The 144,179-nt window shown below is 45.3% G+C and overlaps 2 protein-coding genes and 3 pseudogenes across 13 annotated transcripts; 2 read left to right on the top strand and 3 right to left on the bottom strand.

The window, feature by feature from the left end:
* Positions 1–53,795: 53,795 nt before the first annotated feature.
* Positions 53,796–54,940, bottom strand: LOC121816766 (alpha/beta hydrolase domain-containing protein 17C-like; annotated as a pseudogene).
* Positions 54,941–65,643: 10,703 nt separating this feature from the next.
* On the bottom strand, positions 65,644–66,114 carry ANXA2R (annexin A2 receptor). Its single transcript, XM_027979955.2, has one exon. It carries the CDS (start codon positions 66,112–66,114, stop codon positions 65,644–65,646), a length of 471 nt encoding a protein of 156 aa, XP_027835756.2.
* A 14,137-nt stretch (positions 66,115–80,251) lies between these two features.
* On the bottom strand, positions 80,252–85,202 carry LOC101115828 (arrestin domain-containing protein 4-like; annotated as a pseudogene).
* A 206-nt stretch (positions 85,203–85,408) lies between these two features.
* On the top strand, positions 85,409–97,278 carry LOC105602559 (adrenocortical dysplasia protein homolog; annotated as a pseudogene).
* Positions 97,279–115,678: 18,400 nt separating this feature from the next.
* On the top strand, positions 115,679–143,285 carry ZNF131 (zinc finger protein 131). Of its 12 annotated transcripts, none has more exons than XM_042233816.2 (8): positions 115,679–115,901; positions 116,817–116,955; positions 117,926–118,027; positions 124,996–125,140; positions 135,615–135,975; positions 136,078–136,300; positions 140,616–140,746; positions 141,424–143,285. In XM_042233816.2, exons 2-8 carry the CDS (start codon positions 116,832–116,834, stop codon positions 142,108–142,110), a joined length of 1,773 nt encoding a protein of 590 aa, XP_042089750.1. In that variant the 5' UTR covers positions 115,679–115,901; positions 116,817–116,831; the 3' UTR covers positions 142,111–143,285. The 12 variants fall into 12 exon arrangements, with proteins under 12 accessions (XP_042089750.1, XP_060256436.1, XP_060256435.1 ...); XM_060400453.1 differs by having other exon boundaries at positions 115,679–116,054; XM_060400452.1 differs by having other exon boundaries at positions 115,679–116,295.
* Positions 143,286–144,179: the final 894 nt, after the last annotated feature.

The following is a 144,179-nucleotide window of genomic DNA, read 5'->3' as shown; positions in this document are numbered from 1 at the left end:
AGAACTGAGACCCAGGTCAGGGCTCCAAGATTAAGGAAACACAAAATGAACCCATGATGTATAACCTTGAGTACCCTGGTGGCCTATATTAATCTCTTTCCTTTGTTCAAATATTGGGAAAGTAGCACTCCCCAACATAGCTTTTGGGGAAATTTTGAAAGGATCTTTGGAAAGCCAATATGGTAATACACATTAAGCATTTCAACAGGAATACTCTGGAGCCAGAGTACTAATTCCATAAGCAGAAACTGTAGTTACAGACAGACATGTATGCCAATACAAGATAAAAAAAATGTAAATGATAGTCATATCTGCACAATTCCAAACGATACTGCTCTTAGAGATAAAATGGAAGGCATGCTTTTAAACCATATTACTTCTTGACTGTTATTGCTTCGTTGCTATGCTGGCTTTTCTCTCCTTGTGGTGAGCGGCGGCTACTCTTCAGGGGCAGGTGCGGGCTTCTCATTGCCATGGCTCCTCTTGTTGCAGAGCATGAGCTCTAGGGCTTCTGAGCTTCAGTAGTTGCAGCATGTGGGCTCCAGAGCACAGACTCAATGGTTGTGGCACCAGGGCTTAGCTGTTCCCACAGCATGCAGGATCTTCCCAGATTAGAGTTTGAATCCATGTCTCCTGCCTTGGCAGGCAGATTCTTACTGCTGAACCACTAGGGAAGACCCTGCAAGACATGATTTTTAAAAGACACCCAGAGGCTGAATCTTAGACAGGTAGTGGCTATAGCAACTAAGCTTGAAGGGCGTGCTTCTAAGCAAGTTGGAAGGGAAAGCACTGAGGCACAGCTACCCATAAGGCTGAGGGAGGGCAGACTTTCCAGAGCCTTTCCTATGAAACATTCTGCTGCAGTTCCTTCCTCAAGTGCCTACCTCGGTCTTTCATGGCTCTTCTGGGTCTCACGCAGCCACCTGATCTACAGTATTCAGCTTCCTGGGGCTGAAGTTAGAGATGATGGGGAACCATCACTCACCACACAATTCTCATCCCAGTTCAAGTGGAGCATTCCCCAGGCTCTCAGCTCTGGGGGTGGTTCAGACCCAAGTTCCTGTCCCCGGTGGGTCAGGGAGGAACCCAGGCTACCCCTCTGGCTTCCAGACAACAAAACGCTTGAGAGTAGACACATGACGTTCCAAACCTTTGACCTCCTAGATGCTGAGTCAATATATCTGGGCCAAGAGGTCGGACCCAGAAAGAGTTTTGTGGAGAATGGGCAATGCCCACGTGACAGTAACATGCAGAGCTGTGTAGTTTTCCAGTGGAAATTACAGATCCCATCATGTGCTAATCAGCACTTCATGCCCAATGTGACTTCAATTCTGTAACCCTACATTTTCTTACTGATAAAATGTAATTTATAATAGCACTTAAATAAATGGGATAAGAAAATGACACAGCACAGTGCTTATCATAAGTTCTTCGTGGCTGTTACCTGTAGTAGCTTGAAAGGTAACGTGAATAGGCATTAGAATCCTCCTATTTCTTGTTGAACTATCTCTAAACATTTTTAATATCAAACATTTCATGTAAATATTTTAAAGTGAAATAGGACAGTACCTTATACATTGAAAACATAGCTTACACCCTATCCCTTCCCAACTGATGAGTCACTCTATTGATAGATTTTGAAGTCTGTTTTTATGTGTTACAAATGTAAACATACTCATGCAAATTAGTGAAACAAATATTATTTCCCTCCAAAGAACCGCATTATATGCATGGATTAACAACTTGACTTGTCGGTCATTACTACTTTAGACACCTTTCTTTCTTTATTCAAAGGTGCCTGTGTGCATGCTGAATTTCCTCAGTCGTGTCTGACTCTTTGTGACCCAATGGACTATAGACTGCCAGGCTCCTGGGTCCACGGACTTTTCCAGACAAGAATACTGGATTGGGTTCCCATTTCCTCCTCCAGGGTTGCTTCCTACACCAGAGATCTAATTGGAGTCTCTGTGGCTCCTGCATTGGTGGGTGGACTCTCGACCACTGGGCCACCTGGGAAGCCCCATCACACAGGCTACTTGCTGCTAACCTCTGTGGGGGAAGTAGCTGTCATTTGTATTCAAACAACTCTCTGGGAAGTTTCCACACCACCAGAGCCTAATAGCATCATGCTGAGCCTTCAAAGGGGACAGTGTTGTTGTCCTTCCCTTAAGCCTGGACCAGCAGAGCTCTCAGCCTTGAATATGCTTATTAGATGTCCCCAAGTCAGTTGCTTCCCAGGCGACTCAGTGGTAAAGAATCTATCTGGGACACAGGGAGACTAGGGTTCAATCTCTGGGTTGAGAAGATCTCATTAAGAAGGAAGTGGCAACTCACTGCAGTATCCTTGCCTGGGAAAAAACCAGGGACAGAGAAACCTGGTGGGCTACGTATAGTGCATGGGGTTTCAAAAAGTCAGACTAGACGCAGTAACGACAAGAACGAAGTCAGTTGCTCTAATGAACCCCTATAACTTAGCACTCTTGGCTGCCTTGACCAGAGCTTCCAACTCCCTGCCTCTTGTGTTGTCCATTATTTTCCATGCTCCTTATTTCCTTATTTCTCATTTTTGGTTCTGATTCTCTTCCCTTTTCTTCTCTACCTCCTTTCTCACTTTTATTTCTACTCTTTCCCCCCCCCTCAGCTCCTGCACGACACGAGCTTTAGTGGGGATCATCTTAGAATTTACTTTCCTGGCAGAGAATCAACTATCAAAGAGAAGAAGATTCAGCTGTGTCCTCACGGTCTCTTGTCTATGCTCTTCCCTTAAAATTCAGCTCTGCCAAAGCAGGAGCAGGTTCTCCAAGTCGGCGTGCAGTACCCATCACAGCACCTTGCTCACGGCAGGTTGTGGAAACACACTTGTTTAAAACGCTTTGAATTAAACTGACTTTGGTAAGTTGAAGATAAATGACTGATCAAGGACATCTCGGCTTGGATGCACTGACATGCTTGCCAAGACAATGTCTGAAACATCTGAGAAAGGATATAAGGAGATGCAATTTCACTATAAATCTGACACTAGAAAGGAAAAGCAAACCACTACGATGATTAAACACAGGAAAAGACAACGTTTTGAGTTCGCTATTGATTGATGTTTTAATAGCCATGATTATAGCACTACGAATGACAACGAAAATAACAATGACTGTAATGGAGCACCTTGTTATTTTGCCTGAGACTATCTAATTAGGTGACTTTTGTTAATGATTTTACTCCAAAAGTTGCCTTTAAAATGGTAAACTTCAGCTACCATCCAGGTAAGAATATGAAGACACGAGAGGTTAGACAACTAGCTGAGTATCTTCTACCAAACAGTCTGCATCTAAATCTGTAGATCTTGACCCTGACGCTTCTACTCGTTGGCTGAAAGTCTCGAGCAATTTTATCTTAGAATTGAAGACCAAAAGGAAAGTCTGACCAGCAGTGTGGTTTCATGCAAAGATGGCCACATTTTGATCATCTCTGTAAAATCTAATGATACTCTGTGTCTAGACAAAAAGCCCTGAGAATCAATGGACATAGGAACCTAAAAATAACAGGGACTTAGGATACTTTTCATAAGAGTAGCCTCCCAAATAGCTTTTCTTGACAGAGCCCCTGTACCTCTATTTCCTTTAAACAAACAACCAAAGTTTTGATCCTCTCAAATCAACGAAATCAACTCAAAGTCTAAGAACTCCACCCAAGGAGTTTGAATTCACCCTTCGTCTTCTCAGATCCCACCTGCTGAAGCAATTTGCAACCACCCACCCTAATAGCCTCTGGTTGGACGCCTAAGAACCCAGAACACTATACATTCGCAAGCAAGGGGTCCCAGAAGACTTCTCTTCTCCCCGCTGAAGCGATGGAGCACTTTCCCCGCTGTGTGCGCCAGGCCTGGGATTCCGCGGAGGAGCCCCAGGAACCAGAGGTGCGGCAGCTCCTGCGCTCAGTGAACCCTAAGGAATGGCAGCTCCCTTGCTATCCTAGGCTGGGCGAACTCTCTCCGGACGAGGAGGACTTCAGTCGGGGAAGAACCTTCGGCCCCCTGCCGCCTTCTGCGCCTATATTGCCCCAAACACCGACCCCGAGAACAGAGCCCCTGCATGCGATACGGCCAGTCTCGGGCTCCAGACCCCACACCCGCTCCCGGCCAGGAGTCCCGGCGCCCTCAGGACAGGAGGACGCCGCGCGCCCAGAAAGTTTCCCTGATCCGATTTTGCCACAGGAGGAACCCAGCGTCTGAAACCCGAGACCTCGGACGCCGGACACGCTTCCGGAGCATCGCCCTCTTGCTGATCTGGAGAGACACCAACAGACGCCCCACGCGCTGGACTGAAAGACCCTAGGTTGTCTCTCAGGCCGCCTTTGTCCCTAGGACCCCTCCTCTCCGCTGAGACCCTTCGTTGGAGGATTCCCTGCGACGACAGATGCTGTTACAAGAAAACCTCTCCGTTGAGCAATCGTGGAAGGATTCTTCATAGGCTTTTGGGGATCTCTCTGTTATTTCATAAATTGCATCTTTATTACTTACTTGATGGTTAAGTAAATCTCTTAACCAAATTCCAACGTCTTTCTCTCTGCTGCTTTGGCTTTAGGGGGAGGACCAGGCGCGCGGGCGGGGTGGCCGGTTCAGTTCTCCCGCGGGACCCTCGGTCCCCTGATTTGCTGAACTGGGGCGGGGGTCGTGGGTTATCTTGGGCACACCAGGCGGCCAGGGGGCCGACACAGCTGTTGTCAAACTGGGTCAAACTTGCCAGGATCCAGGAGATCACACACAGCGCAGCCGGCAGCCCTGAGAGCTCCGCTTCGCCCTGGAAACGCTCCTGCTCGCTCGACCCGCTCTTTCCCTTCCTGTCCATCTGCGGGGCGTCCGGTCATCTGCACGCGGCTCCCCGGCGCCCAGCGCAGGTCGCCGCTCCAAATGCGTCCAGAAGCCTGGACCGCAGCAGCACAGAGCTCCTGTCTCCCTCGGACACTTTCCTGGGTGCGTCCCTTCTTCCTCTGAGCCGCTCCAACCCAATTTCCAGCTCGCACGTCCGAGCTGACGTGGAGCCAGGGTGCTGGGGCCGCGGACAAGCGAAAACTCAAAACTCGAGACTGGCTTCGTGAGGAGGGATTTCTGCGGCCAGATTCTGGAGCGGTTGGCTCCCTTTACATCCTAACTTCAACCCGGCGACTTGCCAAGGCTCCTGACTTCTCATTACCAATCGCAGCAGAACTCCTGTTTCCACCAAACCCGGGGGTGAAATGGGGAGCTGAGAGAACAATGCAGGCCACCTTTAAGACCTTGTTTGGTTGCTAAATCACGTCCGACTGTGCTACTGTGGCCGCCAGGCTCCCCTGTCCATGGAATTTCTCCAGCCAAGAATATTGCAGTGGCTTGCCATTCTCTTCTCCAGGGAATCTTTCTCACCCAGAAATCAAACGCGCACCTCCCTCATTGGCAGGCAGGTTCTTTACTAGTCAACTAACATGGACGCTCATGTAAGAGTGTAAGAAACACTCACACCGTCATTCTGAGATTTTCTCAACTGCTGTGATTCTTCTGAGGGCAAATCTGTCACTGGGATTAAACTAGTAGGAGTCTGAAAGTGGGGGCTCCCTCCCCAGGGAGCTATTTCCTAGGATTCTTTCAACTCACCTTTCTAGTTTCTGGTATCACACTCTAGGCCACCCTTTTCCTCTTTCCTTGCCAGGATTCCGTGCATCTCCTGCGCCCAGGGCACGCGGTGGCTCAACCAGTGTGTAACCCCGACCTGTACCAAGGAATTACAGAAGTATTCTTTTCACCCCTATTGGAACACAGGATGATCTTTTATTTTTCAGATTCAATTACAAAATTTCCAGCGAGGCAGGAGCCTGTAACATACAGCACATAACCAGAGGACGTGAGGACAGGGCTGTGTGTGGTATTTACTGCTGTGCCTCTATTAACGTACTTTTCATGTTCTACTTTGTCCTTTATTTCTTCAAAAGTGTATGCGAGAAATGAAATCAATAAGAACCGGAAATAAAGAAATTACTTTTCCATGTCATCTTCATTTTCAGTAGTAATTTCAAATTCTTAGATAAATAAATGAAATAGCCCTTGAATTCATGGAAACACAGGGTTCTTTAGAAGCCCACTTATGGAGAAGCACTGGCAGGCTTTGGAATATACGGTTCTAGAGTTCTTCCGGAAATCTGAAAATCCAAAATGTTATGCACCCTAACCTTTAATCCAATCACCAAAACCACTCAGAACTTCCGTGCCCTTCCCAGAAAGAGGCAGTCATCTCCTCAGTCCCTAGGGGCCCCCAGGCGATTTGCAAGGCAATTGAGTGTGGATCCCACCTATCAACACCCGGGTTTCCCAAAACCAGGACAGGCCGGCCCTATAAAGGCACACTCCTCACCCAGCCCAGTCATTCGCGCCTGTGCTTAGACCCACTGAGCTCTGGGCCTGGTGAGGAGGCTGAAGCCATGGAAGCGCAGTGCTGGAGGAGGGCACGTCCCGAGCCCGCCTTGCCTCCGGGCCTGAACCGAGAGCAGGCCTGGGCCTGGGCTCTGGATAACTTCCCGCGCTGAGCCGCCCCTCCTGCCTCAGCCCCGAGTTCTTCGGGGACGCGCACTACTGCGCCTGTGGGCTGCCGCGCCACGCTTGCCCCGGACCCGCGGACGGTCTCCGCGTCGAGATGGGCCAGAAACGCTGGCGAGAGCCGCAAGGCCACCAGCCGGCTGCTAGTCCGGGATGGAGCGACAGTCCCGTCAAGAAGAGGCCCAAGCCGCCCAGCGGCGGGCCCAGCAGGGTCTGAACAGCCAGCCGATGCCAGCAGCTGCGGAGGCTGCCAGACCCGCGGCCAGATCGCCGCCAGGAGGCCAGGAGGCCCTCCACCCCACCCCACCGCACACACCTTGAGGTTGCGGAAAAGTGAGACTTGAAACCCGGTGGAACCCGGCAAGGAAAGGAATAGCAGCCTCCTGTCTGGCGCACAGCACCCTTTCAGTCACCACCCTGGACTGGAGCCTGGGTCACCCCAGCGGAGGCCCAATCTGCCCAGGCGGGGCGGGGGGGGGGGGCGAGGGGGGGGGGGCTTCTCCCCTCGGCTCCGCCTCTCTCGGGGAAGAGCCTGGAGATATCTGTGGGGCAGAACATTCCTTTTTTTTTCTTCCGTTCTTGGATAATTGACGGGCTTTTCAATGAGAAATCTCTAAAGCCATAAAAAGGAACGCATTTGAGTCTAGTCTAATGAGGTGGATGAACCTAGAGCTTATTATTCAGAGTGAAGTCAGTCTGAATGAGAAAGAGAAATCTCCTGTACTAACGCGCATATATATGGAATCTAGAAAGATGGTGCTGACGAATTTATTTGCAGGGCAGCAATGGAGAAACAGACATAGAGAACAGATTTATTGACAGGGCAGGGGGAGAGAGGAGAGAGTGAGCTGTATGGGAAAAGTAAGAGGGAAACTGACAGTAGCATATGTAAAGTGGACAGCCAATGGGAATTTGCTGTATAACTCCCTGAACTCAAACTGGGGCTCTGTAAGAATCTAGAGGGGTGGGATGGTGAGAGAGATGGGAGGGAGGTTCAGACCAAGGCGGGACATATGTATACCGATGGCTGATTCGTGTTGATAGTTGACAGAAAACAACAAAATTCTGTAAAACATGACCCTTCAATTAAAACATAAATTAGGAAAAGGAAATCTCTCTTCAGGAATCTATGCTATCAAGGAACTTTCCTGTTGATGTACTCAGAATTGTCATACTTCTTATATTAATTCCAATTTGCAAATGATTAAAACATGCTTCCCTATTCTCTGCTTGTGAATTGATTTGGGTGGGTGGAGTCAGGACTGGAAGTGGTACTGGGACGGGGAGTCTTTGGCTGAAAGAACTGAGACCCAGGTCAGGGCTCCAAGATTAAGGAAACACAAAATGAACCCATGATGTATAACCTTGAGTACCCTGGTGGCCTATATTAATCTCTTTCCTTTGTTCAAATATTGGGAAAGTAGCACTCCCCAACATAGCTTTTGGGGAAATTTTGAAAGGATCTTTGGAAAGCCAATATGGTAATACACATTAAGCATTTCAACAGGAATACTCTGGAGCCAGAGTACTAATTCCATAAGCAGAAACTGTAGTTACAGACAGACATGTATGCCAATACAAGATAAAAAAAATGTAAATGATAGTCATATCTGCACAATTCCAAACGATACTGCTCTTAGAGATAAAATGGAAGGCATGCTTTTAAACCATATTACTTCTTGACTGTTATTGCTTCGTTGCTATGCTGGCTTTTCTCTCCTTGTGGTGAGCGGCGGCTACTCTTCAGGGGGCAGGTGCGGGCTTCTCATTGCCATGGCTCCTCTTGTTGCAGAGCATGAGCTCTAGGGCTTCTGAGCTTCAGTAGTTGCAGCATGTGGGCTCCAGAGCACAGACTCAATGGTTGTGGCACCAGGGCTTAGCTGTTCCCACAGCATGCAGGATCTTCCCAGATTAGAGTTTGAATCCATGTCTCCTGCCTTGGCAGGCAGATTCTTACTGCTGAACCACTAGGGAAGACCCTGCAAGACATGATTTTTAAAAGACACCCAGAGGCTGAATCTTAGACAGGTAGTGGCTATAGCAACTAAGCTTGAAGGGCGTGCTTCTAAGCAAGTTGGAAGGGAAAGCACTGAGGCACAGCTACCCATAAGGCTGAGGGAGGGCAGACTTTCCAGAGCCTTTCCTATGAAACATTCTGCTGCAGTTCCTTCCTCAAGTGCCTACCTCGGTCTTTCATGGCTCTTCTGGGTCTCACGCAGCCACCTGATCTACAGTATTCAGCTTCCTGGGGGCTGAAGTTAGAGATGATGGGGAACCATCACTCACCACACAATTCTCATCCCAGTTCAAGTGGAGCATTCCCCAGGCTCTCAGCTCTGGGGGTGGTTCAGACCCAAGTTCCTGTCCCCGGTGGGTCAGGGAGGAACCCAGGCTACCCCTCTGGCTTCCAGACAACAAAACGCTTGAGAGTAGACACATGACGTTCCAAACCTTTGACCTCCTAGATGCTGAGTCAATATATCTGGGCCAAGAGGTCGGACCCAGAAAGAGTTTTGTGGAGAATGGGCAATGCCCACGTGACAGTAACATGCAGAGCTGTGTAGTTTTCCAGTGGAAATTACAGATCCCATCATGTGCTAATCAGCACTTCATGCCCAATGTGACTTCAATTCTGTAACCCTACATTTTCTTACTGATAAAATGTAATTTATAATAGCACTTAAATAAATGGGATAAGAAAAATGACACAGCACAGTGCTTATCATAAGTTCTTCGTGGCTGTTACCTGTAGTAGCTTGAAAGGTAACGTGAATAGGCATTAGAATCCTCCTATTTCTTGTTGAACTATCTCTAAACATTTTAATATCAAACATTTCATGTAAATATTTTAAAGTGAAATAGGACAGTACCTTATACATTGAAAACATAGCTTACACCCTATCCCTTCCCAACTGATGAGTCACTCTATTGATAGATTTTGAAGTCTGTTTTTATGTGTTACAAATGTAAACATACTCATGCAAATTAGTGAAACAAATATTATTTCCCTCCAAAGAACCGCATTATATGCATGGATTAACAACTTGACTTGTCGGTCATTACTACTTTAGACACCTTTCTTTCTTTATTCAAAGGTGCCTGTGTGCATGCTGAATTTCCTCAGTCGTGTCTGACTCTTTGTGACCCAATGGACTATAGACTGCCAGGCTCCTGGGTCCACGGACTTTTCCAGACAAGAATACTGGATTGGGTTCCCATTTCCTCCTCCAGGGTTGCTTCCTACACCAGAGATCTAATTGGAGTCTCTGTGGCTCCTGCATTGGTGGGTGGACTCTCGACCACTGGGCCACCTGGGAAGCCCCATCACACAGGCTACTTGCTGCTAACCTCTGTGGGGGAAGTAGCTGTCATTTGTATTCAAACAACTCTCTGGGAAGTTTCCACACCACCAGAGCCTAATAGCATCATGCTGAGCCTTCAAAGGGGACAGTGTTGTTGTCCTTCCCTTAAGCCTGGACCAGCAGAGCTCTCAGCCTTGAATATGCTTATTAGATGTCCCCAAGTCAGTTGCTTCCCAGGCGACTCAGTGGTAAAGAATCTATCTGGGACACAGGGAGACTAGGGTTCAATCTCTGGGTTGAGAAGATCTCATTAAGAAGGAAGTGGCAACTCACTGCAGTATCCTTGCCTGGGAAAAAAACCAGGGACAGAGAAACCTGGTGGGCTACGTATAGTGCATGGGGTTTCAAAAAGTCAGACTAGACGCAGTAACGACAAGAACGAAGTCAGTTGCTCTAATGAACCCCTATAACTTAGCACTCTTGGCTGCCTTGACCAGAGCTTCCAACTCCCTGCCTCTTGTGTTGTCCATTATTTTCCATGCTCCTTATTTCCTTATTTCTCATTTTTGGTTCTGATTCTCTTCCCTTTTCTTCTCTACCTCCTTTCTCACTTTTATTTCTACTCTTTCCCCCCCCTCAGCTCCTGCACGACACGAGCTTTAGTGGGGATCATCTTAGAATTTACTTTCCTGGCAGAGAATCAACTATCAAAGAGAAGAAGATTCAGCTGTGTCCTCACGGTCTCTTGTCTATGCTCTTCCCTTAAAATTCAGCTCTGCCAAAGCAGGAGCAGGTTCTCCAAGTCGGCGTGCAGTACCCATCACAGCACCTTGCTCACGGCAGGTTGTGGAAACACACTTGTTTAAAACGCTTTGAATTAAACTGACTTTGGTAAGTTGAAGATAAATGACTGATCAAGGACATCTCGGCTTGGATGCACTGACATGCTTGCCAAGACAATGTCTGAAACATCTGAGAAAGGATATAAGGAGATGCAATTTCACTATAAATCTGACACTAGAAAGGAAAAGCAAACCACTACGATGATTAAACACAGGAAAAGACAACGTTTTGAGTTCGCTATTGATTGATGTTTTAATAGCCATGATTATAGCACTACGAATGACAACGAAAATAACAATGACTGTAATGGAGCACCTTGTTATTTTGCCTGAGACTATCTAATTAGGTGACTTTTGTTAATGATTTTACTCCAAAAAGTTGCCTTTAAAATGGTAAACTTCAGCTACCATCCAGGTAAGAATATGAAGACACGAGAGGTTAGACAACTAGCTGAGTATCTTCTACCAAACAGTCTGCATCTAAATCTGTAGATCTTGACCCTGACGCTTCTACTCGTTGGCTGAAAGTCTCGAGCAATTTTATCTTAGAATTGAAGACCAAAAGGAAAGTCTGACCAGCAGTGTGGTTTCATGCAAAGATGGCCACATTTTGATCATCTCTGTAAAATCTAATGATACTCTGTGTCTAGACAAAAGCCCTGAGAATCAATGGACATAGGAACCTAAAAATAACAGGGACTTAGGATACTTTTCATAAGAGTAGCCTCCCAAATAGCTTTTCTTGACAGAGCCCCTGTACCTCTATTTCCTTTAAACAAACAACCAAAGTTTTGATCCTCTCAAATCAACGAAATCAACTCAAAGTCTAAGAACTCCACCCAAGGAGTTTGAATTCACCCTTCGTCTTCTCAGATCCCACCTGCTGAAGCAATTTGCAACCACCCACCCTAATAGCCTCTGGTTGGACGCCTAAGAACCCAGAACACTATACATTCGCAAGCAAGGGGTCCCAGAAGACTTCTCTTCTCCCCGCTGAAGCGATGGAGCACTTTCCCCGCTGTGTGCGCCAGGCCTGGGATTCCGCGGAGGAGCCCCAGGAACCAGAGGTGCGGCAGCTCCTGCGCTCAGTGAACCCTAAGGAATGGCAGCTCCCTTGCTATCCTAGGCTGGGCGAACTCTCTCCGGACGAGGAGGACTTCAGTCGGGGAAGAACCTTCGGCCCCCTGCCGCCTTCTGCGCCTATATTGCCCCAAACACCGACCCCGAGAACAGAGCCCCTGCATGCGATACGGCCAGTCTCGGGCTCCAGACCCCACACCCGCTCCCGGCCAGGAGTCCCGGCGCCCTCAGGACAGGAGGACGCCGCGCGCCCAGAAAGTTTCCCTGATCCGATTTTGCCACAGGAGGAACCCCAGTGTCTGAAACCCGAGACCTCGGACGCCGGACACGCTTCCGGAGCATCGCCCTCTTGCTGATCTGGAGAGACACCAACAGACGCCCCACGCGCTGGACTGAAAGACCCTAGGTTGTCTCTCAGGCCGCCTTTGTCCCTAGGACCCCTCCTCTCCGCTGAGACCCTTCGTTGGAGGATTCCCTGCGACGACAGATGCTGTTACAAGAAAACCTCTCCGTTGAGCAATCGTGGAAGGATTCTTCATAGGCTTTGGGGATCTCTCTGTTATTTCATAAATTGCATCTTTATTACTTACTTGATGGTTAAGTAAATCTCTTAACCAAATTCCAACGTCTTTCTCTCTGCTGCTTTGGCTTTAGGGGGAGGACCAGGCGCGCGGGCGGGGTGGCCGGTTCAGTTCTCCCGCGGGACCCTCGGTCCCCTGATTTGCTGAACTGGGGCGGGGGTCGTGGGTTATCTTGGGCACACCAGGCGGCCAGGGGCCGACACAGCTGTTGTCAAACTGGGTCAAACTTGCCAGGATCCAGGAGATCACACACAGCGCAGCCGGCAGCCCTGAGAGCTCCGCTTCGCCCTGGAAACGCTCCTGCTCGCTCGACCCGCTCTTTCCCTTCCTGTCCATCTGCGGGGCGTCCGGTCATCTGCACGCGGCTCCCCGGCGCCCAGCGCAGGTCGCCGCTCCAAATGCGTCCAGAAGCCTGGACCGCAGCAGCACAGAGCTCCTGTCTCCCTCGGACACTTTCCTGGGTGCGTCCCTTCTTCCTCTGAGCCGCTCCAACCCAATTTCCAGCTCGCACGTCCGAGCTGACGTGGAGCCAGGGTGCTGGGGCCGCGGACAAGCGAAAACTCAAAACTCGAGACTGGCTTCGTGAGGAGGGATTTCTGCGGCCAGATTCTGGAGCGGTTGGCTCCCTTTACATCCTAACTTCAACCCGGCGACTTGCCAAGGCTCCTGACTTCTCATTACCAATCGCAGCAGAACTCCTGTTTCCACCAAACCCGGGGGTGAAATGGGGGAGCTGAGAGAACAATGCAGGCCACCTTTAAGACCTTGTTTGGTTGCTAAATCACGTCTGACTGTGCTACTGTGGCCGCCAGGCTCCCCTGTCCATGGAATTTCTCCAGCCAAGAATATTGCAGTGGCTTGCCATTCTCTTCTCCAGGGAATCTTTCTCACCCAGAAATCAAACGCGCACCTCCCTCATTGGCAGGCAGGTTCTTTACTAGTCAACTAACATGGACGCTCATGTAAGAGTGTAAGAAACACTCACACCGTCATTCTGAGATTTTCTCAACTGCTGTGATTCTTCTGAGGGCAAATCTGTCACTGGGATTAAACTAGTAGGAGTCTGAAAGTGGGGGCTCCCTCCCCAGGGAGCTATTTCCTAGGATTCTTTCAACTCACCTTTCTAGTTTCTGGTATCACACTCTAGGCCACCCTTTTCCTCTTTCCTTGCCAGGATTCCGTGCATCTCCTGCGCCCAGGGCACGCGGTGGCTCAACCAGTGTGTAACCCCGACCTGTACCAAGGAATTACAGAAGTATTCTTTTCACCCCTATTGGAACACAGGATGATCTTTTATTTTTTCAGATTCAATTACAAAATTTCCAGCGAGGCAGGAGCCTGTAACATACAGCACATAACCAGAGGACGTGAGGACAGGGCTGTGTGTGGTATTTACTGCTGTGCCTCTATTAACGTACTTTTCATGTTCTACTTTGTCCTTTATTTCTTCAAAAGTGTATGCGAGAAATGAAATCAATAAGAACCGGAAATAAAGAAATTACTTTCCATGTCATCTTCATTTTTCAGTAGTAATTTCAAATTCTTAGATAAATAAATGAAATAGCCCTTGAATTCATGGAAACACAGGGTTCTTTAGAAGCCCACTTATGGAGAAGCACTGGCAGGCTTTGGAATATACGGTTCTAGAGTTCTTCCGGAAATCTGAAAATCCAAAATGTTATGCACCCTAACCTTTAATCCAATCACCAAAACCACTCAGAACTTCCGTGCCCTTCCCAGAAAGAGGCAGTCATCTCCTCAGTCCCTAGGGGCCCCCCAGGCGATTTGCAAGGCAATTGAGTGTGGATCCCACCTATCAACACCCGGGTTTCCCAAAACCAGGACAGGCCGGCCCTATAAAAGGCACACTCCTCACCCAGCCCAGTCATTCGCGCCTGTGCTTAGACCCACTGAGCTCTGGGCCTGGTGAGGAGGCTGAAGCCATGGAAGCGCAGTGCTGGAGGAGGGCACGTCCCGAGCCCGCCTTGCCTCCGGGCCTGAACCGAGAGCAGGCCTGGGCCTGGGCTCTGGATAACTTCCCCGCGCTGAGCCGCCCCTCCTGCCTCAGCCCCGAGTTCTGCGGGGACGCGCACTACTGCGCCTGTGGGCTGCCGCGCCACGCTTGCCCCGGACCCGCGGACGGTCTCCGCGTCGAGATGGGCCAGAAACGCTGGCGAGAGCCGCAAGGCCACCAGCCGGCTGCTAGTCCGGGATGGAGCGACAGTCCCGTCAAGAAGAGGCCCAAGCCGCCCAGCGGCGGGCCCAGCAGGGTCTGAACAGCCAGCCGATGCCAGCAGCTGCGGAGGCTGCCAGACCCGCGGCCAGATCGCCGCCAGGAGGCCAGGAGGCCCTCCACCCCACCCCACCGCACACACCTTGAGGTTGCGGAAAAGTGAGACTTGAAACCCGGTGGAACCCGGCAAGGAAAGGAATAGCAGCCTCCTGTCTGGCGCACAGCACCCTTTCAGTCACCACCCTGGACTGGAGCCTGGGTCACCCCAGCGGAGGCCCAATCTGCCCAGGCGGGGCGGGGGGGGGGGGGGGGGGGGGGGACTTCTCCCCTCGGCTCCGCCTCTCTCGGGGAAGAGCCTGGAGATATCTGTGGGGCAGAACATTCCTTTTTTTTTCTTCCGTTCTTGGATAATTGACGGGCTTTTCAATGAGAAATCTCTAAAGCCATAAAAAGGAACGCATTTGAGTCTAGTCTAATGAGGTGGATGAACCTAGAGCTTATTATTCAGAGTGAAGTCAGTCTGAATGAGAAAGAGAAATCTCCTGTACTAACGCGCATATATATGGAATCTAGAAAGATGGTGCTGACGAATTTATTTGCAGGGCAGCAATGGAGAAACAGACATAGAGAACAGATTTATTGACAGGGCAGGGGGAGAGAGGAGAGAGTGAGCTGTATGGGAAAAGTAAGAGGGAAACTGACAGTAGCATATGTAAAGTGGACAGCCAATGGGAATTTGCTGTATAACTCCCTGAACTCAAACTGGGGCTCTGTAAGAATCTAGAGGGGTGGGATGGTGAGAGAGATGGGAGGGAGGTTCAGACCAAGGCGGGACATATGTATACCGATGGCTGATTCGTGTTGATAGTTGACAGAAAACAACAAAATTCTGTAAAACATGACCCTTCAATTAAAACATAAATTAGGAAAAGGAAATCTCTCTTCAGGAATCTATGCTATCAAGGAACTTTCCTGTTGATGTACTCAGAATTGTCATACTTCTTATATTAATTCCAATTTGCAAATGATTAAAACATGCTTCCCTATTCTCTGCTTGTGAATTGATTTGGGTGGGTGGAGTCAGGACTGGAAGTGGTACTGGGACGGGGAGTCTTTGGCTGAAAGAACTGAGACCCAGGTCAGGGCTCCAAGATTAAGGAAACACAAAATGAACCCATGATGTATAACCTTGAGTACCCTGGTGGCCTATATTAATCTCTTTCCTTTGTTCAAATATTGGGAAAGTAGCACTCCCCAACATAGCTTTTGGGGAAATTTTGAAAGGATCTTTGGAAAGCCAATATGGTAATACACATTAAGCATTTCAACAGGAATACTCTGGAGCCAGAGTACTAATTCCATAAGCAGAAACTGTAGTTACAGACAGACATGTATGCCAATACAAGATAAAAAAAATGTAAATGATAGTCATATCTGCACAATTCCAAACGATACTGCTCTTAGAGATAAAATGGAAGGCATGCTTTTTAAACCATATTACTTCTTGACTGTTATTGCTTCGTTGCTATGCTGGCTTTTCTCTCCTTGTGGTGAGCGGCGGCTACTCTTCAGGGGCAGGTGCGGGCTTCTCATTGCCATGGCTCCTCTTGTTGCAGAGCATGAGCTCTAGGGCTTCTGAGCTTCAGTAGTTGCAGCATGTGGGCTCCAGAGCACAGACTCAATGGTTGTGGCACCAGGGCTTAGCTGTTCCCACAGCATGCAGGATCTTCCCAGATTAGAGTTTGAATCCATGTCTCCTGCCTTGGCAGGCAGATTCTTACTGCTGAACCACTAGGGAAGACCCTGCAAGACATGATTTTTAAAAGACACCCAGAGGCTGAATCTTAGACAGGTAGTGGCTATAGCAACTAAGCTTGAAGGGCGTGCTTCTAAGCAAGTTGGAAGGGAAAGCACTGAGGCACAGCTACCCATAAGGCTGAGGGAGGGCAGACTTTCCAGAGCCTTTCCTATGAAACATTCTGCTGCAGTTCCTTCCTCAAGTGCCTACCTCGGTCTTTCATGGCTCTTCTGGGTCTCACGCAGCCACCTGATCTACAGTATTCAGCTTCCTGGGGGCTGAAGTTAGAGATGATGGGAACCATCACTCACCACACAATTCTCATCCCAGTTCAAGTGGAGCATTCCCCAGGCTCTCAGCTCTGGGGGTGGTTCAGACCCAAGTTCCTGTCCCCGGTGGGTCAGGGAGGAACCCAGGCTACCCCTCTGGCTTCCAGACAACAAAACGCTTGAGAGTAGACACATGACGTTCCAAACCTTTGACCTCCTAGATGCTGAGTCAATATATCTGGGCCAAGAGGTCGGACCCAGAAAGAGTTTTTGTGGAGAATGGGCAATGCCCACGTGACAGTAACATGCAGAGCTGTGTAGTTTTCCAGTGGAAATTACAGATCCCATCATGTGCTAATCAGCACTTCATGCCCAATGTGACTTCAATTCTGTAACCCTACATTTTCTTACTGATAAAATGTAATTTATAATAGCACTTAAATAAATGGGATAAGAAAAATGACACAGCACAGTGCTTATCATAAGTTCTTCGTGGCTGTTACCTGTAGTAGCTTGAAAGGTAACGTGAATAGGCATTAGAATCCTCCTATTTCTTGTTGAACTATCTCTAAACATTTTAATATCAAACATTTCATGTAAATATTTTAAAGTGAAATAGGACAGTACCTTATACATTGAAAACATAGCTTACACCCTATCCCTTCCCAACTGATGAGTCACTCTATTGATAGATTTTGAAGTCTGTTTTTATGTGTTACAAATGTAAACATACTCATGCAAATTAGTGAAACAAATATTATTTCCTCCAAAGAACCGCATTATATGCATGGATTAACAACTTGACTTGTCGGTCATTACTACTTTAGACACCTTTCTTTCTTTATTCAAAGGTGCCTGTGTGCATGCTGAATTTCCTCAGTCGTGTCTGACTCTTTGTGACCCAATGGACTATAGACTGCCAGGCTCCTGGGTCCACGGACTTTTCCAGACAAGAATACTGGATTGGGTTCCCATTTCCTCCTCCAGGGTTGCTTCCTACACCAGAGATCTAATTGGAGTCTCTGTGGCTCCTGCATTGGTGGGTGGACTCTCGACCACTGGGCCACCTGGGAAGCCCCATCACACAGGCTACTTGCTGCTAACCTCTGTGGGGGAAGTAGCTGTCGTTTGTATTCAAACAACTCTCTGGGAAGTTTCCACACCACCAGAGCCTAATAGCATCATGCTGAGCCTTCAAAGGGGACAGTGTTGTTGTCCTTCCCTTAAGCCTGGACCAGCAGAGCTCTCAGCCTTGAATATGCTTATTAGATGTCCCCAAGTCAGTTGCTTCCCAGGCGACTCAGTGGTAAAGAATCTATCTGGGACACAGGGAGACTAGGGTTCAATCTCTGGGTTGAGAAGATCTCATTAAGAAGGAAGTGGCAACTCACTGCAGTATCCTTGCCTGGGAAAAAACCAGGGACAGAGAAACCTGGTGGGCTACGTATAGTGCATGGGGTTTCAAAAAGTCAGACTAGACGCAGTAACGACAAGAACGAAGTCAGTTGCTCTAATGAACCCCTATAACTTAGCACTCTTGGCTGCCTTGACCAGAGCTTCCAACTCCCTGCCTCTTGTGTTGTCCATTATTTTCCATGCTCCTTATTTCCTTATTTCTCATTTTTGGTTCTGATTCTCTTCCCTTTTCTTCTCTACCTCCTTTCTCACTTTTATTTCTACTCTTTCCCCCCCCCCTCAGCTCCTGCACGACACGAGCTTTAGTGGGGATCATCTTAGAATTTACTTTCCTGGCAGAGAATCAACTATCAAAGAGAAGAAGATTCAGCTGTGTCCTCACGGTCTCTTGTCTATGCTCTTCCCTTAAAATTCAGCTCTGCCAAAGCAGGAGCAGGTTCTCCAAGTCGGCGTGCAGTACCCATCACAGCACCTTGCTCACGGCAGGTTGTGGAAACACACTTGTTTAAAACGCTTTGAATTAAACTGACTTTGGTAAGTTGAAGATAAATGACTGATCAAGGACATCTCGGCTTGGATGCACTGACATGCTTGCCAAGACAATGTCTGAAACATCTGAGAAAGGATATAAGGAGATGCAATTTCACTATAAATCTGACACTAGAAAGGAAAAGCAAACCACTACGATGATTAAACACAGGAAAAGACAACGTTTTGAGTTCGCTATTGATTGATGTTTTAGTAGCCATGATTATAGCACTACGAATGACAACGAAAATAACAATGACTGTAATGGAGCACCTTGTTATTTTGCCTGAGACTATCTAATTAGGTGACTTTTGTTAATGATTTTACTCCAAAAAGTTGCCTTTAAAATGGTAAACTTCAGCTACCATCCAGGTAAGAATATGAAGACACGAGAGGTTAGACAACTAGCTGAGTATCTTCTACCAAACAGTCTGCATCTAAATCTGTAGATCTTGACCCTGACGCTTCTACTCGTTGGCTGAAAGTCTCGAGCAATTTTATCTTAGAATTGAAGACCAAAAGGAAAGTCTGACCAGCAGTGTGGTTTCATGCAAAGATGGCCACATTTTGATCATCTCTGTAAAATCTAATGATACTCTGTGTCTAGACAAAAAGCCCTGAGAATCAATGGACATAGGAACCTAAAAATAACAGGGACTTAGGATACTTTTCATAAGAGTAGCCTCCCAAATAGCTTTTCTTGACAGAGCCCCTGTACCTCTATTTCCTTTAAACAAACAACCAAAGTTTTGATCCTCTCAAATCAACGAAATCAACTCAAAGTCTAAGAACTCCACCCAAGGAGTTTGAATTCACCCTTCGTCTTCTCAGATCCCACCTGCTGAAGCAATTTGCAACCACCCACCCTAATAGCCTCTGGTTGGACGCCTAAGAACCCAGAACACTATACATTCGCAAGCAAGGGGTCCCAGAAGACTTCTCTTCTCCCCGCTGAAGCGATGGAGCACTTTCCCCGCTGTGTGCGCCAGGCCTGGGATTCCGCGGAGGAGCCCCAGGAACCAGAGGTGCGGCAGCTCCTGCGCTCAGTGAACCCTAAGGAATGGCAGCTCCCTTGCTATCCTAGGCTGGGCGAACTCTCTCCGGACGAGGAGGACTTCAGTCGGGGAAGAACCTTCGGCCCCCTGCCGCCTTCTGCGCCTATATTGCCCCAAACACCGACCCCGAGAACAGAGCCCCTGCATGCGATACGGCCAGTCTCGGGCTCCAGACCCCACACCCGCTCCCGGCCAGGAGTCCCGGCGCCCTCAGGACAGGAGGACGCCGCGCGCCCAGAAAGTTTCCCTGATCCGATTTTGCCACAGGAGGAACCCAGTGTCTGAAACCCGAGACCTCGGACGCCGGACACGCTTCCGGAGCATCGCCCTCTTGCTGATCTGGAGAGACACCAACAGACGCCCCACGCGCTGGACTGAAAGACCCTAGGTTGTCTCTCAGGCCGCCTTTGTCCCTAGGACCCCTCCTCTCCGCTGAGACCCTTCGTTGGAGGATTCCCTGCGACGACAGATGCTGTTACAAGAAAACCTCTCCGTTGAGCAATCGTGGAAGGATTCTTCATAGGCTTTTGGGGATCTCTCTGTTATTTCATAAATTGCATCTTTATTACTTACTTGATGGTTAAGTAAATCTCTTAACCAAATTCCAACGTCTTTCTCTCTGCTGCTTTGGCTTTAGGGGGAGGACCAGGCGCGCGGGCGGGGTGGCCGGTTCAGTTCTCCCGCGGGACCCTCGGTCCCCTGATTTGCTGAACTGGGGCGGGGGGTCGTGGGTTATCTTGGGCACACCAGGCGGCCAGGGGGCCGACACAGCTGTTGTCAAACTGGGTCAAACTTGCCAGGATCCAGGAGATCACACACAGCGCAGCCGGCAGCCCTGAGAGCTCCGCTTCGCCCTGGAAACGCTCCTGCTCGCTCGACCCGCTCTTTCCCTTCCTGTCCATCTGCGGGGCGTCCGGTCATCTGCACGCGGCTCCCCGGCGCCCAGCGCAGGTCGCCGCTCCAAATGCGTCCAGAAGCCTGGACCGCAGCAGCACAGAGCTCCTGTCTCCCTCGGACACTTTCCTGGGTGCGTCCCTTCTTCCTCTGAGCCGCTCCAACCCAATTTCCAGCTCGCACGTCCGAGCTGACGTGGAGCCAGGGTGCTGGGGCCGCGGACAAGCGAAAACTCAAAACTCGAGACTGGCTTCGTGAGGAGGGATTTCTGCGGCCAGATTCTGGAGCGGTTGGCTCCCTTTACATCCTAACTTCAACCCGGCGACTTGCCAAGGCTCCTGACTTCTCATTACCAATCGCAGCAGAACTCCTGTTTCCACCAAACCCGGGGGTGAAATGGGGGAGCTGAGAGAACAATGCAGGCCACCTTTAAGACCTTGTTTGGTTGCTAAATCACGTCCGACTGTGCTACTGTGGCCGCCAGGCTCCCCTGTCCATGGAATTTCTCCAGCCAAGAATATTGCAGTGGCTTGCCATTCTCTTCTCCAGGGAATCTTTCTCACCCAGAAATCAAACGCGCACCTCCCTCATTGGCAGGCAGGTTCTTTACTAGTCAACTAACATGGACGCTCATGTAAGAGTGTAAGAAACACTCACACCGTCATTCTGAGATTTTCTCAACTGCTGTGATTCTTCTGAGGGCAAATCTGTCACTGGGATTAAACTAGTAGGAGTCTGAAAGTGGGGCTCCTCCCCAGGGAGCTATTTCCTAGGATTCTTTCAACTCACCTTTCTAGTTTCTGGTATCACACTCTAGGCCACCCTTTTCCTCTTTCCTTGCCAGGATTCCGTGCATCTCCTGCGCCCAGGGCACGCGGTGGCTCAACCAGTGTGTAACCCCGACCTGTACCAAGGAATTACAGAAGTATTCTTTTCACCCCTATTGGAACACAGGATGATCTTTTATTTTTCAGATTCAATTACAAAATTTCCAGCGAGGCAGGAGCCTGTAACATACAGCACATAACCAGAGGACGTGAGGACAGGGCTGTGTGTGGTATTTACTGCTGTGCCTCTATTAACGTACTTTTCATGTTCTACTTTGTCCTTTATTTCTTCAAAAGTGTATGCGAGAAATGAAATCAATAAGAACCGGAAATAAAGAAATTACTTTTCCATGTCATCTTCATTTTTCAGTAGTAATTTCAAATTCTTAGATAAATAAATGAAATAGCCCTTGAATTCATGGAAACACAGGGTTCTTTAGAAGCCCACTTATGGAGAAGCACTGGCAGGCTTTGGAATATACGGTTCTAGAGTTCTTCCGGAAATCTGAAAATCCAAAATGTTATGCACCCTAACCTTTAATCCAATCACCAAAACCACTCAGAACTTCCGTGCCCTTCCCAGAAAGAGGCAGTCATCTCCTCAGTCCCTAGGGGCCCCCAGGCGATTTGCAAGGCAATTGAGTGTGGATCCCACCTATCAACACCCGGGTTTCCCAAAACCAGGACAGGCCGGCCCTATAAAAGGCACACTCCTCACCCAGCCCAGTCATTCGCGCCTGTGCTTAGACCCACTGAGCTCTGGGCCTGGTGAGGAGGCTGAAGCCATGGAAGCGCAGTGCTGGAGGAGGGCACGTCCCGAGCCCGCCTTGCCTCCGGGCCTGAACCGAGAGCAGGCCTGGGCCTGGGCTCTGGATAACTTCCCCGCGCTGAGCCGCCCCTCCTGCCTCAGCCCCGAGTTCTGCGGGGACGCGCACTACTGCGCCTGTGGGCTGCCGCGCCACGCTTGCCCCGGACCCGCGGACGGTCTCCGCGTCGAGATGGGCCAGAAACGCTGGCGAGAGCCGCAAGGCCACCAGCCGGCTGCTAGTCCGGGATGGAGCGACAGTCCCGTCAAGAAGAGGCCCAAGCCGCCCAGCGGCGGGCCCAGCAGGGTCTGAACAGCCAGCCGATGCCAGCAGCTGCGGAGGCTGCCAGACCCGCGGCCAGATCGCCGCCAGGAGGCCAGGAGGCCCTCCACCCCACCCCACCGCACACACCTTGAGGTTGCGGAAAAGTGAGACTTGAAACCCGGTGGAACCCGGCAAGGAAAGGAATAGCAGCCTCCTGTCTGGCGCACAGCCCCCTTCCAGCCCCCCCCCGGGACGGGGGCCGGGGCCCCCCCGGGGGGGGCCCAATCGGCCCGGGGGGGGGGGGGGGGGGGGGCGAGGGGGGGGGGACTTCTCCCCTCGGCTCCGCCTCTCTCGGGGAAGAGCCTGGAGATATCTGTGGGGCAGAACATTCCTTTTTTTTTCTTCCGTTCTTGGATAATTGACGGGCTTTTCAATGAGAAATCTCTAAAGCCATAAAAGGAACGCATTTGAGTCTAGTCTAATGAGGTGGATGAACCTAGAGCTTATTATTCAGAGTGAAGTCAGTCTGAATGAGAAAGAGAAATCTCCTGTACTAACGCGCATATATATGGAATCTAGAAAGATGGTGCTGACGAATTTATTTGCAGGGCAGCAATGGAGAAACAGACATAGAGAACAGATTTATTGACAGGGCAGGGGAGAGAGGAGAGAGTGAGCTGTATGGGAAAAGTAAGAGGGAAACTGACAGTAGCATATGTAAAGTGGACAGCCAATGGGAATTTGCTGTATAACTCCCTGAACTCAAACTGGGGCTCTGTAAGAATCTAGAGGGGTGGGATGGTGAGAGAGATGGGAGGGAGGTTCAGACCAAGGCGGGACATATGTATACCGATGGCTGATTCGTGTTGATAGTTGACAGAAAACAACAAAATTCTGTAAAACATGACCCTTCAATTAAAACATAAATTAGGAAAAGGAAATCTCTCTTCAGGAATCTATGCTATCAAGGAACTTTCCTGTTGATGTACTCAGAATTGTCATACTTCTTATATTAATTCCAATTTGCAAATGATTAAAACATGCTTCCCTATTCTCTGCTTGTGAATTGATTTGGGTGGGTGGAGTCAGGACTGGAAGTGGTACTGGGACGGGAGTCTTTGGCTGAAAGAACTGAGACCCAGGTCAGGGCTCCAAGATTAAGGAAACACAAAATGAACCCATGATGTATAACCTTGAGTACCCTGGTGGCCTATATTAATCTCTTTCCTTTGTTCAAATATTGGGAAAGTAGCACTCCCCAACATAGCTTTTGGGGAAATTTTGAAAGGATCTTTGGAAAGCCAATATGGTAATACACATTAAGCATTTCAACAGGAATACTCTGGAGCCAGAGTACTAATTCCATAAGCAGAAACTGTAGTTACAGACAGACATGTATGCCAATACAAGATAAAAAAAATGTAAATGATAGTCATATCTGCACAATTCCAAACGATACTGCTCTTAGAGATAAAATGGAAGGCATGCTTTTAAACCATATTACTTCTTGACTGTTATTGCTTCGTTGCTATGCTGGCTTTTCTCTCCTTGTGGTGAGCGGCGGCTACTCTTCAGGGGCAGGTGCGGGCTTCTCATTGCCATGGCTCCTCTTGTTGCAGAGCATGAGCTCTAGGGCTTCTGAGCTTCAGTAGTTGCAGCATGTGGGCTCCAGAGCACAGACTCAATGGTTGTGGCACCAGGGCTTAGCTGTTCCCACAGCATGCAGGATCTTCCCAGATTAGAGTTTGAATCCATGTCTCCTGCCTTGGCAGGCAGATTCTTACTGCTGAACCACTAGGGAAGACCCTGCAAGACATGATTTTTAAAAGACACCCAGAGGCTGAATCTTAGACAGGTAGTGGCTATAGCAACTAAGCTTGAAGGGCGTGCTTCTAAGCAAGTTGGAAGGGAAAGCACTGAGGCACAGCTACCCATAAGGCTGAGGGAGGGCAGACTTTCCAGAGCCTTTCCTATGAAACATTCTGCTGCAGTTCCTTCCTCAAGTGCCTACCTCGGTCTTTCATGGCTCTTCTGGGTCTCACGCAGCCACCTGATCTACAGTATTCAGCTTCCTGGGGGCTGAAGTTAGAGATGATGGGGAACCATCACTCACCACACAATTCTCATCCCAGTTCAAGTGGAGCATTCCCCAGGCTCTCAGCTCTGGGGGTGGTTCAGACCAAGTTCCTGTCCCCGGTGGGTCAGGGGAGGAACCCAGGCTACCCCTCTGGCTTCCAGACAACAAAACGCTTGAGAGTAGACACATGACGTTCCAAACCTTTGACCTCCTAGATGCTGAGTCAATATATCTGGGCCAAGAGGTCGGACCCAGAAAGAGTTTTGTGGAGAATGGGCAATGCCCACGTGACAGTAACATGCAGAGCTGTGTAGTTTTCCAGTGGAAATTACAGATCCCATCATGTGCTAATCAGCACTTCATGCCCAATGTGACTTCAATTCTGTAACCCTACATTTTCTTACTGATAAAATGTAATTTATAATAGCACTTAAATAAATGGGATAAGAAAATGACACAGCACAGTGCTTATCATAAGTTCTTCGTGGCTGTTACCTGTAGTAGCTTGAAAGGTAACGTGAATAGGCATTAGAATCCTCCTATTTCTTGTTGAACTATCTCTAAACATTTTAATATCAAACATTTCATGTAAATATTTTAAAGTGAAATAGGACAGTACCTTATACATTGAAAACATAGCTTACACCCTATCCCTTCCCAACTGATGAGTCACTCTATTGATAGATTTTGAAGTCTGTTTTTATGTGTTACAAATGTAAACATACTCATGCAAATTAGTGAAACAAATATTATTTCCTCCAAAGAACCGCATTATATGCATGGATTAACAACTTGACTTGTCGGTCATTACTACTTTAGACACCTTTCTTTCTTTATTCAAAGGTGCCTGTGTGCATGCTGAATTTCCTCAGTCGTGTCTGACTCTTTGTGACCCAATGGACTATAGACTGCCAGGCTCCTGGGTCCACGGACTTTTCCAGACAAGAATACTGGATTGGGTTCCCATTTCCTCCTCCAGGGTTGCTTCCTACACCAGAGATCTAATTGGAGTCTCTGTGGCTCCTGCATTGGTGGGTGGACTCTCGACCACTGGGCCACCTGGGAAGCCCCATCACACAGGCTACTTGCTGCTAACCTCTGTGGGGGAAGTAGCTGTCATTTGTATTCAAACAACTCTCTGGGAAGTTTCCACACCACCAGAGCCTAATAGCATCATGCTGAGCCTTCAAAGGGGACAGTGTTGTTGTCCTTCCCTTAAGCCTGGACCAGCAGAGCTCTCAGCCTTGAATATGCTTATTAGATGTCCCCAAGTCAGTTGCTTCCCAGGCGACTCAGTGGTAAAGAATCTATCTGGGACACAGGGAGACTAGGGTTCAATCTCTGGGTTGAGAAGATCTCATTAAGAAGGAAGTGGCAACTCACTGCAGTATCCTTGCCTGGGAAAAAACCAGGGACAGAGAAACCTGGTGGGCTACGTATAGTGCATGGGGTTTCAAAAAGTCAGACTAGACGCAGTAACGACAAGAACGAAGTCAGTTGCTCTAATGAACCCCTATAACTTAGCACTCTTGGCTGCCTTGACCAGAGCTTCCAACTCCCTGCCTCTTGTGTTGTCCATTATTTTCCATGCTCCTTATTTCCTTATTTCTCATTTTTGGTTCTGATTCTCTTCCCTTTTCTTCTCTACCTCCTTTCTCACTTTTATTTCTACTCTTTTCTCCCCCCCCCCCTCAGCTCCTGCACGACACGAGCTTTAGTGGGGATCATCTTAGAATTTACTTTCCTGGCAGAGAATCAACTATCAAAGAGAAGAAGATTCAGCTGTGTCCTCACGGTCTCTTGTCTATGCTCTTCCCTTAAAATTCAGCTCTGCCAAAGCAGGAGCAGGTTCTCCAAGTCGGCGTGCAGTACCCATCACAGCACCTTGCTCACGGCAGGTTGTGGAAACACACTTGTTTAAAACGCTTTGAATTAAACTGACTTTGGTAAGTTGAAGATAAATGACTGATCAAGGACATCTCGGCTTGGATGCACTGACATGCTTGCCAAGACAATGTCTGAAACATCTGAGAAAGGATATAAGGAGATGCAATTTCACTATAAATCTGACACTAGAAAGGAAAAGCAAACCACTACGATGATTAAACACAGGAAAAGACAACGTTTTGAGTTCGCTATTGATTGATGTTTTAGTAGCCATGATTATAGCACTACGAATGACAACGAAAATAACAATGACTGTAATGGAGCACCTTGTTATTTTGCCTGAGACTATCTAATTAGGTGACTTTTGTTAATGATTTTACTCCAAAAAGTTGCCTTTAAAATGGTAAACTTCAGCTACCATCCAGGTAAGAATATGAAGACACGAGAGGTTAGACAACTAGCTGAGTATCTTCTACCAAACAGTCTGCATCTAAATCTGTAGATCTTGACCCTGACGCTTCTACTCGTTGGCTGAAAGTCTCGAGCAATTTTATCTTAGAATTGAAGACCAAAAGGAAAGTCTGACCAGCAGTGTGGTTTCATGCAAAGATGGCCACATTTTGATCATCTCTGTAAAATCTAATGATACTCTGTGTCTAGACAAAAGCCCTGAGAATCAATGGACATAGGAACCTAAAAATAACAGGGACTTAGGATACTTTTCATAAGAGTAGCCTCCCAAATAGCTTTTCTTGACAGAGCCCCTGTACCTCTATTTCCTTTAAACAAACAACCAAAGTTTTGATCCTCTCAAATCAACGAAATCAACTCAAAGTCTAAGAACTCCACCCAAGGAGTTTGAATTCACCCTTCGTCTTCTCAGATCCCACCTGCTGAAGCAATTTGCAACCACCCACCCTAATAGCCTCTGGTTGGACGCCTAAGAACCCAGAACACTATACATTCGCAAGCAAGGGGTCCCAGAAGACTTCTCTTCTCCCCGCTGAAGCGATGGAGCACTTTCCCCGCTGTGTGCGCCAGGCCTGGGATTCCGCGGAGGAGCCCCAGGAACCAGAGGTGCGGCAGCTCCTGCGCTCAGTGAACCCTAAGGAATGGCAGCTCCTTGCTATCCTAGGCTGGGCGAACTCTCTCCGGACGAGGAGGACTTCAGTCGGGGAAGAACCTTCGGCCCCTGCCGCCTTCTGCGCCTATATTGCCCCAAACACCGACCCCGAGAACAGAGCCCCTGCATGCGATACGGCCAGTCTCGGGCTCCAGACCCCACACCCGCTCCCGGCCAGGAGTCCCGGCGCCCTCAGGACAGGAGGACGCCGCGCGCCCAGAAAGTTTCCTGATCCGATTTTTGCCACAGGAGGAACCCAGTGTCTGAAACCCGAGACCTCGGACGCCGGACACGCTTCCGGAGCATCGCCCTCTTGCTGATCTGGAGAGACACCAACAGACGCCCCACGCGCTGGACTGAAAGACCCTAGGTTGTCTCTCAGGCCGCCTTTGTCCCTAGGACCCTCCTCTCCGCTGAGACCCTTCGTTGGAGGATTCCCTGCGACGACAGATGCTGTTACAAGAAAACCTCTCCGTTGAGCAATCGTGGAAGGATTCTTCATAGGCTTTTGGGGATCTCTCTGTTATTTCATAAATTGCATCTTTATTACTTACTTGATGGTTAAGTAAATCTCTTAACCAAATTCCAACGTCTTTCTCTCTGCTGCTTTGGCTTTAGGGGGAGGACCAGGCGCGCGGGCGGGGTGGCCGGTTCAGTTCTCCCGCGGGACCCTCGGTCCCCTGATTTGCTGAACTGGGGCGGGGGTCGTGGGTTATCTTGGGCACACCAGGCGGCCAGGGGCCGACACAGCTGTTGTCAAACTGGGTCAAACTTGCCAGGATCCAGGAGATCACACACAGCGCAGCCGGCAGCCCTGAGAGCTCCGCTTCGCCCTGGAAACGCTCCTGCTCGCTCGACCCGCTCTTTCCCTTCCTGTCCATCTGCGGGGCGTCCGGTCATCTGCACGCGGCTCCCCGGCGCCCAGCGCAGGTCGCCGCTCCAAATGCGTCCAGAAGCCTGGACCGCAGCAGCACAGAGCTCCTGTCTCCTCGGACACTTTCCTGGGTGCGTCCCTTCTTCCTCTGAGCCGCTCCAACCCAATTTCCAGCTCGCACGTCCGAGCTGACGTGGAGCCAGGGTGCTGGGGCCGCGGACAAGCGAAAACTCAAAACTCGAGACTGGCTTCGTGAGGAGGGATTTCTGCGGCCAGATTCTGGAGCGGTTGGCTCCCTTTACATCCTAACTTCAACCCGGCGACTTGCCAAGGCTCCTGACTTCTCATTACCAATCGCAGCAGAACTCCTGTTTCCACCAAACCCGGGGGGTGAAATGGGGAGCTGAGAGAACAATGCAGGCCACCTTTAAGACCTTGTTTGGTTGCTAAATCACGTCCGACTGTGCTACTGTGGCCGCCAGGCTCCCCTGTCCATGGAATTTCTCCAGCCAAGAATATTGCAGTGGCTTGCCATTCTCTTCTCCAGGGAATCTTTCTCACCCAGAAATCAAACGCGCACCTCCCTCATTGGCAGGCAGGTTCTTTACTAGTCAACTAACATGGACGCTCATGTAAGAGTGTAAGAAACACTCACACCGTCATTCTGAGATTTTCTCAACTGCTGTGATTCTTCTGAGGGCAAATCTGTCACTGGGATTAAACTAGTAGGAGTCTGAAAGTGGGGCTCCCTCCCCAGGGAGCTATTTCCTAGGATTCTTTCAACTCACCTTTCTAGTTTCTGGTATCACACTCTAGGCCACCCTTTTCCTCTTTCCTTGCCAGGATTCCGTGCATCTCCTGCGCCCAGGGCACGCGGTGGCTCAACCAGTGTGTAACCCCGACCTGTACCAAGGAATTACAGAAGTATTCTTTTCACCCCTATTGGAACACAGGATGATCTTTTATTTTTTCAGATTCAATTACAAAATTTCCAGCGAGGCAGGAGCCTGTAACATACAGCACATAACCAGAGGACGTGAGGACAGGGCTGTGTGTGGTATTTACTGCTGTGCCTCTATTAACGTACTTTTCATGTTCTACTTTGTCCTTTATTTCTTCAAAAGTGTATGCGAGAAATGAAATCAATAAGAACCGGAAATAAAGAAATTACTTTTCCATGTCATCTTCATTTTTCAGTAGTAATTTCAAATTCTTAGATAAATAAATGAAATAGCCCTTGAATTCATGGAAACACAGGGTTCTTTAGAAGCCCACTTATGGAGAAGCACTGGCAGGCTTTGGAATATACGGTTCTAGAGTTCTTCCGGAAATCTGAAAATCCAAAATGTTATGCACCCTAACCTTTAATCCAATCACCAAAACCACTCAGAACTTCCGTGCCCTTCCCAGAAAGAGGCAGTCATCTCCTCAGTCCCTAGGGGCCCCCAGGCGATTTGCAAGGCAATTGAGTGTGGATCCCACCTATCAACACCCGGGTTTCCCAAAACCAGGACAGGCCGGCCCTATAAAGGCACACTCCTCACCCAGCCCAGTCATTCGCGCCTGTGCTTAGACCCACTGAGCTCTGGGCCTGGTGAGGAGGCTGAAGCCATGGAAGCGCAGTGCTGGAGGAGGGCACGTCCCGAGCCCGCCTTGCCTCCGGGCCTGAACCGAGAGCAGGCCTGGGCCTGGGCTCTGGATAACTTCCCGCGCTGAGCCGCCCCTCCTGCCTCAGCCCCGAGTTCTGCGGGGACGCGCACTACTGCGCCTGTGGGCTGCCGCGCCACGCTTGCCCCGGACCCGCGGACGGTCTCCGCGTCGAGATGGGCCAGAAACGCTGGCGAGAGCCGCAAGGCCACCAGCCGGCTGCTAGTCCGGGATGGAGCGACAGTCCCGTCAAGAAGAGGCCCAAGCCGCCCAGCGGCGGGCCCAGCAGGGTCTGAACAGCCAGCCGATGCCAGCAGCTGCGGAGGCTGCCAGACCCGCGGCCAGATCGCCGCCAGGAGGCCAGGAGGCCCTCCACCCCACCCCACCGCACACACCTTGAGGTTGCGGAAAAGTGAGACTTGAAACCCGGTGGAACCCGGCAAGGAAAGGAATAGCAGCCTCCTGTCTGGCGCACAGCACCCTTTCAGTCACCACCCTGGACTGGAGCCTGGGTCACCCCAGCGGAGGCCCAATCTGCCCAGGCGGGGCGGGGGGGGGGGGCGAGGGGGGGACTTCTCCCTCGGCTCCGCCTCTCTCGGGGAAGAGCCTGGAGATATCTGTGGGGCAGAACATTCCTTTTTTTTCTTCCGTTCTTGGATAATTGACGGGCTTTTCAATGAGAAATCTCTAAAGCCATAAAAAGGAACGCATTTGAGTCTAGTCTAATGAGGTGGATGAACCTAGAGCTTATTATTCAGAGTGAAGTCAGTCTGAATGAGAAAGAGAAATCTCCTGTACTAACGCGCATATATATGGAATCTAGAAAGATGGTGCTGACGAATTTATTTGCAGGGCAGCAATGGAGAAACAGACATAGAGAACAGATTTATTGACAGGGCAGGGGGAGAGAGGAGAGAGTGAGCTGTATGGGAAAAGTAAGAGGGAAACTGACAGTAGCATATGTAAAGTGGACAGCCAATGGGAATTTGCTGTATAACTCCCTGAACTCAAACTGGGGCTCTGTAAGAATCTAGAGGGGTGGGATGGTGAGAGAGATGGGAGGGAGGTTCAGACCAAGGCGGGACATATGTATACCGATGGCTGATTCGTGTTGATAGTTGACAGAAAACAACAAAATTCTGTAAAACATGACCCTTCAATTAAAACATAAATTAGGAAAAAGGAAATCTCTCTTCAGGAATCTATGCTATCAAGGAACTTTCCTGTTGATGTACTCAGAATTGTCATACTTCTTATATTAATTCCAATTTGCAAATGATTAAAACATGCTTCCTATTCTCTGCTTGTGAATTGATTTGGGTGGGTGGAGTCAGGACTGGAAGTGGTACTGGGACGGGGAGTCTTTGGCTGAAAGAACTGAGACCCAGGTCAGGGCTCCAAGATTAAGGAAACACAAAATGAACCCATGATGTATAACCTTGAGTACCCTGGTGGCCTATATTAATCTCTTTCCTTTGTTCAAATATTGGGAAAGTAGCACTCCCCAACATAGCTTTTGGGGAAATTTTGAAAGGATCTTTGGAAAGCCAATATGGTAATACACATTAAGCATTTCAACAGGAATACTCTGGAGCCAGAGTACTAATTCCATAAGCAGAAACTGTAGTTACAGACAGACATGTATGCCAATACAAGATAAAAAAAATGTAAATGATAGTCATATCTGCACAATTCCAAACGATACTGCTCTTAGAGATAAAATGGAAGGCATGCTTTTAAACCATATTACTTCTTGACTGTTATTGCTTCGTTGCTATGCTGGCTTTTCTCTCCTTGTGGTGAGCGGCGGCTACTCTTCAGGGGCAGGTGCGGGCTTCTCATTGCCATGGCTCCTCTTGTTGCAGAGCATGAGCTCTAGGGCTTCTGAGCTTCAGTAGTTGCAGCATGTGGGCTCCAGAGCACAGACTCAATGGTTGTGGCACCAGGGCTTAGCTGTTCCCACAGCATGCAGGATCTTCCCAGATTAGAGTTTGAATCCATGTCTCCTGCCTTGGCAGGCAGATTCTTACTGCTGAACCACTAGGGAAGACCCTGCAAGACATGATTTTTAAAAGACACCCAGAGGCTGAATCTTAGACAGGTAGTGGCTATAGCAACTAAGCTTGAAGGGCGTGCTTCTAAGCAAGTTGGAAGGGAAAGCACTGAGGCACAGCTACCCATAAGGCTGAGGGAGGGCAGACTTTCCAGAGCCTTTCCTATGAAACATTCTGCTGCAGTTCCTTCCTCAAGTGCCTACCTCGGTCTTTCATGGCTCTTCTGGGTCTCACGCAGCCACCTGATCTACAGTATTCAGCTTCCTGGGGGCTGAAGTTAGAGATGATGGGGAACCATCACTCACCACACAATTCTCATCCCAGTTCAAGTGGAGCATTCCCCAGGCTCTCAGCTCTGGGGGTGGTTCAGACCCAAGTTCCTGTCCCCGGTGGGTCAGGGAGGAACCCAGGCTACCCCTCTGGCTTCCAGACAACAAAACGCTTGAGAGTAGACACATGACGTTCCAAACCTTTGACCTCCTAGATGCTGAGTCAATATATCTGGGCCAAGAGGTCGGACCCAGAAAGAGTTTTGTGGAGAATGGGCAATGCCCACGTGACAGTAACATGCAGAGCTGTGTAGTTTTCCAGTGGAAATTACAGATCCCATCATGTGCTAATCAGCACTTCATGCCCAATGTGACTTCAATTCTGTAACCCTACATTTTCTTACTGATAAAATGTAATTTATAATAGCACTTAAATAAATGGGATAAGAAAAATGACACAGCACAGTGCTTATCATAAGTTCTTCGTGGCTGTTACCTGTAGTAGCTTGAAAGGTAACGTGAATAGGCATTAGAATCCTCCTATTTCTTGTTGAACTATCTCTAAACATTTTAATATCAAACATTTCATGTAAATATTTTAAAGTGAAATAGGACAGTACCTTATACATTGAAAACATAGCTTACACCCTATCCCTTCCCAACTGATGAGTCACTCTATTGATAGATTTTGAAGTCTGTTTTTATGTGTTACAAATGTAAACATACTCATGCAAATTAGTGAAACAAATATTATTTCCTCCAAAGAACCGCATTATATGCATGGATTAACAACTTGACTTGTCGGTCATTACTACTTTAGACACCTTTCTTTCTTTATTCAAAGGTGCCTGTGTGCATGCTGAATTTCCTCAGTCGTGTCTGACTCTTTGTGACCCAATGGACTATAGACTGCCAGGCTCCTGGGTCCACGGACTTTTCCAGACAAGAATACTGGATTGGGTTCCCATTTCCTCCTCCAGGGTTGCTTCCTACACCAGAGATCTAATTGGAGTCTCTGTGGCTCCTGCATTGGTGGGTGGACTCTCGACCACTGGGCCACCTGGGAAGCCCCATCACACAGGCTACTTGCTGCTAACCTCTGTGGGGGAAGTAGCTGTCATTTGTATTCAAACAACTCTCTGGGAAGTTTCCACACCACCAGAGCCTAATAGCATCATGCTGAGCCTTCAAAGGGGACAGTGTTGTTGTCCTTCCCTTAAGCCTGGACCAGCAGAGCTCTCAGCCTTGAATATGCTTATTAGATGTCCCCAAGTCAGTTGCTTCCCAGGCGACTCAGTGGTAAAGAATCTATCTGGGACACAGGGAGACTAGGGTTCAATCTCTGGGTTGAGAAGATCTCATTAAGAAGGAAGTGGCAACTCACTGCAGTATCCTTGCCTGGGAAAAAAACCAGGGACAGAGAAACCTGGTGGGCTACGTATAGTGCATGGGGTTTCAAAAAGTCAGACTAGACGCAGTAACGACAAGAACGAAGTCAGTTGCTCTAATGAACCCCTATAACTTAGCACTCTTGGCTGCCTTGACCAGAGCTTCCAACTCCCTGCCTCTTGTGTTGTCCATTATTTTCCATGCTCCTTATTTCCTTATTTCTCATTTTTGGTTCTGATTCTCTTCCCTTTTCTTCTCTACCTCCTTTCTCACTTTTATTTCTACTCTTTCCCCCCCCCCCTCAGCTCCTGCACGACACGAGCTTTAGTGGGGATCATCTTAGAATTTACTTTCCTGGCAGAGAATCAACTATCAAAGAGAAGAAGATTCAGCTGTGTCCTCACGGTCTCTTGTCTATGCTCTTCCCTTAAAATTCAGCTCTGCCAAAGCAGGAGCAGGTTCTCCAAGTCGGCGTGCAGTACCCATCACAGCACCTTGCTCACGGCAGGTTGTGGAAACACACTTGTTTAAAACGCTTTGAATTAAACTGACTTTGGTAAGTTGAAGATAAATGACTGATCAAGGACATCTCGGCTTGGATGCACTGACATGCTTGCCAAGACAATGTCTGAAACATCTGAGAAAGGATATAAGGAGATGCAATTTCACTATAAATCTGACACTAGAAAGGAAAAGCAAACCACTACGATGATTAAACACAGGAAAAGACAACGTTTTGAGTTCGCTATTGATTGATGTTTTAGTAGCCATGATTATAGCACTACGAATGACAACGAAAATAACAATGACTGTAATGGAGCACCTTGTTATTTTGCCTGAGACTATCTAATTAGGTGACTTTTGTTAATGATTTTACTCCAAAAAGTTGCCTTTAAAATGGTAAACTTCAGCTACCATCCAGGTAAGAATATGAAGACACGAGAGGTTAGACAACTAGCTGAGTATCTTCTACCAAACAGTCTGCATCTAAATCTGTAGATCTTGACCCTGACGCTTCTACTCGTTGGCTGAAAGTCTCGAGCAATTTTATCTTAGAATTGAAGACCAAAAGGAAAGTCTGACCAGCAGTGTGGTTTCATGCAAAGATGGCCACATTTTGATCATCTCTGTAAAATCTAATGATACTCTGTGTCTAGACAAAAGCCCTGAGAATCAATGGACATAGGAACCTAAAAATAACAGGGACTTAGGATACTTTTCATAAGAGTAGCCTCCCAAATAGCTTTTCTTGACAGAGCCCCTGTACCTCTATTTCCTTTAAACAAACAACCAAAGTTTTGATCCTCTCAAATCAACGAAATCAACTCAAAGTCTAAGAACTCCACCCAAGGAGTTTGAATTCACCCTTCGTCTTCTCAGATCCCACCTGCTGAAGCAATTTGCAACCACCCACCCTAATAGCCTCTGGTTGGACGCCTAAGAACCCAGAACACTATACATTCGCAAGCAAGGGGTCCCAGAAGACTTCTCTTCTCCCCGCTGAAGCGATGGAGCACTTTCCCCGCTGTGTGCGCCAGGCCTGGGATTCCGCGGAGGAGCCCCAGGAACCAGAGGTGCGGCAGCTCCTGCGCTCAGTGAACCCTAAGGAATGGCAGCTCCCTTGCTATCCTAGGCTGGGCGAACTCTCTCCGGACGAGGAGGACTTCAGTCGGGGAAGAACCTTCGGCCCCTGCCGCCTTCTGCGCCTATATTGCCCCAAACACCGACCCCGAGAACAGAGCCCCTGCATGCGATACGGCCAGTCTCGGGCTCCAGACCCCACACCCGCTCCCGGCCAGGAGTCCCGGCGCCCTCAGGACAGGAGGACGCCGCGCGCCCAGAAAGTTTCCCTGATCCGATTTTGCCACAGGAGGAACCCAGCGTCTGAAACCCGAGACCTCGGACGCCGGACACGCTTCCGGAGCATCGCCCTCTTGCTGATCTGGAGAGACACCAACAGACGCCCCACGCGCTGGACTGAAAGACCCTAGGTTGTCTCTCAGGCCGCCTTTGTCCCTAGGACCCTCCTCTCCGCTGAGACCCTTCGTTGGAGGATTCCCTGCGACGACAGATGCTGTTACAAGAAAACCTCTCCGTTGAGCAATCGTGGAAGGATTCTTCATAGGCTTTTGGGGATCTCTCTGTTATTTCATAAATTGCATCTTTATTACTTACTTGATGGTTAAGTAAATCTCTTAACCAAATTCCAACGTCTTTCTCTCTGCTGCTTTGGCTTTAGGGGGAGGACCAGGCGCGCGGGCGGGGTGGCCGGTTCAGTTCTCCCGCGGGACCCTCGGTCCCCTGATTTGCTGAACTGGGGCGGGGGGTCGTGGGTTATCTTGGGCACACCAGGCGGCCAGGGGGCCGACACAGCTGTTGTCAAACTGGGTCAAACTTGCCAGGATCCAGGAGATCACACACAGCGCAGCCGGCAGCCCTGAGAGCTCCGCTTCGCCCTGGAAACGCTCCTGCTCGCTCGACCCGCTCTTTCCCTTCCTGTCCATCTGCGGGGCGTCCGGTCATCTGCACGCGGCTCCCCGGCGCCCAGCGCAGGTCGCCGCTCCAAATGCGTCCAGAAGCCTGGACCGCAGCAGCACAGAGCTCCTGTCTCCTCGGACACTTTCCTGGGTGCGTCCCTTCTTCCTCTGAGCCGCTCCAACCCAATTTCCAGCTCGCACGTCCGAGCTGACGTGGAGCCAGGGTGCTGGGGCCGCGGACAAGCGAAAACTCAAAACTCGAGACTGGCTTCGTGAGGAGGGATTTCTGCGGCCAGATTCTGGAGCGGTTGGCTCCCTTTACATCCTAACTTCAACCCGGCGACTTGCCAAGGCTCCTGACTTCTCATTACCAATCGCAGCAGAACTCCTGTTTCCACCAAACCCGGGGGTGAAATGGGGAGCTGAGAGAACAATGCAGGCCACCTTTAAGACCTTGTTTGGTTGCTAAATCACGTCCGACTGTGCTACTGTGGCCGCCAGGCTCCCCTGTCCATGGAATTTCTCCAGCCAAGAATATTGCAGTGGCTTGCCATTCTCTTCTCCAGGGAATCTTTCTCACCCAGAAATCAAACGCGCACCTCCCTCATTGGCAGGCAGGTTCTTTACTAGTCAACTAACATGGACGCTCATGTAAGAGTGTAAGAAACACTCACACCGTCATTCTGAGATTTTCTCAACTGCTGTGATTCTTCTGAGGGCAAATCTGTCACTGGGATTAAACTAGTAGGAGTCTGAAAGTGGGGCTCCCTCCCCAGGAGCTATTTCCTAGGATTCTTTCAACTCACCTTTCTAGTTTCTGGTATCACACTCTAGGCCACCCTTTTCCTCTTTCCTTGCCAGGATTCCGTGCATCTCCTGCGCCCAGGGCACGCGGTGGCTCAACCAGTGTGTAACCCCGACCTGTACCAAGGAATTACAGAAGTATTCTTTTCACCCCTATTGGAACACAGGATGATCTTTTATTTTTCAGATTCAATTACAAAATTTCCAGCGAGGCAGGAGCCTGTAACATACAGCACATAACCAGAGGACGTGAGGACAGGGCTGTGTGTGGTATTTACTGCTGTGCCTCTATTAACGTACTTTTCATGTTCTACTTTGTCCTTTATTTCTTCAAAAGTGTATGCGAGAAATGAAATCAATAAGAACCGGAAATAAAGAAATTACTTTTCCATGTCATCTTCATTTTTCAGTAGTAATTTCAAATTCTTAGATAAATAAATGAAATAGCCCTTGAATTCATGGAAACACAGGGTTCTTTAGAAGCCCACTTATGGAGAAGCACTGGCAGGCTTTGGAATATACGGTTCTAGAGTTCTTCCGGAAATCTGAAAATCCAAAATGTTATGCACCCTAACCTTTAATCCAATCACCAAAACCACTCAGAACTTCCGTGCCCTTCCCAGAAAGAGGCAGTCATCTCCTCAGTCCCTAGGGGCCCCCAGGCGATTTGCAAGGCAATTGAGTGTGGATCCCACCTATCAACACCCGGGTTTCCCAAAACCAGGACAGGCCGGCCCTATAAAGGCACACTCCTCACCCAGCCCAGTCATTCGCGCCTGTGCTTAGACCCACTGAGCTCTGGGCCTGGTGAGGAGGCTGAAGCCATGGAAGCGCAGTGCTGGAGGAGGGCACGTCCCGAGCCCGCCTTGCCTCCGGGCCTGAACCGAGAGCAGGCCTGGGCCTGGGCTCTGGATAACTTCCCGCGCTGAGCCGCCCCTCCTGCCTCAGCCCCGAGTTCTGCGGGGACGCGCACTACTGCGCCTGTGGGCTGCCGCGCCACGCTTGCCCCGGACCCGCGGACGGTCTCCGCGTCGAGATGGGCCAGAAACGCTGGCGAGAGCCGCAAGGCCACCAGCCGGCTGCTAGTCCGGGATGGAGCGACAGTCCCGTCAAGAAGAGGCCCAAGCCGCCCAGCGGCGGGCCCAGCAGGGTCTGAACAGCCAGCCGATGCCAGCAGCTGCGGAGGCTGCCAGACCCGCGGCCAGATCGCCGCCAGGAGGCCAGGAGGCCCTCCACCCCACCCCACCGCACACACCTTGAGGTTGCGGAAAAGTGAGACTTGAAACCCGGTGGAACCCGGCAAGGAAAGGAATAGCAGCCTCCTGTCTGGCGCACAGCACCCTTTCAGTCACCACCCTGGACTGGAGCCTGGGTCACCCCAGCGGAGGCCCAATCTGCCCAGGCGGGGCGGGGGGGGGGGGGCGAGGGGGGGACTTCTCCCTCGGCTCCGCCTCTCTCGGGGAAGAGCCTGGAGATATCTGTGGGGCAGAACATTCCTTTTTTTCTTCCGTTCTTGGATAATTGACGGGCTTTTCAATGAGAAATCTCTAAAGCCATAAAAAGGAACGCATTTGAGTCTAGTCTAATGAGGTGGATGAACCTAGAGCTTATTATTCAGAGTGAAGTCAGTCTGAATGAGAAAGAGAAATCTCCTGTACTAACGCGCATATATATGGAATCTAGAAAGATGGTGCTGACGAATTTATTTGCAGGGCAGCAATGGAGAAACAGACATAGAGAACAGATTTATTGACAGGGCAGGGGAGAGAGGAGAGAGTGAGCTGTATGGGAAAAGTAAGAGGGAAACTGACAGTAGCATATGTAAAGTGGACAGCCAATGGGAATTTGCTGTATAACTCCCTGAACTCAAACTGGGGCTCTGTAAGAATCTAGAGGGGTGGGATGGTGAGAGAGATGGGAGGGAGGTTCAGACCAAGGCGGGACATATGTATACCGATGGCTGATTCGTGTTGATAGTTGACAGAAAACAACAAAATTCTGTAAAACATGACCCTTCAATTAAAACATAAATTAGGAAAAGGAAATCTCTCTTCAGGAATCTATGCTATCAAGGAACTTTCCTGTTGATGTACTCAGAATTGTCATACTTCTTATATTAATTCCAATTTGCAAATGATTAAAACATGCTTCCCTATTCTCTGCTTGTGAATTGATTTGGGTGGGTGGAGTCAGGACTGGAAGTGGTACTGGGACGGGAGTCTTTGGCTGAAAGAACTGAGACCCAGGTCAGGGCTCCAAGATTAAGGAAACACAAAATGAACCCATGATGTATAACCTTGAGTACCCTGGTGGCCTATATTAATCTCTTTCCTTTGTTCAAATATTGGGAAAGTAGCACTCCCCAACATAGCTTTTGGGGAAATTTTGAAAGGATCTTTGGAAAGCCAATATGGTAATACACATTAAGCATTTCAACAGGAATACTCTGGAGCCAGAGTACTAATTCCATAAGCAGAAACTGTAGTTACAGACAGACATGTATGCCAATACAAGATAAAAAAATGTAAATGATAGTCATATCTGCACAATTCCAAACGATACTGCTCTTAGAGATAAAATGGAAGGCATGCTTTTAAACCATATTACTTCTTGACTGTTATTGCTTCGTTGCTATGCTGGCTTTTCTCTCCTTGTGGTGAGCGGCGGCTACTCTTCAGGGGCAGGTGCGGGCTTCTCATTGCCATGGCTCCTCTTGTTGCAGAGCATGAGCTCTAGGGCTTCTGAGCTTCAGTAGTTGCAGCGCAGGATCTTCCCAGATTAGAGTTTGAATCCATGTCTCCTGCCTTGGCAGGCAGATTCTTACTGCTGAACCACTAGGAAGACCCTGCAAGACATGATTTTAAAAGACACCCAGAGGCTGAATCTTAGACAGGTAGTGGCTATAGCAACTAAGCTTGAAGGGCGTGCTTCTAAGCAAGTTGGAAGGGAAAGCACTGAGGCACAGCTACCCATAAGGCTGAGGAGGCAGACTTTCCAGAGCCTTTCCTATGAAACATTCTGCTGCAGTTCCTTCCTCAAGTGCCTACCTCGGTCTTTCATGGCTCTTCTGGGTCTCACGCAGCCACCTGATCTACAGTATTCAGCTTCCTGGGGCTGAAGTTAGAGATGATGGGAACCATCACTCACCACACAATTCTCATCCCAGTTCAAGTGGAGCATTCCCCAGGCTCTCAGCTCTGGGGGTGGTTCAGACAAGTTCCTGTCCCCGGTGGGTCAGGGAGGAACCCAGGCTACCCCTCTGGCTTCCAGACAACAAAACGCTTGAGAGTAGACACATGACGTTCCAAACCTTTGACCTCCTAGATGCTGAGTCAATATATCTGGGCCAAGAGGTCGGACCCAGAAAGAGTTTTGTGGAGAATGGGCAATGCCCACGTGACAGTAACATGCAGAGCTGTGTAGTTTTCCAGTGGAAATTACAGATCCCATCATGTGCTAATCAGCACTTCATGCCCAATGTGACTTCAATTCTGTAACCCTACATTTTCTTACTGATAAAATGTAATTTATAATAGCACTTAAATAAATGGGATAAGAAAAATGACACAGCACAGTGCTTATCATAAGTTCTTCGTGGCTGTTACCTGTAGTAGCTTGAAAGGTAACGTGAATAGGCATTAGAATCCTCCTATTTCTTGTTGAACTATCTCTAAACATTTTAATATCAAACATTTCATGTAAATATTTTAAAGTGAAATAGGACAGTACCTTATACATTGAAAACATAGCTTACACCCTATCCCTTCCCAACTGATGAGTCACTCTATTGATAGATTTTGAAGTCTGTTTTTATGTGTTACAAATGTAAACATACTCATGCAAATTAGTGAAACAAATATTATTTCCTCCAAAGAACCGCATTATATGCATGGATTAACAACTTGACTTGTCGGTCATTACTACTTTAGACACCTTTCTTTCTTTATTCAAAGGTGCCTGTGTGCATGCTGAATTTCCTCAGTCGTGTCTGACTCTTTGTGACACTACAGAGATCTAATTGGAGTCTCTGTGGCTCCTGCATTGGTGGGTGGACTCTCGACCACTGGGCCACCTGGGAAGCCCCATCACACAGGCTACTTGCTGCTAACCTCTGTGGGGAAGTAGCTGTCATTTGTATTCAAACAACTCTCTGGGAAGTTTCCACACCACCAGAGCCTAATAGCATCATGCTGAGCCTTCAAAGGGGACAGTGTTGTTGTCCTTCCCTTAAGCCTGGACCAGCAGAGCTCTCAGCCTTGAATATGCTTATTAGATGTCCCCAAGTCAGTTGCTTCCCAGGCGACTCAGTGGTAAAGAATCTATCTGGGACACAGGGAGACTAGGGTTCAATCTCTGGGTTGAGAAGATCTCATTAAGAAGGAAGTGGCAACTCACTGCAGTATCCTTGCCTGGGGAAAAAACCAGGGACAGAGAAACCTGGTGGGCTACGTATAGTGCATGGGGTTTCAAAAGTCAGACTAGACGCAGTAACGACAAGAACGAAGTCAGTTGCTCTAATGAACCCCTATAACTTAGCACTCTTGGCTGCCTTGTCCATTATTTTCCATGCTCCTTATTTCCTTATTTCTCATTTTGGTTCTGATTCTCTTCCTTTTCTTCTCTACCTCCTTTCTCACTTTTATTTCTACTCTTTCCCCCTCAGCTCCTGCACGACACGAGCTTTAGTGGGGATCATCTTAGAATTTACTTTTCCTGGCAGAGAATCAACTATCAAGAGAAGATTCAGCTGTGTCCTCACGGTCTCTTGTCTATGCTCTTCCCTTAAAATTCAGCTCTGCCAAAGCAGGAGCAGGTTCTCCAAGTCGGCGTGCAGTACCCATCACAGCACCTTGCTCACGGCAGGTTGTGGAAACACACTTGTTTAAAACGCTTTGAATTAAACTGACTTTGGTAAGTTGAAGATAAATGACTGATCAAGGACATCTCGGCTTGGATGCACTGACATGCTTGCCAAGACAATGTCTGAAACATCTGAGAAAGGATATAAGGAGATGCAATTTCACTATAAATCTGACACTAGAAAGGAAAAGCAAACCACTACGATGATTAAACACAGGAAAAGACAACGTTTTGAGTTCGCTATTGATTGATGTTTTAGTAGCCATGATTATAGCACTACGAATGACAACGAAAATAACAATGACTGTAATGGAGCACCTTGTTATTTTGCCTGAGACTATCTAATTAGGTGACTTTTGTTAATGATTTTACTCCAAAGTTGCTTTAAAATGGTAAACTTCAGCTACCATCCAGGTAAGAATATGAAGACACGAGAGGTTAGACAACTAGCTGAGTATCTTCTACCAAACAGTCTGCATCTAAATCTGTAGCTCTTGACCCTGACGCTTCTACTCGTTGGCTGAAAGTCTCGAGCAATTTTATCTTAGAATTGAAGACCAAGGAAAGTCTGACCAGCAGTGTGGTTTCATGCAAAGATGGCCACATTTTGATCATCTCTGTAAATCTAATGATACTCTGTGTCTAGACAAAAGCCCTGAGAATCAATGGACTTAGGAACCTAAAAATAACAGGGACTTAGGATACTTTTCATAAGAGTAGCCTCCCAAATAGCTTTTTCTTGACAGAGCCCCTGTACCTCTATTTCCTTTAAACAAACAACCAAAGTTTTGATCCTCTCAAATCAACGAAATCAACTCAAAGTCTAAGAACTCCACCCAAGGAGTTTGAATTCACCCTTCGTCTTCTCAGATCCCACCTGCTGAAGCAATTTGCAACCACCCACCCTAATAGCCTCTGGTTGGACGCCTAAGAACCCAGAACACTATACATTCGCAAGCAAGGGTCCCAGAAGACTTCTCTTCTCCCCGCTGAAGCGATGGAGCACTTTCCCCGCTGTGTGCGCCAGGCCTGGGATTCCGCGGAGGAGCCCCAGGAACCAGAGGTGCGGCAGCTCCTGCGCTCAGTGAACCCTAAGGAATGGCAGCTCCTTGCTATCCTAGGCTGGGCGAACTCTCTCCGGACGAGGAGGACTTCAGTCGGGAAGAACCTTCGGCCCCTGCCGCCTTCTGCGCCTATATTGCCCCAAACACCGACCCCGAGAACAGAGCCCCTGCATGCGATACGGCCAGTCTCGGGCTCCAGACCCACACCCGCTCCCGGCCAGGAGTCCCGGCGCCCTCAGGACAGGAGGACGCCGCGCGCCAGAAAGTTTCCTGATCCGATTTTGCTGATCTGGAGAGACACCAACAGACGCCCCACGCGCTGGACTGAAAGACCCTAGGTTGTCTCTCCGCTGAGACCCTTCGTTGGAGGATTCCCTGCGACGACAGATGCTGTTACAAGAAAACCTCTCCGTTGAGCAATCGTGGAAGGATTCTTCATAGGCTTTTGGGGATCTCTCTGTTATTTCATAAATTGCATCTTTATTACTTACTTGATGGTTAAGTAAATCTCTTAACCAAATTCCAACGTCTTTCTCTCTGCTGCTTTGGCTCCCTGATTTGCTGAACTGGGGCGGGGGTCGTGGGTTATCTTGGGCACACCAGGCGGCCAGGGGCCGACACAGCTGTTGTCAAACTGGGTCAAACTTGCCAGGATCCAGGAGATCACACAGCGCAGCTCGCTCGACCCGCTCTTTTCCCTTCCTGTCCATCTGCGGGGCGTCCGGTCATCTGCACGCGGCTCCCGGCGCCCAGCGCAGGTCGCCGCTCAAATGCGTCCAGAAGCCTGGACCGCAGCAGCACAGAGCTCCTGTCTCCTCGGACACTTTCCTGGTGCGTCCTTCTTCCTCTGAGCCGCTCCAACCCAATTTCCAGCTCGCACGTCCGAGCTGACGTGGAGCCAGGGTGCTGGGGCCGCGGACAAGCGAAAACTCAAAACTCGAGACTGGCTTCGTGAGGAGGGATTTCTGCGGCCAGATTCTGGAGCGGTTGGCTCCTTTACATCCTAACTTCAACCCGGCGACTTGCCAAGGCTCCTGACTTCTCATTACCAATCGCAGCAGAACTCCTGTTTCCACCAAACCCGGGGTGAAATGGGGAGCTGAGAGAACAATGCAGGCCACCTTTAAGACCTTGTTTGGTTGCTAAATCACGTCCGACTGTGCTACTGTGGCCGCCAGGCTCCCCTGTCCATGGAATTTCTCCAGCCAAGAATATTGCAGTGGCTTGCCATTCTCTTCTCCAGGGAATCTTTCTCACCCAGAAATCAAACGCGCACCTCCCTCATTGGCAGGCAGGTTCTTTACTAGTCAACTAACATGGACGCTCATGTAAGAGTGTAAACACTCACACCGTCATTCTGAGATTTTCTCAACTGCTGTGATTCTTCTGAGGGCAAATCTGTCACTGGGATTAAACTAGTAGGAGTCTGAAAGTGGGGCTCCCTCCCAGGAGCTATTTCTAGGATTCTTTCAACTCACCTTTCTAGTTTCTGGTATCACACTCTAGGCCACCTTTTCCTCTTTCCTTGCCAGGATTCCGTGCATCTCCTGCGCCCAGGGCACGCGGTGGCTCAACCAGTGTGTAACCCCGACCTGTACCAAGGAATTACAGAAGTATTCTTTTCACCCCTATTGGAACACAGGATGATCTTTTATTTTTTCAGATTCAATTACAAAATTTCCAGCGAGGCAGGACAGGGCTGTGTGTGGTATTTACTGCTGTGCCTCTATTAACGTACTTTTCATGTTCTACTTTGTCCTTTATTTCTTCAAAAGTGTATGCGAGAAATGAAATCAATAAGAACCGGAAATAAAGAAATTACTTTTCCATGTCATCTTCATTTTTCAGTAGTAATTTCAAATTCTTAGATAAATAAATGAAATAGCCCTTGAATTCATGGAAGCACAGGGTTCTTTAGAAGCCCACTTATGGAGAAGCACTGGCAGGCTTTGGAATATACGGTTCTAGAGTTCTTCCGGAAATCTGAAAATCCAAAATGTTATGCACCCTAACCTTTAATCCAATCACCAAAACCACTCAGAACTTCCGTGCCCTTCCCAGAAAGAGGCAGTCATCTCCTCAGTCCCTAGGGGCCCCCCAGGCGATTTGCAAGGCAAATGAGTGTGGATCCCACCTATCAACACCCGGGTTTCCCAAAACCAGGACAGGCCGGCCCTATAAAAGGCACACTCCTCACCCAGCCCAGTCATTCGCGCCTGTGCTTAGACCCACTGAGCTCTGGGCCTGGTGAGGAGGCTGAAGCCATGGAAGCGCAGTGCTGGAGGAGGGCACGTCCCGAGCCCGCCTTGCCTCCGGGCCTGAACCGAGAGCAGGCCTGGGCCTGGGCTCTGGATAACTTCCCCGCGCTGAGCCGCCCCTCCTGCCTCAGCCCCGAGTTCTGCGGGGACGCGCACTACTGCGCCTGTGGGCTGCCGCGCCACGCTTGCCCCGGACCCGCGGACGGTCTCCGCGTCGAGATGGGCCAGAAACGCTGGCGAGAGCCGCAAGGCCACCAGCCGGCTGCTAGTCCGGGATGGAGCGACAGTCCCGTCAAGAAGAGGCCCAAGCCGCCCAGCGGCGGGCCCAGCAGGGTCTGAACAGCCAGCCGATGCCAGCAGCTGCGGAGGCTGCCAGACCCGCGGCCAGATCGCCGCCAGGAGGCCAGGAGGCCCTCCACCCCACCCCACCGCGCGCTTCCATGGCTTCAGCCTCCTCACCAGGCCCAGAGCTCAGTGGGTCTAAGCACAGGCGGGAATGACTGGGCTGGGTGAGGAGTGTGCCCTTTATAGGGCCGGCCTGTCCTGGTTTTGGGAAACCCGGGTTGAGGCCCAATCGCCTGGCCTTGCGGGGGCCTGGGGACTGAGGAGATGACTGCCTCTTTCTGGGAAGGGCACGGAAGTTCTGAGTGGTTTTGGTGATTGGATTAAAGGTTAGGGTGCATAACATTTTGGATTTTCAGATTTCCGGAAGAACTCTAGAACCGTATATTCCAAAGCCTGCCAGTGCTTCTCCATAAGTGGGCTTCTAAAGAACCCTGTGCTTCCATGAATTCAAGGGCTATTTCATTTATTTATCTAAGAATTTGAAATTACTACTGAAAAATGAAGATGACATGGAAAAGTAATTTCTTTATTTCCGGTTCTTATTGATTTCATTTCTCGCATACACTTTTGAAGAAATAAAGGACAAAGTAGAACATGAAAAGTACGTTAATAGAGGCACAGCAGTAAATACCACACACAGCCCTGTCCTCAATCAATGAACTCAAAAGAATACTTCTGTAATTCCTTGGTACAGGTCGGGGTTACACACTGGTTGAGCCACCGCATGCCCTGGGCGCAGGAGATGCACGGAATCCTGGCAAGGAAAGAGGAAAAGGGTGGCCTAGAGTGTGAGTTGAAAGAAAGAAAATAGCTCCTGGGAGGGAGCCCCACTTTCAGACTCCTACTAGTTTAATCCCAGTGACAGATTTGCCCTCAGAAGAATCACAGCAGTTGAGAAAATCTCAGAATGACGGTGTGAGTGTTTCTTACACTCTTACATGAGCTTCCATGTTAGTTGACTAGTAAAGAACCTGCCTGCCAATGAGGGAGGTGCGCGTTTGATTTCTGGGTGAGAAAGATTCCCTGGAGAAGAGAATGGCAAGCCACTACAATATTCTTGGCTGGAGAAATTCCATGGACAGGGGAGCCTGGCGGCCACAGTAGCACAGTCGGACATGATTTAGCAACCAAACAAGGTCTTAAAGGTGGCCTGCATTGTTCTCTCAGCTCCCCATTTCACCCCCGGGTTTGGAAACAGAAACTGCTTTGGGAAATGAGAAGTCAGGAGCCTTGGCAAGTCGCCGGGTTGAAGTTAGGATGTAAAGGAGCCAACCGCTCCAGAATCTGGGCCAGAAAATCCCTCCTCACGAAGCCAGTCTGGAGTTTTGAGTTTTCACTTGTCCGCGGCCCCAGCACCCTGGCTCCACGTCAGCTCGGACGTGCGAGCTGGAAATTGGGTTGGAGCGGCTCAGAGGAAGAAGGGATGCACCCAGGAAAGTGTCTGAGGGCGACAGGAGCTCTGTGTTGCTGTGCTCAGGCTTCTGGACGCATTTGAGCGGCGGCGACCTGCGCTGGGCGCCGGGGCCGGCGTGCAGATGACCATGCCCCGCAGATGGACAGGAAGGGAAAGAGCGGGTCGAGCGAGCAGGAGCGTTTCAGTTGGGGCTCCAGGGCAAGGCTCAGGTTGCCGGCTGCTGTTGTGAGCTGCGGATCCTGGCAAGATTGGTTTGAAACCAGTTCGGCCCCTGGCAGCCTGTGTACCGCGGAACCACGGGAAGACCCGCAGCCTGAGGGAAAAGGTCCCCAAAGAGCTGAAAGACGGAGCGGTTAAGAACTAACCATCAAGTAAGTAATAAAGATGCAATTTAAAGAACTGACAGAGCCCCAAAGCTGAAGAATGAAGATTCAGAGTTTTCCAAAGCATCTGAAGAATCCTCCAACGAAGGGTCTCAGCGGGGTTTCTTGGTCCTGGGGTCGCAGGGCCTCCAACGAAGTCCAGCGCCTGGGGCTGGTAGTTGGGCCTGCCACCACCTTCTCATCCAGTCCGGGAGCGTGGGCTCTCCTCTGGGGTTCAGACCAAGTTCCTGTGGCCGGGTCAGGGAGGAACCCGGCTCCTCCTAGACGCAAACCTGGAGCGAACTGCGTTCCATCCTGACCTCCTAGTGGGGCAATGTTCTGGGGCCAAGAGGCCGGCCCCAGATGTGGAGAGGGCAAGCCCAGGAAGTAACTGCCGCTTGAGTTCCTGTGGAAAGCAAGCCCACCTGGTTACAGCCTTATGCCTGGACTTCCTGGAACCCTCCATTGCTTCTGGAGAAGAAATTGCCTTGCTTGGGGAAAAGTGCTGGGGGTGCTTCATAGGTTCTTCTGGGGACCTGTTGCTTGAAAGGTTGAAAGGTTAGAATTCCATTTCTTGTTGAATTCTTAAACTTTGAGTTGATTTCGTGAATTTGAAAGGAAATAGGACAGTACTTATAGAAACTAGGTTACAGGCTACAAGAAAACTATGAGTACTGTTTTGAAGTCCTAAGTCTGTTTTTAGGTTCCTATGTCCATTGATTCTCAGGGCTTTTTGTCTACACTACTGAGACTTTCCTTTTATTCAAAGGTCCTCTGCTCTGAACTTTCAGCCTGGACTCTTTTGCAAGGACAAGACTGCAGGCTTGGAGACTTTAGAAGATACTGAGTAGATTTTCTGTCTTCTAACCTCTAGCTGAGTCTCTCATATTTTAATCTTAACATGGTACCTGAAGTCCCATCAAAAAGGCAACTTGCTCCATTCATTGTTAAAGCTGTCATTCGTAGTCTATAATCATGGAAGTTAACCATCAAGCCAATAATCAACTTCAAAAGTTGTCTTTTCCTTTTAGATGTCGTAGTGGTTGCTTTTCCTTTCTAGTGTCAGATTTATAGTGAAATTGCATCTCCTTATATCCTTTCTCAGATGTTTCAGACATTGTCTTGGCAAGCATGTCAGTGCATCCAAGCCGAGATGTCCTTGATCAGTCATTTATCTTCAACACCAAGTCATGTTCAACGACAAGGTGTAACCACAAGCAAGCAGGTGCTGTGATGGGTACTGCACGCCGACTTGGAGAACCTGCTCCTGCTTTGGCAGAGCTGAATTTTGGGGAAGAGGACAACCAGGCACCTGAATCTTCTTCTCTTTGATAGTTGATTCTCTGCCAGGAAAGTAAATTCTAAGATGATCCCCACTAAAGCTCGTGTCGTGCAGGAGCTGAGGGGGGGGAGAAAAGAGTAGAAATAAAAGTGAGAAAGGAGGTAGAGAAGAAAAGGCAGAGAATCAAAACAAAAGAGAAGAAGATTCAGGAAATAAGGAGCATGGAAAATAATGGACAACACAAGAGGCAGGAGTTGGAAGCTCTGGTCAAGGCAGCCAAGAGTGCTAAGTTATAGTTCATTAGAGCACTGACTTGTCACCAGGTTTTAAACCACTTGTTTTAAACGTTTTCTTCCCTGTTGAATTGCAGTGAAACTGTCTTCTCTTCTCAGATTGGATACTGTCTCCCTTGCCCCAGATAGATTCTTTACCACTGAGTCGCCTGGGAAGCAACTGACTTGGGGACATCTAATAAGCATATTCAAGGCTGAGAGCTCTGCTGGTCCAGGCTTAAGGAAGGACAACAACACTGTCCCCTTTGAAGGCTCAGCATGATGGCTGATTAGAACTGAATACAAACGACAATACAAGAAGTAGCCTGTGAGGCTTCCCAGGTGGCCCAGTGGTCGAGAGTCCACCCACCAATGCAGGAGCCACAGAGACTCCAATTAGATCTCTGGTGTAGGAAGCAACCCTGGAGGAGGAAATGGGAACCCAATCCAGTATTCTTGTCTGGAAAAGTCCGTGGACCCAGGAGCCTGGCAGTCTATAGTCCATTGGGTCACAAAGAGTCAGACACGACTGAGGAAATTCAGCATGCACACAGGCACCTTTGAATAAAGAAAGAAAAGTTGACCAGCAGTATCTGAAAGTAATATTTGTTCACTAAACTGAGTATTACATAAATAAAATACAGACTTCATCTATCTAAGAGTAGACTCATTTATAGGTGTCCTATTTCACTTTAAAATATTTACATGAAATGTTTGATATTAAAATAAGAAATACAGAAGTAGTGAATTCAATTGTATTCAGGTACCACGAAGAACTTATGATAAGCACTGTGCTGTGTCATTTTTCTTATCCCATTTATTTAAGTGCTATTATAAATTACATTTTATCAGTAAGAAAATGTAGGGTTACAGAATTGAAGTCACATTGGGCATGAAGTGCTGATTAGCACATGATGGGATCTGTAATTTCCACTGGAAAACTACACAGCTCTGCATGTTACTGTCACGTGGGCATTGCCCATTCTCCACAAAACTCTTTCTGGGTCCGACCTCTTGGCCCAGATATATTGACTCAGCATCTAGGAGGTCAAAGGTTTGGAACGTCATGTGTCTACTCTCAAGCGTTTTGTTGTCTGGAAGCCAGAGGTAGCCTGAACCACCCCAGAGCTGAGAGAATGCTCCACTGAACTGGGATGAGAATTGTGTGGTGAGTGATGGTTCCCATCAACTTCAGCCCCAGGAAGCTGGACCCTGTAGATCTGGTGGCTGCAGACCCAGAAGCCAGAAAACTGAGGTAGGCACTTGAGGAAGGAACTGCAGCAGAATCTGGAAAGTCTGCCCTCCCTCAGCCTTGCTGGAAGCCCTTCTCAGTGCTCAGCCTGTCCTTCAGCCTCTGGGTGTTTCAGCTTCTTGGGGTCTTCTAGTGGTTCAGCAGTAAAATCATCTGCCAAGGCAGGAGACATGGATTCAAACTCTAATCTGGGAAGATCCTGCATGCTGTGGGAACAGCTAAGCCCTGGTGCCACAACCATTGAGTCTGTGCTCTGGAGCCCACATGCTGCAACTACTGAAGCTCAGAAGCCCTAGAGCTCATGCTCTGCAACAAGAGGAGCCAAGGCTGCCCCTGAATAGTAGCCCCCACTCACCACAAGGAGAGAAAAGCCAGCATAGCGAGCAAGCAATAGCAGTGAAGAAGTAATATGGGTTAAATACCATGCCTTCCATTTTATCTCTAAGAGCAGTATCATTTGGAATTGTGCAGATATGACTCTCTTTTATATTTTTTATCTTGTATTGGCATACATGTCTGTTTTTAATTACAATTTCTGCTTATGGAATTAGTACTCTGGCTCAAGAGTATTCCTGTTGAAATGTTTAATGCATAGGTGACTTTGGCAGGGTCTGGAATCTGCTGATCTTTATGCTCACCACTCTTTTGTGCAATCACAGGCCTGCAGCTCACAGCCTGGAAGTTCTGTTCCAGTGCGTCGCTCTCAGACCAGCTCACACAGAGCACTGTACTGGTAGTGCTGGAGCAGAGACTGAAGCACAGGTCCTGCCCAGTGAAATGGTAATGGGGGTTGCCGGGGTGGGTAAGTTCACTTCAGTCCTGTCTGACTCTTGGTGACCCTATGGACTGTAGCTCACCAGGTTCCTCTCTCCATCGGATTCTTCAGGCAAGAATGCTGGAGAGGGTTGCTGCGCCCTTCTCCAGGGGATCTTCCCTACCTAGGGATCGAACCCCCGTCTCTTACATCTCCTGCATTGGCAGCCAGGTTCTTTACCACTAGTGCCACCTGGGAAGCTAGCGGGTGGAGGGGACACTTAAAGGATGGTCTAGGATGAGGGAGCCAGGAGGTGTCACCTTTTGATCCTATCCCGGGGTGAGTCCACTCTCTTGGGACCTCTAGGACTTCGAGTGAGATTTGTTTTCAGGTCTCTGTGAGTTTGTGCATTGCAACTGTTGGTGACACAGACCCAGAACACAGTGCATCCAGTGGCAGTGTACAGAAGCCTGAGCCCACCGAGGTCCAAAGGAGTCCCCAGATACATGGAGTGGAGAAGATCTGGATGCTGGAGGAGAGCTGTTGATCTGCGATTCATCATCAGGAGGAGGGCCTTACTCAGCTCTGGCCAGGGACTGGACAGTTCCTGTGCTGGAGCAGAGCCTAAGCATCTTAGGAGCCCTGAGATTTCTGCTGAAACTAGTCCTCTGGTTTTGCTCACACGGGATGGGAAAGCTCATTAGAATAGGGTGTGGAATGGATGGAAATAGCAGATAAAGAAAACAGAAGACTGCTAAACTTTGGAATCCTAGGGACAAGGACAAGCTAGCACAAAGAAAAGGAAATTCAAGGAGAATAATTAAAATCTAAAATCAGAGTATAGGCAGGTCTGAGATTAGGAATGAGAAATGTGCTGTCTTGTTGGACTCTTTGTGATTGCAAGGACTGTACCCCACCAAGCTCCTCAAATTTAGTTTACAAGCATAAAAGCAAGTCATCTACATAGATTTTTGTAAAAGCATCAGAGTGAGATGATAACTATAAATGACAAAAGACAAAACACATAGCTAAAGATCTGGTTATAATACAGTTATCAAGGTAATTTGGCTATTTCTGTGACATATAACATTTTGAGATAATAACTGGAAATGATTGAGAACATACCACAACATTTCATGTTTTAGGAAAGATCATATAATTTCTAGAACATTTATAACCTAAGAAGGTTTATCACTATTTGTCAGTATTTTCCATGTAATTTAGCATACCAAATAAGCCTAATTAGTTTACTTTCTCTCTTTGAGATGTTCAAGGACACATTCAAGCATTCCAAAATTAACCAGAGATCAGAAGACCTTTATTCAGAATTTGATTTGAAAAAGTTTGTCAAATATCAGAAGGATTTTTAACATTTGGCTAACTAGGATCATAGTCACTGTGAAAAACCACTTAGTCATTCAACCAAAGCGACAATAAAAAGACTTCAAAGGCAAATACAGAAAATTACAACATATTGCATAAGAGTTAGCAAAGAAAGTTTACAATCTATTTATCAAAAAGATCAGTATTTCAAGAAAACTTTGTCCTCTTAACAAGGGAAAAGACAAGTCTAGTTTTGTACAACTTCACTATTAAAATTCATTCACCTGATTGAATTCAATCTATTTTTATTGAGTGTTCACCATGCATAAAACTCTTTTTTCAGAATTCCTTTTAAAATTTCTTTCTGATCCATGCATCCTTCATTCCATGACCAATTACTGTGTCATATCCAAGCAACAGTACACAAACTGGTAATCAATCTTAATCCAACTGGAGAGCAATCTAAGGGTTACAGTACATTTAAGGCTTTCAAATTGGGGGAAGAAAATCATTTCAATAAAACCAAAGACCTCCTCAAACACAAACCCCAACCAATACAAGTAGTGTAGCAGTTTTAGTATTTTTACACTTCTGATGCTTATTGGCACAACTCCTGTGTCAGACCCAAGTAACTCCTAAACTAAAAATTTAGTGAAATTTTAATTACATAATTTTTCAAAGCATAAACTTGTAATTTTTTGTCTCAGAAATGTTCTAACTTTTTAATAGCAAAATATAGGAGGAACACATATTAAGAAAACATATACAGTCATTTACATTACAAATAAATTTGCAGTTTTAGTGTTGAAGTTACAAAACAAAAATTGCCTATTAACAATCTATGCACAATGTAATTGCAAATATAGCAAAAGGACCTACAAGAAGGACAATACAGAAGGACAATGGGCTAGATTCCTTGTTAGACTAATCAGGTGATCAAAATATGAAAACTCTGTGGACTAGCAATAAATTCACACTTTAAAAATCCTCTTTACTTTTATATAAGAAGGCTCCAGTTATATTTATTTTGTTCCAGTTGATGAAGCTGTTCACAATTGTTCCAATAAATTACCCTTTAATTTGATTTGTGTCGGGAAAGATCAGCATGTTAACAAAAATTAACAAAGGAATTTTCATCAGAGTGGTTTCCAGTTACACTACCACAGCTTCACAATGGATTAGAGCCGTAAATCCAGGGGTTGAAAGGGTCAGATACCGAGAGCACTGGTGGAGAGAGGTTGAGTCCTGCATAAATGATTCCCACCTGACGGGCAAGGTGGAGAAAGGGGTGTGAGCATCCTTCTTAGAGCAGAAGAAAACCATCCCCCCACTCAGCTCTCCTTTCCATTCCACCAGGCAACAAAGCTGGAAATCACAACTGTTTGGTTTAACATGACGTGTGAGTTAGAAGAACCTCTATATACCAAAGACCAAGATGTCCTCAGCTCTTTGATTAGGACGCCCCAAAACGCTGAGCATTTCCTCGTGGTTATCAGGCCCATGAGAGCCATCCAGTTGAAGCACGTCCACAGTTGAAGTAAAATCAAGTCATATTCAGGAATCAGGAAGTTCGTGAGATATGAACTGTCTTAGTCTTTCTAGGTATTGTATATATAAAACTGTATGTCATTATCCCCGTCCCTTTGGCCCAGAGGGCTCCACGGCCCCGGGAAAGCGCTCGTACGTACGTGGCCATAACTTCGTCCTGTGTACTGCGGAAGCATGGGAGAGGTGGCTTTAAATATCTGTCAATGCTAGAGAAAGCATCAAAGCAGTATGTTTTCCTGGTATCGGGAAAAGCCACACGCAATCCACATATCAGCGGCGAATGGAGAATTACAGCTGCACACTCATACCTGGAGGTCAGGTCTACCACGGGGTAGGTGCTTCCCAAAGCTATGATCATACGAGATGATGGTCTCAGGACTTAACGCCATATTGGGTGCAGCACCCGCCAGGTGGCGTCGGTATCAGTTTGGAGGGCTTGCCCTAGTTGATGCCGTAGCCCTAGTCGTGGTAGGAGATGTTGCAGTTGATGCGCGAACGGAGGCCGATGTATCAATAGAAGCTGCGCATCTCGCCCAGGCGCGCGGCGTTGCGGTGGGAGAGAACAGCGTGCAGCAGCTGAAGGCGCCCAGCACAGGAACATGCAGCCGAGCCGCTTGTCCCAAGCGGTGCGCTAGAAAACCTGAGCGGCGTTCAGCTCGCACCGGGAGCACCTCCAAGTGTGCGCGCTCGCTCTGGCGCAGGTTGTACACGCCAGGCCCCGCGCCCTCCTCTGGCGGCTGCTGTGCGGCTGGGCCAGGGCGGTGGCGGCAACCGAGGCCAGGAAAGGTCGCCGGCATCGAGGTAGGTGGGCTCAGGAGGCGGCAAGGCCAGCTTGACGGCTATGCGGCTCCGGCAAGCCCAGCAGCAGAAGAGCCAGCTCCGCTTTCCAGCGAGAAGCCCTGCATCCTGGGGGTCTGTTTCGGGCATCCAGGCGGCCTCGAACCCGCGGCCGCCGGCACGGCAGACAGGTAGACTGGGTCTGCAGCGAGGGCGAGCAGAGCGGCTGCGGCCAGCCCGCCTGGCGGCTGGACCTGGAAGATCTGGGAGGCGCGGCTGGCCTGGGCCGGCTTGGCGCTTCCAGCCCGGCGGGTCAGCGGTCGTCCCGAGGGCGGGCAAGGGGCGGACGGCCGGGGACCCTGTGCCGCGGACATAGCCCGCGGCAGCCCAGCCGGCTGGATGGCGGGATCCCTGCCTCCCTTCATGAGGACTAACCCTCAGACACGTCTGCTAGGTTCCAGTCGCTGGAGAACGCCAGGTGGCTGGGAGGAACAAGGATCCCTTTACTTCGGAGCTAAGCCGGCTGTCTCTCACTAGCAAACGGTTTGTTCAGACCACAGGTACACAGTCTTTCCAACTTAAATCAAAAATTAAAAAGTCAATTAAGCTTGTTCACTCCAAACCCCCTTCCCCGTCCCAGCGTAGGGAATCTCAGTACTCACCTGGGACGCCAAGTCCCAAGGAAAACAGCTTGAGTGAAACTTTGGATGTCATTTAAACTTTAAATTTAAAGCAATGATGCCGGGATATCAGGAGAATTTACCCAAAAGATAAATACTGAAAAGGAATACCGAAAAGCCAGTTAAGCTCCAAGGGCAGAGCATGTGTCCAAGCACCTGTTCAGGGTAGAGTCCAGATTTCCTCTGTTGGGTGCCTCTTATATCCTGCCAACTATGCCAAGCAAATATTGACAGGAATTCAATTAACACTCAAGAACAAAAGAGAATTTCATTCAAGTCACACTGTGGATTGTAACCCAGGAGATAGACCCTTAGAAGCTATGAGAACAGTTCCTCCTATTAGCAGCCCAAGGCATAGTCAAATACATTTTTGAGACAAAGGAGCTTACAAAAGGCCACTTTACATTAAGTTCACCAAAGATACATTGTCCAAGTAAACACAAAGCAAGCAGTATGTCACTATGACCCCCTATGGAGTTGGAAAAGAATGGTCATCCTTAAGAAGTTGCATTGCTAGGGTCACAAAAAGAGGGAAAATATCTCTGCTGCGGAACAGGCATTCTTTTCTTTCAGGAGGTCTGGCTGGTGTGTATCACAGGATACACACTAGGAGCGAATGAGGAGGCTGAAAGGGCGAGCATGAAGGGAAGGAGAGTTTTATGTTAAATTTTATTGTCCTGCCTTGAAATAGAAATTTCATTTCCTCACAAATCATCCAATAGTTGACCCATTTCCCCAAAAGAAACAAGATCGTATTTCTAGTTTTGTACCAGTGAAACCCGTCTTTGCGTTTATTCCCTAAGGCCACAACACTGCCAGGCTGTTCTCCAGAAAATACAGAGAATCATGAGGTCCCCCCTTTTGAACAGAGTAGACTGACTTACCAGGAAGCTTCCACAAAGGCCCCTCAACAGAATTGGAGAACTCAACACAAAGGGAGAAGAGCTGAGATCTCGAATCAGTCAGAAATCAGTGAGCGCAATGGGCTCCATGGGTACCTGTTGCAGTTACTCACCAGCTTTAGATTACTTCCTACCCTATTTTAACAAGAATAGTTAAAACAAAGTTCAGAGAGCTTTACTGCATATAAATATTTTATTGAAGAAGAAACAAACTTCTCAAAAGGGAAGATTTCAAATTTAAAACTAGTATGAAGCTCAGAGCCTTGATGTCTCAGGGCAGCTTATAAAGTGAGCATGAGGAAACTGACCTTTACAATGCTTGGTTATTACGCTCAGGGTTTCCAGGGAGCAGGGGACTGGTTAAAGTGATTATCCTACTTTGTTTTAAGAAGATAACAACAGTTTTAAAAAATCACTTTCAAAGGCATTTGTAAGAAATGGGCTGAGTTAAATTACCCATGTGTTTTGAATAAACTCGATTTAGTTTTGCTTCCGTGCCTTATTCAGTTTTCTCGATCAGGGGAGTTTTCACGATCAGGGGAGTTTTCACGGCTGGTCTATGTTTTTTTTTTTCACTCCACTTTATTCATTCCATTTATCCCCAGCATCTCTGATCTTTCAAGATTTCAAACTCTTTTGAAACTCGGTTCTCAGTTTCTAGGGGACAGCACCCTCGAAAAGCTCCAAAACTGACGTGTGCCTTTGGACACAACGTTGCGATCTGCGCTGTGCCCGCCTGCTGGGTGCCGCCACCCTTGGGTCTCTGGGGCAACGTTTTGTCGATCGCTCTCGGGCGAGTGCACTGGACCGGTGTTTTCTCAGTAGTTTCCACCAGAGCCGAGGTGGCTCTTTCTCTGGGTCGCAGCTTTGTAACAGCTGAGTCACAGCACTCAGGTCTACAACTGCGCACACAGAGTCCTGTCAGCGAAGGGAGGGGGAGTCTGGGGTGCCAGACACTAGCCAAGGGAGACGAAGAGATTATAGGAGACGGCGCTCGAGGAAGAGCATATAGATTTTCAATCACCGCTGAGTTCAATCCTCTGGAACTATTTTGGTCCCCGAGAAACCGCAGTAGGAGAACGGTTCTAAGAAGACTTGTAGTTAACATTCACCAGCCTCCAACCGGTGCTGGACGTGGTTCTAACTCGGCGCCCGACACCAGGTCGGGACAAGGCGTCTATACTCTAGTTCAACTCCCCCTTCCTTTAGGGAGGTGAGGCGCCTGGCGCCGGGAAACTCACCGAGAAACTCTGAGACCCTAGAGGTCAGCGCCGAGAAACTTCGGGTTTGGAGGAAGGAACGGTGCCGCTGCCAACAAGACACCCAGCAGGTAGCAGACTCAGCTTGCGTCAGAACAATGGCAGCCCGTCCTCCTCCCAGCGGAGATGTTAATAGATACCCAGGTCGGGGTGAATCCCGGCGCCGCGAGGCTGACCCGACGGCACGAACCGAGCGGTGCTAGGGCCGCGAAGCGACAGCACAGGGGACCTGGGGGCCCACGCGAGGAGAGAAGTTCCCTCTGGTGCCGGGAGGGTGTATGCCAAAGAGAAAGCGCCGGCTAGGCGCTGCAGACCGAAGGGAGGCTGAGACATCCCCGGCTGGGCGGCTGGAACTGCCCGCAACCTTGGCTCCCGGACCCTCCACTGGCGGCGCAAGATCCGGATGTGCCCCAGAGGGTTACCGTTGAGCGCAGACAGACCCAGCGACTCGGTGGAAAACTACACTTACATTATGCTAATACAAATGAGAATAAGTCCTCAGGCACAGATACAAGTAAAAACAAAACAACACGATCGCAGCGATTGCAGAGCAAACCACGCCGAAAAGGAATTTCTGCAAGCCAACCGTTCAGAGAAGCTAACTCTACAGAGATCTGACAGCAGACACCGTGGATAGGTATAGTCTACTGCGATGGCCTGAGATCTGGGACCCTTTGCTGCAGTCCTGCAATGCTTGCACCTGGACAAAAATGTCTCCTCCAGAGGCACCAAGATACAAAAAAAAAAAAAAAAGAAAAAAAAGACTATACGGAACTAAAAAGAACCGCCTGCCTGCCCAGTTGAGGCAAATTCTGGACACGGAGACACAAAGAGACCTAAAATCCTACCTGCCACTTACACAGAGCGGAGAGCATGTGCAGGGTACTGCGCATGCTCCTTGCCTAGGACACCCTCTAAGGGGTTGGTAAACCACCCAATCCACCAACCCCTGGGCACACCCCTATCCTCACCCCAGCTGCCCCTCCTCCTTGAGAAAGCTAGTTTGCAGCAGGGGCCCCAGTAAAGACTTGCCTGAATTTCTCATCTAGCCTGTCTTCAATTTTTATTGATTAAAGAGGCCAAGAACCCTGGTTAGTAACACTACCATTAAATGATTACTGTCACTCTTGCTAAATCAGTGTTGACCCCCCTGAAAATTGCTGAGCGGGACATACTACGACTTATAAGACTTGTGATTTGTACAAGAGTGAACTGGGAAGCAGAGGTTAATGTGGAACTTGCCAAATTGAAACCGGCTCTAAGCAAGTACATTGCTTCTGGCCCCTCGTTCTGAGGATGGGGATTGCCGAGGGGCTCGGACCCTGAGAAAGTGCCGACTGGGCTCTAATGGCAAATTCTGAGAAAACTCCGGTCCAGTATACTGGCCAGGGCCACAACCTCCAAAACTATGACACAGAGCCTCTAATGGGGCCAGTGCAGGGAACCAGCCAGGCAGGTACAGTTGAGGGCATTGTGTTCAAAGGCAACTATTCATTTTGGAGCTTTCAAGGCACTAAAAAGAGCGGACACTGAGAAATGAGGGCTGCTAACTCAATGGCAACCCACTCCAGTATTCTTGCCTGGAGAATCCGAAGGATGGGGGAGCCTGGTGGGCTGTCACCTATGGGATCGCACAGAGTTGGACACGACTGAAGCGACTCAGCAGCAGCAGCAGCAACTCTCAGGAAAACTGAGAGTTTCGGGGGATAAAATGAGATGAATGAGGTGGGATGAAAGGAAACAAAATATAGATAAGGCTTGAAAATCCCCTTAGGGGACATAATGGGTTTGGGCCACGTAAACAAAACTAAGGGTTTCCCAGGTGACTCAGTGGTAGAGAGTCCACCTGCCAATGGAAAGGTTCAGTCCCTGGGTTGGGAAGATCGCTTGGAGTAGGAAATGGCAACCCACTCCAGTATCCTTCCCTGGACAATCCCATTGATGGAGAAGCCTGGCAGGCTACAGTCCACGGTGTCGCAAAGAGTCCTGTCGGACTGAGCAACTGAGAGTGCGCGCACGTGCACACACACACACACACTGCCACTAAGGGCTACAATCGCACGAGGCTAATCTCATCGTTCCACCACCGTCCAAGGGCATCAGGCAGACACTAGCTTTGCGAGGTCCCACAAAGGGACCACATTAGGGGAGGGATCGGCCCGCCAGGCCCATACTTTGGCTTTGGAGCTTCAGCGGCACCGCAAACCAGGAACCGCCAGCCACGACTTGCTGTTCTGAAACCGAAATTTCCTACGACTGAAAACTCACAGGCCGCAATGAAGGGCGACTTGCTACCCTAAGGAATCCCTCTAGCCCGGCTTGCTCAGACTAAAAAATCCCGAGAGCAAGGTTAAAGCCCGACTTTCTACGACTGAGAAATCGCAGACAGGACTAACCCCCTGCTGATCCTGAATAGCGACTCGCTTTGCTCGAGAAACCACGCTGACCAGCGCTTTCTCCAGCCGGGATTAGCAAAACACGAACGCCGGCGCCTCAACTTGCGCTGGCTCCAAGCAACGCGGCCCCGGAGCAAGGAACCGCGCAGGGACGCAGGAGGAGCACCAAGGCCACCGAGAAAACGACTGCATGCAAATGTGTTCTGTGATAGAAAGGCCTCGGGCTCAGCACACCAGGGAAAGTGCCACCGGTAACAGGGGTGGGGAAGATGTCCTGGAGAATTTAGGAGTTCCATTGTGGAGAGCTTTCCCACGGCCTGCGCTCCGGTCGAACTGGAAGGGAGTTCTGTGCCGCACGGAGGCTTCTGGGCAACTTACTGCTTTTACCAAAGGAAATATCCCCGGGCCGCTCAAAAGTTACTGTTCTGCTGGCGAGAGAGCGGGGACAGTGGAGAAGGTTTGGTGCACACATTCGGAAACACCTAGGTTGGAAGGATAAACCGCCCTTCTGGTGCGCCAGTCACAGACTCAGGAAAGGACGCCCCGGGGACGCTTACAAGTACTGAGAAGGAGCGAGTGCACACAGCTGCCAGCCAGCGAGCAACCTGGGGATTATCCTTTTACACCATTAAAAAAATTATGGTTATATCAGCATGATCCAAAACGACACAGCCCTAGAAATAAATGGTTGTGGTTAGTCTCTCGTGTTCGACTCTGCTACCCCACGGACTGTAGTCGGCCAGGCCTGGAGAATCCCCAGAGGACTTCTGGCAGTGAGGATTCTCCAGGAAGAGCACTGGAGTGGGTTGCCATGCCCTCCTCTAGGGGATCTTCCAAACCCAGGGCTCAAACCCAGGTCTCCCGAATTGCAGGCGGATTCTTTACCATCTTAGCCACCAAGAAAACACAGAAGAAATAAATGGAAGGCATGATTTTGAAAAGCTGTCCCAGAGGCTGAAGGTATAGTAGGGGGACTGAACACTGGGCAGGCGGTGACTATAACAACAGGACTTTGAATTCAAGGAGATGGTTTTAACCAAGTTAGAGGAGAAAACACTGAGGTCACTGCCCACGCAGGCTTAAGAGAAGACAGAATTCCAGGTCCTTACCCTGTGGGTGCCCTCTGACCTCCTGCAATGGACTTTTGTGGCTTTTCTGAGTAGTCAGCTTCTCTGGGGCTGCAGTGGGACCAGGCAGGAACCCAAGTGTCAACTCCCAGGCAGGCCTTTTTGGAAGCTTCCCTACTATTCTTAGCACAGAGATAGCATCTGAGCTCTCATTATTTCTCTCCCACATAGTATGCTCCCAGAAGCAGAGCACTTCCCTGAGCCTCTGCCCAGCCCCTGGAGGTTGTCCAGACCCAGGCTTCTACTCAGGGAAGGGAGAACAGTAGCCAGATTCCTGCCTCTTGCTTGCAGACCACCTTTGCAGCAAGACAGGTGAAGTGCCAAACCTTCACTCTCCTATAGGGTGAAGCAGCATGACCCCACATAGAGAGAGAAGAGCAGGAAACAGAAGTCTTCAAGCCTAGGACCTCTAAGGCATCAGAAACAAGGTGCTAAAACACGGATGTGGTAACTTGCATTGCACATTGCTTCAGGATGCCAGCACTGGTGAGAAGAAATATCTAAATATGCCCTTCTTGAATGCCACTCAATGACACAAAGTTGAGGAAGGTTTGGTCAGGTTTGATTGGTTCGGTTGTGTTAGCATTAGAAAGTTACAGTAAGTCTAGTAGCATCTTCTGAGAAATAGCATGGAAAAACAAACAATTCCCTCCAAGAAAGGTATTTTTCTCCTTTTCAGAGAAATCTGCCCCTCTTCTGTTCAGCCTGGGGCTGGAGAATATATTCTGTGTATTCATTCTTTCTTCATTCCCAAGACTTACTAAGCACAAATATTATGCTACCTGTGTACATGGTCCTGGGTATAAACACAAAACCGAGCAGACAGTGAGATCTGCCATAAAGTGCCAGATACTTTCATGGGAAGAACAGACAGTAAACATGTCAACAAGTAAATTTATAAGGTTATTTTAGTGTATCAAGAATGTTATAAACTAATTGAAAGAACGTTTTTGGGAGGGTGCTCCTCCTATCTGCAAGGGTCAGGATAGAATTATTAGAGGTATGGGAGTGTTCTTTCAACTTAGATCTGAGTTATGTGATAGAAAATCATGCAAAATCTAGAGGAGGGGTCATCATGAAGAGAGCATATCAATTTGAGGGCCACCATAGAACAAGATTAATGAGTCAGGAAGAGAAGGAGGGCAAATTCCGGCTTCACGTGGCCCAAGTGTAATGAACCTTCATTTCTTGTCATTCTTTTTTTCTATAGTCTGTTTTGCAGTGATTTTCACCATTCTGTCTTTCAGGTCATTTACCTGTTCTTCTGCCTCAGTTATTCTGCTATTGATGCTTTCTAGTGTATTGCTCATCTCTGTCTGTTCTTTACTGCTTCTAAGTCTTTGGTAAACATGTCTTGCATCTTCTCCATTCTTATTCTGAGATCCTGGATCATCTTCGGTATCATTATTCTCACTTCTTTTTCTGGAAGGTTGCCTATCTCCAATTCATTTAGTTGTTTTTCTGAAGATTTATCTTGTTCCTTCATCTGGGACATAATTTTTTTTTTTTTTAATTTTGTTTAGACTTCTGTGATTGTGGTTTTTGTTCTGGAGGCTGCGGGAGTGTAGTTCCTGTTTCTTCCACCTGCCCTCTGGTGGCTGAGGATAAGAGGCCTTGTGTAAGCTTTCTGATGGGAGGGACTGGCTGTGGGGGAAACTGGGTCTTGTTCTGGTGGGCAGGGCTGTGCTCAGTAAAATTTTGATCCAATCGTCCGCTGACAGGTAGGGCAGTACTCCCTCCCTGTTAGTGGTCTGGCTTGATGTGACCCAGTTCTGGAATCTACAGACTCTATGATAGGGCTAATGGCAACCTCTAAGAGGACTTATGCCAACACACATCTCTCAGGACTGCTGCTGCCAGTGCCCCCATCCTTGCAGCAGAGGGCTACTGCCAACCCATGCCTCCACAGAAGACCCTCAAACACTCACAGGTAGGTCTGGCTCAGTCTCCAGTGGGGTCACTGTTCCTTTCCCGTGGGTCCTAGTGTGCACAAGGTTTTGTTTTGCCCTCCAAGAGTGGAGACTCTGTTTCCCCCAGTGCTGTGGAAGTCCTGTAATCAAATCTTTCTGGCCTTCAAAGTCGGATTCACTGGGGATCCCCAGTCCCTTTCTGGATTTCCAGCCTGGGAGGCGTTATGTGGGGCCTAGAACCTTTACAACAGTGTGATAACTTCTTTGGTATTATTGTTTTCCCAGTTTGTAGGTTGCCCACCCAATGGGCATAGGATTTCATTTTATCCTGATAGCTCCCCTCCCACTGCCTCCTGACTTCTCCTTTGTCCTTGGAAGTGCGGTATCTTTTTTTGGTGGGTTCCAGCATCCTCCTGTCAATGGTTGTTCAATAGCTGGTTGTGATTGTGGTGCTTTTGCAGGAGGAAATGAGCGCATGTCCTTCTACTCCACCATTCTGAACCAATCCTAAGTGTACTGTATCTTGACCACAGCAGTTGTGGAGTTCTCTGTTCAAGAGGCCCTGAGAGCCTCAAGGTACACTTGATAGATCATTTGGATGACGGCTGAAGTTTTTAGTTGGTTTTGATTGGATGACTTGATTACTGGCTATGAAACTGCTCAAATATGATATTGACCTAGTAAATTATGAGATTGACTATAGATGTATCTGAAGGATTGATAAGGGAGACCTAACTGATGGTGTTTGAAGATGTGTTCACATTTCCTTCCTGACTCTGTCAGATGATATGACTCCATACATCAGCTGAGTTATTTAGTTTCTAGGTTATGACACTGTTTTTCCATGGTAGATACAAATGTATGTAAGAAACATATTGTAAGTGATGAGTCCAGAAGCTTTTCCAAGACACTAGTGACTGGTAGAATTTTAAAACAACAGTGTGATTTGAATTGTATACACTGAAGATTCTCTAATACATTATCTCCCCTCTCAGCAGTTTCTTTCTGGGGAGGTTGTAAGGAACCAATAACATGATTTGTATGGCTTGGAGGGAGAGGGGTGTCAGCTGGAAAGCTGCTTAATAGGTCTTTGCCTGGTTAATGGGGCTCCTCATTGGGAAACCTCACTCCTCTTGTGTGCTATAGCCCCTCAGGCTATTTTCTGTCTCTACTATGCAAAGGTCAATTCACTGTTCATCCTGGGACAGACATATTCCTGCTACTTGGCACAGCAATGCTGCAACCAGTTTTTTTGGGGATCACTGCTGAAGTTTCCCAATAATCACTTGCCAGTTATCTGTTTCTGCTCCCAGGTTGCATCATTTGTCCCCGCATGAAGCTGCTTTTCCATCCTCTTATTATGTGCTGTATGTTTCCCATGCTGAAGTATCACTGGAAAAATTCTATTTGAGTCTAAAAGGTAAAATATCACCCTGGGGCCCAAGAGGTGGGTGAAAAGAATCCTTTTTGCAATTCCCCGGGGACAGGTCAGGGTTACATACTGGTTGAGCCACAGCATGCAGTCTGCACAGCTGGTCCATGGAATCCTAGCAGGAAAAGAGAGAAAGGGTGGGTTTGGGTGGTATACCAGAGACTGGAGAGGTGAGGTGAACGAATTAAGAGAAATAGCTACCTGGGAAAGGGGTCCCCACGTTTAGATTCTTGTGAGCTTAATCCCGGTGAAGGATTTTACCCCCAGATCACAGCAGTTGAGAGATGCTCAGAATGACTGTGTTAACAGTCATTAAGCTCTTACACTTGGCCTGCAATTGTCCTCTCAGCGCCCCATTTCAACCCCAGGTTTGGGGGAAATAGAGTTCTGCTCTGATTGGTAATGAAGTCAGGAGCCTTGGCAAGTGGTGGAGTTGGAGTTAGGATGTGAAGCGAGCCTAACCGCTTGAGAATCTGGCCGCAGAAATCCCTCACCGCAAAGCCATTCCCGGGTTCTCTCTTGTCTGCGGCCCTACCGATCTGGCTCCAGGTCAGCTGGGGCGTGCGAGCTGTAAATCAGGTTCGTGGCGGCTCAGAGAAGAAGGGACGCGCCCAGAAAAGTGTCCGAGGGAGACAGGAGCTCTGCGCTGCTGAGTCCAGGCTTCTGGAAACGTTTGGAGCAGCGACGGGCGCTGGGGGCCAGGGAGCCACGTGCAAAAGACTGGACGCGGGCAAATGGACTGCACGGGAACAAGTCCCAGCGAGAAAGCAGGAGCGATCCCGGGAAGCGGAATTCTCAAGGCTGCTGGCTGCGCTTTGCCGGATCTCCTGGATTCTGACACGTGTGACCCAGTTTGACAACAGTTGTGTGGGCCCCTGTCCACTCGGTGTGCGCAAGAGACCCCACCGATTCCCCCACCCCCAGTTCAGCAAATCAGGGGACTGAGGGTCTCCCAGGAGAACAGCACCGGCCGCCACGACCCCGCCACGGTCCTCCCCCAAAAGTTAAAGCAGGAGAGAGAAAGACGTTGGAATTTGGTACCGTTTATTAGGAAATGGCAACCCACTCCAGTACTCTTGTCTTGAGAATCCCATGGAGGGAGGTGCCTGATAGGCTGCAGTCCATGGGGTCGCCAAAAGTCGGACACGACTGAGCGACTTCACTCACTCTATTAAGAGAAAGAGAAATTCCCAAATGTCTATGAAGACGAATTCTTCCACGATTTCTAAACAGAGAGGTGCTATTGTAATTGCTTCTGTCCCAGAGGGTCGTCCAATGAAGAAGAGTCTCAGCGGAAATGAGGGCTCCTGGGGCCAAAGGCGGCGGGAGAGGCAGCCTAGGTCTTTGCGGCCGCTGAGAATAGGTCCGCGGCTACCATTCTTGGGACTCGCGGTGGTGTCTCCCCAGGTCAGGAGGAGGGCGATGCTCCGGAACAGTCCCCGGGGTCAGAGGTCGGGTTTCAGACGTTAGGTCCTCCCGTTGCGGCAAAATCCGCCCAGGGAAGCTTTGGGGGCGCGCGGGCGTCTTCCCCTTCTGAGAGCGCCGGCGGCTCCCGGCCGGGCGCGGGCTTGGTGTCCAGAGCTGGCCGCCAGGCTCCCGGCCCGCAGTTGCTCTGCGTCCGGGTCCGTGTTTCGGGCAGTATGGGCGCAGAAGCCCGCAGGGGGTAGAAAGTTGTTTCCGACTGAAGTTCTCCTTGTTCGAAGAGCGTTCGCCCAGAGTAGGAAAGCAAGGCAGCTGCCATTCCCCAGGGTCCGCTAAGCTCAAGAGTTGCAGCACCTCTGTTTCCTGGGGCTCCTTTGAGGAACCCCAGGCCGCGTGCACACAGCGGGGAAAGTGCTCCATCGCTTGGCCCCTCAGCGGAGGAGAAGTTTCCAGGAATGCCCTCCTTGCGAATTTATGCTTTCCTGGACTTACAGCCCTGATGTGTGGTTGTCCTCCTGTGACAAATTGGTTCAGAAGGCCGGACCTGAGGAGATGAAAGGAAAATTCAGACTCAGCGGTAAGGTATCTGCCTGCAATGCAGGAGACCCTGTTCCATACCCTGGAGAGTGAAATGGAACTCACTCCATCCAGTATTCTTGCCTGGAGAATTCCATGTACAGAGGAGCCTGGCGGGCTACAGTTCTTGGAGTAGCAAGAGAGTCAGAGGGGACTTAGTGACTCTACAGCAGCAAGGCTTTGGATCCTGACCTGCCTTTTTATTCCCGTGGCAAATTGGTTTAGAAGGAGGGATCCCAGGAGGTTAAAGGAAAACGCAGTCATCTGATTGAGTTATTCAAAATTGAGTTGATTTAGTGGTTTGAGAGGATTAATGTTCTTGTGTTGTTTGTTTTTACAGGAATAACAGGTACAGGAGCTCTGTCAAGACAAGTCCTTTGGAAGGTTACTCTTTTATGAAAAGTATCCCAAGTGCCTGACTCTTTTAGGTAATTGTATGTGCATGGAGTCTCAAGGCCCTTCTGCTGGGAAAGTTCCATCAAATATTACCCAGGTGATCAGTATGAGAAGTTGGCCATTTTTGTATGAAATCACCCTGCTGATCAGACTCTCACTCTAGTTCTTCAGTTCTAAACTAAAACTACTGCAGACTTTGAGCCAACATGTTGGTAGGGGGAGTTGGTCTAGGAATCTAGATGCAGACGTTTTGGGTACAAGTTCTGTCTATTATTTCTATATGACTCAGCTAGTTACCTAACCTTTCTTGTCTTCATGTTTTTACCTGGATAATAGCAAAAATTTAACAGGAAGCTTTTATGGCTAATTCAATAACAAAGTCAAATAATTAGATATTTCCTATCAAAAGAAGCTATTACTCACTTACACTTGTTATTATCATCATCATTCTTAGTAATATGATCATGGATATTAAACGTAGCATCAATCAATAGCAAACTGAAAATGTCTTTTTCTGTGTGTTCAATCAGAGTGATTTGCTTTTCCCTTCTAGTGTCAGATCTAAAGTGAAATTGCATCTCTTTACGTCCTTCCTCATTTCTTTCAGACAGTGTCTTGGCAAACATGTCAGTGCATCCAGGCCTAAATTTCCTTGATCAGTCATTTCTCTTCAACTTAACAAAGCCAGTTTAATGCAAAGAGTTCTAAACAAGAATGTTTTGACAGCCTACCATGAGCAAGGTGCTGTGATAGTGCTGCACATACAGAAATGTAGAACTGGGTCCTGCTTTGGCAGAGCTGAATTTTAAGGGGAGAGCAAAGACACAGACAAGAGAACATGAAGATACAGCTGAATCTTGTTCCCTGTGACAGTGGATTTGCTGCCTGGAAAGCAAACTCGAATATTTGAAAGACTCACTAAAGCCAATATTTTGCATAAGCTGAGGAAAAAAGACAATGGTAGGGTAAAAATGAGGGAAAAGGAAACCGAGGAAAGAAGGCAAACAATCAAAATGACAAAGATGAGATATATGTAAATAAAGTAAGTGGATGAAAGAATGAACAGCAGAGGAAGTAGAGGGTTGGAAGCTCTGGTCAAGAGAGCCGATAGTGGTAAGTTGAGGGGGTTCATGAGAATAACATGGAATGGCTGCACCTGATTTGGGGGGGAATCTAATGAGGAGATGTGGGTTTGATCCCTGGGTTGGGAAGATCCCCTGGAGAAAGAAACGGCAACCTACTCCAGTATTCTTGCCTGGGAAATCCCATGGACAGAGGAGCCTGGCGAGCTGCAGTCCATGGGGTTACAGAAGAGCTGGACGCCATGACAGAGCGACTAGACAGCAACCGTCTCTTTTAATCTGCAAGGGTTTCCATTCTCTTTTATGTTTTCTCTTCCAATTTTCAAAGAAAATGGCAAATCAAGTACTCTGTCCCACCTGTTTTTTTTCTAAATTTCATTCATAAGTAACTTCTGAGCATCAAGAATAGGAGAATTCCATTGATCCTGTAAGCCAGCATGGAGCAAACTCATCCTTCAATACTGGGCATATGAAATAGGAATATATCTTCCAGGTAGCTATAGTCTCAAGGCAGGAATGAGGTGGTTTCAAGAAGGGAAGAAAGAACGAGCATTTTATAGATTCAATGAATAATCACCAAAATGAATGTGAAATAATGTAGACAGGCCTATGAACAAAGTAAACCATTTCATTTTCTAGCAATACCAAGAATAAGTATTGGTCCATTGTTACAAAAAAGAGCATCGTGATAGAATATAGATAGATCTGTGAGAAGAGTTAGCAAGGGTATGCGAGGCACGGATTGGCTTCTGGTGAGAGTCAGGGACAGTCTTAGTGTGGGACTACAGGATCCTCAAGGATCCTTGTATTCTCAGGGATGCCAACTACATGTTTCAAAAGGTGAGTTCCTTTTGCAGGGGGTTGGGATTCCAGTTTGAGTATGAGGAGACCTTGCTTATTGACCACCTGCTTAGTGATGCTGTTCTTTATGTTTTGAGAAAGAACTGAAACAAAATGTTCGGAAGAAGGAAGCTGGAGTGACTCAGGCTCCAGTCCAGTCAGAAGGAGGAGCCACAGTGTTGTCTTTCAGCCCTCTCAGCACAAGTAGGTGATAGCTGTGAGCCCACTTGTTTTAAGGAAGCAGTACACTCTGGACAGTCTGGGAAACCCAGGTGGCTCAGTTTAGTGCACAGGGTAAATATTCAGATTCTGTTTTGAATTGTTATTGTGCCCTGTAAGTAGGCTAATTCTAGAGAGTCTCATCTTCTACCGTGGGTCAAAGGGTACTCTCAGAATGCTAACTTTTAAAAAATTAAATACTTAGTGTAATTTTCTCCTCTTTGATGTGTAGTTTCTTTCAGTTCCCCATCCTTCTATAAAAATCAATATAGCTGTTCACCTTTGTGTGATGATACTTCATGGGATTAAAGAATGGGCAGTAAAGAGGAAATGCATCCTGAAACAGTCATCTTTTTTTCAGAACCAGCTCACTGACAACTGTGTGCTGTTAGGGTGACCATGTCCTAGCATCAGGGGGCTTCCCTGGTAGCTCAGCAGTAAAGAATCTGCCTGCCATGCAGGAGACTTTAGTGCAGAATATACAGTAAAGAATCTGCCTGCAATGTGGGAGATCCAGGTTCAGTTCTTGGGCTGGGAAGGCCCTCTGGAGATGGGCATGGCAACCCACTCCAATATTCTTGCCTGAAGAATCCCATGGACAGAGGAGCCTGGCAGGTACAGTCCATAGCATCACAAAGAGTTGGACACGACTTAAGCAACTTAGTGACTTAACACGCACACATGTCCAGGCATCCATCCATCCAGCGGGAGAGGAGCAGTGATGTGACGTTTTCTTATAGAGGAGCTGGGAATAACAGAGTGGGCCACAGTGATGTAATGGTTGTATGAATGATCCAGGAAGAGACATGTGAACGTCCCTTTACATGTAGACTTGAGATAGATAACAAGAAATTGGGAAGTAAATTGGTACTTAGAGTACATGTTAAGATCAAGTTCTAGGGCTTCCTTAGTGGTCCAGTGGTTAAGAATCTGCCTGCCATTGCAGAGGACATAGGTTCAATCCCTGATCCAGGAAGGTTTCTCATGCTGTGGAGCAACTAAGGCCCTGAGCCACAACTACTGAGACAGCATTCTGGAGCCCACAAGCTACAGCTGCTGAGCCTGTGGGTAACTACTGAAGCCCAAGCGCCTAGAGCCCCCGCTCCTCAGCAAGAGAAGCCAATGCAATGAAAAGCCCGGACACCCCAGTGAAGAGTAGCCCCCATGCGCCACAACTAGAGAAAGCCTGGTGCAGCAAAGACCCAGCATAGCCAAAACAACAACAGCAACAACAACAAAACACCCCAACAACTTATAAGCATTAACTTGGCTACTCCTGCAGACATACGAATAGGGAAGTGGGAAATAGTTGTTAAAATGGGAGAGGGGCTCCTGGAGACGTATCATATTTATTTCCCAGCCTTTACTGGAAAGCACTATTTTTAAAAAAGTATAATTCTTTGCTTGTAAGAAGTGAAATTCTGCGTCCAACTAGTGTTCACATTGAAATGTTTAATGTGCTTTCCATACAACATTGCCTGTCCAAAGATCCTTTCAAATCAATTCCCAAAAGCTGTGTTGTGGAGTTTTTATGTTACCAACAGTGGATAAAAGGAAAAAGTTTAATATAGGCCTCTTCTTGCCTGGAGAATATCAGGGACGGGGAGCCTGGTGGGCTGCCGTCTATGGGGTCGCACAGAGTCGTACACGACTGAAGCGACTTAGTAGCAGCAGCAGCTTGGTTTCAAAGTTATGCCACTGTTTCCCTTTTTGGTTCATTGATGTTAAGGAGCCCGGACCTGGGTCCTAGCTCCCTCTTCAGGTACAGCTTTGCCCCTCACACATACCACTTCCAGTCCTGACTCCACACGCCCAAATCAATTCCACAGGCAGAGAATAGGGCAACTGGCTGTAATCATCGTGCACAACTGGAATACATAAGAAAGACAACGATTCTGAGTGCAGCTACAAGTTTAAGTTCCTTAAGATAGCTGAGCGAAGCGGGGCCCAGGGGAGAAGTCTAACCCTGCAGAATGAGGCCTCCGCTGGAGGGACTTAGTCCAGGGCAGCGGAGGAACGGGTGCCATGGGCCAGACAGGAGGCTGCTATTCCTTTCCTTGCCGGGTTCCACCGGGTTTCAAGTCTCACTTTTCCGCAACCTCAAGATGTGTGCGGTGGGGTAGGGTGGAGGGCCTCCTGGCCTCCTGGCGGCGATCTGGCCGCGGGTCTGGCAGCCTCCGCAGCTGCTGGCATCGGCTGGCTGTTCAGACCCTGCTGGGCCCGCCGCTGGGCGGCTTGGGCCTCTTCTTGACGGGACTGTCGCTCCATCCCGGACTAGCAGCCGGCTGGTGGCCTTGCGGCTCTCGCCAGCGTTTCTGGCCCATCTCGACGCGGAGACCGTCCGCGGGTCCGGGGCAAGCGTGGCGCGGCAGCCCACAGGCGCAGTAGTGCGCGTCCCCGCAGAACTCGGGGCTGAGGCAGGAGGGGCGGCTCAGCGCGGGGAAGTTATCCAGAGCCCAGGCCCAGGCCTGCTCTCGGTTCAGGCCCGGAGGCAAGGCGGGCTCGGGACGTGCCCTCCTCCAGCACTGCGCATCCATGGCTTCAGCCTCCTCACCAGGCCCAGAGCTCAGTGGGTCTAAGCAAGGCGCGAATGACTGGGCTGGGTGAGGAGTGGGCCTTTTATAGTGCCTGCCTGACCTGGTTTTGGGAAACCCGGGTGTTGATAGGTGGGATCCACACTCATTTGCCTTGCAAATTACCTCGGGGTCCCTGGGGACTGAGGAAATCCCTACATCTTTCTGAAAGGGGCACCGAAGTTCTGAGTGGTTTTGGTGATTGGATTAAAGGTTAGGGTGCATAACATTTTGGATTTTCAAATTTCCAAAAGACCTCTAGAACTGCATATTCCAAAGCCTGCCAGTGCTTCTCCATAAGTGGGCTTATAAAGAACCCTGTGTTTCCATGAATTCAAGGGCTATTTCATTTATTTATCTAAGAATTTGAAATTACTACTGAAAAATGAAGATGACATGTAAAAGTAATTTCTTTATTTCCGGTTCTTATTGATTTCATTTCTCGCATACACTTTTGAAGAAATAAAGGACAAAGTAGAACATGAAAAGTACGTTAATAGAGGCACAGCAGTAAATACCACACACAGCCCTGTCCTCACGTCCTCTGGTTATGTGCTGTATGTTACAGGCTCCTGCCTCGCTGGAAATTTTGTAATTGAATCTGAAAAAATAAAAGATCATCCTGTGTTCCAATAGGGGTGAAAAGAATACTTCTGTAATTCCTTGGTACAAGTCAGGGTTACACACTGGTTGAGCCACCCCATGCACTGGGCCCAGGAGATGCACGGAATCCTGGCAAGGAAAGAGGAAAAGTTTGGCTTAGGTGCGATACCAGAAACTAGAAAGGTGAGTTGAAAGAATCCTAGGAAATAGCTCCCTGGGGAGGGAGCCCCCACTTTCAGACTCCTACTAGTTTAATCCCAGTGACAGATTTGCCCTCAGAAGAATCACAGCAGTTGAGAAAATCTCAGAATGACGGTGTGAGTGTTTCTTACACTCCTACATGAGCTTCCATGTTGGTTCACTAGTAAAGAACCTGCCTGCCAATGAGGGAGGTGCGCGTTTGATTTCTGGGTGAGAAAGATTCCCTGGAGAAGAGAATGGCAAGCCACTACAATATTCTTGGCTGGAGAAATTCCATGGACAGGGGAGCCTGGCGGCCACAGTAGCATAGTCGGACATGATTTAGCAACCAAACAAGGTCTTAAAGGTGGCCTGCATTGTTCTCTCAGCTCCCCCATTTCACCCCCGGGTTTGGTGGAAACAGGAGTTCTGCTGCGATTGGTAATGAGAAGTCAGGAGCCTTGGCAAGTCGCCGGGTTGAAGTTAGGATGTAAAGGGAGCCAACCGCTCCAGAATCTGGCCGCAGAAATCCCTCCTCACGAAGCCAGTCTCGAGTTTTGAGTTTTCGCTTGTCCGCGGCCCCAGCACCCTGGCTCCACGTCAGCTCGGACGTGCGAGCTGGAAATTGGGTTGGAGCGGCTCAGAGGAAGAAGGGACGCACCCAGGAAAGTGTCCGAGGGAGACAGGAGCTCTGTGCTGCTGCGGTCCAGGCTTCTGGACGCATCTGGAGCGGCGACCTGCGCTGGGCACCGGGGAGCCGCGTGCAGATGACCGGACGCCCCGCAGATGGACAGGAAGGGAAAGAGCGGGTCGAGCGAGCAGGAGCGTTTCCAGGGCAAAGCGGAGTTCTCAGGGCTGCCGGCTGCGCTGTGTGTAATCTCCTGGATCCTGGCAAGTTTGACCCAGTTTGACAACAGCTGTGTCGGCCCCCTGGCCGCCTGGTGTGCCCAAGATATCCCACGACCCCCCCACCCAGTTCAGCAAATCAGGGGACCGAGGGTCCCGCGGGAGAACTGAACCGGCCACCCCGCCCGCGCGCCTGGTCCTCCCCGAAAAGCCAAAGCAGCAGAAAGACGATGGAATTCGGTTAAGAGATTTACTTAACCATCAAGTAGTAAAGATGCAACTTATGAGATAACAGAGAGATTCCAAATGCCCGGGAAGAATTCTTCCACGATTGCTAAACGGAGAGGTTTTCTTGTAACAGCATCTGTCGCAGGGAATCCTCCAACGAAGGGTCTCAGTGGAGAGGAGGGGTCCTAGGGACAAAGGCGACCTGAGAGACAACCTAGGGTCTTTCAGTCCAGCGCCGTGGGGCGTCTGTTGGTGTCTCTCCAGATCAGCAAGAGGGCGATGCTCCGGAAGCATGTCCGGCGTCAGAGGTCTCCGGTTTCAGACACTGGGTTCCTCCTGTGGCAAAATCGGATCAGGGAAACCTTCTGGGCGCGCGGCTTCCTCCTGTCCTGAGGGCGTCGGGACTCCTGGCCGGGAGCGGGTGTGGGGTCTGGAGCCCGAGACTCGCCCTGTCGCCTGCAGGGGCTCTGTTCTCGGGGTCGGTGTTTGGGGCAATATAGGCGCAGAAGGCGGCAGGGGGCCGAAGGTTCTTCCCGATTGAAGTCCTCCTCGTCCGGAGAGAGTTCGCCCAGGGTAGGATAGCAAGGGAGCTGCCATTCCTTAGGGTTCACTGAGCGCAGGAGCTGCCGCACCTCTGGTTCCTGGGGCTCCTCCGCGGAATCCCAGGCCTGGCGCACACAGCGGGGAAAGTGCTCCATCGCTTCAGCGGGGAGAAGAGAAGTCTTCTGGGACCCCCTGCTTACGAATTTATAGTGTTCTGGGTTCTTAGGCGTCCAACCAGAGGCTATTAGGGTGGGTGGTTGCAAATTGCTTCAGCAGGTGGGATCTGAGAAGATGAAGGGTGAATTCAAACTTCTTGGGTGGAGTTCTTAGACTTTGAGTTGATTTCGTTGATTTGAGAGGATTAAAACTTTTGTTGTTTGTTTAAAGGAAATAGAGGTACAGGGGCTCTGTCAAGAAAAGCTATTTGGGAGGCTACTCTTATGAAAAGTATCCTAAATGCCTGTTATTTTTAGGTTCCTATGTCCATTGATTCTCAGGGCTTTTTGCCTAGAAACAGAGTATCATTAGATTTTACCGAGATGACCAAATTGTGACCATCTTTGCATGAAACCACACTGCTGGTCAGACTTCCCTTTTGGTCTTCAATTCTAAGACAAAATTGCTTCAGACTTTCAGCCAACAAGTAGAAGTGTCAGGGTCAAGATCTACAGATTTAGATGCAGACTGTTTGGTAGAAGATACTCAGCTAGTTGTCTAACCTCTCGTGTCTTCATATTCTTACCTGGATGGTAGCTGAAGTTTACCATTTTAAAGGCAACTTTTTGGAGTAAATTCATTAACAAAGGTTATGTAATTAGATAGTCTCAGGCAAAATAACAAGTTGGCTATTACAGTTATTGTTATTTTCATTTTCATTCTTAATAGTATAATCATGGCTATTAAACAAAACATCAATCAATAGCAAACTCAAAACGTTATCTTTTTCTGTGTTTAATCGTAGTGGTTTGCTTTTCCTTTCTAGTGTTAGATTTATAGTGACATTGCATCTCCTTATATCCTTTCTCAGATGTTTCAGACATTATCTTGGCAAGCATGTGAGTGCATCCAAGCCTAGATGTCCTTGATCAGTCTTTTATCTTCAACTTAAGAAAGTCAGTTTAATTCAAAGCGTTTAATCAAGTGTGTTTCCACAACCTGCCGTGAGCAAGGTGCTGTGATGGGTACTGCACGCCGACTTGTAGAACCCGCTCCTGCTTTGGCAGAGCTGAATTTTAAGGGAAGAGCATAGACAAGAGACCGTGAGGACACAGCTGAATCTTCTTCTCTTTGATAGTTGATTCTCTGCCAGGAAAGTAAACTCTAAAATGATCCCCACTAAAGCCCATATTGTGCAGGAGCTGGAGGTGGGGGGAGGGGAAGTAGAAATAAAAGTGAGAAAGGAGATAGAGACAAAAAGGGAAGAGAATCAGAACCAAAAATGAGTAATAAGGAAATAAAGAGGATGGAAAATAATGGACAACACAAGAGGCAGGACGTTGGAAGCTCTGGTCAAGGCAGCCAAGAGTGCTAAGTTAAAGGGGTTCATTAGAGCAACTGACTTTGTTCTTGTTGTTACTGCGTCTAGTCTGACTTTTTGAAACCCCATGGACTATATGCAGCCCACCAGGTTTCTCTGTCCACAGGTTTTACCCAGGCAAGGATACTGCAGTGAGTTGCCACTTCCTTCTTAATGAGATCTTCTCAACCCAGAGATTGAACCCAAGTCTCCCTGTGTCCCAGATAGATTCTTTACCACTGAGTCACCTGGGAAGCAACTGACTTGGGGACATCTAATAAGGATATTCAAGGCTGAAAGCTCTGCTGGTCCAGGCTTAAGGGAAGGACAACAACACTGTCCTCTTTGAAGGCTCAGCATGATGCTATTAGGCTCTGGTGGTGTGGAAACTTCCCAGAACTTTGTTTGAATACAAATGACAGCTACTTCCCCCACAGAGGTTAGCAGCAAGTAGCCTGTGTGATGGGGCTTCCCAGGTGGCCCAGTGGTAGAGAATCCACCCACCAATGCAGGAGCCACAGAGACTCCAATTAGATCTCTGGTGTAGGAAGCAACCCTGGAGGAGGAAATGGGAACCCAATCCAGTATTCTTGTCTGGAAAAGTCCATGGACCCAGGAGCCTGGCAGTCTATAGTCCATTGGGTCACAAAGAGTCAGACACAACTGAAGAAATTCAGCACGCACACAGGCACCTTTGAATAAAGAAAGAAAGGTGTCTAAAGTAGTATTGACCGACAAGTCAAGTTGTTAATCCATGCATATAATGTGGTTCCTTGGAGGGAAATAATACTTGTTTCATTAATTTGCATGAGTATGTTTACATTTGTAACACATAAAAACAGACTTCAAAATCTATCAATAGAGTGACTCATCAGTTGGGAAGGGATAGGGTGTAAGTTATATTTTCAATGTATAAGGTACTGTCCTATTTCACTTTAAAATATTTACATTAAATATTTGATATTAAAATGTTTAGAGATAGTTCAACAAGAAATAGAAGGATTCTAATGCCTATTCACATTACCTTTCAAGCTACTACAGGTAACAGCCACGAAGAACTTATGATAAGCACTGTGCTGTGTCATTTTTCTTATCCCATTTATTTAAGTGCTATTATTATAAATTACATTTTATAAGTAAGAAAATGTAGGGTTACAGAATTGAAGTCACATTGGGCATGAAGTGCTGATTAGCACATGATGGGATCTGTAATTTCCACTGGAAAACTACACAGCTCTGCATGTTACTGTCACGTGGGCATTGCCCATTCTCCACAAAAGTCTTTCTGGGTCCAACCTCTTGGCCCAGATATACTGATTCAGCATCTAGGAGATCAAAGGTTTGGAACTTCATGTGTCTACTCTCAAGCGTTTTGTTGTCTGGAAGCCAGAGGGGTAGCCTGGGTTCCTCCCTGACCCACCGGGGACAGGAACTTGGGTCTGAACCACCCCCAGAGCTGAGAGCCTGGGGGAATGCTCCACTTGAACTGGGATGAGAATTGTGTGGTGAGTGATGGTTCCCCATCATCTCTAACTTCAGCCCCCAGGAAGCTGAATACTGTAGATCAGGTGGCTGCGTGAGACCCAGAAAAGCCATGAAAGACCGAGGTAGGCACTTGAGGAAGGAACTGCAGCAGAATGTTTCATAGGAAAGGCTCTGGAAAGTCTGCCCTCCCTCAGCCTTTTGGGTAGCTGTGCCTCAGTGCTTTCCCTTCCAACTTGCTTAGAAGCACGCCCTTCAAGCTTAGTTGCTATAGCCACTACCTGTCTAAGATTCAGCCTCTGGGTGTCTTTTAAAAATCATGTCTTGCAGGGTCTTCCCTAGTGGTTCAGCAGTAAAGAATCTGCCTGCCAAGGCAGGAGACATGGATTCAAACTCTAATCTGGGAAGATCCTGCATGCTGTGGGAACAGCTAAGCCCTGGTGCCACAACCATTGAGTCTGTGCTCTGGAGCCCACATGCTGCAACTACTGAAGCTCAGAAGCCCTAGAGCTCATGCTCTGCAACAAGAGGAGCCATGGCAATGAGAAGCCCGCACCTGCCCCTGAATTGATGAAGGAATAGCAGCCAAAAATTAATATGGTTTAAAAACCATGGAGTTGTGCAGATATGACTATCATTTACATTTTTTATCTTGTATTGGCATACATGTCTGTTTGTAACTACAATTTCTGCTTATGGAATTAGTACTCTGGCTCAAGAGTATTCCTGTTGAAATGCTTAATGTGTATTATCATACTGGCTTTCCAAAGATCCTTTCAAAATTTTTCCCAAAAGCTATGTTGGGGAGTGCTACTTTCCCAATATTTGAACAAAGGAAAGAGATTAATATAGGCCACCAAGGTACTCAAGGTTATATATATTGGGTTCATTTTGTGTTTCCTTAATCTTTTAGATCCCTGACCTAGGTCTCAGTTCTTTCAGCCAAAGACTCCCCATCCCAGTACCACTTCAAGTCCAGACTCCACCCACCCAAATCAATTCACAAGCAGAGAATAGGGAAGCATGTTTTAATCATTTGCAAATTGGAATTAATATAAGAAGTATGACAATTCTGATTACATCAACAGGAAAGTTCCTTGATAGCATAGATTCCTGAAGAGAGATTTCCTTTTTCCTAATTTATGTTTTAATTGAAGGGTCATGTTTTACAGAATTTTGTTGTTTTCTGTCAACTATCAACATGAATCAGCCATCGGTATACATATGTCCCGCCTTGGTCTGAACCTCCCTCCCATCGCTCTCACCATCCCACCCCTCTAGATTCTTACAGAGCCCCAGTTTGAGTTCAGGGAGTTTGCAGCACATTCCCATTGGCTGTCTACTTTACATAAGCTAATGTAAGTTTCCCTCTTACTTTTCCCATACAGCTCACTCTCTCCTTTTCCCCCTCCCTGTCAATAAATCTGTTCTCTATGTCTGTTTCTCCATTGCTGCCCTGCAAATAAATTCGTCAGCACCATCTTTCTAGATTCCATATATATGCGCGTTAGTATAGGAGATTTCTCTTTCTCATTCAGACTGACTTCACTCTGAATAATAAGCTCTAGGTTCATCCACCTCATTAGACTAGACTCAAATGCGTTCCTTTTTATGGCTTTAGAGATTTCTCATTGAAAAGCCCGTCAATTATCCAAGAACGGAAGAAAAAAAAAGGAATGTTCTGCCCCACAGATATCTCCAGGCTCTTCCCCGAGAGAGGCGGAGCCGAGGGGAGAAGTCCCCCCCCCCCCCCCCCCCCCCGGCCCCGCCTGGGCAGATTGGGCCTCCGCTGGGGTGACCCAGGCTCCAGTCCAGGGTGGTGACTGAAAGGGTGCTGTGCGCCAGACAGGAGGCTGCTATTCCTTTCCTTGCCGGGTTCCACCGGGTTTCAAGTCTCACTTTTCCGCAACCTCAAGGTGTGTGCGGTGGGGTGGGGTGGAGGGCCTCCTGGCCTCCTGGCGGCGATCTGGCCGCGGGTCTGGCAGCCTCCGCAGCTGCTGGCATCGGCTGGCTGTTCAGACCCTGCTGGGCCCGCCGCTGGGCGGCTTGGGCCTCTTCCTGACGGGACTGTCGCTCCATCCCGGACTAGCAGCCGACTGGTGGCCTTGCGGCTCTCGCCAGCGTTTCTGGCCCATCTCGACGCGGAGACCGTCCGCGGGTCCGGGGCAAGCGTGGCGCGGCAGCCCACAGGCGCAGTAGTGCGCGTCCCCGCAGAACTCGGGGCTGAGGCAGGAGGGGCGGCTCAGCGCGGGGAAGTTATCCAGAGCCCAGGCCCAGGCCTGTTCTCGGTTCAGGCCCGGAGGCAAGGCGGGCTCGGGACGTGCCCTCCTCCAGCACTGCGCTTCCATGGCTTCAGCCTCCTCACCAGGCCCAGAGCTCAGTGGGTCTAAGCACAGGCGCGAATGACTGGGCTGGGTGAGGAGTGTGCCTTTTATAGTGCCGGCCTGTCCTGGTTTTGGGAAACCCGGGTGTTGATAGGTGGGATCCACACTCATTTGCCTTGCAAATTACCTCGGGGGTCTCTGGGGGCTGAGGAGATCACTACATCTTTCTGGGAGGGGCATGGAAGTTCTGAGTGGTTTTTGGTGATTGGGTTAAAGGAGGGGAAGGAAGAAGATGAGGGTCGCGGGCAGTTTCCATTCACTGGAAGAAGCCTCTTTGCTTGGGAGGCACAACTGGTCAAATCATACTTCAGGTTCTCTTCTTTGAGCAAATGAGAGAGGATGGTCTGGTGTTAGAGACAGGCTCAGTCAAGTTCCCTCCCTGCAAAACCCACAGCTGGTTCATGCTGGAGCTGGGCTGAGATTCCAGGTCCTCTTGCTTTCACATCAGGAAGGGAAAAGAGGAACGGAGTGATCATGTAGGGGTGGGGAAAAGTAGAGTCCCATGCCTACTTAGAATTGTAATATTCCTATTTTTTTCTACAGTAGATGATCTGAATCAAAAGAAGACTTCATATATACTATGGTTTTCATACCTAATTCACAAATGCCCTGAGTTAATGCCACGTTTTCAAGACTTTTTTCTTTCATTCTTTTTTGTTATTTGCAGAACTCTTATCCTTTCTTATGTAATTATGTTCATTCTCTTATTCCGGGCTCCTCTTTCTCTCTGCTCTCCCTACTTCTACTGCAATTCTTGCTATTAAAGAACTATTTTATTTTTTACATATGGGTTTGCATCAGACTTGTAATATGTGACATAGTTTTGTGTATGCATATCTTCAATTCATGTAAGTTTATCAGTTTAAAGCATCTACTTATGCTTCATTAACCATGAAAGCCTTTGACTTTGGATCATAACACACTCTTGAAAATTCTTAGAGATGGGAATACTAGACCACCTTACCCATCTCCTGAGAAACCTGTATGCAGGTCAAGAAGAAACAGAACCAGACATGGAACAACATGTTTTAAAATTGGGAAAGGAGCATGTCAAGGCTATATGTTGTCACCCTGCATATTTAACTTGTATGCAGAGTACATCATGCAAAATGCCAGGCTGGATGAATCTCAAGGTGGAATCAAGCTTGCCTGGGAGAAATATCAATAACCTCAGATATGCAGATGACACCATCCTAATGGCAGAAAGCAAAAAGAAACTAAAGAGCCTCTTGATGGAGGTGAAAGAGGAGAGTGAAAAAGCTGGCTTAAAACTCAACATTCAAAAAACTAAGATCATGGCATATGGTCCCATCAATTCATGGCAAATAGATGGGGAAACAATGGAAACAGTGACAGACTTTATTTGGGGGGGGCTCCAAAAGCACTGCAGATGGTGACTGCAGCCATGAAATTAAAAGACGCTTGCTCCTTGGAAGAAAAGCTATGACAAACCTAGACAGCATATTAAAAAGCAGAGACATTACTTTGTTGACAAATGTCCGTTTAGTCAAAGCTATGGTTTTTCCAGTTGTCCTGTGTAATGTAAAGACCCTGACACCAGAGAGCCTCACTTTGTATTTAGAGTGGGCTTCTTTTCTGTTCATTTACACCCCTGTGCTGCTATATTCTCCAAAATTATCTCCTCCTAATGCATTCATACCACTTTAAAGAATAAGACACAGCTTTTCCACTTTGAGAAGCCTTCTTAAAGATATGCTCACATAGTGTTTCCACTATATGTAGGCACTTTCTCTTGGGTCAACACAGGCACCCCTCCACTTTATCACATCAGGACTTCCATTACATTCTGTGACTTTTCACATCTTTGCCTTCTCATTCAAAAGGGACACAAGACCGCATCACAAACTTGTGCAACAATCCTGCTGCCCCACTGGTAAGTAACAAATTCTTTAACTTCTGTCATCTTCAGTGTTGATATCTATTTACGTCCTTAAGCTCATCTTCCCTCCCTCTTCCTCAAAAGGGCAGGGGTAAAGAACCAACGTTCTAATTTGATGATTAACACAGTGATTTCTGAATATGTTCAGAGAATGAAGGAAGCAGGCTGGGTCTCTTCTACATCTCTAGGATGTGAATTTACCTCTGAATAAAGAGGCGGAGTCCAAAATCTGATTCCTGAGGGAAGGCAAACAAAGGACGGCATGACTCCCCCTAACAGGGGGTTGAAGGTAAGAAGTGTGTCTAGAGAATTCTTCCTCCCATGCCACGTCTTCATAGCTTGGTGGTGCTTCCAGCTGATCTGGCAGAGTCAGTGTCAACCAGCTCATATGAACCACCTGGATATTCTGGAGTTCCTGCTGCCAAAACCATTACTAATGGAATCATGCTGATCACTAACAACAGCTCAAGCATCAGCTTGTTTTAGCACCAGGAATGTGAACAGACACAGCTAAAGAGTAGTCCCCTTTATGCTGCAGCAGTTCAGGATGGTTGGCATCACTGGCGGAATCTTAAGGATCTTCCCTTTCCAGCTGTTGGTGCTCCTGGAGGCGATGTGGTTCCCAGTCACGTTGGCCACCTCCAGCCTCACAGTCTTTGTTTTCCTGTTGACCAGGTATGTCTGCATCTGGAAAACAGCCACTTTGGGATCAATCAGACGAGAGCAACAATTTTCTACTTCTGTGTAAATTGGAATAGATTCTCCATTGCAGTATCCCTTTCCTTCAGTCTTGGCACTCAGAGAAATTGGACCAGAGGTGAAAAACTAACAGAGTGGGGTGGGAGAATAGGAAGGAGGCTCAAGAGGGAGGGGAGATAGGCATACATATAGCTGGTTCATGCTGTTGTACAGTAGAAACTAACACAACACCATAAAGCAATTGTACTCCAATTAAAAATAAATAAAATGGAAAAAATTAATTAATTTAAAAACCCAACAGCCAACTATTTTCTCTTGAGCTTTCAATACAGAGGTTCTCACACAGTACTGAATAGTTGCATATTTCCCGATGAATGAGGCTACCAAAGGTTCAGATGGAAGCTGAAAGCTAAATGGAAATGCATGTTTTCCAGGTTGTAGTAGGCAGATGCTCGGCTCAGGCGCAGGACCAGGTACTCCACCTGCAGGCAGCAGGGACTCTGGGTCTCCAGGCACAGATTGCACCCTGGCTCCGCAGCACCCAGCTGCACACTGAGGCCCTCGCAGCCACTGTGTGGTGCCCTGGCGGGAGACCCCACAAGTTATGTGTTATCCCCTAATAAATTACTTTACGTTTACACGATTGTGGTATCCAATTTCTGTTCCTAAAAACCATAAAAAGAAATACAACAGCGGCACCAGTCAACATTATATTTACTTATTGCAATCTGTTTAACAATCATAGTGGAATAAATCTAGATTTCCTTACTGTGTAAATATTCAAATTTTTCTTTTTGTTTTCAGGATATTTTGAGAATGTTTGTTTTATATTTATTAGTTTTTTTTAAAAAGTGCTTATTTGTTTGCTTTCCTAGGGTCTCCCAGACACAGGATCTTTGTTGTATGTGTGGCCTGAGTAGTTGCCCCAAACCAGGGATGGAATCCATGTCCACTGCGTTGCAAGGTGAATTATTAACCACTGGATCACCAAGGAAGTCCCTATATCAGGGTTTTTATTTATTTTTTTCAGGGTTTTTAGATGAGATCATAGGGATAAAAGATGAAAATTGTCTCTCAACACCTTATCTTGAAATTTTACATCTTTCCTTTCTCACACATCTTTCCACCACAAATTAAATAAACCATTCTAATAAAGATATTTAAATGTCTTTCGTTTGCCTTAATATTTTAAACACAGGGATCCTGGGGCAGGAGCAAGGAGCTGCTCAACCCCTGGTAGGCACTGAAGTAGCCCAGAGATTGGGGCATCCAGAATGTGATGTGATGAGGGGCTGAGCCTAGCGGTGGAGTGAACATGGACAGTTGCAAGGACCCTGACACTAAAGACCAAAGTGTAGTTCCTTAGCTAAACCAAGAAGGAAAATCATCAGAGAAACAAAGACTTCATGATTAATCTCCTTTCCTCATTTACTCACGCTCCCTGAAAAGGGAAGAAGGAGAAGAAAAGGGAAGAAGGGGAACACAAGATAGTGCAAGAGGAAGAAAATCAAAAAGTAGTGTTTGACTCTCAGAAAATTCTAGCAGCTTCAGATCATGGAATTTTCCCCCCAAGTCTCAACCCTTCCCTCTTCCCTCTTCTACCTGCCAATGCAAGAAACTCAGGTTCAATCCCTGCGTGGGGAAGATCCCCTGGAGGAGGAAATGGCAACCCAATCCAACATGCTTGTCTGGAAATCCAGACAAGAGGCAGGCTGGCTACAGTCCATAGGATTCCAGACTTTACTTAGTGACTAAACAACATTTATGCCATATCCCTCAAATGCTACAAGGGTCTTGGTTTTAGGCTTAGAAAATATGACGATGGTGCAGAGGCTCAGAGCTATCAGAGCAGGAGAATGCAGAGAAGAAAAGTAAGTTGGAAGAAAGAAAAAGAGAGAGGAAAGGAAACCAAAAAAAAAGATTTTTTGGGTCAAAAAATCCTGTAGACTGTAGAGTCAAACCAAACTACGAGGCACACTTTTGTCCACTAGAGTCACCGTCTCTAAAACCGACAGCCAACAAAATTCATTTGCAAAAGTCGAGTAAAACAAAAACAATTTTTGTTTTCCCACAAATTTCCCACACAGTTTAGACTTGGGTTCCTGCCAGAAGATCCACTCTGTCCACCTTCTATGTTGCGTTCATTTCACATCCATGCAAGTAGGGAGATGGTACTGACTAGGAAAGGGCTCAGATCCAGCACCTCAGGTGAGGGATCCCATCTCAGCCCACCCTCCCAGGGCCAGGCCTGACCCTTCCTCTTGCCTGACTCAATTATTTGGCGAGAGTTAGGGGAGGAGACGGGGTGTGACAGATTTCAGTAGTCTAGCCAATTTCAGCCTTTGTTAACCTCCAGGCTGGATGTTTGGGGCTCCCTCCTTCCGGAAGGAAAGCAGTGGGGCCTTTGCCACCCACTCACCACTAGGGGGCAGCAGCAAGCCAGGCTCTACGGTAGTTGAGGCGTCAATACTGTGATTTATCCCTGACACAAACCCAAACGCTGTAGTTCAGGGGCAAACCTAGAACTTGCAATGGCCTAAAGCTACAGGCTCAATCCTGAGAGGATTAACCAATTAACTAAATTCAGCCACCAAAAAGTCAAAGTGAAAACATTTTGTTCCCCTCCCAACCTTTATTGATATAAAATGAACATATATTTTGTAAGTTAAGGTATACAATGTATTAATTTAATATACTTATATACTGTGAAACAATTGCTATGGGAACATTAGTTAATACCTCGTCACATCGCACAATTACCATTTCTTTTCCTGATGAAACCATTTAAGATCTACTCTCCTGGCACCTCTTAAGTTCATGGTGTGCCCTTTGACCTCTCTTCTTCTCCCCCACATCCCAGCCCTGGCAACTATCATTCTACTCTCTGTTTCTATGAGTTCAGCTTTTCTAGATCCCTCATGTAAGTGAGGCCATATAGTATTTGTCTTTCTCTGACATTTCACTTAGCATTATGCCTTGAAGTTCTGCCCATGTTGCTGCAAATGGCAGGATTTCTTTCTTTCTCACACCTGAGTAGTAGTCCACTGAGTATATATATGTGGAGTTAATGGTAAAGAATCTGCCTGCCAGTGTAAGAGATGTAAAACTCACGGGTTTGATCCCTGGGTTGGGAAGATCCCCTGGAGGAGGGGATGCAACCCCCTCCAGTATTCTCGCCCAGAGAATCCCATGGACAGGGGAGCCTGGCAGGATACGGTCCATAGGGTCACGAAGAGTTGGCCGTGACTGAAGCAGCTTAGCCCAGGCATGCACGCACCACGTCTTCTTTGTCCAGTCATCTGTTGACTGACACAGGGTTGTTTCCATGTCTTGTCTATTATGAATAATGCTGCAATGAACATGGGAGTGCAGATATCTCATCAGGATCCTGATTTTGTTTCCTTTGGATATACATACCCAGAAAGGGGATGCGTGGATCATGTAGTCATTCCATTTTTAGCTTTTTGAGGAACCTCCAGTAAATGCTACTTTCCCTAGTAACTGCAACAAGTTACCTTCCCATCAGCAGTGCACAGCCACCTCTTCACAAACGCTTGTCACCTCTTGTCTTTTTGGTGACAGCCATTCCAACAGGGGTAAAGTTCTATCCCATTGTGGTTGGGTTTAGAGTTCCCTTGTGATTAGTGATGTCGGTATCTTTTCTTGTACCTGTTGGTCGTTTGTATGTCTTCTTTAGGAAAGAAAATTTTTCAGTTCCTCTGACTATTTCTTAATTAGATTTTGTTGCTATTATGTTATGAGTTCTTTATGTATTTCGATATGAGTCCTTTTATAAGATATATGATTTGCAAATATTTTCTCACATTCTATAGGTTACCTTTCCATTTGGGTGACTGATTCCTTTGCGATACAGAAGCGTTATTTTTTATATAACTCCACTTACTAACTTTTGCTTTTGTTGCTTGTTTTTTTTGTGTGTCATGCCAAATCATCATTAGCAAGACCAGTGTTAAGGAGATTTCGCCTATTACTCCTCGACAAGTTTTAAGGTTTCGGGTTTTCTGTTTAAGTCTTTTTGAAACAATTTATCTGTTTTTGGCTGTGCTGGGTCTTCATTGCTGCAACGTGGGCTTTTTCTAGCAGCAGTGAGCGAGGGCTGCTGTTCGTTTCTACCGTTTACTGCTCCATTCTTACTTCAGCCGCTTCTCTTGCGGCAGAGCACAGGCTTTAGGCATGCGGGCCTCAGGAGTTGTGGCTCGTGAGCTCGGTAGTTGTGGCGCGTGGCCCTAGTTGTCCCACAGCATAGGGGATCCTCCTGGACCAGGAATCAAGGGACGTTTTGAGAGTGGTGTAAGTAAGATAAGGATCCAGTTTCACTTTTCTGAATGTGGTTATTTATTTTTCCTAACATCATTTACTGAAGAGACCATCATTTCCCCACTAAGTATTTTTGGATCTCTTGGCACATATTAGCTGACTGTGCACATTCGAGTTTATTTCTGGGCTATCAGTTCTGTTCCACTGGTCTTCTTTTATGCCAATACCATATTGCTCTGATTACCGAATCTTTGTAGTACAATGTGATGCCACCAGCTTTGTTCTTCTCTTTCAGGATTGCTTTGCTATTTGGGTCTTTTATGATTCCATACAAATTTTAGGATTTTTAGGACTTTTTTCTACTTCTGTGAAAAAGGTCAATGAGGTTTTGTTAGGGATTGCACTTAATATATAGAAGGCTTTGTATACAATGAACATTTTAACTATATTAATTCTTCTGATCCATGAACACTGGCTATTCTTCCATTTATTTGTGTCTTCTTTGATTTCTTTTATCAGTATTTTATAGTTTTCTATATACAGATCTTTCCCCATCATAGTTAAATTTATTCCTAAATATTTTATTGTTTTTGGTGCTATGGTTAATGGAATTATTTCCTTTATTTTTATTTCAGGTCATTTGTTGTTAGTGTATAAAAACACGACTGATTTCAGTATGTTGATTTTTTAATCCTGCAACTTTACTGAATTCATAGATTAGTTCTAACAATTTTTTTGGTGTAGACTTTAGGATTGTATGTATAAGATCATAACATCTGCAGACAAAGGAAGTTTGCTTCTAACTTTCCTGTTTGGATATTTATTGCTGTTTTTTTTTTTGTTTCTTTGTTTTGCCTGATTTCTGTGGCTAGAACTCCCAGCACTATATTTCTAAGAGTGGTGAAAGCTGGCATCTTGTTTTGTTCTTAATCTTACAGAGAAAGCTTTCAACCTTTCAACACTGAGTATGATATTAGCATGGCTTGTCATGCTGCTGCTGCTACTGCTGCTGCTAAGTTGCTTCAGTCGTGTCTGACTCTGTTCGACCCCATAGACGGCAGCCCGCCAGGCTCCCCCGTCCCTGGGATTCTCCAGGCAAGAACGCTGGAGTGGGTTGCCATTTCCTTCTCCAATGCATGGAAGTGAAAAGTGGAAGTGAAGTTGCTCAGTCGTGTCCAACTCCTAGCGACCCCATGGACTGCTGCCTACCAGGCTCCTCCGTCCATGGGATTTTCCAGGCAAGAGCACTGGAGTGGGTGCCATTGCCTTCTCCGATGGCTTGTCATATATGACCTTTATTATGTTGATGTATTTTCTTTCTATGGGCTTCCCAGATGGTGCTAGTGGCAAAGAATTCACCTACCAATGCAGGAGGTATAAGAGTTCGATCATTGGGTTGAGAAGATCCCTGGAGGAGGGCACAGCAATCCACTCCAGTATTCTTGCCTGGAGAATCCCATGGACAGAGGAGCTTGGTGGGCTATAGTTCACAGGTATGCAAAGAGTCGGACTGAAGCAACTTAGATTATATGCATTTCCTTCTATACTAAATTAGCTGAGAGTTTTTGTCATAAAAAGATTTGGGCTTTGTCAAATTATTATATGAACCCGTTAAAATCACAGGTATGCAAAGAGTCGGACTGAAGCAACTTAGATTATATGCATTTCCTTCTATACTAAATTAGCTGAGAGTTTTTGTCATAAAAAGATTTGGGCTTTGTCAAATTATTATATGAACCCGTTAAATTATTTAATAATTTTTATCTTATCTTCTATTAATGTGGTGTGTCACATGTTTTGAGTTGTGTATCTTGAAACATCATTATATCCCAGGGATAAAACCTGTTTGATCATGGTGTAGGATCCTTTTCATGTACTGCTGAATTCAGTTTGTTAGAATTTTGTTGAGAATTTTTGCACTTGAATTTCTCAGAGACATTGGCCTGTAGTTTTCTTTTTTTAACAGTGTCTTTATCTGGCTTTGGTATCAGGTAAAACTGACTTCGTAAAATGATTCTGTAAGTGTTCCCTTCTCTTCATTTTTTTGGAGGGAAGAGTTATGTAGGATTTGTGTTAATCATTCTTTAAATGATTGGTAGAATTCACCAGCAAAACCATTTGGTCCTTGGCTTTTCTTTTTAGGCAAGTCTTGGATTACTGGTTTAATCTTACTCATTATCAGTCTGTTCAGATTTTCTATTTTTTCATGATTCATTCTTGGTAGGTTGTATGTTTCTATGAACTTTCCAATTCTTCTAGGATATCCAGTTTGTTGGTGTTCATAGTAATTTCCTATGATTCTTTGTATTTCTGAGGTATCAGTTGTAATGTCTCCTCTTTAATTTCTGACTTTTTATTCCTTTTCTCTCTTTTTTTCTTAGTCTAGTTAAAAGTTTGTCAATTTTCTCTATCTTTAATAAAAAGATTTCCTAGTTTCCGTGATCTTTTCTATTTTCTATTGTTTTTCTGCTCTCTATGTCTTTCTTTCCGCTCTTTTCTTTATTTCCTTTTGTTGCTAACTTTGAGCTTAGTTTGTTCTTCTTTTTCTAGCTCCTTAAGTTGTAAAGTTAGATTGCTTATTTGAGATCTTTCTTTTTTCTTAATGAAGGCATTTATCATTACAAACTTTCCTCTTTGAACTGCTTCTGCTGTATCCCATATGTTTTGGTATGTTGTTTTTTCATTTTGGTTTGTTTTAAGATATTTTTACTTCTCTTTTGATTTCTTCTTTGGTCATTAGTTCTTCTGCAGTATGTTGCTTAATTTCCACATATATATTATTTTTCCAGTTGGCATTCTGGTATTCATTTCTAGTTTTATACTACTGTGATAATGAAGTATTTGGTATAATATCAATCTTCTTAAATTTGTTAACCCTTGTCCTATGACCTAGGATAGGAGCTGTCCTGCAGAATGTCCCAGGTAGAAGAATATGTTGGTTGGAGTCCTCTGTATATGTCTGTGAGCCTCATTTAGGGTAAAGTATCAGTTCAGTTCAGTTCAGTTGCTCAGTCGTGTCCGACTCTTTGCGACGCCATGAATCGCAGCACACCAGGCCTCCTGTCTATCACCAACTCCCGGAGTTCACTCAGACTCACGTCCATCCAGTCAGTGATGCCATCCAGCCATCTCATCCTCTGTCGTCCCCTTCTCCTCCTGCCCCCAATCCCTCCCAGCATCAGAGTCTTTCCCAGTGAGTCAACTCTTCGCATGAGGTGGCCAAAGTACTGGAGTTTCAGCTTTAGCATCATTCCTTCCAAAGAAATCCCAGGGCTGATCTCCTTCAGAATGGATTGGTTGGATCTCCTTGCAGTCCAAGGGACTCTCAAGAGTCTTCTCCAACACCACAGTTCAAAAGCAACAATTCTTTGGCACTCAGCCTTCTTCACAGTCCAACTCTCACATCCATACATGACCACAGGAAAAACCATAGCCCTGACTAGACGGACCTTAGTCGGCAAAGTAATGTCTCTGCTTTTGAATATGCTATCTAGGTTGGTCATAACTTTTCTTCTGAGGAGTAAGTGTCTTTTAATTTCATGGCTGAAGTAGTTCAAGTTAATGTTTCTTTGCTGATTTTCTCTCTGGAGGATCTCTCCATTGTTGAAAATGGGGTATTGAAGTCTACTGAATTGCTGTCCATTTCTCCCTTCAGATCTGTTAGTATTTGACTAATATGTTTAGGTAGGTATGTGTTGATTGTCCTATTTACTTCACGAATTGACACTTTTATGGTTACATAACCATTTTTGTCTCTAGTCATTACTTTTGGCTTAAATGGTCTATTTCACCTGATACAAGTATAGCTCACCTTGCTCTCTTTTGGTTTCCATTTGTATCAAATATATTTCTCCATTCTTCATTTTGAGCTTATATGTGTTATTTAATCAGAAATGAGCCTGTTATAGGCAGCATAGAGTTGGTTCTTATTTTTTCCATCCAGCCACTATGACTTTTGACTGGAGAATTTAATCTATTTACAAATAGAGGATTATTAATAGATAAGAACTTATTAATGCAATCTTATTCATTGTTTTATGGCTGTTTTGAAGTTCCCTCATTCCTTTCTTCCTCTCTTGTTACCTTCCTTTGTGGATTGGTGACTTTTTTTGTAGTGTATGCTTTGATTTGCTTCTCTTTATCTTTTGTGAATCTACGGTAGGTTTTTGCTTTGTGGCTACCAAGAGGCTTAACATAAAACATTTTATAGACACAACAGTCTTTTATGATTATAGCCACATAACTGATTGCATATATAAACTACCCATTTACCACCCCTTTAATGTTGTTAACAATTTGCCTCTTTTTATACTGCATATTCATGCACATTATTGTAGCTATAGTTATTTTTTAACACTCTTATCCTTTAAACTTTATTCTAGAGTTAAGTGGTTAAGACACCACCAAATTACAGTGTTAGAGTATTCTGAATTTGACTATATACTAACCTTCCCCAATGTGTTGTGTGCCCTCAGGTTTTCACGCTCCTCGTAGATTTTCCATGTTCTTTGAAGTTACATCATTGACTTCCATTTGAAACAGCAATCACCTCCACCAGGCTTTACTTTGTGAAGATAAATGTCTCTGTCAGCCCCCCTAGAGATTCGGAGGCTCTCTCAGCCAGGTTATGGACACACTTACTCCACTCTTCTTGTTCTCTCTTGTGGTTGAATTCTTCAGTTTATATGCCTTCTCTGGGTTCTTAAGAGATGGGAATACCAGACCACCTGACCTGCCTCCTAAGCAATCTGTATGCAGGTCAAGAATCAACAGTTAGAACCAGATGTGGAACAATGGACTGGTTCCAAATTGGGAAAGGAGTACGTCAAGGCTGTATATTGTCACCCTGCATATTTAACTTGTATGCAGAGCACATCATGCAAAATGCCAGGCTGGATGAAGCACAGGTTGGAATCAAGATTGCTGGGAGAAATATCAATAACCTCAGATATGCAGATGACACTACCCTTATGGCAGAAAGCGAAGAAGAACTAAAGGGCCTCTTGATAAAAGTGAAAGAGGAGAGTGAAAAAGTTGGCTTAAAACTCAACATTCAGAAAACTAAGATCATGGTATCTGGTCTCATCACTTCATGGCAAGTAGATGAGGAAACAACGGAAACAGTGACAGACTTTATTTTTGGGGGCTCCAAAATCACTGCGGAGGGTGACTGCAGCCATGAAATGAAAAGACGCTTGCTCCTTGGAAGAAAAGCTATGACAAACCTAGACAGCACATTAAAAAGCAGAGACATTACTTTGCCGGCAAACATCCATCTAGTCAAAGCTATGGTCATGTATGGATGTGAGAGTTGGACTGTGAAGAAAGCTGAGCACCGAAGAATTGATGTTTTTGAGCTTTGGTGTTGGAGAACACTCTTGAGAGTCCCTTGGACTGCAAGGAGATCCAACCAGTCTATCCTAAAGGAGATCAGTCCTGAATATTCATTGAAAGGACTGATGCTGAAGCTGAAACTCCAATATTTTGGCCACCTGATGCAAAGAACTGACTCATTGGAAAAGACCCTGATGCTGGGAAAGATTGAAGGAGGGAGGAGAAGGGGACAACAGAGGATGAGACAGTTGGATGGCATCACTGACTCGATAAACACGAGTTTGAACAAGCTCCTGGAGTTAGTGACGGATAGGAAAGCCTGGCGTACTGCAGTCCATAGGGTCGCAAAGAGTCAGACACAACTGAGTATCCGAACTGAACTGAACTGGACTCTGCAATGAACCTGGCCTTGGGCTGACTGCCCCTCTTTGGTTTTCCCAAAGGTGCACTCAAGCTCAAGTTTGGACAAACACTGGCACGCCAAGTTGGGCAGGCATTCTGTGCATGCTCACTTGCCATCTGCCAAAGCGCCTTCCTTCTGCCACAGCGGGAGAGGGTGTTTTTGTCAGTATCTCAAAAGCTGGGGAAGCAGTGTTCACTTACAGGCTCTCATTCCCTCAAAAAAGAGCGTAGACCAAGAAGACCTCTTGGCCTTACTGTGCTACTTTGGGGGATGGGAGATGCAAGTAAAGTCAAGCTGTATTCTTATCCCCTTTGAAACATCTAAACTCATGTAAGTGTACACACACACACATATTTTCCCCACCCAGTAACATGCTAGAACTTCTCTGGAAATTTGGTCTTCCACAAAAGGCTCTTGTCATTCATTGGTGATTTTCTAAGACAGCACTTTCCAGGGGCTCCTGGGCCTCAACCAAGAGAAGCTGGAGCTAGATCACAGATCACTGCAGGGTCCTTAGCCAGAATCAAGGTTTGAATGCATATTGCCTGATGCACAGTGAGAAAGACTTCTCCTGAGCCCCTTGACATATGGTGCTGTATCCCACAACTCCCACAAAGACACCTTTGTTTATAAACAGATGCCAAACTAATGTTGTTGATGGGGAAGACAAAAACAAGAAACATCTTATTCCACCATGATTGTGATGCCAGTTTCTGGAAACTCCTCTGTACCAGTCTTCCTATCAATGTCTGCTGGGAGAGGTGAAAGGAAAGAATAGAAGGCAAGTCTTTGCAAAGCTGAGCAGAAAAAGAAAATCAAGAGCCAGGTATGACTTTGCAGGTATGACCACTGCTGACCATTTTAGCCACAGGTGGTTTAAAGGAAGGGACGAATATTATATACAATCCAGAAAGAACAATAAATGGAATTTTAATATATTTATTATTCATTTTATTTTTTACATTATAAAGATTAATTTCAAAATATTTATTAAGGGCTTCCTGGTGGTCCAGTGGTTAAAAATCAGCCTTCCATTGCAGGGGACCAAGGGCTTGATCCATGGTCCAGGAAGATTCCACATGTCTCAGAACAGCTAAGCCTATGTGTCACAACTACTGAGCCCACATGTGTAGGACCTGTCTCTGCAACAACAAAAGCCACCACAATGAGAAGCCTAAACACTGCAATGAAGAGTAGCCCCTGCTTGCCGCAACTAGAGAAAGGCCATGCACAGCAACGAGGACCTAGCATAGCCAAAACTAAATAAATTAGTTAATTAAAACTATTTATTACACATCTACTATATGCAAAACACTGTTCTGGGCACTTCAAATACATAAGGGAACAAAAAATGCATCTGTCTTCATGGAACTTACATTTGATAATAGCACATGCTTGGTGTAAAACATTAGAAAATACTAAACCTTGTAAGGAAGAAAAGAAAAAGTGTCTATTGCTCTACCAACAAAAGATAGAGAGTTTTTAACATTTTGATGTATTTTTAGTTCATTTTGTTTGCTTTGCCTATTGTTGTTCAGTCGCTGAGTCATGTCCGACTCTTTGTGACCCCATGAACTGCAGCACACCAGGTTTCTCTGTCCTCCACTGTCTCCCAGAGTTTGCTCAGATTCATGTCCTTTGAGTTGGTGATGCTATCTAACAATCTCATCCTCTGTCACTCCCTTTTCCTTTTGCATCATGTCTTTCCCAGCATCCAGGTCCTTTCCATTGAGTCAGCCCTTAGCATCAGGTGGCCAAAGTATTGGAGTTTCCACTTCAGCATCAATCCTTCCAATGAATATCCAGAGTTGATTTCCTGTAGGATTGACCCGTTTGATCTCCTTGCTTTCCAAGTGACTCTCAAGAGTCTTCTCCAGCACCACAATTTAAAAGCATCAATTCTACAGCACTCAGCCTTCTCAATGGTCCTACTGTCATATCTGTAAATGGCTACTGGAAAAATAATAATTTTGACTATGGGGACATATGTTGGCAAAGTGATGTCTCTGCTTTTTAATACGATGTCTAGTTTTGTCATAGCTTTCCTTCCAAGGAGCAAGCATCTTTTAATTTCATGACTGCAGTCACCCTCTGCAGTGATTTTGGAGCCCAAGAAAATAAAATCTGTCACTGCTTCCACTTTTCTCCCTTCTATTTGCATGAAATGATAGGATCAGATGCCATGATCTTAGTTGTTTGAATGTTGAATTTCAAGCCAGTTTTTTCACTCTCCTCTCTCACCCTCATAAAGAGGCTCTTTAGCCCCTCTTCACTTTCTGCCATTAGAGTGGCATCATCTGCATATCTGAGGTTGTTGATATTTCTCCCTGCATTCTTGATTTCAACTTATGAGTCATTCAGCCCAGCCTTTCCCAGCTTTCCTTGTGGTTCAGATGTTAAAGAATCTGCCTGCAATGCAGATCTGAGTTCAATCCCTGGGTTGGGAACATCCACTGGAGAAGAGAATGGCTACCCACTCTAGCATTCTTGCCTGAAAAATCATGGACAGAGGAGCCTGGTGGGCTACAGTCCATGGGATTGCAAAGAGTTGGACACGACTAAGGGACAAACACTTTCACTTTCACTCTGCATATAAATTAAATAAACAGGGTGGCAATATGCAGCCTTGTCGGACTCCTTTCCCAATTTTGAACCCATCAGTAATCCCATGTAAGGAACTGCTGCTTTTTGCCCCACATACAGGTTTTGCAAGAGACAGGTAAGGTAGTCTGTTATTTCCGCAGTTTGTTGTGATCCACAGTCAAAGGCTTTAGCATAGTTAATGAAGCAGAGGTACATGTTTTTCTGTAATTCCCTTGCTTTCTTTGTGATCCAGCAAATGTTTGATCTCTGATCCTCTGTCTTTTCTAAACCCAGCTTGTACATCTGGAAGTTCTCCATTCGCATACTACTGAAGCCTAGTATGAAGGATTTTGAGCATTTCCTTCCTAGCATGTGAAATGAACGCAATTGTACAATAGCTTGAACATTCTTTGGCATTGCCCTTCTTTGGGACTGAAAGCCACTTCCCCATGATGAGGCTGTGATCCATGAAGGGGATGCCTACATTCACACATATACATAGTTTTTAAATGTGGGATTTTACTGTACCCTTGACTTACATAACATTATACAGTTTGTAAAAGGATATGAAACTGTCAATGCCTCTTCATAAAAGTTGCCAAATGGCTTTCCAGGAGTTTTGTTAATCAATGATCTGAGTTGTTAGGGGCTTAATATAAACAGAGCTTGGTAATACATTGATTAGATGTATGTGTGTATGAAAGAGAGAGAAAAGTGGGTGAGAAAAGAAAAAGGGATGCTTCTCAGATTTATGACTTGTTCTACTAACAGGCAGATGTGGAGATCAATATACAAGAATAAAATTCAGTAAAAGGAGTAAATTTCATATGTAAAAAATATGGTTTTGAGGTACCCCATGGGCATCCCAACAGAGCCACCAGCCTAGAGCTGAACATTAATTTCTGAGCTGGAGATTTGGGTCTGGATTTTATATTAAGCAAGATGAAGAATGAGATCACCTAGCTAGAGTGTGTAGAATAAGAGGAAGATAAAAGCTGAGTTTCAGCGAATTTGCACTGTCCCAGAGACTTGGCCTTGGACTCTCCAGTCTGGGGGACCCTGGGATGGGTGGGATATTTCTAGGACAATCTAGAGTTTCCATCTACTCTGACATTCACTTAAGATGTCTCTGGAGTTCCCTTGATTGAGTTATCCCTTGGATATATCCCTAATCAAATTGGCTTATGGAGTCAAAATTGAGGTATAGATTTTATTTACTTCCTCCCTTTCCCTCCACATGCTCATACATTCTTTAAATTTAGCTTAGATTTTTTCCAGCTAAGATTTTTAAATCATGATAGGAAAGTACAAGGGAAAATTGTGCACTGAAAGTCTAGAAACATTATTGCATTATTGCAACATTATGTGTAAAATGGAATTTTGGGAGTCCTAGCAGTGGAATGTGAAATTCGTATTTTGGTACCTGAACTTTCAGAAGTCAAAATGAGTCAGTTTAAAGACAATTTAAAAACAAATTTAATTCTTTTTTATGGCTAACATTCCACTGTATATACGTGCCACATCTTCTTTAATCATTCTTCTCTGATGGGCATTTAGGTTATTTCCATGTCCTGGCTATTGTAAATAGTGCTGCAATGAACATTGGGGTGCATGTATCTTTTTTTTTTCTGCTGTTAAATACATTTATTGTAAACTTTAGACACAAAAATAGGTTCTCTAGGCCATTCACATGCACATTAAATGCATGTATCTTTTTGAATTACGATTTTCTCTAGATATATGCCCAGGACTGGAATTACTGGATTGTGTGGTAGCTCTATTTTTCTTTTTTTTAACATTAATTTATTTGTTTTAATTGGAGGCTAATTACTTTACAATATTGTAGTGATTTTTGCCATACATTGACATGAATCAGCCATGGGAGTACGCATGTCCCCCATCCTGAACCTCTTCCCACCTCCCTCCCCATCCAGTCCCTCAGGGTTGTCCCAGTGCACCGGCTTTGAGTGCCCTGTTTCATGCATCAAACTTGGACTAGTGATCTATTTCACATATGCTAATATACATGTTTCAATGCTATTCTCTCAAATCATTCCACCCTTGCCTTCTCCTACAGACCTGTTCTCCCATCATCCCCTGGGCTGCCTCTCACTGCAGAGCCACAGGAGAAGCTGTGTGCACTGTCTCCAGGCTATGGCTGCACATCCCTGAAAATGACCAGCAAATCCTGAGCTCTCTGGGCCCAAGTCAGAGGGCACAGGGCCCTGAGCCATCCCCTTCACACCTGGCTCTGCAGGACCTGTCGCTGAGTCTGATCTCCTCCCCTCCTTCCTCACCCAGTTCCTCAGGAACCCCTGCCTTACCCAGCCACCTGCTGTCAAAGGAGAACAGTGCCAGCGTCAGCCTTCTACCTCCTCTGCCCTTGGCTGCTCCAGACCCAGTACAGAAGGGCAGCTCCCAGCCCCTGTCAATCATCTGCTCAGCCCACGGCTCCCTGCCCCCCCGGGTCCCCACGCCCCAGCAGTATACCCAACGCCCCACTCCTGAGCTGCATCCCAAGCCTGTCATACCTTGGCCATGCCCCCAGTATACATCAGGCCCATGTAAGCAGTGCCCAGAAACCTAGCCCGGAGTTCAAAGAGCTTGGGTTACCCCCCAAGACCTGGCAGCATTCTCCAAGGACAAGAACCACCAAGGGAGCCCTGGAGTCCAGCTGTGTCTGGGGCCCCCCAGAGAGGCATCCTGATGGTTCTGCCTTCCAGGATGCATACAAGCCACCTTGCCCCTCCCTGTGTGCCCAGGTCCAGGCTGCCAGGCTCCCTCCCCAGCTCTTGGCCTGGGCCTTGAGCTTTTTGATGGAGCCACAGCCTGACTCTGAACTGACCCAGATGTGAGGGCTTGTGGGAGGATGTGTGCACGGGTCCAGGCCTGGGGGCGGATAAACAGAGCTCCACACTAGCTTCCTTCAAATTTTTTTAATAAAATAATATCATGCAGCAGCAAAAAAAAAAAAAAAAAAGACTGTAAAAATGCTTCTCCCAAAAGTCTGTTCTTTATATCTGTGTCTCTTTTGTAGTCTTGCATATAGGGTCATCGTTACCATCTTTCTAAATTCCATATATATGTGTTAATATACTCTATTGGTGTTTTTCTTTCTCACTTACTTCACTCTGTATAATAGGCTCCAGTTTCTTCCACCTCTTTAGAACTGATTCAAATCCATTCTATTTAGTAGCTGAGTAATATTCCATTATGTGTCTATTTTCTTTTTAAGGAAGTTCCACACTGTTCTTTATAGTGGCTTCAAAGGGAATCTACACTCCTCCATAGGGAATTTACATTCCCATCAACAGTGTAGGAGGGTACTCTTTTCTCCACACATTTCCCACCATTTATTGTTTATAGATTTTTAGATGATGGCTATTCTGACCAATGTGAGGTAATAAATCATTGTAGTTTTTTAAACTCCTTATTGAACTTGTTATATATATATATTATATATATATATATAATATATATATATATAATATACCTTGAAGCATGAGGATATTAGCTCCCCAACCAGGGATTGAACCCATACCCCCTGCATTGGAAGGCAAACTGTTATCCACTGGACCACACGAATCCAGTGTGGTCAATCCCCTTCACTGTGGATTTGATTTGCATTTCTCTAATGATTAGTAATGTTGAGCATCTTTTCATGTGCTTGTTTGCTATTTATATGTCTTCTTTGGAGAAATGTCTGTTTAGATATTGGGCTTATTTTTTGATTGGGTGGTTTTTTTTTGTTTTTTTGTTTTTTTGTTTTTTTTTGATCTGCTTAAGCTGTATATTTTTTGGAGATTAATCCTTTGTTGTTTGCTTCTTTTGCAAATATTTTCTCCCATTCTGAGGGTTCTCTTTTTGTTTTGTTTATGGTTTCCTTTGCTGTGCAAACTCTTTAAAGTTTAATTTGCTTCTGTATTTTTTTCATTACTCTAAGAGGTGGATTGAAAAAGGTTTTGCTGTGATTTATGTCAAAGACAGTTTTACCTATGTTTTCCTCTAAGAGTTTCATAGTATCCAGGCGTACATTTAGGTCTGTAATCCATTTTGAGTTTATTTTTGTATGTGGGGTTACAGAGTGTTCTAACTATATTCATTTATGCAGCTGTCCTATTTTCCCAGTGCTACTTATTGAACAGACTATCTTTTCTCCATTGTATATTCTTGCCTTCTTTGTCATAGATTCAGTTCAGTTCACTTGCTCAGTCGTGTCCGACTCTTTGCAGCCCCATGAATCGCAGCACACCAGGCCTCCCTGTCCATCACCGACTCCCGGAGTTCACTCAGACTCATGTCCATCAAGTCAGTGATATCATCCAGCCATCTCATCCTCTGTCGTCCCCTTCTCCTCCTGCCCCCAATCCCTCCCAGCATCAGGGTCTTTTCCAATGAGTCAACTCTTCACACGAGGTGGCCAAAGTACTGGAGTTTCAGCTTTAGCATCATTCCTTCCAAAGAAATCCCAGAGCTGATCTCCTTCAGAATGGACTGGTTGGATCTCCTTGCAGTCCAAGGGACTCTCAAGAGTCTTCTCCAACACCACAGTTCAAAAGCATCAATTGTTCAGTGCTCAGCCTTCTTCACAGTCCAACTCTCACATCCATACATGACCACAGGAAAAACCATAGCCTTGACTAGACGGACCTTAGTTGGCAAAATAATGTCTCTGCTTTTGAATATGCTATCTAGGTTGGTCATAACTTTTCTTCCAAGGAGTAAGCATCTTTTAATTTCATGGCTGCAGTCACCATCTGCAGTGATTTTGGAGCCCCCAAAAATAAAATCTGACACTGTTTTCACTGTTTCCCCATCTATTTCCCTTGAAGTGATGGGACCAGATGCCATGATCTTCGTTTTCTGAATGTTGAGCTTTAGGCCAACTTTTTCACTCTCCTCTTTCACTTTCATCAAGAGGCTTTTGAGTTCCTCTTCACTTTCTGCCATAAGGGTGGTGTCATCTGCATATCTGAGGTTATTGATATTTCTCCCGGCAATCTGGATTCCAGCTGTGCTTCCTCCAATCCAGCGTTTCTCATGATGTACTCTGCATATAAGTTAAATAAGCAGGGTGACAATATACAGCCTTGACATACTCCTTTTCCTATTTGAAACCAGCCTGTTATTCCATGTCCAGTTCTAATTGTTGCTTCCTGACCTGCATACAGATTTCTCAAGAGGCAGGTCAGGTGGTCATAGATCAGGTGACCATAATTAGGTGCATGGGTTTATCTCTGGTCTCCATTCTGTTCCATTGATCTATACTTCTGTGTGTGTGTGTGTGTGTGTGTGTGTGTGTGGGTGGGTGCACGCGCGTGCGTGTGCATGCATGCCAGTACCATGCTGTTTTGATTACTGTAACTTTGTAGTTTAGTCTGCAGTCAGGGAGCCTGATTCCTCCAGATCCATTTTTCTTTCTCAAGATTAGTTTGCCTATTCATGGTCTTTCACGTTTCCATATACATTACTCAGCCATAAAAAAAGAACAAAATAATGATATTTGCAGCAACATGGATGGACCCAGAAGTTGTCATACTAAGTGAAGTAAGTCAGACAAAGAAAGAGAAAGATAACATGATATTGCTTATATGCGGACTTTTAAAAAAGGGTACAAATGAACTTATCTACAAAACAGAAATAGAGTTGCAGATATAGAAAACTAGCTTACGGTTACCAGGGAGTGAGTAGGGAGCAACAAAGTGGGGGAGTGGGGTTGACATACACACACTACTATATATGAAATGGCAAACCCAGTGGCTCAATGGCAAAGAATCCACCTGCAATTCAGGAGCCACAGGAGATGCAGGTTCCGTCCCTGGGTTGGAAAGATTCCCTGGAGGAGGGCACGGCAAACCACTTTGGAGAATCCCACAGACAGAGGATCCTGGTAGGCTAGAGTCCATAGGTTCACAAAGAGTGATAGGCTCCTGGTACGAAGATGAATACGACCAAGGCCAATGCAAGAGTTGGAGTCAGAGGAAGCAGGAGGTCCATCTGAATTCAGACTTCATATACTTGAAAGGCCTCAGAGACAGACATACAGTGACAGGAATGCAAGATGGTGATTCTACAACTTTAACTTTTTATGCCTGTTTGGCACTATCAATTATCTTCTTTCTAAAAATCCTGTCATGGCGGGGGGGATGCATAACTATATTATATTATACTTTAATTTGCAAAAATCAGAAATTTGTTAAATCAACACTTTTAAAAAGGCTACCATTTTTAGAAACCTGTTTCAGGATTTCTCAATGCTCTAATATGCCAGAAACCTCCAAAAATGAGAGAGGCTGTGCCCTGTTGATACCTGAGAGCCCACAGAGAAGACATAGTCTCAATCCTCAAAAAACTTCCAACCTAAGAGGAGACAGAGGCACATTAACAGGCTATTTCAGTATTAGGCAAACCTGAAGCTTTCTTGACTATGCCAAAGCCTTTGACTGTGTGGATCACAATAAACTGTGGAAAATTCTGAAAGAGACAGGAATACCAGACCACCTGATCTGCCTCTTGAGAAATCTGTATGCAGGTCAGGAAGCAACAGTTAGGACTGGACATGGAATAATAGACTGGTTCCAAATAGGAAAAAGAGTACGTCAAGGCTGTATATTGCCACCCTGCTTATTTAACTTAAATGCAGAGTACATCATGAGAAACGCTGGACTGGAAGAAACACAACCCAGAATCCAGATTGCCGGGAGAAATATCAATAACCACAGATATGCAGATGACACCACCCTTATGGCAGAAAGTGAAGAGGAACTAAAAAGCCTCTTGATGAAAGTGAAAGAGGAGAGTGAAAAAGTTGGCCTAAAGCTCAACATTCGGAAAACGAAAATCATGGCATCTGGTCCCATCACTTCATGGGAAATAGATGGGGAAACAGTGGAAACAGTGTCAGACTTTATTTTTGGGGCTCCAAAATCACTGCAGGTGGTGACTGCAGCCATGAAATTAAAAGACGCTTACTCCTTGGAAGAAAAGTTATGACCAACCTGGATAGCATATTCAAAAGCAGAGACATTACTTTGCTGACTAAGGTCCGTCTAGTCAAGGCTATGGTTTTTCCAGTAGTCATGTATGGATGTGAGAGTTGGACTGTGAAGAAGGCTGAGCACTGAACAATTGATGCTTTTGAACTGTGGTGTTGGAGAAGACTCTTGAGAGTCCCTTGGACTGCAAGGAGATCCAACCAATCCATTCTAAAGGAGATCAGCCCTGGGATTTCTTTGGAAGGAATGATGCTAAAGCTGAAACTCCAGTACTTTGGCCACCTCGTGTGAAGAGTTGACTCATTGGAAAAGACCCTGATGCTGGGAGGGATTGGGGGCAGGAGGAGAAGGGGACGACAGAGGATGAGATGGCTGGATGGCATCATTGACTCGATGGATGTGAGTGTGAGTGAACTCCAGGAGTCGGTGATGGACAGGGAGGCCTGGCGTGCTGCGATTCATGGGGTCACAAAGAGTCGGACATGACTGAGCAACTGAACTGAACTGAAGCTTTCTTAAGCCCAGTGTGTGCATCTTGCGAAAGAAACCAATGACCCCAACAACAATGGTTTGGCCAGTAACAGATACTAAATTGAAGTACTTTAGTGCTCAGGGGAAAAATGCTAAATTTTTTCACTCCATTTATTGTTCAGTTTTCAATTAATTCCCATGTCCCATTCTGCTACTCCTATCACTTTATTTCAATAAAGGTTCAAAATGTATTGAAAACGTTACTTTATCACTTTTCTTCTAGTTAATGTCATCTTATGAAGTGCAATTATCAGTCATGAGTATTTTGGGGAAAGACAAATTACTTGGGTGGGAGTACCTCCAAATTAAGAGTCTCTAAGAATTGATGCTTTTGAACTGTGGTGTTGGAGAAGACTCTTGAGAGTCCCTTGGACTGCAAGGAGATCCAACCAGTCCATTCTGAAGGAGATCAGCCCTGGGATTCCTTTGGAAGGAATGACGCTAAAGCTGAAACTCCAGTACTTTGGCCACCTCATGCGAAGAGTTGACTCATTGGAAAAGACCCTGATGCTGGGAGGGATTGGGGGCAGGAGGAAAAGAGGACTACAGAGGATGAGATGGCTATCACCAACTTGGTGGACGTGAGTCTGAGTGAACTCCGGGAGTTGGCGATGGACAGGGAGGCCTGGTGTGCTGCAATTCATGGGGTCGCAAAGAGTCGGACATGACTGAGCAACTGAACTGAACTGAACTGAATGACCATCCCAGGTCTCCTCCCTACTATAGGTTATAAACAGACTGGTCACACAACACAATCCTCAATGTCTTTCTTTATACCCACTATAATGTTATATATGTGTATATGTATGATTTTTGACTGACATCAACCGCTGAACTCTTGTTTGCCTGATCCTCAGAGGGAAAAAAACAAAATAGGAGTTTAAAAGATTCAGAAGAAATCAGTGAACACATAAGAAAGTGCTGTCTTTATCAATAAAATAAAGCTCTGGGCTATGAAGCTTACAAAAGGAAGGGAGTCTCACAGTAAACCCATGTGCCCTTACTCTAACTCCGAGGTTTTCACTTAGACCTAAGAAAAGCTCTCATTTATCACAATCACCATCAGGGTAGCCTGGACAAGGCATTACTTCCCATTTAACTCTGTCTGGCTCAAGGAAGGACAAAAGATTACCAGCATAGACAGTTATGGAATATTTAAAGAAGTCATTGGTGATAACGTATACGAGGTTGGTGATAACATTCCAGAAACGAGCAGTGAGAACAAATCTGCATACTAACAAAGAAGAGGATTTGATGTGAGTTAAGAACCTATGTGGAGAAGGCAATGGCACCCCACTCCAGTACGCTTGCCTGGAAAATCCCATGGACGGAGGAGCCTGGTAGGCTGCAGTCCATGGGGTCTTGAAGAGTCGGACATGACTGAGCAACTTCACTTTGACTTTTCACTTTCATGCATTGGAGAAGGAAATGGCAACCCACTCCAGTATTCTTGCCTAAAGAATCCCAGGGATGGGGGAGCCTGGTGGGCTGCTGTCTATGGGGTCGCAGAGTCGGACACGACTGAAGAGACTTAGCAGCAGCAGCAGCAAGAACCTATGTTGTGCGTAGTCAGCCGTTTCTGATTCCTTGTGACCCCATGGACTGTAGCCCACCTGGCTCCTCTGTCCATGGGATTCTCTAGGCAAGAATACCAGTGGGTTGTTATGCCCTCCTCCAGGGAATCTTCCCAACTCAGGGATCGAACCCAGGTCTCCTGCGTTACAGGCTGATTCTTTACCATCTAAACCACCACAGAAGCCCCAAAGTTTACCAAAGATACATAATCAGACTGTAGCCCGCCAGGCTTCTCTGTCCATGGAATTCTCCAGGCAAGAATACTGGAGTGGACAGCCAGTCCCTTTTCCAGGAGATCTTACTGACCCAGGGATGGAACCCGGGTCTCCCACATTACAACAAGATTCCTTACCATCTGAGCCACAAGAAGAACCTATACCCTAGAAAAAAAGAGAACAGGAAGTAGATTATTCCTCAAAGGGCAAGAAGTCAAAGTTTGAATCACCTCTGTCTCTAACACTGGCAAAGCTTATCCCAGTTACCAATGTCCCTAGCTGCCTGCCAAATGCAAAAGTAAATCACTTCATGGAGGAAGATAAAGTCATTGTATGCCTCAAATTATTTATTAAAATGTTCACACATAATATCAGTATTCAAGAAAAAATAATTAAGAAATAAGGAAATAAAACAACATGATAAAAAAAAAAAAACAAGAAAAGCAACAAAGAAACAGAATCTCCAGACAATGAGATATAGACTGTAAAATAACCACTCTTAATGTGTACAAGAAAATTAAAGACAAGATTGAGAAACGGAGAGAATTTGAAATGGTAACAAAAGGTAAAAATAACTAAACATAAATAACAACCAAATCAGGAACTCAATAAATTAAAAGATTAGACACACCTGAGCAGAGAATCAGTGAGCTACAAGATCAGAAGAAAATGTCCATGTGAAAGCAAGCAGAAAAGGCAAGAGATGGCAAATACAGAAGAGGTTAAAAAAAGAAAAAAACATCGCGAATGCCAATAGGAAGTCTAATATACACGTATTTGGAAACTCAAAAGGAGCCACCAAATAGAACAGAAGGAATATGAAAAATATTATGCCACATCCCTCTGACATTCTGATTCCTGATGAGAAATCTACGGTCATCTGAATTGTTTTTCTCTCATAAGTTTTTACTTCTTTTCTGGCTGCATTTAAGAATTTGTCTTTAGGCTTCATAAGTTTAATTATGATGTATCTTGATTTTGATTTCTTTGACTTACCTGGTTGGAGTTTGCTCATCATCTTGAATCCGTATGTTTACACCTCTTATCCAGTTTGAGAAGTTTTCAGCCATTTAGTTATTCAAGTATTGATACTTTTTTAGCCTCACTCTTTCTTCTTTCCTTTTGGGTCTCTGCTGACATGAATGTTAAATCTTTTGCTGTAGTCCCCATAGATTCCTGAAGCTCTGTTCTCTCTTTCTTTCTTCTTTTTAACTTTCCCTCTTCTCTCTGTTCTTCAAATTGGGGTATTTTTTGATTCTTCCATCTTTCAGTTCACTGATTCTTTTCTCTGTACTCTTAGTTCTGCTGAACCCATCCATAGACCTTTTTATTTCAGTTATTGAATTTTTAGTTCTCAAATTTCCATTTGGTTCTTCTTTTTATCTTCTATTACTTTGCTGAGGCTTTGTAATTTTCTTCATTTATTTCACCCATGTTCATAATTGCTTCTTGAAACATTTTCAGCATGGATAAAATGGTCTACTCATTCTTACATCTCTGTCTTCTTTTTGTTGGCACCTATTGATTGAAAATAGTTTAAAATCTATTGGTTCTTGCTTAGTAGAATAGGTTATTTTTTTTTCCTTAGGATGAATAACTTTTAAAATGGAAACTTGGATATTTTACAAGTTATAAGACTCTGCATTTTATTTAAATCCTCTGTTTCGACTGTTTGTTTATTTGTTTTTTTAATGACACAGCTCCTGCAAAGGAAAAGAGCACCTTATTACTGCTCAATGGAGGTAGAAGTCCAGGTTCCTCACTTGGCCTCCACTGGCACCCAAGGAGGAGATTGATCCTTGTCACTGCTGGGCAGGGACAGATGTTCTGGCTCCCTATATGGTCTTTACTGACAAGGCCATGGAGGTGGCCTCTTACTGCTGAATAATGGTGAGAGTCTTGATGCTCCACTACGCCTCCTGTGACATCACCCCAGGGAAAGAGCTAGGGGGACTTTGTTACTGCTCAGTGTGAATAAAAATCTGGGCTCCTGTTTGGCCTTCTCTGACACCATCGCATCAGAGAAGAGGAATTGGGGTTCCTCATTATGGCCCTGAGATGGCAGACGTTTAGGCTCCTCACTCAGCTTTGCTGCTGTGGGTAGGGATGGGACCATATTCCTTCCTGTGATGTCTTGGCTTCAATAGAGCAGTTTTTTTTTTTTCTATAAGTTTTATGAAAACTTTACGAAGACTTTTTCCTAAGAATCTTGTGAAGCTTCCCCTTTCTTGGTGCTTCAACTAGAGACAGCAGGGTTTTGTTGAGCAGGCTTTTTTTCCCTTAGGCTCACTGGCACCTCTGATTTGCTGGGTTCTTTGCCTACAAATCTGGGATATATAGGCCAAAAGAAAATTCTAGAAATTTACCAGTTTGTTGTTTCTCAGATTCTGAGATCCCAACTCAGCCTTCTTTCTTCTGTTTTTCTTTCAGAGTCTTCTTATGTTGGTTTTTTACATAAGGTATAGGGTTTTTTGTTGTTGGTGTTGTGCTTAGTGGGACAAATAGTGAAAGGTACATCTACTCTCTGGCAGTGGAAGTCTTTCATTCATTATGCTTTCTAAAAACAATGTGTAACAATATCATTTATCTTGATTTCTGAGTTTTGATCCCCTCTTAAATTTGGCAACTTAGGCAATCACCTGCTTCACCTCATCCTACTTCCAGTCCTGTTTGGAAGTCATCATAGAGGCTCGAATAATTGAGAAAAACATTAATCCAAAATAATGTAAGAAATGAGACAGAAGTAACATAGAAGAGTAAAACAAATAGAAAACAAATGTTACCATAATAGATTTAATTCCAAATATATTAAAATGACTAAGTAATACACAGGGGTACTCCAACATTAAGAAGTTAAGGAAAAGAGGAAGATCCACAGTGAGACCAGGGAGGGTTCAGTAAGTTCCTTGTTTGCAAGAAAAATTTAAAAATGAGAGCAGCAACCCTTGGATCCTAAAAGACCCTTAGACAATATAAACATTCAGGAGTTTCTCCAACTTCCAGGAGAATAGTAACCACTTCCACATCTGCATGCTAATACACTTCATATTGTTGCTATTCCAAGACCGGGCCAGAGTTAAACTTGAACACTCAAGATTTAGCAGCCACTTGGGACAATAATGCTGAAAAGAAATTTCTAGAACTGGTGTGTCATCCCCTGCTTAGCCTGCTATCTTCTGGGATTTTTGCCACCTGAGGCTGTCCTGTCTTCTTTCTCAGCTCCACAGGAATGACTGAGTATGCTTCTAGTTTAAAGTTTCCAAGCCAACATTAGAGTTTAACTACTGCAAGAATCAAGGCCATCATCTACAAGCTGAGAAGCAACTAAGTAACTGTTCTCAAGTACATACTATCATACTGGTTTCAACACATTGCCTGAAGGAAGAAAAGGAGGAAATAACTCTAGTTATCTATAGCATATGTAAAGTACTAAAGGCCCCTCTGAAAAATCTGGACTTGTCGGGATCCCTTTTTCAGCTTGCTGTATCTGTGGGCTCACTGGGGATATCCCAGAGTATGAGTTCATTTTGGTAACCATAAAACAATTTCTCTGTTTTTGGCTGCACCATGCAACTTGTGGGATCTTAGTTCCCGGATCAGATATTGAACCCCAGGGCCAAGCAATGAAAGTGCCAAGACCTAATCACAGGATCATCAGGGAATTTCCAAAGATTTCATTTTTTGATCCATAAGTAGTTTTTAAAAAATTTTAGCAGCTAGCAAATAGAATATAAACTTTATACTGGGGCATAATAATGAAGATCATGTAATGAAAGCTTGCTGTGTACAGGTACTAATGTTAATATAAGTGCTTCCCGTGTATTTTCTCATTTGCTTTTCACAACAACACTATTTTAAAGGTGAGGAAATGGAATATTGATGAAGTTAAACAATTTGCCCAAAGTCACCCTGGTTTGATCCCTGGTTGGGAAGATTCCCTGGAGAAGGGAAAGGCTACCCACTTCAGTATTCTGGCCTGGAGAATTCCATGGACTGTATAGACTGTGGGGTCGCAAAGAGTCGGACATGGCTGAGCTACTTTCACCCCACTATTAAGTTGAACTAAGACTTTAGCCCAGGCTATCTTCAAACCAAAGTCTTAACCACAAGACTATCTCCTTTCCAATGTTGCCTTAAAACAGACACAGGGATATGGTAGCCAGAACTACCCTGAGTTTGTCAACTCTCCTTAAGTTTGAACAATCCGTTTTCACTCCAGAGAACACCTGATAATTATTAACTGACACAAAACCTGTACCACAGAGAACTGTGTTTTAACACTAACTTCATTCTTGGGTCTTCAATCTTATTATCCTTGTAGGTGCCTGATTACTAAACGCTCCTGGAGGAAATCTCAATGTCTGAGAAACTGCTATCATATAAATTCAAGGTCATGAACTTCTACCAGATCCCACTGATGCTACTGTGATATTATGCCCTAGATCCATTTCAAATCTTTCCATTCTGTTCTGTAGTAGGAAGCTTCTAAGATTGCTTCCAATGATCACACCTCCTAGGACAGGCATACCTCATTTTATTGCATTTCAGATAATTAAAAAATAATAATAAGCTTAAGGTTTGTGATAAGCCTGAGATGTCAGATGATGATCAGTATTTTTAAAACAACAAAGTTATTTTTTAATTAAGGTGCCTGTGTGCTAAGCAGCTTCACTCACGGCAGACTCTGAGATTCCAGGGATTGTAGCCCACCAGGCTCCTCTGTCCATGGGATTCTCCAGGCAAGAATACTGAGTGGATTGCCATGCCCTCCTCCAGCGGAATCTTCCCAATCCAGGAATTGAACTCACGTTTCCTGGGGTTCCTGCATCTCAGGAGGGTTTTTCATATATTTTGTCATCTTCCTCTCAGCTAGATTCTTCTCTATCAGCATTTACATTAAGATTCTCTCATAGCAAAACACAAACACTAAAACTGGCTTGACATATCACCTTCTGCAAGTAGTCCTTTCTTTCCTCTCTCATTGTTTAATGATAGTTTGATCATTGCCAATTCATTTTCCAAACTATTCCTTAACCTACTTAGTTATTCCTATACTCCCCTACCCACCATGGAACGTTCCTAATCTTTACTCAGCTTAAGTACGTTGCAGCATTTAGCAATGCTGATCATATCATCTCTTTGAAACATTGACCTCCTTGATGTCATCAGCTCAGTTCAGTTCAGACTGTTTGCAGCCCCATGAATTGCAACATGCCAGGCCGTCCTGTCCATCACCAACTCCCGGAGTTCACTCAAACTCACGTCCATCGAGTCGGTGATGCCATCCAGCCATCTCATCCTCTGTCGTCCCCTTCTCCTCCTGCTCCCAATCCCTCCCAGCATCAAAGTCTTTTCCAATGAGTCAACTCTTCGCATGAGGTGGCCAAAGTACTGGACTTTCAGCTTTAGCATCATTCCTTACAAAGAAATCCCAGGATTAATCTCCTTCAGAATGGACTGGTTGGATCTCCTTGCAGTCCAAGGGACTCTCAAGAGTCTTCTCCAACACCACAGTTCAAAAGCATCAATTCTTCGGTGCTCAGCCTTCTTCACAGTCCAACTCTCACATCCATACATGACCACTGGAAAAACCATAGCCTTGACTAGATGGACCTTTGTTGGCAAAGTAATGTCTCTGCTTTTGAATATGCTATCTAGGTTGGTCATAACTTTCCTTCCAAGGAGTAAGCGTCTTTTAATTTCATGGCTGCAGTCACCATCTGCAGTGATTTTGGAGCCCCAAAAAATAAAATCTGACACTGTTTCCACTGTTCCCCCATCTATTTCCCGTGAAGTGATGGGACCACTTGCCATGATCTTCGTTTTCTGAATGTTGAGCTTTAAGCCAACTTTTTCACTCTCCCCTTGCACTTTCATCAAGAGGCTTTTGAGTTCCTCTTCATTTTCTGCCATAAGGGTGGTGTCATCTGCATATGTGAGGTTATTGATACTTCTCCTGGCAATCTTGATTCCAGCTTGGGTTTCTTCCAGTCCAGAGTTTCTCATGATGTACTCTGCATTTAAGTTAAATATGCAGGGTGACAATATACAGCCTTGACGTACTCTTTTTCCTATTTGGAACTAGTCTGTTGTTCCATGTCCAGTTCTAACTGTTGCTTCCTGACCTGCATACAGATTTCTCAAGAGGCAGGTCAGGTGGTCTGTATTCCCATCTCTTTCAGAATTTTCCACAGTTTATTGTGATCCACACAGTCAAAGGCTTTGGCATAGTCAATAAAGCAGAAGTAGATGTTTTTCTGGAACTCTCTTGCTTTTTCCATGATCCAGCGGATGTTGGCAATTTGATCTCTGGTTCCTCTGCCTTTTCTAAAACCAGCTTGAACATCTGGAAGTTCACAGTTCACGTATTGCTGAAGCCTGGCTTGGAGAATTTTGAGCATTACTTTACTAGCATGTGAGATGAGTGCAATTGTGCAGTAGTTTGAGCATTCTTTGGCATTGCCTTTCTTTGGGATTGGAATGAAAACTGACCTTTTCCAGTCCTGTGGCCACTGCTGAGTTTTCCAAATTTGTTGGCATATTGAGTGCAGCACTATCACAGCATCATCTTTCAGGATTTGAAATAGCTCCACTGGAATTCCATCACCTTCACTAGCTTTGTTCATAGTGATGCTTTCTAAGGCCCACTTGACTGTCTGGCTCTAGATGAGTGATCACGTCATCATGATTATCCGGGTCATGAAGATCTTTTCTGTACAGTTATTCTGTGTATTCTTGCCACCTCTTCTTAATATCTTCTGCTTCTGTTAGGTCCAGACCATTTCTGTCCTTTATCAAACCCATCTTTGCATGAAATATTCCCTTGGTATCTCTAATTTTCTTGAAGAGATCTCTAGTCTTTCCTATTCTGTTGTTTTCCTCTATTTCTTTGCATTGATTGCTGAAGAAGGCATTCTTATCTCTTCTTGCTATTCTTTGAAACTCTGCATTCAGATGCTTATATCTATCCTTTTCTCCTTTGCTTTTCGCTTCTCTTCTTTCCACAGCTATTTGTAAGGCCTCCTCAGACAGCCATTTTGCCTTTTTGCATTTGTTTTCCATGGGGATGGTCTTGATCCCTGTCTCCTGTACAATGTCACGAACCTCATTCCATAATTCATCAGGTACTCTATCTATCAGATCTAGGCCCTTAAATCTATTTCTCACTTCCACTCTATAATCATAAGGGATTTGATTTAGGTCATACCTGAATGGTCTAGTGGTTTTCCCTACTTTCTTCAATTTGAGTCTGAATTTGGTAATAAGGAGTTCATGATCTGAGCCACAGTCAGCTCCTGGTCTTGTTTTTGTTGACTGTATAGAGCTTCTCCATCTTTGGCTGCGAAGAATATAATCAGTCTGATTTCAGTGTTGACCATCTGGTGATGTCCATGTGTAGAGTCTTCTCCTGTGTTGTTGGAAGAGGGTGTTTGCTATGACCAGTGCATTTTCTTGGTAAAACTCTATTAGTCTTTGCCCTGCTTCATTCCGCATTCCAAGGCCAAATTTGCCTGTTACTCCAGGTGTTTCTTGACGTCCTACTTTTGCATTCCAGTCCCCTATAATGAAAAGGACATCTTTTTTGGGTGTTAGTTCTAAAAGGTCTTGTAGGTCTTCATAGAACCATTAAACTTGATGTCATACTCCTCTGCTTTTCCTTTCTCCAGCTGCCATACTGTCTTTTCAGGTTTTTTCTTTACTGCCAAGCCTATAAACATTGATACTTCTTAGGTATAAAGTCCTTCACCCATGTCCATTCTGACCCTGTAGGCCAAAAGTCCAAATTGAAATGCTTTAAGAAAAAGGCAGGTAAAAAGGAATGATATTCACTGGGTCTAAGACTCTAAAAAGTGATGGGGGCTGTGTTGAACTGGGTAGTCCAAATTCCATGGAGAAATGGCGATCTCTGTTTGGCTTAATCTAGTTTGTCGGGTTCCTGCCCCGGTGGATCCAGGGAATTCAAAGGGGAGATGGCGTAGGTGAGGAAAACGTATTTATTTAATTAGAAATATAAAGAGAGATTAGGAAGAAATAGTGTAGTAGGAAAATTTAGTGGAGAAAAGAGGCTGAATAACTTGGTTTAAGGGGAAAGCCAATAAAACTTCAGGACAAGAAGTTTGCACCATCTACATTAGGCCACCGGCATCCATTTGAATAGCGGAGAGTGCCCTGCCTTGGGCTCCCTCTCTCATGGATCTTAGAAGCCGGGGCAAGCAAGTAGACATGGTGAGCCTCCCCGCTCCAGATGGGAATTCAGTCAGAAAATAGAGTAAAGACACGGGGGATACCAGTCCAGTGACTTGCCCGTCCTCTATTGTTGTAAAGGCTTTTTATACCTTTTTTTGTACATAGAGATCAATGGATAATATAAAATTATGCATCAGCAGCCCTGACTCTTATCGAGACCAGGCTTTCTCTCTGCATACCTAGTTGTATACACAAGTCTTAGGTGATTTACATCATCTTTTGGCCAGAAGGCCAATTAACATTTTATGGCCCTTTTTTGATACGGCTTTGTCAACCAGAAGACTTATTTGTGTTGTTCTTCCCAAAGTCTGTTGCCACTCTCAGAAAGCACTAAATAAAGTTACATTCTTACATAGCAAGGATACAATAATTTATAACAAGGAAAAAAGTACAGTGATTTATAACAAAGAGAAAATTCATTAACTCAAAGGTCTAGTGTTGCTAACATCAAAACTACTATATTCCTATTTCTGCATCCTGATTACATTGATTAATATCCTCCCAGGTGCCTAAAAGATAAAGGATATGGAGGCCTGGCAGCAAACATTAACTCAACACACACTTCACCAAACTAATTCTTAACTCTAAAAAGCTCTATATCTTTAAGATGTTTTGAGCTTCATGCCTCTCACAGCTGGGGGCTGTAAACAATCCACAAGTTGTAAAGCAGACCGGTCAAATAGGTTAGAAAGCCATCAAAGGGGGTTTAAGCCGAGACATTCTTTCTATATACAGGAGACTGTTAACTGGAGCTCTAAATTAACTCTTTCCAGAGAAAAGGTGGTAATGTTAGAAGAGTATAGTATAGCAGACAGTAAACAGACAGATTTTGGTTTCGGGGTAGATGCTCAGACAGAGGACCCCTTGAGACCTGACTTGCCTTGCCCATCAGGCCTCTCTGCATGACCTTGTCATGCGTGGCATCTCCCGTGCTGGCTCCCGGCACTAGTTGTTGTTTTCAAAGACAGCAATGGCAACCCACTCCAGTACCCTTGCCTGGGAAATCCCATGGATGGAGGAGCCTGGTGGGCTGCAGTCCATGGGGTCGTGAAGAGTTGGACAGGACTGAGCAAATTCACTTTCACTTTTACTTTTCACTTTCATGCACTGGAGAAGGAAATGGCAACCCACTCCAGTATGCTTGCCTGGAGAATCCCAGGGACAGGAGCCTGGTGGGCCGCAGTCTATGGGGTCACACAGTCGGACACGACTGATGTGACTTAGCAGTTGTTGTTTTATAGGAAAGCAGCCATATAGATTGGAATTTCTAAAATGCCTATTTCTAGGTGCAATTTCTTCATCTTAAAAACTCTGTAAATAATAATGATGATAATAATATTTAAACACCAGGAGTTCAAGTTAATCTACAATCAGCTCAGTAGTCCATCATTCCCACAGATTCTCCTAAAACAATCTCACCATTTCCCATGGCTTCAACAGCCATTTTATGCTAAAATTTTCCAGATCTCTAAGGTTAGCTCTCTCCTCCCAGCTCTATACAGATCCAAATGTAAAATGCCTTCTTGTCCTTTTTTTTTTTTTTTTTTTGGCCTCACCAGGTGGCTTGTAGAAGCTCAGTTGCCCCACCAGGGATCAGACCTACAGCCCCTTCAGTGAAGAGTGGAGTCCTAACCAATGCACTGAGTTAGCGGAAGTCACTCAGTTGCAATCAACTCTGCAATCCCATGGATGGTAGTCCATTAGGCTCCTCTGTCCACGAAATCCTCCAGGCAAGAATACTGGAGTCGGTTGCCATTTCCCCTTCCAGGGTATCTTCCTGACCCAGGGATCAAACCCAGATCTCTTATGTCTCCAGCACTGGCAGGCAGGTTATCACTAAGGCAAGCCCCTAACCACTGGACCACCAGGCAATTCCCTCTGTCAATTTTCTAATCTCATTTGCCACCATGGTTTCATCTGGATTACTAACATTCAGTTCAGTTCAGTTCAGTCGCTCAGTCGTGTCTGACTCTTTGCGACCCCATGAATTGCAGCACGCCAGGCCTCCCTGTCCATCACCAACTCCCGGAGTTCACTCAAACTCACGTTCATCAAGCTGGTGATGCCATCCAGCCATCTCATCCTCTGTCATCCCCTTCTCCTCCTGCCCCCAATCCCTCCCAGCATCAGAGTCTTTCCCAATGAGTCAACTCTTCGCATGAGGTGGCCAAAGTAGTGGACTTTCAGCTTTAGCATCATTCCTTCCAAAGAAATCCCAGGGCTGATCTCCTTCAGAATGGACTGGTTGGATCTCCTTGCAGTCCAAGGGACTCTCAAGAGTCTTCTGCGACACCACAGTTCAAAAGCATCAATTCTTCGGTGCTCAGCTAGATTTCTAACAATCTCCCAACTAATCTCTACTTCTATTTCATCCCATTTAATCTTTTCTCCATAGAATTCTCTTTACAAAGTAAAATTTACGATATCACTATCCTGCTCAATCTTCAAGACTTCCCTTCGCCATCATGAGAAACTCTATGCCTTTACACTGTTTACAAGGCCCTTGTGGGTCTGCCCAGCAACATTCCTTCAGTTTCGGAGAGCTTTAGTCTCTCCCATACCTCAGCATGTTATTGACTAAGAACACTCAGACTTCACATGTCACTAGTTTTCCTTGACCTCCAGATTATCTTGTTCTGTCTCATAACACTCAGCACCCAGGAAATTCATTGTTCAGTAATGTCTATTTACTCTATCATACTAAGATCAGGAAAGCAGAAACCACATATGCCTTGTTCACCATTGGAGTTCCTAGTCCCTTAAATAGTGCCTAGGCCTCTCTGGTGGCTCTAAACCCCGGTTCATTCCCTGGGTGGGGAAGATCCCCTGTAAAAGGAAATGGGAACCCACTCCAGTATTCTTGCCTGTAGAGAATTCCATGGAGCAGAGGAACCTGGTGGGCTACAGCCCGTGGGGTCACAAAGAGTTGGACATGACTGAGCAACCAACACTAAACAGTGCCTAAGACAACGTCAGCTCTTAATAAATGTCTGCTGAAATAATCATTACATTTACCCTTGAAAGTGTTAGTCTCTCAGCCGCATCTGACTCTTTGTGACCCCATGGACTGTAGCCCGCCAGACTCTTCAGTCCATGGGATTCTCCAGGCAAGAATACTGGAGTGGGTTGTCATTTCCTCTTCCAGGGGATCTTCCCAACCCCGAGATCTAATTTGTGTTTCCTGCATTGGCAGGAGGGTCCTTTACTGTCTGAGCCATCAGGGAAGCCCAGATCCCCGGTAGGTCAGCTGGTAAAGAATCCCTCTGCAGTATAGCAGACCCCGGTTCGAATCCTGGATCAGGAAGATCCTCTGGAGGAGGGAACGGCTACTCACTCTTCTGGCCTGGAGAATTCCATGGACTACAGTCCATGGGGTTCCGAAGGGTGGGACACGACTGAGCTACATTTACCCCTGCAGACAGCTATTTAAACCCTTCCCTAATGCTTAATCCTAACCTCTCTTTTGAGAGAAAAGAATGAGTAAATTTTGACTGTCTCATTCTCAAAAAAGTCTTTCCCCGCCACCGCCCCCCCCCCAGGAACGAATGAATGATCCAGTCACGTGGGGCTGACTATGGGTCACTGGCCTCTTTAAGCGCGGGACCTGGGGAGTGGTGAGCTGCAGTTAACAGCACCACGTGTAATAACCCGAGCAGCCACAGGACCTAATTCTACCAAACATGCGCTGCCCGCCGTACACAGAGAGGGCGGGCACCCGGGAGGAAGATCCTAGGCGGCCGGAACGTGCTCGCGCCCGTGGCCGCCGCTGCCCGCGCCGCGGCCGACCGGGTGTCGGAGCGAGCGCACGTGCGCCGGCCGGACCCAAGCAGAGGGAGCGCCCGGACACTGGCGAGGAAATGGCTGGAGAGGCCCTGTTCAGCGGTAGGGAAACGTGCGGGGCGAGTTTCGCCCCGAGAGGGGAGAGCAGAGAAGGAAAAGCTTTCAGGACTGAGAGGAGAGAGGGAGGATCGTGAGCTAGGTAAGGCGGCCAGACTTAGGCCTCGGGAGGAAAGGGGACGGGGCGGGGCGTGGTGGTGGGGGGGTGGGCAGCGGTATAAAACACACCCGGAACCGGTTGCGAGTTTATTCTGAGGTCCGGCTCGGAAGTGCTCACACCTGGAGTGTGGCGCGGGTGGGTAGAAGGTGGAGCCCCACCCCCGACAAAGCCAGGCTGTAAACCGGCCTAACCCCGCCTCAGCTGCACTCCCTCCTCCCTTCGCGAGCGGCCTAGGCTTAGCGAGAGCCAAATCCGCTCGGTTAGCTCCGCCCTGCCATTAGAGGAGGGCGGGCGGGGGCGTGGCCCTCCCGCTCTCTAGTCTGCGCTTAGGCGTCCGCGTCAGCCGGAGTCCGACGCCGTGACGCAGCACGTCGACGTAAGTGACGCGCAGGCCCGGGCCGCTCCTCCTTCCCTGAGTGAGTGCCGGCCCGGTCGGGGAGGGGGAGAAGAGGGAGGGAGGGGGAGGGAGAGGCGACCCGGGAGTCGTTGTGGGCCGCGGGCCGGACCGGGTCCCGGGAAGGCGGGAGCCAGGGACGGGCCGAGGGGCTTGGCGGGCCGTTAGCGGGCCGCGGCGGCTGTAGGGTCTCCTCCCCTGCCGGACTTGCGCGCCCCGGCGCTCGGAGCCTCCGGCGCTGTGCCCACCCCGCTCCAGCTCGCGTCTCCCGACTCCAATTAGGTCAGGCTCGGAGTCCCGCGGCCGCGGCTCCGGCCCCCAACGCGCGGCGGCCGCCCGGCTCGCCTTTCTTTCTTCCCTCGCCTTCCTCTCCTCTTGCCTCACCCTCCCCCCTTCTTTCACGTTGCTGGGGTTTTGTTTTTTTTGTTGTTATTTTATGCTTTAGGGGTTTTGTTCCTCAGCCCGAGCTCATGGGTGTACATTATCATGCTCCTCTTTTGTAGAGCAACTGGACGGCCATGGAGGCCGAAGAGACGATGGAATGCCTTCAGGAGTTCCCTGAACATCATAAAATGATCCTGGACCGATTGAATGAACAGCGAGAGCAGGACCGGTTTACTGACATCACCCTGATTGTCGACGGTAAGCAGGGTGGTGGGCTGAGGAGCTAAGTTTGTGCCTTCAGATCTCTTCCCTTCCCCCACATGCCTTTTTTACCCACCTTCTGTAGACTACCTACCGAAAGTCTGTGGAGGGTGCGCTCTCGGACCCGAGGACACTTAACAATATCTCTTAACAGAGACCATGCTGCAGAAGGCTGGTCACGCTTTCCACGTAATCATGGCATTTTAACTTCTTGCAGCCTTTTCAAGTGTTCTTATTGCACACTTCAGTGCAGGATGAGGGCGTGGGTTAGGGAGGATGTCTCTGAATGTTTGGTTAGTAGATTTCTGCTGCTAAGCTGCTTTGAGCAGTCACTCACGGGAGTCATTTGCGAAGTGTCGATTCTTTCTAGTTTCCCAAATGGTCTTGGAGGTAGAATGTGAGAGACTCTTTTGCAGCACTGGTACCTGCTTTGATAACCCCCAAAATAGAATGGGGTATTTACCAGTCTTGAGAGTTGTCATTACAGTGGAGACAAACACAGCTTAGGTGTCTTTTCTATTTAGTGAAAACTGACTTCTTAAGGCAAGCTAATCTTTGTTATAGGTCTGCTGTAAGTTGAGTTTCCTAATATTAGGCATCCTAAAGCAGTTTTCATAGTAAACACACCCAGCTTAGTGCTTATTCTGTGGCTTTTTTCTTCTTTTCCGATGATATATAACCTTTTGAGTTAAGTTTCTATTTAGAAGTTTCAACTGAATAGGATGCTTTTGACTTAAAGTGGTACCTCCTAAAATGTTGTAAGGTGTCCTTTATAAAACTGACTTAACAAGTAAGACCTCTGAAGTAAAGATCTGGCTTCATGTCTAATCGAGATTCAGATTTGTCAAGATAGCTGCCCAGAATATAGTTTTTAAAATTGTATTAAGAAAGATTTTAATTTAATTTTTTAACTTGTTTTATTATGCTTGATTTTTGTGAACATGATGATTGCGTTTTTTTTCTCTAGGACACCATTTTAAGGCCCACAAGGCTGTTTTGGCTGCTTGCAGCAAGTTCTTCTATAAATTCTTTCAGGAGTTTACTCAGGAACCTTTGGTGGAGATAGAAGGTAAATGCTTGTTTTAAATACATTATTTAGCAAACATTATAATTTGATGAAGTTTTTTAGACAGTAATTTAGTAAAATACCATGAGAAATAGGTACGAATGGTTCCTGTTAGGTGACTGGATAAATTGTTCTTTTGACACCTGAGAATTCTTACTTTTAGTAACGTGCTCGGTGAAATGATCTTCCAGGATAAACTTAGGTTAAATGGTATTTGTTGGTCTCTTAAACGAGCCCTTTTCATTGCTAAAACCAGTGGTCACAGTCTTTTGAAAATGTATTAAAAGTGAATTTCCATCTTATTTAGTGGCCTTATGTTTTAGACTGATCAAGATGCTGCAGGCCTCGGTATTAGCGTGACATGCACAGTGTGAAGTGAGCTGCTATAATATGGAAAAGGCGAGGAAAGATGAACTAAAGTGACATTTAAAAGAAGTTCAAGTGGTTGTAGAAGGTCTAGAATGGAAGGGGTCATCCACTACATAATGTCCCAAAATAGAAATTTTTATTCTTGTTGTTGTTTTTTTTTGTAATAATAGTTCACCAAGTGCTAGGTATTATGCTGTGTTGTTTGTGTGCATTTTCTGAGTTTCACAGCTATCCTTTGAAGTAAGTTGTTTTATTTCCAATTTACATATCAGGGAACAGGCTCTAAAACGTTACTTACCTAAGCTTGCCTACCTAGCAAGGGATTCAGTTTATGCTGTTCCCATGCTTTTGTTTTCTGCTACTATAATACGTAGCTCTCTACCCCCAATCCAAAATTGTAGGAAATGAATCAGCTTTCTTACATAAATATGGGGTTCTTGAATTTTGGTTTTGTATCCCTTTCACTATGGATATATTCTCTGTTATGAATGGGTTGCCTAGAAACAGTATTCCCTTGGAAAAATTTGGTGCTTAGGGGAGTAAAGAAGACTAAGAGTTAAAAGATCCTCTTACTTTGATAATGCCAGCTTATCTAGAGTTCTAACTGATATCCATAGATAGATTATCTTTTGATATCTGTGATGGAGAGAGCACAGGCATAACAGAAATTCTCAAAACATAACTAAAGTGAGACTCCAGGATCCTATATGTATTTCTTTCTATTACAAGGCAAAGTTACATCCAGATATTCACCTGAGGTACGAGACCCAAGAAAGGTTACTTTACCTCAGTTGCATATTTGCTGTTTCATCTGAGAAGTGTGATTGTTAGTAAGCTTGTACTAATGATTAATTGAATTAACATGTGCAGAGTGCCTGGCGTAGTGTTTGGTGCATTGCCAAAGTTGACTAAATTGGGGCTATTTATCAAATTTAATACCTGTTAATAGCATGCCAGATCCAGGAAATGAGAAATTGATTAAAAAGACAACCCTTAAGAGTTTCCAAATTTAATCATGGGTAGGTAACAGGTAGAAGAGTGCAAAAAAAAAAAAATGTTGCAGGGAATTTTATTGCAGAATGGTGTAAGAAGGGAAGAAGAAGGATGAGTGGTTTAGTAGCTTAGAGAGAGGAAGAATTTCACAGAGGAGACAACTTCTGGGCAGAATCCTAAGTCAAAAAGTAAGTGGCCAGGGCTAGAAATATGTATTGCTGGTGGAGTGTGGAATACTGACCTACCTGAAGAAGTAGGGTCTTTTCTTCTCAAGAGTAATCACTTTGGAATTATTTCTTATATTTCTGATGTGCTATGTCCATTATAGGTACTTCTCTGATGGTTCAGATGGTAAAGAGTCTGCCTGCAATGCCGGAGACCTGGGTTTGATCTTTGGGTCAGGATCCATTATAGTACAGGACACACAATCTTCAGTATTTAAACTATAGAAAGTAAGAAGGAGACATGTAAAAACATTCTTTGTTTTTATTTGTCAGATCCAGGTTTAAAGAATCAATTTGGCTCAGTGTCTTCTTAAGCCTTTAACTTTGAAATTGCTTTACTACTATCTGGCTAGGTCACCTGGCTGTAGAGAAAGCCCTGGGCATGCACTTAGAAAACCTGGGTTGTAGTCTTAGTTTTACTGTTTGTTAGTTGTGTAACACTGAACATCTTCCTGTTTTTCTCTTTTAATTTGCAAATATGTCCAGTAAATTTGGATGATGTCATGGGCATTTTGAATATTATATTTTAACACTGCAATCTGTTAGAATCTCTGGAAAATGCTTTGGTTTTTGTTACTGTTACTGATTTGATTGTGGTTTATTTTGTTTTGGCAGTCAACCTGATTAGGTTCAAACTGCCTTGTATGGGCTGCGAATCCAATTCCAATTTACTTCTTAACACCTTTGTTCTGTTTAGGCCCCAGGTGTGCCCACCTGGGTGGTAGTCCACACACAGTCTAATTCTCAGAGCCTTTGCTGTGCTACCTCCCATTATTGTAGCTAGGCAGTATGCTCAAGACTGCATACACAGGCTTAAAGGACTTTTCACCAGCTCCCCCTCCTGATTTTCTCTATACTTTATCTCCCCAGAGCTCCCTTTCCTGGTCCTCTGGCTGGAAAACTGGGAATTTAGCCTCTCTGTGGTCTCCTACATTTTCTGTGATAGGATCCATTTCCTGGGTAAAATGGTGAGAGAGGAAAATAACAAGAATTCTCTGTCTCTTCAGATGATTGTCTCTTTCCTAGTTCTCAGCCAGAGGAACTTTGTCATAGAGTTTAGGTGCCTGCTTGGTGGCAGCTAGCCACAGTTATGCAGCATTCTAACTGGGGAATAGCTGAGAGAGGAATAAAAACCGGTTATTCTCCCCACCGCCACACATTCTCCATCTCCTTTCCTGGTTCTCTAGTTCTCTTGGAACTTTTTCTGTCAGCACCTACTACCCAGTTACGGGAGTTTTACTGTCCTCAGGCTGTGCTATGGAGGAGGAAAAATATAAAACAGGAAATTCACTGCTCTTCTTTGAGTTCTTTTTCTCTCCCCAGGCTCTTTGCTTCTATTTTTTCTTCAAAGTCCTTTTATATTTGTGTTAGATGTTCTGTCCAGGGTCTTTAGTTGTATCAATGGACAAGATAGGATGGAGTATGCTTTCTTCATCGTAGCTAAAACTGGAACTCCTATCTGTAAAATAGTGGTAGTTCTTATATCTAGCAGCACATTAGAAGCACCAGAGGAGCTTTTGCAGGTACTAATAGCCAGGGTTTTTCTCCAGATCAGTTCACTCTTTGAGGGCTGAAGTCCAAGCATCTGTCTTTCAAAGTTCTCTAGGTCCTTGTCATTCAGGGTGTGGTCTGAGAATACATGGCATCGTGTGGGAGCTGTAAACTCTCAGGCTCTACCCTAGTTCTACTGAATCAGAACAGAATCCTCAGATGACTCCTTTGAACAGCAGAGTTAGGGCAGCACTGCCCTAGGATAAGTCCAGTATGCAGCTAGTGTCGAGAACCACTGCCTTAGGGTTTTGTAAAAGCAAGCCTAATAGAAAGTGAAGTGAAGTGAAGTGAAATTGCTCAGTCGTGTCCTACTCTTTGTGACCCGCGGACTGTAGCCCACCAAGCTCCTCCATCCATGGGATTCTCCAGGCAAGAATACTGGAGTGGGTTGCCATTTCCTTCTCCAGGGGATCTTCCCGACCCAGGGATCGAACCCAGGTCTCCCACATTGCAGGCAGACGCTTTAACCTCTGTACCACCAGGGAAGCCCAGCGTATATAAAGGGAATTTAAATTGTAAAAGGGAATTTAAATTGTAATATGTTCTATGAGTATGAACTGTCATAGATGCAAGTTGAGCCAGCTCTTTGCTTTTTCTGTCTTTGGTGAAGTGAGTTATCTTTGATTAGGACTACAGGTTCACCTTTGACTTAAAATTGTTTTTTCAACTGAGAAGCATCCCAGCTAAGCTTTGTGACTTAGATTCATACCATATTACATCTTCAACAGTCATTGATTTCCTTGTTTGGAACACAACAGCCTTCTCCTAAACCGAGCTTCCAATTTTCCAAATCCATTCTTTACTTCCCCTGAAACCACAGATCCATAAGCACCTAGTTTCTCTCAAACAGCAACTCTGTCCAAAATTTTAGCTCCTAATATCAACAAAGAAACGCTCAAGGACATGTTCATTCATCCTATTTGAGTAGGAGTTTTCCACTAGTTGGGGAATTCTATAAGACTAAAGAAATTCCAGAATGCCCTCCACCCTCGGAAAAATGACCTAGGTTAAGGTGTTTGTATTAACATTTTTCTGAGATACCTTGTTTAAAAAAATTGTCTTCTCTTGCACACTTTTATTATGAAAGGAGTAAGGAATTGAAAAAATGGGCTGAAATTTGAAAGTTAGCCTATTAGTCCTGATGGAGTATAAAATATTTTTGCAGGGCTGTGCATTACCTACCAACCCTTCACTTACCTGGGCAGGTGTTAGGTGTTGTAAGTTTGGCTCCTGTTAACTAATTAGTCAGGTCCGTGGTTTATTCCTAGGACCAGTGTTGAACTGGCCATGTAAGAAGCACCTTGGTGCTTATAAAAAACAGTTCACTACCCCAGTTGTGATTCTGGAGATGAGGAACCCATGCTTAAGTCACAGGTGACTCTGATTAACCAAGATTGGGAGCTAAATCCACAAATCCTTGAAGGTCAAATGTTTCTTGAAATTACTAACTTATAGAATTTCCTAAGGTAATCCACTATGTGTATGCCGCAGTACTCCCAGTGGGGCCTGGGGCAGTATCCTATAACCAAATAATAATAATCCAATGTATTATTAATAAGCAACATAGCTTATTAAAATTTATTGTAAGTTGGATAAAGATGATAAATAGCCTCATGTTAGTTCAGATCAAATTTTGCTGCCACATTTATTGGAAACTTGATTTTAAGAGATGTGGGGGACTTTGTAAGTATGAGTAAGAGATTGCAGTCCCGTAGTGAGTGAGACCATGGATATTCAGATTCTTCCAAGCAGGAATATTCCTTAGCATCATCCTGTTCAGTAATCTTTCTCGTGGATTTTGGAGCCAGACCATCTGGATTTGATTCTAGTTTTATCACTTAATAGCTGTGTGACTTTGGCGAGTTACTTAGCTTTTCTGTGCCTCAATTTCTTTAAAATGGAGATTATAATAGTACTTCATAGGGTGGTTATAAAGATTAAGTCAGTTGATAATTTGTAAAGTATTTAGAGGCCTGCCTGATATATATAGTATATATATGTATATAGTGTGTGTATTTAACTAAAAACCAAAATTTCATTCTACTTCAGGAAAAATATACACGTTTATAGGAAAAATTTTTGATTCACTTTTAAGTATTTGGTCAAAACATCTTTTAAAAAAAGGAAGCAAAATCGAGTTGTCTGTTCCTCAGGCTGTTCTTGAATAACATCGTCAAAAGACAGCCAGGAGAGGGGCTTCCTGGGTGGTCTAGTCCCTAGCATTCTGTGCTCCCAGTGCAGGGAGCCCAGGTTCAACCTCTGGCTCGGGAACTAGATCCCACATACTGCAATTAAGAGCTTGCGTTCATAATGAAGATTGAAGATCTTGTGTGCCACAATTAAATATTAAAAAAAAAAGACAAAAAAAACTAGGAGACCCAAATAAAATTAACCTTCAGTGAATCCAGTTATTTTTAGTTGCTTATTTGGTAGCATGTAACTTGGTGAAGTTACATTGTATTCTATAGTGCTTTTCAGTATTCATATTGTTGTCAGGCAATTTGAAGATGAGTTTTCTCTCAGAGATTCTGACTTGTCCCACATTGCACAAGTCATGGAGAGCCTAGACTAAAACTTGAAAGTTCTGACTTCCTGAGTGATATTTTTCCTTACACAGATAGAGGATGGTAGATATTCCACCAGCTTTCTTACTGTTACCTGGAAGGCTACATTCAGGTGTATAAATTGCATTGAAAGGACATAAAAATATGTTTATATTTTTTTGGCTGCGCCAAGTGGCTTTTGGGATCGTAGTTCCTAGACCAGGGATCTAACAACACATGCCCTTGGCAGTGAAATCTTGGGAGTCTTAACCATTGGACTGCTGGAGGACATTCTTGTTTTGTAATTGTGCATATTGTGTGCAGTTTGGTCTTAAGGCATTTCTTAGCATAAAAAAGCCAGTAAAGAGGTTTCTCTTTGTTCCTGTCAGCAGCTTTTCATACCTTGCATTAGCAGACTGAAACAATATTACGCAGCATTGAAGAGCTCAGGGGAGTACAGTATCATTTGGGGCCAAAATCTAAACACAGAGCTTGTAAAGAAAGCTTGGAATTATGGAAGCTTAATTCTAAAAACGGCTTTAGCCTTTATTTAGACCAAATTTGTGTGCTTTCATTTTAGGAAGCTTTGTGTTAGATACTGTGAGGTGAATTTAGAAATTCTCAAGTAACTTGCAGTCAACAGTTGTCTATGAATTTTAACTCTCAGACTAGGTTCAGAGTTCAGCCTGAGGGAAGTATTAAAGAAGGTTCATTAAAGACATGGCATTAAAATTGGGCCCTCAAGGGTCATAGAATTTGTCCAGAAATAAAGTGATTAAGCATTCAGGAAAGGAGGGTGTTAAAGGCAAGGAAGTGCTTAGAAAGTGAAGGGTTTGTTTGAGAATCAACATATAATGTCTGTTTGATACATTTTAAAATTTGAAAGGGAAAAGTAGTGGTAAGTAGAAAAATAATGTGAAGGACCTTGAAATGAACTTTATTTGCTAAGCTGTGGAAAGCTATTGATGATTTTGGAGCTGAGTTGACACAGAGCTCCCTGGCAAGAGGGGAACTTCTGATGTAATAGTTAGCCCATTTGAGTGATAGATTTACTGTTCTGTAAGAGCCTTAGGAAATCTTTGGGAAAGATCTTAAAGTAGTTTGCTAGTTAGTTAGTGTTGAAGTTGGCTATAATATTGTGCTATAAATAAGAATTCTACCCAGAAGTCGTCTTCTAAAATGACAAATGCTAATCAGTTTTCAAACACTGGGCTTCTTTTTATTCCCATTACTAAGTGCTATAAGATTTGAATCAATGTGAATACATGTTAATGCACATCCCTTTTTACAGGTGTTAGTAAAATGGCCTTTCGTCATTTGATTGAGTTCACATATACAGCAAAGTTAATGATACAAGGAGAAGAAGAAGCCAATGATGTATGGAAAGCAGCAGAATTTCTACAGATGCTAGAAGCTATCAAAGCCCTTGAAGTCAGGTAATTATTTCCTTAATGAGGCGCAGATAGTTACTTTCAGTCATGTTCACCCTGACTTAGTCAAGAATTTATCATATGTGTCATGTCATAAACAACTGATAGTTTGAAATCAGGAATATATTTAAGGATCTGTAAAGTTCTTGGAAAAGGAAATGCAACCCATTCCAGTATTCTTGCCTGAGGAATACTATGAACAGAGAAGCCTGGCAGGCTACAGTCCATAGGGTTGCAAAGAGTCTTACATGACTAAAGCGATTTAGCACACTTAGTTTTACCGGTTACTGATTGTTCTTTCCCTCACAGTTGATTTCTTGTCCTTATAGTAAAAACTGTCCTAATATTAACAAAGGCAGCATCTTTTATTTCTAATTAAATAAGGCATGCTCATGCTCAGTCGTGTTCGACTCTTTGTGACCCCATGGACCTTAGCTCACCAGACTTCTTTGTCCATGGAATTTTTCAGGCAAGAATATGGAGTGGGTTGCCATTTCCTCCACCAAGGGATCTTCCTGACCCAGGAATTGAACCCATGTCTCTTTCGTCTCCTGCATCGGCAGGCAGATTCTTCACCACTGCACCACCTGGAAAGCCCCAATAAAATAAGGGCTGGGCAATTTTTAAGGAGTTTTCTGGGTTCCTATACACTGTTCTGTGGAGTCAAGTTGTTAATTATTTGTACCAAGACTTAGTCTAAAAAATGCTTGGCTTACAAAGATTAACATGGTATTGTTTAAAAATAAGTGAGAAAGTTGGTGAAGATACAAGAAATAGGCCAGGTGAGGTGATAATCAATGACATTACAAATACGGTGGCAAAAATACATGCCATTTGAGTCTGTACTTGCCAGATAGGTTAAGTGTAGTTCTGAGTTCTGAAGCATCTAATATAAAAGAGGGCTTCCCTGGTGGCTCAGCTGGTAAAGAATCTGCCTGCAATGTGGGAGACCTGGGTTCAATCCCTGAGTTGGAAAGATTCCCCTGGAGAAGGGAATGGCTACTCACTTCCAGTATTTTGGCCTGAAGAATTCCATGGACTTGATAGTCCATGGGGTCTCAGAGTTGGACATGAGTGAATCTCAGTTACATTATTTATGGTTATAGGATGAGAACAGATCAATTGCTTAGGAGCCATTCTTGGTATTAAAACACACAATTTCTCTTAGGAAATTATTAGGAAGACATTAAGTGGTATCATGAATAAATACTTCAACATCTTACATAATGAATAGTGGCACTGTAATGAGTAAGTAAGAACAAGAGCTCTGGAGACAGGCTGCCTCGAAAATATGCCAGCTCTGCCACTGTGTGGCCTTAATGAAATTACTCCACCTCCTGTCAGCTGCACAGTTTCCTTATCTGTCAAATGGGGATAATAAAGGACCTTTCTACATAGGATTATTTGTGAGGGTTGAATGAATGAATGTAAAGTGCTTAGCCTGGAGTCTGGCATGTAGTATTGGTGGTAGCTCCTGGCTCTGTTTCCTAGGACCCTCGATACAGGTCATTGGTAAAACATGAAGGTGAAGTTTGGTAAAAATCAGTTTCACATGGGACAAAATGATTTAGTCTGACTCCCTGATGTGGTTCAGTTAGATATAATTTAGAAATAATTGAACTGTAGTTATCCAAAAATACTTTTTTTCCTAATAAGCTTTTAATTAGTTTGGTGACAGAGTTCAAGAGTAGGCTTTCTGATAGGAGCTTGGTGTGTATATATTCTCTGGTGACTAGCATCTGGCACATGGTTTGTGTGCAGTAAACATTTATGAATGATTAAAACCAGGCCAGCATTCTTCTGCAGAGAGAGCTGAGATTTGGATGGCAAAAATAAAGGTGTGTTGTAGGTATGTACCTGATTAGATCATACTGTGTTAAAGTGGAGGTAGGTTTGGCAGCATCAGATTTCTGGTTAAATCCTGTTTGAAAACTCTCTGAAAACAAGTTCTGTGTGGTCCCTTTGCTGCTTGGGGTAGTGAGTAGCATCTCACTATAGGGGAAGTCCTGAGTAGCAGAACATCAAAACATATTCTCTGACAATGGACAAAGTTGGATTTGGGAGGCATTTAACTTAGTTTATGTTTCTAGTCAAAGGGTAAGAACAGCTGGGTGCAGCCATTCAGAACCTTTTAGAGGATTTATTATAAGACTGAGGTCCTTACAGTAATTACAGCCATCAGCGCTTGCCAAGATAAATATGTTGGCATGTTGAATTGTTGATGAACCAGTTATACATGCAGTATAGTCTGAAGAGTTCTTCAGGAAGATAGCAGTATTACATATTGGCTGTTTTTAATAGGTTATGTGTATGTCAATATTATACAATTTAGGAATAAAATTGCATAATTTAGTTGTGTTAAGTCAACCAGTGAAGGCAACTCTATGTTGAGAAGCTTATTGTATAACTATTGGTTATTGTATATCTTATTGCAGATAGAGAAGGTGAATAAATGCTCTTCTAGCATTTGCAGTATGCATGTATTTTTGAAATAAATGGTAAACTTTTTGAATGGCACTGGAGAAGATTCTCAGATCTTATTTTGCTGAAATTGCATCATTGTTTTTATTTAAAACTGTATGAGAAGGTTTCTGTTACTTGTTAGGAAACAGCAGTTGCCTTATAGATGTTTTCTTTCTCAGCTGTTTGAAATATAATTCACATAATACAGGTCAGTTATTTTAATGTAAAGTTTGAAGTTTGTTAATTGTACACCACCACAAACATTCCCATCTCCCTATGTTTTCTTATGACTTTGCAGTCAGCCCTGATCCCCAGCCCCAGGCAACCAGTGATCTTGATTTTTATCACTGTGGCTTTATCTTATTTAGAATGTTGTAGAAATGGCTTCCTCTATAGTGTAGTCTTTCATGCTTGACTTTTTTCACTTGGCCTCATGCTTTAGAGGTTTGTCCATGTTGTTGTGCATTCCTTTTTATTGCTGACTGTTAACTCCATTGTATGAATATACCATCTGGGTTTTCCTGGTAGCTCACATGGTAAAGAATCTTCCTGCAGTGCAGGAGACCTGGGTTTGATCCCTGGGTTGGGAAGATCCCCTGGCGAAGGGAGTGGCAACCTCCAACCAGTATTCTTGCCTGGAGAATTCCATGTACATAGGAGCCTGGCCAGCTACAGTCCATGGGGTTGCAAAGAGTCAGCCATGACTAAGCGACTAACATACACCATCTGTTGATGGACATTTAGATTTTATTTTCATTTTTTGGCTGTTACAAATGAAATGGCTATGAATATTTGTAGGTCTTTGTATATATGGTTTCATTTCTCTCAGTAAATACCTAGAAGTGGAATAGCTGGGTTGTATGGTGGATGTGTTTAGTTTAGTTTCTTTTAAGAAACTGCCAAACTGTTTTCCAAAGTGATGAGCCATTTTACATTCCAGCTTGTAGTGTATAAGAGTTCCAACTGCTCCACAGCCTTCCTAATACTTGATAATGATCAGACTTTTATTTTAGCCAAGTTGGTAAGTATATAGTGGTTTTAATTTGCATTTCCCTAATGACTAATGATGTTGAGCCTTTTTTCATGTGCTCTTTGCCATCTGTTTATCTTCTTTGGGATATCTTTTGCCCATTTTTAAAGTTGGGATATTGTCAAGAACTGTGACAGGTGTGCGATTTTACCCTATTTGCAAGCTAATAAGTTGGCATGCCATCTATAAGTATGGATGCTGGCAGAAGACATGAAACTCATGAGTCAGAAAGGACTTTATTTCTTACAGCATACAGAACAGCCTGAAGTTCATGTTCATATCAATTTTTCTTGCCTCCATACCCCGAGTCACTTGTGGAATAATGCAGTCACCTTGGTGTGTACTGTGCTCTCAGTGATTTACATCACAGTTGAGAAACTTTGGGCTTTAGGAAACCCAGATCTTTCATAACGAGTTGCAAGCAAACCTGCCCAGGTTTTTCCCCAGAGGGGCCATTATCTTTATTATTCTGGACAATAAATAATTGTCCTCCATTCTGGAGGTAGAAAGGTTCTATTTTGTAAGGTAATTTGCTATATAGACAACTTGGAAGACAGAACAAGACTGGCCTTATGTTTGTGTATAAGATATGCAGAAATCTGAGGGCTCCATGGAGAATTTTCTTCCACGATTTGGTTTTTCTGCACGCAGCTTCTGGTGAATTTTCTCATGAGTATGCTGCTGCATAGCCACCTGGATTAATCTGACCAATAGGGGACCTGGACCAAATCCACTCAGTTTTTCTCACACTGGATTTAATTAGGACAGCTGTTTCAGCAGAACTCCAAGTAGCAGGCTGTGGCCACCCTGTAGTGCTAAGCTTAACTGTGCACCCACTCCTCTAAGGTCCTGCACTAAGCCGACTGAGTAAATCCCTAGAAGGCCAGGTGGCTTTCTCCTTTAGTTTCTGTATTGCCTTTTCCACTTAGCTGTAAGCATTAATCTGAGTATAGCAAGATGTTTTAGCAATTGCACAGTCTCATTATTGGTCCACAGGGAGGACATCTAGGGCAAGTGTAGCCTCCGTAATAACCTTGGCTAGTGATTTGAGGCCAAAATGAATACCTTCCAGAGCCCAAGTGGTATCATTGATCACATTGTGTTGAGTCAGGCACAAATTTTGTACCACCTTTTTATTTGAGTAGCCTCCTCATTTTGAAGAGATATGTGGTCATCTGAGAACTAAATTGAAATGCCAGTGGTGTTTCCCTAAACATTGGATGGTGTCTTCTTCCCACTGAGAGTTGCAAGACATTTATAGGGAGGGAAGGAAGTTAGTACCTGACTTCATACAAGAAGTACAGTTCTTGGAACACATACGTGCTTTTGGAATAAAGTGTTGTTTACAATTTTTTTGTGCCCCCAAAGTGGGATGACCTTCTTCAGTTTGCTCACAGGTTGATGTTGTCACCAGCATGGCCTCTCCTTTTCCCAGCTCAGCTTCAATGATTGTGTCTAGGCTTTGTTTTTGGAGAGAATGTCTAAGGGCAGCCAGTTTAATCCGTTCTGTTTATCACAAGCACCTGAATGCCAGCTGAGTGGCAGTCAGGTGCCTCATGAACTGAGCCTCAGCTTTGGTAACGGCAGTGGGCAAACATCTGGTGTTTTTGCATGAGACTTATAAGTCTTGGCCATCCCCTGCTCTTTGCAAAATTCTTCCTGATAAAGTTGAGGTGGTGATTGAGTTGTCAGAATCCTCAGTGTGAGATGACAGATTGAGGAGTTGCAAGTTGCAGCACTTGAGGAAACCTGAACCAGAGCCTTTTCCTACCTGAGGAAGACTCAGAGCAGTCCTGAAGGACAGAGATCTCGAATGTCCCTTCCTCCCCTGTACCTCCTGGAGTCTACAAGGTTTTCTCTCCAGGTTCCAGGATGGTGGTTCTCCCTCTATCCCCACAAAACCAGTGTGTGCCATTCTAGTAGCTGTAACTTAACCCCATTTCCAGTTCTCTCCTTCTCTTACCCAGACTTTTCATCTGGAATGGTCAGGGACAAGGACATTTTATAAAACTTAAGATAGCTATTATGTCTTCTACCTTGGTCATGAGGACCAATCTAAGAACACTTGGCAAGCAGTAGATTCAACCAAGTAGTCATTATGCTTAGGATCCAAGATGATGTCCATTCCATAAGAGAATCCAGATAGCTGAGCTGGAACTAAGTTTAAATCTGCTAGGCCCACTTTTGACCAGGCTGGCCCCACGTTGCCATTAGGCAGAAGGAAGAAGATCATGTCTAAGAATGGTCACAGCAGACCCTGCATTTCCACTGAGGTTTATGTAACTTCCCACTCCGTTTGCCTTGATCGTTTACCCAGGAGGCAGCCCAAAACAGATGGTTCTGGGGATAGTGGGATTTGATGACTAAACTGCCTTACTGGATTTTTGGACGAGGCAGAAGTGAGGGAAGTGGAGTCAGAAAGTCTTTTGAGTCAATGTTTGAGAAATTTGCTGCAGTTCTCTACAACACCAGTATCTGGATGGTAGAAAACTTGAAAGGTTTAACAATACCTTGACTAACAGCCGATTGAGTAGCATTTGGTGCATCAGTATCAGACTGCACGTGGTCCAGAAAGCTAAACATATGACACAGCTTAGTTTCAAGAGCCCTATGGCGTGGCCAGAACCAGCTGCTCAGACCTGAACAGCAACAGCATACCCTGAAAAAGTGTCAGTAGTTGAGAGGCATATAGCCCTGAGATGGGTCAAAAGGTCTAGTGTAGTCAGTCTGCCAGGAACAGCTGGAGACAATGCCCTGTATGATTTGGCCTCATTCACCATAAGACAGGCCAACTGCTGGCCAGTGTCACAAGTCTGACATGCTGGAGTAACGTCTCCCTCAGAAGCACAGGGCCCTTAACTTTCTACTCAGTCTCTGATGGTGGGTGTGTCCCCATGTTCAGAATAACGTGGGACTTAGGCGACGGGGATGGAAGTCTGGGCAGTATAGGTTGATAGGCAACTTGATTCCAGTTGGTATCATCAGAAAACAGGCCTTTACCATGAGTATCTAAACTACTTACTCAGATGGTTGGATCAACAGCTCTTTGTCTCCATAGTTTTGACCCTCAAGGTGGGTGTCTTTAATCTGCCAAGATTTCCAGGTCTCCCAGACAGCTTGGCCATTTGCAATAGTCCAGGAGTCAGTAAAAGTATCCCAAGGTTCATTGTGGAGAGTGTCATCCAGAGTGACGAATACAGCCTTGAGTTCTGCCTTCTGAGTTGAGCAACCACTTTTGGTTTTGCAGAGTTGGTACTGAGCATCTGGCCACCCAGTGAATACCATCAGCCTTCAGCTTAGCTAGGCTACCAGTGAATGAAAAACCCTATTGATCTAGTGGCTTTCTTTGGGCAGCAGGGGTGCTACCACTTTTTCATGTAAAGCCAAGAGTTCAACTGCTTTCTTGAATGTAACTATTTCTTTGTGACCAGTGAGACTTGTTTGGGCACCTTTTACCTTGATAGTTATTAAGTTTTAGTTAACACTCCCAAATGGCAATATCAGGCTGGAGAGCCTCAAAGCTTCCATGGATCAGGCATCACTTTTAACAAGAATCAAATAGTACCTAACCCTTTCTTGTCAAAGTGAGTGCACCTCATAGCCATGTCAAGGAATTGGCAAGTCCAAAATCCAAGGACTGACTCTGGGGAGACAGCCTGCCATTAGCAGAAGCTGTAATCTGCAAAAAGTGTCAGTCTCAGAGACTTAGAGCTCAGAGAGGTCATTAGACTAGGGGGGTCCCTGAAGGTAGGGAATGTGCCACAGTTAGATGGAAACTTCAAGTGCATCCTGTTGGTTAGAGCCCACTTAAAAGGTGCTGCTTTGCAGATTGACTGATGTACAGAAAAAAGTACTGATAGAGTGCCCAGGTGAGGCACATGCTTTCCTTAGTACCTAAAAATCCAGTGAGATACTGGGCCTCATGTTTGGAGGGAAGAGGGAGGAGGTGGAGAAGCTGTTGTTGTTTTTAACTACTGGAGGGAATTGAATGTTGTCAATCTGCCTATCTAGTCCCAAGAAATTTTACTTGGTGAGCAGTCCTCTGAATTTTGTTGGGATTTATCAGCAGTCTCTGGACTTCCCTGGTGGGTCAGATGGTAAAGAGTCTGCCTGCAATGCAGGAGACCCAGGTTCAGTCCCTGGGTTGGGAGGATCCCCTGGAGAAGGAAGTGGCAACCTACTCCAGTATTCTTGAATGGAGAATCCTGTGGACAGAGGAGCCTGGTGGTCTGCAGTCCTTGGGGTCACAAAGAGTTGGACACAACTGAGCGAGTTTCACGTAATCACTTAGCAGCAGTCTCTGCTGATAGAAGTGTCGTGACACTATAGTCAGGACTTTTCAGACTGAGACTTCGGGCTTGCCAGTCAATAGGATATCAGCAATATATACATCAAGAGATAGAGACGCTTGTGCTAAATCCTGACCCAGCTACTGGTGGCTAATGTTAGGGGAGTTTTTTCCATTGTCTCTTCTCTACATGTGGCTTTTCTCGATTGAGATGGTCCGTCACTGGTACTTACAGGAAAGTAGTAAATGCCCATGCCATACCAATCCTGCTGTGCATTCAGATGTCAAAACAGTGACAGTATATATTGTGTTGGCCACAATGTTTATTCGAGTTTTTCTGTAACATCAGCTCCATCCAAAGGACAGCCTCCCTTTCCTTCTGTGACCTTGCCCAAACCCAAGCATTTGAATGCAAGCACCTCCTCTCTAAGGATGAGAGATGGGATGGTGAGTTGGACATCTGTGGACTATAACAGAGCTGTGGCAATTTGTGTCTTTACCATCCTTGAGTTTTCCTCAGCATGCTTGGATGTGTATAGTGTCTTCACTATTTGCCTTTGAGAGCAGGGAAACTTTGGCTTCAACTGTAATTCTCCTTCTCCAAGCAGGTTAAGTCAAGTTAGGGGCAAAGGGAAAAGGTAGAAGGGGAAGTGCTGTGGAGAGAGAAAGTGACTGTGCCAGTGAGCCAGATACATTTTGGTTTCCAGCAGCACCTGAGCTGCGAGTGGCTCAGCCAGACAAACCTCCAGTGTTTTCATTCCCCTCAAAGCCCTGTGTCAGGCAGAAAGGTCATTGCAGACCCCATCAGTGTCTGTTTGGGCGTTCTCTTGATTCAACAGCCCCATCCGCATTGCTTTCCACTTGGGGCCATGTGGTTTATGCCTCTGAACTGACTGAGACTTGACTTCTGCAGTGATGGCTTTTTCAAAAGAGTATACCTTTCCTTATTCATAGGTGTTTTCGTTTCCTGGGGCTACCATAACAAAGTACCACACACTGCGTGTCTTAACACAGTTCTGGAGGCTAGAAGTCCTAAATCGAGCTGTTGGTAGGGCCACATTCCCTTGGAAGCCTCTAGAGGAGAATCCTTCCTTCCGTGACTTGACTTTCTCCTTTCTCGTAGGCTGGTAGCCCCAGGTGTTCCTTGGTTTGTGACAGCATAACTCCAGTTTGTGCCTCCATCTTCACATTGCCATCTTCCCTCAGTGTTTTCATATGGCCTTCTCTTCTTTGGGTCCAATGTCCTTCTTAGGAGGACATAGTGTAGGGCCTGCTCTGATGACCTCAACTTGATTACATCTGCGAAGACATTCTAAATAAGGTCATGTTCATAGTTATTGGGTCAGGACTTCATCATATCTTTTGAGGGTGCACAGTTCAACTCAGAGCAGTAGGCAAGTAAGTAAAGAACCATTTATTGCCCAGTTGACCATACAATTTGGTAAACATGTTTGATGCCAGCTCCAGTAGACTTCCTCAAATTCCATTTGCTCTGTGAGGTCTCATCCTTCCTGTTCCAGAAAGTCTTGTCTTTTTCAGCATCCTGTTCTTGGTTGCCAATATCTGGCAAGATCTGTGAGGGATCAGAGATGTTACCCTACTTGCAAGCCAGCAAATTATCCTGCCATGATTTCACGGATGCTGATAGAAGATAACAGGATTCGTAGGTCAGAAAAAAGGACTTTATCACTCTATTTGTGCCACTTTTCTCTTCCTCGAGTCCCAGAGGTGACATAAAGTGGCCTGCATGTGGTTGGTTTTTATCACAGATGAAGAAGCCCCAGCTTGGGAAACCAAAAGTCTTTTAGAATGGGCTGCAGACAAACCTGCCAGACCTTTGTCCCATAGCAGGTACATTATTATATGGACAGTAAGTAAAGCTGTCTTCTCCAGAGGAGCCACTCTGTATTCCCAGGCTGTTGGCCTTTCTGCAAACACCTTTGAAAAATAGTCCAGAACCAAAGCTGTCTTCACAAGATATGCAGAAACACGAGGGACTCATGGGGAATTATCTCCCAACAGTTGTCTGAAGAGATTGAGTTTATTGAATTGTAAGAATTTTTATATTCTCTATATAAAACCTTTGACAAATATGTTTGCAAATATTTTTCTTCTGGTTTGTGGCTTGCCTTCCTGTTAACTATGTATTTCAAAGGACAAAGTTTTTAATTTTGATGAAAACCATCTTATCAATTTTTACTCAGAGTTTTTGCTTTCTGCGTGTTACTTAAGAACTCTTTCAGTGTTGCAAAGATTTTTATCCAGTTTTCTTCTAGAAGTGTATAGTTCTTACATTTAAGTCTGTGATCCATTTTTAATTTTTTTGTGTATGTTAAGTGAGTAAGGGACAAGGTTTATTTTTCCTATATAGATAGCAATTGTTCCAACACTACTGTCATATATTTTCACCATTAAATCATCTTGGAACCTTTTTTCAAAAATCAACAGACTATACACATGTAGTCTATTTCTGAACTTTATTTTGTTCTGTTAATCTCCGTGTCTATCCTTTTGCCAGTCAGATTGTCTAAATTTTGTAGCTTTATAATCAGTCTTGATATCAGCTAGTATAAGTCTAGGAATCTTGTTTTCTGCCTTTCCATACAAGTTTTATTATCAGCTTATCAATTTCTTCCAAAAAGCCTAGTTGGATTGATTGGTCTTAGAGAATTTTTAAACCCCTGTGTTATGTATTTCAGAAACAAAGAAAACTCAGCTCCACTAGAGGAAAATACCACAGGGAAAAGTGAAGCAAAAAAAAGAAAGATTGCAGAAACTTCAAATGTTATCACTGAGTCGTTGCCATCTGCAGAATCTGAACCTGTTGAAATTGAGGTGGAGATTGCCGAAGGCACAATCGAAGTGGAAGATGAAGGCATCGAAACATTGGAGGAAGTGGCTTCTGCCAAGCAGTCCATAAAGTACATTCAGAGCACAGGTTCCTCTGATGATTCCGCTCTGGCATTGTTGGCAGATATTACCAGCAAGTACCGCCAAGGCGATAGAAAAGGACAGATTAAAGATGAAGACGGCTGTGCATCTGACCCCACAAGCAAACAGGTAGAAGGTATTGAAATTGTGGAACTTCAGCTGTCACATGTGAAGGACTTGTTCCATTGTGAGAAATGTAACCGTTCATTTAAATTGTTTTACCATTTTAAGGAACACATGAAATCACACTCCACTGAGAGTTTCAAGTGTGAAATATGCAATAAAAGGTATCTTCGGGAGAGCGCATGGAAACAGCACCTCAGTTGTTACCACCTTGAAGAAGGTGGAGTCAGTAAGAAGCAGAGAACTGGGAAAAAAATACACATATGTCAGTACTGTGAGAAGCAGTTTGACCACTTTGGACATTTTAAAGAGCATCTTCGAAAACATACAGGTAAGGAACAAATATTTTATATTAGAAGTTTATTTTTTTCCACACTCATTTCAGGCTGAGTGTCTAAATTCTTTTTTAGCGTATAGAAACCATTTTGTGTGTTTCCTAATGTGTAGGCTGAGCACAGTGTTTTTATAATACTAGTTTGTTGATATTGATGCTATCAAAGCAAAATCAGTATTAACTTTGAAGTTAATTGTCATTCTTACACCTTGCCAATTTTTGTATTTTTAAAAGATATACATAAACACTGTTTGTAATCATTATTAAAGATTATTAATTATGAAATTTTAGTTATATGAAACTTCACTGTTAACTGGTTTTTACTTTATCTGCCTTATGTTAACACATTACATGGATGAATACATTTACAAACAATCCCAACCATGTTTATACCTTTGCGAACATTTGCTTATCTGTTTTGACCTGGTGGATAGGTAGGGAGTATTTGCCCATCTCCCTCATCTCTCCAAGGCAAACATGTCAGGACTGGTGGACAGCCAGGGAGATGAAAAGGGTAAGGTTTCTGTACTTTAGGTCATGGAGATTTAGCATACCTACCTTCAAGGAGTTCAAAGTTTTGTGAAGAGAGACAAGCAGGCACAGTCAGCTAAGTGCTGATAGAGGTAAGCACAGAGTCTTATGGGAATGCGTGCTTATGCTGTTTATGGTGGAAGACAAGGATTGCTTCCTAGAGGGTTTATCCTGTGATGATTCTCAAGGAAAAGGAGTTAGCCAGGAGACCAGCCCTCCAGGCAAAAGAAGCTAAGTGTACAGACATGAGGAGAGAAAAGTCACTCATATGGAGTACTTGTTAGCAGGTTATTATGGCTGGAGAATTGGGTCCAATTAGAGGAACACGAGGAGATGCAGCTGAAGAGTTTTGGGGCTGACAGAATGATATGCACTTTGGCATCATGGATCATCTGCCAGTGGTTCAAGGACAGGAGAGAGAAAGTGATGGGAGATGAGGCTAAGATCATGTAGTTATCTTAGATAAATGCTCTAAATGAGTTAGATTTTATCTTGGAAGACTGGGTCACTTTTAAGAAATTTAACCCAGGGAGATTTCTGATTAAATCTATGCTTTAGAGACAGAGAACTGGCAGCATTGGAGTGGGTGAAGCCTACTGAGTCTAGTTAGGAAGTTGTTTGAGTAATCTAAACAAGGATGAGGGGTTGAATAAAGGCAGTAATATAGTAAAGGCTTGAAGGCGTAACGTGAAGTAAGCAGAGTCAACAGGGTTTGGTGATTGGTGAGACGTGGAGGTAAAAGAGGGGCTTCCTTGGTGGCTCAGACAGTAAAGAATCTGCCTGCCAATGCAGGAGACTGGGTTCAATCCCTGGGTCGGGAAGATCCCCTGGAGAAGGGAATGGCAATCTGCTCCAGTATTCTTGCCTGGAGAATCCCTTGGACAGAGGAACCTGGTGGGCTGTAGTTCATGGGATCACAAAGAGTCGGACATGACTGAGCAAGTAAGGGGTAAAAGAGAAGGTGAATCCCAGCTTTCTGATTTGGGTGGCTTAGTGATCAAAAGTTTATTAAGTTAGAAAAATAGAGAAGGGTAAAATTGGGGGATGAGGGGAGAGAGCAAATACACGTACAGCTGTACCTGTGGGACACCCAGGGTGAAAGAACCTAAAGATGACCTGTAACCATGTTTTCAAATGATTGTTGCCTAGTTTTCCAAGGAGGTAATATGGAATTCTAGGAAAAAATGTGGGTTTGGAAACCAGAGTTAGATTCAGGCTCCAGGTTTTTTTTGTTTGTTTGTTTTGGCCTGACTGTGCAGCTTGTGGGATCTTAGTTCCCTGACCAGGGATTGAATCTCGGGTCCCACAGTGAAAGCGTGGAGTCCTTAGCACTGGACTGTCAGGGAATTCCCAGGCTCCATTTCTGACATTTGTCAGCCTGATGAACTTGACTTGTCTCTTTATCCTTGGATCTCTCTCCTTATCTGTGTAAATAAGAATAATGACACCTACTTTACAGGGTTGTGACAAATAAGAGAAATCGAAAGCACTTTGAAGATTGTACTTTTTACACATCTAAAGTATAATTAATCTGTTACTGTTTCTAGACTAAGAAAGACAAACAGGAGCATACAGTATAGTGTTACACCATTTATTTTGAAATTTTTTAAATATGTGAAACATTCATAAATGTACTTTTTTTTTCCCACTGTGACTACATGGGATTTCAGTTACAGGCATGCCCTAATTTACTTCATCACTCATGATGATACAATTTTAGGTTGTTGCTAGTCTTTTGCCATTCATTACAAACTGTGCTGTAGTAAACATACCTGTACATAATTTTTGTGTACATGTTTAAGTAACTCAATTTTTGACTGAGTTGCCAAGTCAAAGGATATGTGCATTGTAAATCTTGGCAAATATTATCAAATTGCCCTTTAAATAAGTTAACAATTTTTATAGGCTTCATTTTATAGTGACAAATTATACACTATTAAAACCGTTCTCGTTAGCAATAGTCCACCATTTGCGGAGTTGTAAAAGAGTTTCTATACCAACAGTAATTCTAGGTGATTAGGTCTTTTCTCTCATTAATTTTTTCATCTTATGAAAATTATATAAAAAATAAGCTATAGTTGTTTTTTCAGGGAAAAAACACAGCTCAGAGTTATTCCTTGACTGTGTCAGGTCCACGTGAGTATGAGGGTCACGTCTGGGACCTGGTCATCACTGAGGCTCCACCTCTGAAATCTTAGTCTTGTTTGCTCCAGGCATCATCCTTTCTCTTGACTTCTCTCCTGCTTTCCTTCCTTTGGCTGTGGGACTCTACCTCATTTAACCTCATTTAGCCGCCTTGTCCTTCTGTATCCTCTAAACCTCATTTGTTGGCCTGTTTGTGACTTCATCTTATCCTCATCGTATACTTCCTGAGTCACTTTTTCTTGTACTCTAAGCACATTTCCTTGGCTTTTGAACCCTGCATCCTGGAATTATTGTAGTCATTTACTTTTGCTCCCTGCTGAGCACTTCTGGCAAAAATTCTTATCAGTAAGTTAGGCCTTTTGGTTTCTGGTTTATATCTTTCCTTTCCTAATTGCCATTCTAGACCTTCAGTGCAGTGCTTGAGCCCCTGTCCACATCCCAGCTTAGCTGTGGAGAAATCTGTGTGGTTCCTTCATTGTCTCCTTCTCTTATTACAGAGAAAGATATTTCCCTGTTTTTCAAGGCCAATCCTAAATCCCACATCTCAATTTCTCCTCCAAAACCATGTTTCACCTGCCATTCCTACTGCTCTCTCCTTCTCCACTGGTTCCTTCTCCCTTAGCAAATAAGTAATGATTCTTTTCTGGCTGAAGGAACCTCTTATTGACCTGTCCTCATTGAGCCACTTCTCTTTACTTCCAAGCCTTCTTGAAAGAATTTCTGTACTGACTGTTTTCATTGACTTGCCTCACTCACTCTCCCTTACCTCCACTGTAGTGTGGCTCCTGATTGCCCCATACCACTCAGTGTTCTTGCTAGCATACCCCAAACCCCTATTGTTACCCTACCTGTCATTACTACCTCATCTTCCTGAAACTTCTTCCTTAATTTTCCTTAGTGTTCTTCTGTCTACCAGATTTTGCCACTTTGCTCTGAGTACCTCAAACTCACCAGACTCAAAACTGAATTTATAATCTTCCCCAGCATACCCTACTCCACACCTCCTTAAACATCTCTGTTCTTTATTCTGGTTGGTGTTCTAAACCAGCGATCTGGGAGTCAGTATGATACCTCCCGTCTTACTCCTCACCCGCCATATCCATCACTCCTCTGTGCTACTACAGCCCATTTCTCATTGCCCTCTTCTCTGTAACAGGCTTTCTGTGGTATATTGCATTTGTTTATGTCCATGTATTTCACCTTCCTGAAATACCCTGGCCTATGATACGAAACTTTTAAAAATAAAGACAATTTATCTTCATTACCTAGCACATGGCTTGGCAATACAATAAGTGCTCAAAAATTGCTGTGGAATGGAGAGGGCTGCATGTCCCCGAAAAGGAATTTGACTTTGATTTTTATCTAAGGGAAAATAGACAGTGTTTTAAGAAATGCAAAGGCATGGAACAACATTCAGATCCAAATTTTTATTTCTTTGCCAGAGCACAGTTATAAGAATCATTAAAAACTTGTATTTCCGCCTCTTAGAATAGTCTTTTAGATGTGGTGGAAACATCCAAGTTATAAATTCTGCTCCTCCATTCAAGACAGTCCTATCAGAATTACCTAAAAAGAAAAAGACGGTTTGCATTTTCTGTTTTTCTTGACTTGTCAATATTTTTTTGTATTCTAACAGGTGAAAAACCCTTTGAATGTCCAAATTGTCATGAACGATTTGCTAGAAATAGTACCCTCAAATGTCACTTGACTGCATGCCAGACTGGAGTGGGAGCAAAAAAGGGGAGAAAGAAGCTTTATGAATGTCAGGTATGTGTGAATGTGGTGTACCCTGTCCTGAGCAAAGAAGTCTGTGTTGGAAATTGTTAGAAGTGACAAGTAACAAGCCTAGACCAAAAGTATGACGCTGACAGTTCAGAAAGAGATAAGAGTAAAGAACATAATTGTCTTGCTTATAAAATTGTCTTCCCTTATAAAAATAAGGGAAACTGTTGTTTTTATCCAATCCTAGATGATACCAATGTTATTAACATTATGTCCTAAGTAAGAAGTAGTGTGAAACTATGGTTATTCTTAACCATAGAGCTGTCATTGGAATTCTGGAATGGGGTGAAAGAGGCAGACTAGCTGTAATGGGCTCTTCCTCCTTGGTTAGTGTTTTTATTCCAAATGGTGAGATTATTCTTAATGTTGATATTATATAAGAAAGTATAATAGTGTTACATTTATATTCCTAGAATTTATGACATTTAAACAATGAAGGAAATATTAAAATGTTTCCCAAAAAGGATTTAAGTTGTTAACTACAACAGCTAAAAGGTCAAATAAACAAAAGATTTATGAAATCCCTTAGACTATATTACAGATGTTATATTTATAACATATTCAGAAAAATCTGCAACTTTTTCCTTACACAGATTAAATGCATCCCATATTTCTTTCAGTTTGAATGTAAGTGTTAACACGTAACTAATTGGTTGTTTCAGGTCTGTAATAGTGTGTTTAACAGCTGGGACCAGTTCAAAGATCACCTGGTGATACACACTGGAGATAAACCCAACCATTGTACTCTGTGTGACTTGTGGTTTATGCAAGGAAATGAATTGAGGAGGCATCTCAGTGATACTCATAATATTTCAGAGCGCCTGGTAACTGAAGAAGTTCTTTCAGTAGAAACACGTGTGCAAACTGAACCTGTGACGTCAATGACTATTATAGAACAAGTTGGGAAGGTGCATGTGTTACCACTGCTCCAGGTTCAGGTGGATTCAGCACAAGTAACTGTGGAACAGGTCCATCCAGATCTGCTCCAAGACAGCCAAGTGCATGAGTCACACATGAGTGAGCTTCCAGAGCAGGTCCAGGTAAGTTATCTAGAAGTGGGGCGAATTCAGACTGAAGAAGGTACTGAAGTCCATGTAGAGGAGCTGCATGTTGAACGGGTAAATCAGATGCCAGTGGAAGTACAAACTGAGCTTCTAGAAGCAGACTTGGATCAAGTGACCCCTGAAATCATGAACCAAGAGGAGAGAGAGCCTACCCAAGCAGATGCTGCCGAGGCTGCTATAGAAGAACACGAAGATGCTGAGGATTTAGAGACCAAATCAACAGTGGATTCCCAAGCTGAAAAGGCAGGAAATGAGAACAGAACACCTGTGCCAGTTTTAGAATGAAATAACAAATGCATATATTTTTAAATTTATGTGTTGGGTTTTTGAACTGATGATGGGCAGTGTGACTGTCGTTATGCTAACAGACATGTGGACCAAAGTGAAACTCTTTCCTGTTGTGCTGAACTGTTTCTATGGAAACAGACTGATTTCCCCCCACTTGCCACAGAGGAGGGATCTTTCCCATAAGTGAATGGGAAGCTTTGAGAAGTATATTTCTGGAAAACTTAAATGGATTATATTCTTATTATATAGTTGGGTACGAATGTATATTTTCATTGTCGTAAGAGTTCTTACTCTCTTTCCCTGGTCATGTCCTTCCTCAAGTTCCCCGTCCCCCCATGTTGTAAAATCAAACGTAAAATCATTAGAATACAAGTTGATGTATTCTGATGCATGTTAGAAAATTTGAATATATAGGAAACAAGACTGCATGAAGAAAAGTGCATTGTTACTGTGCAGTTAAATTTTGGCTTCTGGCTTCCTTTAGTTCGAACAACATTCTTGTCTGCCCTGATTGATGGTCATAGACGTCATCTCTGCAACAGAAACAGTGGTGGTGGCAAATTGCTAGAATGTTTAAAAACACACACACACACCCATGTGCCTTTTCAAAACCAACTAAACTCCTATAAAGCATCTCTAGTTCTTTTAAAATTTGTGTTGTAAGCAGTGTAGGTGATGCTGTAGTACTTTATATATTTTTTTCTTATAATGACAGCTTCCAATTCTTTTTCACTTAGGTTGAGAAATTTCATTTAATGGCAGCTGAAGGGCCATTTTCAATTGGGAAAATTCATTTATATCTGTGGTAAACTTTATTTTGATGAAAAGTTGCACTAATATTTTACCACCAGATGAAAACAAGATGAGCATCATTTAAAAATTAATGTATTTAAAATAAAGTACAGAGAAAAACATGTATATAATATATCAGGCTTTGTTTTGAATGAATCTTTTCCCCCAGTCCTTAATGTAAAGATCTTGTGCTATAACTTTTAAAGCCATACAAATAAGAGTGCTAAACTGTGGACTTTAAAGTAGGTGTGTAAATATTTTTAATCAGTATTACTTGGTAAATAAAATATAACAAAAACAGAAAATAAACCAATATGCTATTTTCTTTACCTGTTAAATATTGGGAGATATTTACATTTTTAAAGTAAACTTTAAAATTATGTGTTTGACTCTTTTTTTCAATTTAACCAGTGTTTAATTTGGTTTGCGATCAGAGGTGTCTTCTCATCTGTACAAATATGACTGATACATGAGTTGAGATATAACATTCTCAGTATATATCTCCAATCCTCAAAAATCAATTCAAAAGAAAGTAAGGAGAGGTTGATATTTGCTGTTTTACATGGTGTGGGATACAGTAACCAGTGGAATTTTAGTAGAGCCTATTTTAAAAATCCTTTCTCCACTTACTAGTGTGTTAAATTTAAAAGGTCAGTTCCACGTAACACATTTTGGTAACCCTGATGTTAAATGGTTATAACATTTATGAAGTATATTGAAGAGAATGGCTTTCCATAACTGGAGAAATCATGGATTTAGAGATAAGAGGAATTAGGAGACTGTCTTTATTTTAAATCAAAGTGTATGAACATTTCCAAGTCTGTTCTCTTTGATAGTTGGGTATATGCTACAAGGCATAATTATGTTTTATATATATAGACATTTTTTTTTTCTTTGAAGTTGGAAAATACTGATGATAGAATTAACTGAAATTTTCAGTTTGCCTTAAGATGTCTATGTTCCTGAGTTATAGTTTTAAAAATGTTTAAATTCCTGACAGTGTTCTCAAGCATATAAATTACTAGTTAGTATCTAGTGAATTTTGAATGCTGAAAATAACTCATGCTGTGCCCTTAAGCCAAGGTATGAAACAAGGTTTATTTTTAAACAATTTTTCAAGAGCCCTGTCTGCAATGTAGAGATCAGGGACAAAGGCACAGCAAAGCATTAAAATTATCATTTAAGTTTTCAGATTTGGCAAGGCCTTTCAAAGCAGGTTTGAGGGACAGATATAGTTCATTTACTTTTCCCAAAAGATTTGAAGGCTATGTGTG

The sequence above is a fragment of the Ovis aries genome, chromosome 16 (genome assembly GCF_016772045.2).
Source record: "Ovis aries strain OAR_USU_Benz2616 breed Rambouillet chromosome 16, ARS-UI_Ramb_v3.0, whole genome shotgun sequence".
NCBI classification, from domain to species: Eukaryota; Metazoa; Chordata; class Mammalia; order Artiodactyla; family Bovidae; genus Ovis; species Ovis aries.
Note: the sequence above shows the minus strand (reverse complement) of the source record. Positions and strands in the feature narration are given on the sequence as shown.

Bases quoted from the DNA above. Each gene is read 5' to 3' on its own strand.
- ANXA2R (XM_027979955.2), bottom strand. From the start codon at position 66,114: ATGGAGCACTTTCCCCGCTGTGTGCACGCGGCCTGGGGTTCCTCAAAG.
- ZNF131 (XM_012096971.4), top strand. From the start codon at position 116,832: ATGGAGGCCGAAGAGACGATGGAATGCCTTCAGGAGTTCCCTGAACAT. The intron at 125,141-135,614 runs GTAATTATTTCC...TATGTATTTCAG, and splicing joins ATCAAAGCCCTTGAAGTCAG to AAACAAAGAAAACTCAGCTC. The intron at 140,747-141,423 runs GTATGTGTGAAT...TGGTTGTTTCAG, and splicing joins AGAAGCTTTATGAATGTCAG to GTCTGTAATAGTGTGTTTAA.